Source organism: Dama dama, chromosome 15 (assembly GCF_033118175.1).
Source record: "Dama dama isolate Ldn47 chromosome 15, ASM3311817v1, whole genome shotgun sequence".
NCBI classification, from domain to species: Eukaryota; Metazoa; Chordata; class Mammalia; order Artiodactyla; family Cervidae; genus Dama; species Dama dama.
In genome coordinates, this window is record NC_083695.1 from 84,822,236 (window position 1) to 84,951,832 (window position 129,597).

Consider the following 129,597-nt stretch of genomic DNA (forward strand, 5'->3'; position numbering starts at 1 on the left):
CTTCCACCAAATACATATATTGAAACCTAATCCCCATTGGGAAGGTATGCGACCTTTGGGAGGTGATTAGATCATGAGGGTGCAGCCCTCATGAATAAGATTAATGCCCTTATAAAAGAGGACACTAATGAGGACACAGTGAGAAGAGAGCCATCTAAGGGCCAGGAAGAAGTCCCCCCACCAGACAGCAAATCTGCTGGTGACTTGATCTTGGACTTCCAGCCTCCAGACCATGAGAAAAAAATTCCTGTTATATATACGCCACCCAATCTATGGTATCCTGAGCTAAGACAGGAAAGCAGAGAAGACACCCCTGCCAGAACTCCACTCACCTATCTCACTCTACTCTCATTCTTACCTCTCCAGGATGTTTGAACCTAGCAGTGGGAGGAAAGACTACAGTAGTGAGCAGTAAAAAGCATCCAGGACCCAGACTTCCACCTGGACTGTTCTGAACACAGAATTTGGCACCACCAAAATCCCAGCTGAAAGCATGCTCAGGCGTGCAACACAGGGAACCCAGAAGGGCAGGAGGCAGAATGGGCAGGTGTGACCACCAAGACTTTTCTGGCAGGTGGACCCGGTACCCATGATGAGCTGGCAGTAGCCTCCAGGAACAAAGAGGACAGCCACTGTTGGACTTTAATAGCAGAGGCAACAGCATCAATAAGCCAAGAGCACAGAATATGGAATTTAACATCCTGGGTTTTAATTTTTTGTATTTAAAAAAATTAAGTATAGACTATGCACCCATAATTCCACTGCCTGAAGATGAACATTCTTTTTTTGGCTATACCACATGGCTTGTGGAATCTTAATTCCCTGATCAGGGATTGAACCCATGCCCTGAGCAGCGAGAATGCAGAGTCCTAACCACTAGGGGTAGCCAGGGAAATCCCAGATGACCACTCTAGGATTACATATATATATATATGTATGTGTGTGTGTGTGTGTGTGTGTGTGTGTATGCGTGTGTGTATATGTGTATATATATATATATATATATCCTTCTATATTTGTACATATATTTCTGTATTTTTCACACAAAGTATACAGGGGGAAATATGCACATGAAGTGTTTCATTTAACAAGATAACAGGGGGTAGTTCACATGGTTTTGAGATAAACTTATCACTGTTTAACAGTGATAAGTATGAACAGCGTTCCATTCCCTTGTCTGTCTTCTTATTTAATGGTGAGGAATCTGAAGTCCAGAGGAAGAAAGAAATTGGGAGTTGCCAGGGAGTCAGAAAGCAGCCCCAGTTCCTGCGTACTCGGGACCTGGTCTAGCAGGTGATGCTGCGTGGTGAGTTCCTGTCTGAAAGTGACACTTGTATTCACCACGGTGGGGAGGAGGGAGCTATGGCCTCGTTGCAGGCAGCAGCTAGGGGAAGGCGGTGCCATCCTACCTTGGACTCCCCCAGGAGATTCTGGGGCTCTTATAACCTCACAGCATCTCACAGGGCAGCTGCTGTGGCTTTCTGGCTGGGACCCTGGACCTTGCTTCCCTTCCACCATCCAGCTGAGCCCTGTCATTTGGCAGAGGGATGGCCCTAGATTTCACCTCTAGCCCAGAGACAGGTGTGGTCAGTTCAACCAAAGGTCAAAGGTACACCCTAAGCATATCCAGGCAGTCAGCATTCATCTTTGAGCTGTCAGGGGTCACATGAAGTGTTTTTTCTGGTGGCTAGACAGTAAATTTCATTTGGCTCCAGGAAGGGAGCTATTCATTAGCAAATGTCACAGCAGTAGACATCAGGGGCCCTGACGATGCATCCAGCATCCTGGGACACAACTCCATCACCCTGAATATTTCCCTGGGAGCCAGGGCAAGTGGAGCAGTTAATGGACAGCAGAAGACACACCCAGCAGGGCTTCAGTCTGCTGAGGCAAGGGAGGAAAGTCACAGCAGAGTCAGGACCCATGGGTTAGGGGCAGCGGCTTTGGAGTCTATTAACCTGGGATCGAAGTCCCTTCCGGCATTTGCTGGCTGTGTGACACTGGACGCATTGCCTTCCCTCTCTGATCCTCACCCTTCACATCTTTAAAATGGGATTACCCATAACCCCTCCCCCCAAGCTTGTTGGAGATTAAATGAGGTAACAGGATAGAGCTCATAGCTGGACATGTTGAACCACAGTGATTATTACCTGTTTGTCCCACAGTGATTATTAGCTGGTGGTTCTGAGAAGGGAGAGAAGCCACATAAGTACATGTGCCTACATGATTGATACTCCAAACTGTGTTAATCATTTTCTAAACTGTACTATACGTTTCCTGTCTTCTTAAACAGAGTAATTGAAATTTAATACTTTTCTTATAATTCATAGTTCCTCCGTTGTGTCCGACTCTTTGTGACCCCATGGACTATACAGTCCATGGAATTCTCCAGGCCAGAATATTGGAGTGGGTAGCCTTTTCCTTCTCCAGGGAATCTTCCCAACCCAGGGATCGAACCCAGGTCTCCAGCATTGAGGGCAGATTCTTTAACACCTGAGCCACAAGGGAAGCCCTCAGAATCAACATTACCAAATAATTATATCCTGTCATCATATGGTAATGTCTATAATATCTTTAGAGGTCACTGGATGCAAGTGGGCTATTTTTCCAGATGCTAGATGGTCCAAGCCAAGGTGACTCTGTTCTAATCGTGCCTACATCAGCTTTTTGATAGTTGACTGGTCCCTTCTCTCACTGTCAGGTTCTGTTACTGATTTTCACTGCTTTCAACAGGTACCACCCAACCCATCCACATGTCCTCTATCACCACCACCTTATAGTCTGAGCCGAGAAACCAGATAAAGAAAGGTACCTGTTACAAATGTATGTAAAGTAAGAGTTAATAGGATCCCAGCGAGGAGCTGACTCTTGTGCACAGCTAAAATGCTCTCATAGAGTTCTCTGAGATAGTTACCTAAGGCCTACTCACTTCCCACATCTTGGCCTCATCCTGGATGGCTGAGGTTTGAGGGGGTCAGCCCCCTAGAAAAGTGACCATCACTATGCTCAGCTGATGTGACTTCCAACGTGGAGGTGCTTCCAAGTGCTTTGTTTTTCAGGTACATGTAGAATCAGAATCACAGAAACAACTGCCATCTTCTTTTAGTATTCTGTTTTAGAAGTTGGACGAGATTTCGTCTGAGTTGAACTCGAGTCTCTGATGCACCGAGTGTCTTGTTCCAGCCTGAAGGGACTGCTGTGATGACGATGAAGAAGGCATCCTGAGGAGAGCCCGTGGCTCCTAACCTCATGATGTCCCAGCTCCTTCTCTGTGGAGCACCTGTTTCCGCTCACCTGCTTGTTCCCAGCACCTCCATCCTGCTGCCACAGAGCTTCCCTCACCCAGCAGCCATATGCAAAGCCCCTTGATGTGCCAGGCACTGGGGTGGGCGCCAGGGGTCCTTGCCTCCAGAAGCCCCCATCGGGCGAGGAGAGCAGACAGGTAGGAGCAGGTAATCCTTCCTTCCTTGTGACCAGGATGTAGCAGGTACAGAGCTTCTGGGCACTTAGAGAAGAGGGTGACCAGGTCATCTCAGTGGGAGGGGGGAAGCTTTACCCAAGAAGGGCCATTTGAGCTTAGGCTTGAATGCAAAATAAGAGAAAAGAAGGATATTCCTGGCAGAAGAAACAGTTTGTACAAAGGTGTGAACATCCACAGCTTGTCTGGAGCCAAGGGAGGGCTGGACAGAGACTAAGCCCAGAGTGTAAGTGTTCCATCAACGGGCAACCACCATCATAGAGAGAGTTGGAGCAGGAGCAGAGAAGGAATGAATCCCCTGAGGTCCTTACACATTGGCCGGGGCCAATCTGAGGAGAGCCCCCCAGTCCTGCTTTCAGGTTCAGGGACTCAGGGTCCCACAGCCGCTTCCAGCCCTGGCCCAGGAGTATCTTCAAGCGCTTGTGACTGCCTGCTGGAGGTAGTATGTGCAAGCTGACCCCTGGCCCTGAGTGAGCATCTCCATAGAGCAGCTGATCCCCTGGCCAAACAGGCTAAAAATAATCTCGGGTAGCTTTCCAGACCAGACTCTGACGCATTCAAACCAAAAAGATTCAAAGATTTGCACAGTTGATGAAAACTAAAATATCAACAGGCTCCTCCAGCTTGAGGAGCACTTTGCCCAGGCGGTGATTCAGCAAGAGATATTTGTTCAGTGAGCACCTGCCAGACACCAGGAGGAGGAGGGCCGGGAGTTTGACACCATCCCTGAAATAAACCATGGTTCATCTTTAGAGCAGCTGAGAAGAATGAAGCAGCTCTATATATACTGACCTGGAAAGCTCCTCTGACATATTAAATGAAAAAGCAAATTGCAGAACAAGAGACTTCCTTAGTGGTCCAGTGGCTAAAACTCCGAGCTCCCAATGCAGGGTTGGAAGGCCTGGGTTCAATCCCTGGTCAGGGAACTAGATCCCACATGCCACAACAAAAGATTGTGTGCCGCAACTAAGACTCAGCACAGCCAAATACATTTTTTAAATTGTTTTAAATTGCAGAACAATACATAGGATCTCAGATACACTAAATTTAAAAGAATATGTGTGTGTGTTTGTGTGTCCATTTAAATGTATAGTCAAAGACTTGGGATATCTTACAACAACCCCATGTAGTAGGAGTACTAACCACTTTCAGGCAATGAAATTATTAAATTTCTGTGTGGTTAGGTAATTTGATCATATGGCTAATAAACTGTTGAGCTAGAATATAATAATAACCACCACTAAGATTTATATAGCAATTTTTTTTCAAAGAGCTGAAATGCTACACACTAAACTCATTCATTCATTTAACAAACCTGAACTGACTATCTATTGTGTGCCTGGCTCTACTTCAACCTCTGGAGGTAAAATGATGAACAGTACAAGTGAAATCCCTGTCCTCATGGCACTTATAGGCAGGGAACACCTCTGGGAAGATAATGATGGAGGGCGGGGTTGGGAAAATGAAAGAAAATATTAGCTTTGTGTATACCGTTTGAATTTTTCATAATTGGAATTTACCCGCTATTTGAATAATTGAAATTTGTTTGTAATGTTTTCATTGAAAATGTACCTTTGCCTCGGAGGGTATTTAATTTTCAAGGCTACTGCACAGCGGCTAAGAATTTCTGATAACTTGTTTTAATTAGCATAACAGTAAAGTGAGTGCCTGGAGTAGGAAATGGCAACCTACTCCAGCATTCTTGTCTGAAAAATTCCATGGACAGAGGAGCCTGGCAGGCTACAGTCCAGGGGGTCACCAAGAGTCAGACACAACTGATGACTGAGCACACACACACACACACACACAGTGCATTCAGAAAAGTAAAACATAGATACATAACTACTTGCAGCAGCAGAGTGGGGAGGAGAGGGAAGTGGAGAGAAAGGGGAACTTCTCTACGCACCAGCCACTATGCTAAACCTTAGGCACACATCATTTTGTCTGATCCTTACAACCATACCACGAGGTAAGGACTATACCAGCTTTCTTGTTTTGTTTTGATCAAAGATTTATTTACTTATTGCTGCACTGGCTCTTTGTTGATGTGCACAGGCTTCTCACTGTGGTCACTTCTCTTGTTGCTGTAGGCACGTGGGCTTCAGTAGTTGCGGCCCACGGGCTTAGCTGCTCCATAGAGTGTGGAATCTTCCCTTCTGCATTGACAGGCAAATTCTTAACCACTAGACCACCGGGGAAGCCCCTATGCCTGTTTTATAGATCAGTTGTCAGCCAGGGGAGATTTTGCCCCCAAGAGACGTGTGGCAAAGTCTGGAGATGTTTTTGTTTGTCACGTTGTAGGGGAAGGGGCGGTTGCTACTGGCATCTAATGGATAGAGGCCAGGGCTGCTGCTGAACATGCTACAAAGTACAGGGTGCCCCCCCTCCAGCAAAGGAATTATCCATCCAAAACTGTCAGTGGTGCTGAAGTGAAGAAACCCTGTTACAGATGAAGAAATTGAGGTTTAAGGGAACTGCGTGCCCAAGGTCACATGGCTACTGTGGCGGGCAGGAGATGACCACCCAGACCTGTGGACGAGGAGGAAGTGACAACCCACTCCAGCATTCTTGCCTGGGGAATCCCATATGAACAGACAAGCCTGGCAGGCTGCAGTCCACGGGGCCACAAAGACTCAGACACAGCTGAGCACAAGCATAATAGGTGGCAAAGAAGAATTAAAGCTGGAAATGGAAATAAGATTGCTGATCCATGGATCTTAAAATAGAGTAGCCTGGATTACCCTGGTGGGCCCAGCATAATCACAAGGGTCCTTAAAAGTGGAAGGGAGGCAGGAGAGTCAGTATCAGAGAGACTCAACTGACCATTGCTGGCTTTGACATGGAAGGTCTGTTTGGCTCTAAAGCATAGCTCTTGATATTACACTGGAAAAAAAAAGAAGGGTGGGGAATCTGTGATAACCCCACAGCCCAGGGAGAACCACTCTTAATATTCCAGAATAATACTACGGTTACAAATTACATCATGAGCATTCTCCTATGTCATTAAAAATGAATAGAATACCCAACTTTCATTGACTTTATTATAATTCATTACATAAATGCACCATTATTTAACTGCTCCCTCTTATTTGACCATTAAGTTGTTTTTCATTCTGATACTATTACAAACAACCCTGCAGTAAACATTTTGGCTTGAGTTTCTGACTGCTGGGTAAGAATAACTGATTGGGTTATTTCCTTAGAATAGATTCCTAGAAGTCAAATCATCAGTCTAATGGGTATGAACATTTTGAGGCTCTTAACAGATACTGCCAATTGTTGTCCAAAATGATAAGTACAGGAAAGAATCCATTTCAAATTCTTGAAAACCTGAAGGATTTTTAAAAATCGTTTGATAGATAAAAAGTTTCCTGTTTTAATTTGCTTTTCCTCGGTTGTCAGGGGAACTGAAACTTTTTCTCATATATTTAAAAATCATTATGTCAACTGTGAATCATTTGTTCATGTTCTTTTTTTTCCCTACATTTCTATTTATTTGTTAATTGTTTTTTTTAATTTGGCTGTAGTAGGTCTCAGTTGTGGCACATGGGATCTTTCTTTTTTTAACCCAGGCCCCCTGCATTGGGAATGCAGAGTCTTAGACACTGGACCATCAGGGAAGTCCCACAAGTTTCTTTATATGTGTGATTTTGGTTTTAAACCACTCAGTCTACAGCTGTCTCAGTAGCACATCGTCTGAATAACTAAATCTTTAATAATTTTGATCTTTGGCCAGGCAAGCTCCTACTCCTACCCATCCAGCCCTTTTTCCCTTCAAGAGTGCATTATCTTTCTTGATCTTTGCTTATCCATACAAGTTTTAAAGTCATCTTGTCAAGTTTGACACACGTGCACACATACAAAGTTAGGATTTTGAATCTATAGATGAATTTGGAAGAACTAACAACTTTACAATAGTGAGTTTTCTAATACACAAACAGTATATCTCTCCTATTTAGGTTTCCTTTAATGTCTTTCAAATAAAATTTACAATTGTTTCCATAGAGATCATGTACATATTTTATTATTAGAATTATTTTTCCTCAAGTAGGAGAACTTATCTATAAAGTCATCTGGATCTGGTATTTTTCTTTGTAGGGAGATTTCTTAGTGCTAGCTTAAGTGACATTTTATCATTTATGTTGCTGGCAATATACCAACAGCAAGCACTTTGTTTCTGTTGGTGTATTGAAATGCATGAAAAGTGTTAATTGGTTGGTCATATCCGACACTTTGTGACCCATGGACTGTAGCCTGCCAGACTCCTTTGTTCATGGAATTCTCTAGGCGAGAATGCTGGAGTGGGTTGCCATTCCTTTCTACAGGGGATCTTCCCAGTATACATTGATTTTGTATTCAGGAAACTTACTAAACTCTGTTATTTCTTCTAAAAGTTCATTGTAAATTTTAAATATAATACATTATTATATTTCCAAATGTACAGGATTTTTTTTAGAATTTGTATTTATTACAACATGGCAGAAATATGCTATGATCCCTGGGAATTTACTGAGGCTTCCTATATGGTCAGTAATTGGTCTGTTTTGATAACTGTCCCACGGGTAAAGAATGTGTTTTCTGTTGAGTATAATGCTCTATAGATAGCTAATGCTCAAGTATATTATTTGTATGGTTCAGATTGTCTGTACCTCCAATTATTTTTGTTTGCTTGATTCTGGAAAAGATATGCTAAATTTTCCAAATATAATTTTTCAGTTTTTTGACTGCACTGGGTCTTCATGGCTTCACAGAGTCTTTCTCTAGTTGCAGTATGTGGGCTTCTCATTGTGGGGGCTTCTCTTTTTGCAGAGCGTAGGCTTAGCAGTTTCCCCGGGCCATATGGGATCTTACCAGACTAGCAACCTTCTCTTATGTTTTCTACAAAGAAAATGTGACCTGTAAATAATGGCAGTTTTGTTTGTTCCTTCCTGATCCTTATAATTCTACTTTTCTTGCCAACCTGCACTGGCTAGGACTTCTGATGCCTCCAGTACAATACTGAATAGAAGTGTTAACTATAATGTTGACTATAGGGTTTTATAGACATGCTTTATCAGTTAAGGAAATCTTTTTCTAATTTTACAAAAAATTTTATCATCACTCTATGTGAATTTTATCAAATTGCTTTTTATTGAGATCTTTTTTTGTTGTTCTTTTACTATGTTAATATGGTGAATTGCATTAACTGACTTCTTTGTTAAACCAATATTTCACTCTATAGGTCCATCTGCATTAGAACTGATAAATTATCTTTTGTTTTCCCCTTCATTGCTAAATTTGATTTGCTGATATTTCAGATTTTTACATGTATCTTTACAACTGAGCTTAGCTTGTAATTTTCCCTTCTTGTTATTTTTATATCAGGCTATACTAGTCTTATAAAATTAATTAGAAAATGGTTTTTCTTTAGCTAACGTCTAGAACAGTTTGCATAGGATTGAAATTATCTGTTCCTTGAATGATAGAACTTTTCTTTAAAGTCATCTGGATCTGGCATTTTCTTTGTGACAATTTTTTTAGGTGGCCAGAGCATGAGGCATACAGGACTTCCCCCACCACGGATTGAACTGGGGCCCCCTGAAATGGAAGTTTGGAGTTTTAACCACGGGACTGCCAGAGAAGTCCCTATTATGATACTTGTAACTCTGGTTCAGTTTATACAGTGTTAGAGGACTACTGTGGTTTTTAAATTCTTCTTGAGTTTTTGCTTTCAGTAATTTTTCAATTTCCTATACATTTTCAAATGTAAGAAGCAGCTAGTCACAAAATTTTCACTTTGTCATGTCTTTTTTAAAGAAATAAACCCTGCCAAATAAGTTAATTTTGTTTTTTATTAAGAACAAGGTTTTTGGTTCTGTGGATCATCTGTCATATTTTTTGTTTTCTATTTCATTCATTCCTTCACTTTTCTGTATCAATCTTTTCAAATTATCTTCTATCATTATTTTTAAATTTATTTATTTTTAATTAGAGGATAATTGCCATGTTGTGTTAGTCTCTAATTTCTTCTACCATTTTCATGACTTTCACTTTGATCATGCTTTCTTTTGTAATATTCATTTTTTCTTCACTCCACTTCTTTACATCTACTATATATAGCCCCTATTTTCCTTTAACAGTGGTGCTCAACAGATTTTAACACACATACTTAACCTATCAAAATTATTATCAATGTTCATAACTTCAAACTGATCCACAGTGTGGGAATGACGTGAAAAACAGGTGTGGGGGCAGCAGATAAAGTAAGAGTCGTCGTGGTCAGTTAGGATTCTTTACACTGGGACCTTTACTTTTGTAATGCTTAAAATTTTCCCTAAGTGAATATTGCTAGAGTTAGTATCTCTACTCTCCTGGGTGTTGGAATCAGAGCACGGGATTTTAGAGTGCTTTCCTCCAGTCACTCCCCCGTGATGCACATGCTGCTGTGGCTTGGTATTTTTATTGGAATTGGCTGTTTATTTTGACCACAAATTAAATAACATCATCATAATCATTATTTTTAATGATTTTAATACGCCACTTCCTTTGCTCACCATCCCTTCTTGCAACTCAGACCCTCAGCAATTATTTCCCATCTGCCTGAGGGACACACACACACACACAAGGCTCCTCCACCCCATAGAGTCCCCTGTACCCTGTCAGGTCCTGACTGGCAAAGGAAACCTCAGTTCACCAGCCCGGTTGACTTCTAGACATGCAAAGGTCCTGGGACCCATATGTGTTGGTTGGATGCCCCTTGCCAAAGTGTCCCAGAGTCATCTGTACTCCTCATGTGGGAGGCAGAATAATGCCCCCCACCAAAAATGCCCACATCCTAATTCCCAGACCCGAAGGACTATGCTACTTTCCATGACAAAAGGAATTAAGGTTCCATGTGGAATTAAGATTGCTAATTAGATTGAGTTTAGATCTAATTAGATCATCATTAGATTAGTTTAGATTGCTAATTCGGTTCAGTTCAGTTCAGTCTCTCAGTCGTGTCCAACTCTTTGTGACCCTATGGACTGCAGCACACCAGGCTTACCTGTCCATCACCAACTCCCGGAGTTTACTCAAACTCATGTCCATTGAGTCAGTGATACAATCCAGCCATCTCATCCTCTGTCATCCCCTTCTCCTCCTGCCTTCACTCTTTCCCAGCATCTGAGTCTTTTCAAATGAGTCAACTCTTCACATCAGGTGGCCAAAGTATTGGAGTTTCAGCTTTAGCATCAGTCCTTCCAATGAATATTCAGGACTGATTTCCTTTAGGATGGACTGGTTGGATCTCCTTGCAGTCCAAGGGACTCTCAATAGTCTTCTCCAACACCACAGTTCAAAAGCATCAATTCTTTGGCGCTCAGCTTTCTTTATAGTCCAACTCTCACATCCATACATGACTACTGGAAAACAATAGCCTTGACTAGACAGACCTTTGTTGGCAAAGTAATGTCTCTGCTTTTTAATATGCTGTCTAGGTTGGTCATAACTTTTCAAATAGGGAGATGATCCTGGATTATCATGTGGGCCCAATGTAATTACAAGGGTCCTGAGAAGTGGAAGAGGAAGGCAGAAAAAAAAAATCAAAAGAGTAATGGCAGCATGGAAGGGACTTAATCTGCTGTTGGTGGCTTTAAAGAAGGAAAGACAGCCAAAGGGATGCAGGCAGCCTCAAGAAACTGGAAAAGGCAACAGTTTCTCCCCTAGATTCTCCAGAAAAGAACACAGCCCTGCAGACAACTTGACTTTAGCCCTGAGATCCATTTCAGATGTCTCACCGCCAGAATGGTAAGAAAACAAGTTTGTACTGTTTTAAGCCACTATGTTGGTGATCATTTGTTACAGCTGCAATAGGAAACTATTATGCCTTCTTCCAAAGTTATCATCATCTGTCTGTCTGTCTACACCCCATCAGAGCATGAGCTCTATGAGCTCAGAAGTATGTCTGTCTTATTCACATTCAGCCCAAGGCCTTGATGGTGAACAAATAAATCTGAGAGCTGGAAAAGGCTAAGAAATCACTTAGGCCACCTAATTTTGTTTTTTGTTTTGTTTTTTTTTAATCTTGAGTTTATATCCTGTCCCTAGGTTTTGGTTTTAACAACTTTATTGAGGTGGAATTTGTACCCAGTTTTTTGCTGGCTTGTTTTCTGGGGTGTGTTTCGGGTTTGTTTGTTTTCTTAGCCACACCACATGGCATGTAGCATTTTAGTTGCCTGACCAAAGATTGAACCCCCTGCATTGGAACTGCGGAGTCTTAACTACTGGACCCGCAGGGAAGTCTTGGCCACCTCATTATTTTAAATGAGAGAAAACAGGCCCAGCAAGGGGCAATCACTTGCTTAAAGGCACTCAATTTGTACCAGCCTGGACCACCACCCTGCCTTCTGGTTCCTAAGCCATAGAAGCCCCAGGACAGGCACAACTGCCACCTCTTAATCAAGGGCAGGCACTGTCAGGCACAAGAAGACCTAGGGAACTCGAGACAGCTGGGGAAGAGCTAGCGTAAGGCAGGTATGATGGAGAGAAGATGTCTAAAATGAGCAATCTTAAAAATGTTAACCCCAATGGAGTTTCTCGTCCACCACTACTACTAGGGCAGAACTGCGCCCAGCACCCACCTGATCGGCTCAATTAGACACTTCTACCTGAAGCTTAAACAAGGCCCACAGGCACATAGCTAATGGCAAACTGAAGGCCTGCTTTCAAGAATCTTAGCATTTCACACTTCTGGTCAGAGTGAAAGCTTTGGGCAAAGTAGGAAAAGGCATTTCTTCCACAGGGCTTTTCCTCTGTCAGAATATTGTCATCATATACTGATTTCATTAGAAAAAGACTTTACTCCCAATTTGCCAGAAAACTATCATAGAAGCACTCATACATGTATCAATACAACCACGTCTAGGAAGCACAAGGCACCACCTGAGATGGGAAGCCCTTGCACAGTGCACAACCTGTAGAACCATACAGAGCAGCCCTGCTGGGCAGGCTGGTCTCATCCCCTTCCCTGACCTCGTCTGCCTCCACCCCATCCCTCAGGCCCATTGGGGAACAACCTTACCCTCATAGTATACCATCTTATGTCTAACTCTTCCACTCGGGGCCCCAGCCTTTGCACCTCTCCCCTTGCAGACAGCAGGGACTGAAGATGAGCAAAGAGAGCTGACAGTCCCAGTTAGAAAGAAGGTGAGGAGGTAGGAAGACAGGAAGTGGGGAATTCTACCTCAGTATCTACAGGCCAGGAGGTGGTCAAGGAAGTAGGGTAGCTCCCAGCGCAGGCCTTGGAGAAAGCCATCCACTACCCACCGGGAGATGCTGGACACACTTTTTTTGGGGGGTCGGGGGAAGGGGGGGCTGTGCTGGATCTTTGATGCTGTGCGCGAAGTTTCTCTAGTTGTGGTGCAGAGGCTTCTCATTGCAGTGGTTTCTCTTGTTGTAGAGCACAGGCTCCAGAGGGCACGAAGCTTCAGTAGTTGCGGCTCCAGGGCTTTAGAGCACAGGCTCAATAGTTGTGGCGCTTGGGCTTAGCTCCTCCACAGCATGTGGGATCTTCCCAGACCAGGGATCAAACCCATGTCTCCTGAATTGGCAGGCAGATTCTTTACCATCAAGGCACCAGGGAAGCCCTGGGCACACTTTTTAAGCCTCCCCAAACCTTGTTTTCCTTTCTTTGAAAAGGGTATGATTATAAGACTGTTGGAAGAGTTTAAGAAACTACGAGCTTGGGACTTCCCTGGTGGTCCAGTTGTTCAGACTCCGAGCTCCCAGTGCAGGAAGCATAGTTTCGATCCCTGGTTGGGGAATCCTGCCTGCTGCGTGGCATGGCAAAAAAAAAAAAAAAGAAAGAAAGAAACTATGAGCCTGTGAGGGCTCTGGATGTGCCATCTGTTGTTATTGCTGTTATTATCAGCACCATCAGCCCAGGGACATCTGCCTTTCAGGCCCTCAGCTTCCAGGCATAACTTGCTTTAAACAAAATTGGAACCATACTGGCCAGGAGGTAGAGGGTGTGTTACAAACAGAAAGGACTACTCACTGTACCAAAGTACCCACTATAGAATAATATAGAAAAGTCCACACTGCTTTTGAACGAAATTGATTTTGTTGGGGAACAATCTCTGACATGATAGATGGGCCCAGTTTGGCCTTGAATGTCCCCTTCTGCCTCTCAGCCCCCGCCTGACTCCTGGCCAGCCTCCCCCAGCTGTACCCAGAAGCCCCAGGGCCAGAGGGTGACCAGGTGAACCCAAGGAAGCACAGCCCAGCTATGGAGAGGAACACGGGTTTACATGTGAGCTCAGCCTCAACTCACGGATAACACGAGGGCAATCCCAGCTGGCCCTTGTGCAGCAGTTATATAGGAGGTACCGAGACGATGCTACGAAGCACCTGGTCTGATGGTCATGGTGTTATCAATACTAACATCAGCTGGGAGGCTTCAGCGCAAGGCAGGCTGGGTAAGAGAAGAGCCCCACAAAGCTCCTGTTCTCAGTCCTCTGGATTTCCTTCCGTCCCCCGTGTACGTACACACACACACACACACACAATGCTGACATGGTTGTCACCTCCATCTGGCCAGAATGGGCTGTCTCACCTTCTTGACAGAATTGCCAAATGCTTTTTTTTATATTACTATATCTCAGTTGGGCTTCCCAGGTGGTGCTAGTGGTAAAGAATCCGCTCTGCCAATGCAAGAGATGCAGGTTTGATCCCTGGGTCGGGAAGATCCCCTGGAAGAGGAAATGGCTACCCACTGCAGTGTTCAGGTCTGGGAAATCCCATGGACAGAAGAGCTTGGTGGGCTACAGACCATGGGGTCATAAAGAGTCGGACACGTCTGAGGACAGAACATCTCAATTAGACTGGATTCAGCTGCAAGCAATACCTGACTTGCCGTGGCTGAAACAATAAAGATGCTTAAATATCTTGTGTAACAAGTCATAGGACAGCAACAGAAATGTCACCGAGGCTTCATTTTTCTAAATAACTTTTCCAGGCAGTCATCAGTATACCAGCTTTTTGTCCCAAAGACTTAGCTTTGTCACCTCTGGGCTGCCTCAGATTTTCAACCTGCCAGCGACTGGAAGAAGGTGAGGTTACTGGTTTTGTTTTGTATTTTTCTGAAGAAAGGAGCAAACTCTCTTCCAGAGACTCCCTAACACCCTAAATGTAACACCCCCCCCTTACATTTCAGGACCCAGATGTGGGTTACCAGCCCTCTCCTAAAAATATCAAGGAACAGGGGCTGTTTCTGCTGGCTTACACCTATCACAGCTCACCTCACCAGGTCAAGAGAGACACTTCATAAAAGTAAGAAAGCAGGAAGGAAAACATGGCCGTTCCTCTACATAAAGCCCCTTCGTTGACGGAGGAAGGAACTGGAGCCCAGAGTGTTCAAGTCCCTCATCCAAGGCCACTGAAGACTTTACAGAAGGACCAAGGTAAAAACCCAACCACTGGCCCAGTCAGCTCCTGCCACGTCACCACAGGGCTTCTCACCCCACTGTGGCTGACCCTAAGCCCCAAAGGGCACTCTGAGCTTGGCCAGAAGCATGATGTGGACAATGTCAAGACCATTAACAGAAGTGAGCCAAATGCGCCCAAATGCACCTCCAGGCCCCAGGGCCGTGTGGGGGCTGGGGCCGTCAGAGCACTTCCTGCCCCTCACAGGAGCTTGGCAGGCGGGCCTCGGGAACCCAGAGCCTGACAAACAGCATCTCTGTAGCCGCCTGGACCCCCGCCAAGCTGCCTCATTCCCTGGGGCTGACCTCATGTTTCTGAAGTGCCTCAAGCCGCCCGAGGTCTGCGTGTTACCTCTCCTGGCTCAGTTCTGCTGCCAGCAAAGGCAACGGCCCAGGATGGGGGCTGGGGGCCACGTGGAGAGGTGGACACCCGGAGCCCAAGCGTCTCACGGCTCACCCCTGCCCTGCCTGTGGCACGCAGGCCCCAGCCCAGGAGAAACGGAAGAAACACTGTCTAACCTCTGAGATGAGGCCTCTCCTGCTCTGTCTTCTGCCCCAACCACCTGAAGGTGTCCCTCTAGGAAACTTTCACACGCGGGCTTTTCTGTCTGTTTCAGTCCGGCCTTCTGGAAGGGGAACCAAAGGCAGTCAGACTTCATCCAACAGAGGTACTGAGCACATCTCAGAAGTCAGCTAAAGAGCCTCACAGAGAGCTAGAGAGCTCATCTGAGGTCTGCACTTGGTGACAGAAGTAACTGCTGATTGAGCCAAGAGCTGGGGCAGGCACGCACTCTAGCCTCTCTGGGGTCACTGACAGTATACTGAGGTGCAGCATGTACCTCCTCCCCTGCCAAAAAAAAAAAGAAGCCTTCATGCCCCTGACCTTCGCTTCCAGACACTCTTTCAGGGCAAAACACCTACTATGGGCAAGGCTGACAGCAGATGAGGTGAGTAGCCTGGGGAAAGAGCATTGAGGCAGGGCCCAAGGACACACCCCTCCAGCTCTCCCCAGGACATCTGCCTCACAATTAACACCACCCATTCACCCACCCAGGCCGCAGCTCCTGATCGATCGAGGCACTAGTTCCCATTCATGTTCACTTAAAAGCGTTTATTTCCCTGCAAGTTCAGAAGGGCTAAAAAATCCACATGAGAAAGGAAAGAAAGCCTCTCCTAGTTGCCATTCTCTCTGGTCTGACCAAGGGGAGCTGGCCCCAGCCGCTAGTGGCTTTAAACTTTGCTCGCAGAGGTTTTTCTAGGAATAGTAGCTCGCAGTCTTCAGAGCTTGAAAAGTCCGCATACCTTGAAAGTACACAGGCTGCAGGGCTGCAAGAACAGAGTGGAATTTTCCATTTATAGAATAATACTCTTCATATCACTCTGGGGGCCAGCGTTCTCGTGGTAAGAGCTCCGAGTTCAGTGTCAGCAAACCCACCACGCTTCTGCAGGAGCCCCACGCCAGCCGGGCCCTTATATTTATTTTTGGTGGGAGACAAGAGGAAATAAAGGAATAGCTTTTCAACTTGAGTGCCAACACAAACTTGGAAAAGGAACTGGCTTGGCAAGTGCTGAATATCACTGCCTGGTTTGAGAACTTAAATCAACCGTCAGGGAGTAGGAGGTGAGGAAGAGGCTGAAAAACATACTTTCCACCCCGGCATGCAGACAGGTGGCCAGGACAGGCATCACGTTACTGCCTCAAGACCTTCCCTGTCCCTGCTACGTGGCCCCTGGATCACGCCTGAGGGCAGGGGACCAAACCAACAGCAAAAGGCCCCATCTCGCTTCTCTTCCTCCGTACTCCTGTGTGCTATACTTGATTTCTGCTGATGCACAGACAGACTCAAAGTTTGAAATAGATTCCAAATTCACGGTGTAGAGGAAAGGCCACCAAGCCAGTCATGAAGAGGCCTGAGTCCTCACTCTGGCAGTGACAAATTCACTGTATGGTCTAAAGAAGCCTTCTCTCCTCTGGGTCTCATTTTCTTCATCTATAAAGTAAGATCGGATTGAATGATCCCAATGATCCCCTTCACTGCAAACATTCGGACTCACTCATTCATTCTACTGTTAACCCGAGCCAGCACTAGGTTCTGGGCATCCCTACGGGACCACTCTAAACCTTCTGGGACATATCCAGATCCACCCACTAACGACAGCTGCAACACCTTGTTCCAACAGACAGAGCTCCTCCAGAGAGAGGAAGGAAAACCCTGCCCCGCCCGATGAAACCAACCCTGCCTGCCAACTTAAGAGAAGGCAATGTCCCCGCCCCTCAACACCCTACAGGAACCCGCCTCCTACCTAATCCTTTTCCTGCTTTCCATATTTTAAAAAACCGTGTTGCTCCTTCTCCTGGGAAGGGTATGGCCATCTCGTAGCCACCTAAAGTCTTCTGATTTATTTTCCACCGTTTTTACAAAAGTACTGTATTCATTGCAAAGTATTAAATGGTGGCGCTGAAGTGGCCCCTGAATACGCTTTGTTATTTCAATTGCACAAACACCTCATACTTCAATACGGTCCCCCCACCCCAGGGGCAGGGGGAGTGAAGAGCTATACACACTTAGAAACACACACACTGATCACTCTCCTAAGGCCCTCACCCCTACCTGTCTGTCACCAGCTATTGGCCACCAGCTGGTCTCGGAACACCTGTTGGGATGCGCTACAGTGCTGCTGTGGGAAAGTTGTGTGTCCTTCCACTACTTAAGAGGTAAGAACCAAAACCTCTCTGAAGCTCTCTGAGGTTTGTGCGAGGATTCCACCCAGTTGAAAGCTCTCCAGAACGCTGTGCAAAAGGAAGTTACTTGATTGCTGGGCGGCTCCCACTTATAAACTGCATCGTTAGCTCGCACCAAGCCTCCCCATCTTCCCTTGCTGATGCTGATGAGAAGGAGAGAGGAAAGAAGGGGTTTCTCAGAAGGCAGAAGGCTGGTTCAGGGTACTAAAAGCTTGGGAGGTGGGTTTCACCCCCAAGCCGAGGGAGATCCAGGACTGGTCACCTGTTTCAAACCCGGGGAACAGAGCTCAGGCGAAGGCGGGCCCCAGCATCCGCCCCTCCCCTACATCCCCCTCCCCTCCCAGCTGCGCGGTAGGGCACGCCCCCTCCCCCGGATTCACCAATCAGCGTCTGGAGCGGCGCCCATGGCGCAGGGGGCTCTGGTCAGCAGCCAATTAGCGTAGCGGCCCGAGGCGGCGCCTGTCCGCCCCCTCCCAGAATGAAAGCTGCCCCGCAGCTGACTAGGCGGGCGCAGCGCGTGGGGTGCAGGAGCCTCGCGGGCCGGAGCAGCGCGCGCACACTGCCCGCCCGCCCCCCGCGCGTCCGCCTCCGCTCCGCCTCCGTCCCGGGCGCGGGCGAGGTGGCCCGGGCGGGGGAGGGCAGGGGGCAGGGCCGCGGCAGAGAGGCCGCGGGGCGGGGAGGAGCGGGGCCCGATAAAAGGCGGCGAGGCAGCCCCACCCCGAGGCAGGCCGGCGGGCAGGCTCGGCTCGTCCCTTCCGTCCGGCCCGCGCCGGCGGCGGGGAGGCGGCGCGCGCGGCCCGCAACCCGCCCATGGAGGCTTTCCCTTGGGCGCCCCGCTCGCCCCGCCGCGGCCGCGCCCCCCCGCCCATGGCGCTCGTGCCCAGCTCCCGCTACGTGAGCACCCAGGGCCCGGCGCACCCGCAGCCCTTCAGCTCGTGGAACGACTATCTGGGACTCGCCACGCTCATCACCAAGGCGGTGGACAGCGAGCCGCGCTTCGGCTGCGCCCGCGGCGGGGACGGCGGCGGCGACGGCTCCCCGCCCTCTTCTTCCTCCTCGTCGTGCTGCTCCCCCCACGCGGGGGCCGGGCCCGGGGCGCTGGGGCCCGCTCTGGGGCCTCCCGACTACGACGAGGACGACGACGACGACGACAGCGACGATCCGGGGTCCCGGAGCCGCTACCTGGGGGGCGCGCTGGAGCTGCGCGCGCTGGAGCTGTGCGCGGACCCTGCCGAGGCCGGGCTCCTGGAGGAGCGTTTCGCTGAGCTGAGCCCATTCGCCGGTCGCGCCGCCGCCGTGCTTCTGGGCTGTGCACCCGCCGCCGCCGCCGCGGCCACCGCCGAAGCGGCGCCGCGAGAGGAGCGGGCCCCGGCGTGGGCGGCCGAGCCCAGGCTGCACGCCGCCTCCGGGGCGGCCGCCGCCCGGCTGCTCAAGCCCGAGTTGCAGGTGTGCGTGTTTTGCCGGAACAACAAGGAGGCGGTGGCGCTCTACACCACCCACATCCTTAAGGGACCCGACGGGCGGGTGCTGTGCCCCGTGCTGCGCAGGTACACGTGCCCCCTGTGCGGTGCCAGCGGCGACAACGCGCACACCATCAAGTACTGCCCGCTTTCCAAAGTGCCGCCGCCGCCGCCTGCAGCCCGCCCGCCGCCACGCAGCGCCCGGGACGGCCTGCCCGGCAAGAAGCTGCGTTAAGGGCCCGGACCCCGGTCTGCTGCTGCCACCTGATGCCACCAGGGTAGCCGCCCGCCCACTCTCGTGTTTGGTCTGCGCACCATCTCTCCCCTCGCTGCCGGGGAGTGTGGAGCTTGTCTTGGTTTTTCCAGAGGAAGCCGACGGTACTATTTTTCCTGTCGAAGAGCGGTTGAGACTAGACGTTAAAATCTTGATTATATGTTTCTAGTTTGTGCACATCCAGACGGTGAAGGCTGGAAATTCCACTAACTGAAATGTGGCGACTTAGAGGCGCTGTGGTTTATTTATACGTCGACCTATTTTAGATGCGCATCAGTATGAAATTGTCTCAATCTAATCTTGGATGTTTAATTTTATGAATGGAGGCACTTTACTAGGTCTAGAATATTTTTTTAAAAGCCTCTCAGCTGAACCTAAAACAGGCGATTTTATGGAGTGTCAACAAAATGACTATTTTATTGTTTGGAACAAGTAATATTTCTGTTGTCCTTACCCAGTTATAATTCCAGGTGAAGCCCTGCCTGGTAGCATCATTAAGTGAAGAGTTGGTATACTTTAGTGTTAGTTTGGGTGGGTGTTCCCTCCTTGTGGCTTGTTTTTGTCCTAGCTGGAGATGTATAAAATGTACAATTTGTAGGTAGGTAGAATACAGCTCATGTACCAGATCTTTTTATTACTGAGTGAGCAACTACCGTTTTCCCCCTTTAAAAATAGTGCCAAGTTATAATTGTGTATACACTTAAATGGTGCTGTTTAAAAAAATTGTGTATTTATACAGTAACAGTATATGAATTCATTAACCATGCCTTTAACTCTACTACTTGGCTTTTTCTTTATGCCCCTTCCTATTCTAGTTCTTCAAAAATATGTCATACTTAAGATCAAAAGGGTGCAGTATTAATTCACTCTGAATTGCTGCTTTCAGGGTCTCTAAATAGTGGCAGTCTCATTCCAGCTGTTGCCTCTCAGACTAAATGCAAGATGGAATCCTTTGAGCTCCGGAAGGTTAATGGAACAACTGGTGTTCAGGAAGGTTCCACTCTGGACTATGTCAGATTTAAACCATCATAGAAGTTCTCAAACCAGTATAGGCACCAATTAAAGGAACTGACTGGGGGGGGGGGGGGGGGGGGGTGGTGTATAAGACAAGGAACACAGCCTCCCTCTGTTGTGTTCCCATTCTCATTGGAAGACAACCCTTCTGGAATCCCACCAGTTATTTTCATCAGTGAGATTAAATCTAATCCTTGGGCAAAGGTGCTTGACTTCTACTTTAACCTCCCATCTTCATCTTCAAGTCCACCATAGTGAATACCACATCTACCATCAGAACAGACACAGAAGGTAAAAATGGAAATGAATTAACATGAAGTCATCTAAACTGTACAAAGTCACTATCTGAAAAATAACAGCAACAGACTTAGTCTTTAGAGGTCCCAGGAGAGCTTAGCTAGGTTATTATAAACTAGACTGCCTTCACATTAAACAACTAACTCCCTCCACAGCAAATTTGCTTGATTTGAACACTTCTTTGAAAATCTAAGAAGCTGCCCTAATAACTGAGATAGCTATGAGCTTTTTTGGTCAAAGGGTGGGAGAAGAGGGGGGCACACAGGCAAACAATTCATTTCTTGGTCAAGAAAAAATCCTGTTAGTCTAGCTCCAAATTAGAGAACTTCAGACATGAATATACGTAAACTCAAAAGCATGCATTAACTTCTCTTCAGTTTTGCTAGAAAACATACCAACTTAAAATAGTTTTCTAGCTTTCTGGGTTGTTTTTAGGTCACGTGAATTCCTGTCACCTCTTGCCACTGCTTTAATTCTACCTTTTCAAGATTCACTATTAACAGATGGGTGCATTCTCCAGGCGGGAAGGACTAGGCAGGTGACTTACTGTATCAGCAGCACCGCACCCCACCCCCTCCCGCCCCCCGCCATTTGCCTGTTTTCCGGCTAACTTTAGCTTCTAGTATTTTAAAGCATAATTGAAAATGTCAGTAGTTTTCTAGAACTCTCTTATGAAAAGTTTACTGAACAGGCTCTAACACATTTAAAAGCAACTCTCAATCTGAAACATGTTTCTGAAGTCTACAAAGTATACAAAATACTGACAAAATTACTTATTTTCATAAGACTGCATATTTTGGGGAAAAGATGTATGGAATCCTCAAAAGAGCTTTACCAGCCACAGACTGCCTTACATTTTAAAATCATACCACAAATGCACATGTAGTTCAAAGAAAAATGTGTTAGTCCTAATTTTCTAATCTATTCTTGGCTACAACATGAACATTCCTTCCATTAATTTCCAGTATATTTTAGACTCAATTTTAAATCGGTGTACAGTCAAATCATGTCACACATATAGATGCCAACCTCCCCCTAGTAGCCACTTTGGACAACTACTGGGATGTGGAACCGTTTCTGGGCCGCTGTCTCCACCCTCAGATCCATCCATACTGATAATGATGCCCGGTCTAAAAATGCAGAAGCCACTGGGAACGTGGAAGACACCTGTAAATACACACTGAGGGAGGGGTAAGACTGTGAGGCCCTGAGCAGGATCACAAGCAGCTGCCCTCCTCTGCCCTTACCTTGTGCTCTGAACTCGGGAGAACAGTACATCTGGGAAAGTGTCTGGGTTGGAAGGGTGATTTGCAGACCAGCCTGGAAACCTAACCATCAGACCACCATCTAAACAAATCCGCTCAAATCAATGTCTGTCGGGGCCTGTAAGTGACTGCCACGTATGTCCTGCTCTATTAACTTGGGACAGAGCAGGTTACTGTCCCAAGTTTTCACTTGTTACAAAAGGCCATCTTCTCACAAGACTTTTACTTGTTTGAAATATAAATTAAGAAAAATGTTTTTTAAAGTGATTTCTATCATTAACATCGAAAAGGAAAGGCTGCATTTGGTAAAGTTTTTTTTTTTTTTTTTTTAAAAAGCACTAATACTCCCTCTTCTGGCTTCATGGCTGCATCAAGAGTAATTCTCCCCACTACTCAACACCAAAAAGAATCTAAGTGCCTAGAGCCACTATAAATTTGCAATTAATATTCTGTAAAATCAATTATGCTTTTAATTTCAGGGGAAAACTCAAGATGGACATCACACACACACACACTCACCCCACACGGAGAGGACAACTTTACAGGGAAACACAACTTTACACACACACACCATACAGAGAGGACAACTTTACAGGGAAACTAAGAAGTTCATCCAGTAACAGAGGAGGACACTTCAGTGGGACCATCCTAACCACATTTGCTTTTTGTTATATTTAGGTTATTTTCTTTGATACTCAACAGTGAGAAAGTTAATACCACTGGTAAAACCTCAAGTGAAATAAACTCAACTGAATATGCAAGCTAAACATTATATATAAACACTAACTCTAACCACAAATCAACACTAAAACAAATTCTGTAAGTGTTTTATTTATCATTGAAGAAAAAACACAGCAGCAAGTTCTGTGTTGGCTTCAATAAGACCAAATAGTTAATCTTTAACATAGCTACTACACTCCAAAATTGAAGTCAACACAGTCATTACTACAAATTACTTATTGAAAGAATCTATTCTGAAGAGAAAGGAAATTAGGAAAAAGAATTTAAACAATTCCTCCAAACCACACATTTATAAATATTGTCATATTTAAAATGCTTGAAAGGCATGAATTCTCCATAAATGGAAAAGCAGTTTGCTATTGGCAACAGAAAAAACTCAGCCACAGTTTACCAAATGCTTTAAAATTTAAAAGCTATATCTGTTTTGGATTCACACTCCAGCAGTATTCTCGTCATTATAATAATGACCACCAAGTTGGTTTATACTCACCTTCTTTCAAGTAAAATCTACCAAAAACTCCACTGTATCCAATGTGTGTAATGTTTACTGCACTTAAGAGTAAACCTAAAAACCTTCTGAATTTAGTAAATAGTAAATACCTCAAAATACCTAGAGGTATGTCTCAATGGTGTGAGAACTGTTTCAGCTCCCTGTTTTAGAGACTTCAAATACATTCTCTATAACAGAACCTTACTTCATCCCAAATTAATACCAGATATTTCAAAATCAAAAGAAAAAAGATCAGTTCTATACCAAGATATAGGTGTTACTCAATACCTGAAGAATTCTCATTTTAAATTTATTTTTAGTTTTTCTTTTTTTGTAAACAAATGATTGATGAAATAATGCAACACCTTAAATTCAAAAACATGGCGTGGTTTTCCAACCGTCTGTGGATGCGGTGCCTGATCAATCTATTATATAGGATTAATACAAGTTCATGCTTTTTGTGTTATGGTGAGACATTAAAGAATCCAATTTAGATTGGTTGAAGCACAAGTATAATAATCCTTGAATGTGATCAAACCTATGCAGAGACATGAGTTTGAATCCATTATCTTGAGACTTAACGTCGTACTGTGGTCCATCCATCTTCATCAGTCTCATTTTTAGTACGACGAAGAGATTCCCTATCTTTCTCAGCTCTCCAGGAGGTCTTCTCTTTCTCACCTTCCCTTTCTCGGTCTCGATCTCTTGAAAGAGCTGCAGGAGGAACACGACGAGGGGTATCCCTCTCTTCTGCCCGGTCATCTTTCCTGTCATCAGCACGTCTCCAAGAACTTACTTTAATTAAAAGAAAAGGAGAGAATAAATTTATTACTGTATTCTATCAGCTCAGACTAAACAGAACTGAAGCAAAAGGAATGCCTCAAATTACTCAGAAATCCAGTACTGAAGATGATAAAGAATCATTGAAAAAAAACACCTAAATACATTTTAATCATTTTGATACGATTTCTGAAAAACCTTTAAAACAGACTTAAAATACCAACTTGCAAGCAAGACATCACTGGCCTGGGAAGTGTACTAATTTTTAAAAAATTAGGATAAGGTGACAAAAATCTGGCTGGATAAAAATTTACAGGATTTTTGGCTCCTGTTGAATACTTAACAGCAAATAAGTGAAATATATTTCATTATACTATAAAAGAAGAAATACCCTCGATGTAAAACCAAATAGTCAAAGCTTTTAGGGCAAAAGTGCCATGGTCATTTAAAAAAAAAATGAAAGTCAAAGTGAAGTTGCTCAGTCGTGTCTGACTCTTTGCAACCCCATGGACTATAGTCTACCAGGCTCCTCATTCCATGGAATTTTCCAGGCAACAGTACTGGAGTGGGTACTCCTCCAGTAAGTTTGTGAAAACCATGAACTTTAAAGGGAATAAATGATCTACTTGGCCATCTTATTTTTGGTGTTCACACAAGTTAAAGAGACAGTACCCTCATCAACTATGGCTCCCCAGTGTTCAGCAGTCACACAGAAAATACATCTCTACCTTCCTCGCGCTCTGATCTGAGAGGCGGTCCTCTTCGGTCCCTGTCGTCTCGTCTGTCCCTTAGATCACGGCGATCATCTCTCTCACGACGCCGGTCATCGCGGTCCCTATCGTCACGACGACCTGCATCTCTCCAGCTTGAAGACTCCTCAGCTGGTCCTCTTCTCCAGCCACCTTCATCCCTGCAAGCCAATTCAAATGACACGTTAAGTTCTGCTGTTAGACAACAGGGGTAAATTTAAGGGCATATATAATATCCAGGTCAGCAAATAACAGGAATAAACTTTATAAACTCATGAGCTGACCTCACACTGATGCTTCAGGCATGAAGTCAAATGAGAACATCTGGCTCTGCACCCATTCCAAACACTCAACAGTCAAACGTGACAGCTGGTTACCATGTGGACATTACATCTACAGGACCCTTTCATCCTTGCAGGAAACTGTACTGAACTGTGCTGATCTAGATTAGATTAGTACAAAGCCACTCTGACCAGATGAAGCAAGCCAGAACTCTTAAAACCAGTAAAAGCAAAGGGACTTTTTAATAATTCAAAAGCAATAAACGGACCTCAACTACAGGGGAAAACTAATGGACAGTGAAGAACCTGGACTGGTTCCACCACCACAGGAGCCACACAAGCTACACACAGCACCGGCCCGCCTGTCCCCTCTTTGAAAGGAGGAATCTGGTTCAGTTAGATGACCTCTAAAATTTTTTAAATCTGATTCTACTAGATAAATATATGAAAAGGGGGAGCATGTTTTTCAAAAAGCTGGGAATGCATAGGACAACATTAAAGGAGTTTTAACCATAAGGCCACAGACAGTCTTAACCGGAGTATCCAACCTTGGCCGTCTGAAGCGGTCCTCTCGATCGCCGTCTCGGTCTCGGTCCCTCTCCCTCTCTCGGTCCCTCTCCCTCTCTCTGTCCCTCTCCCTCTCCGGGTCCCTGTCGTTCTCATCTCGATCTTGATTATCTCGGTCTCTCTCTTTTTCCCTCTCCCATTCACGGTCTTCTGATGGTCTCGAGTCGCGAGGTGGACCCCAACTCTCTTCTCTGGCTTTTTCTTTCTCTCTCCATCCACCTAGGTTTTTAAAAAACAAAATGAAAATTTCCATTCAAACAGATTGGCAACCATGAATCTTGATGTTAACCCATCACCACTGTAATGGCTAATAAGACACTCTAACCCAATTTACAAAACTAAATGCATTTACCTCATTTCACAGAACCAACTCCTATTTATGACTACCTATTACTGTTTTTCTAACATATAGGAACTTTATATTCCACATGCAGAGATTTCAGGTATAAAAATCTGTAAACCTGCTCTGACAGTGAAGACAACTCATTTAAGCAGAGAGGTTCAAGGGTGAGGGGTAGGATCTAGATCTGAAAGATAGAGCCCCAATTATGAGTTCACTGATATCTTTCAACATTTTCAAAACCTTTCTAACTAAAAAGACTCTTTCCTTTCACAATCCTGCCCCCTACCATTTACCATGACCATAAGGTCATGAAATAAGGACAAAGCCGTTGGCCCTGCTCAATGCCTCACTTAGCCATGGGATGTCCAAATCTAGGAAAAATGTGTGCACACAAATGCACAGGCACACACACAAAAGGAAATGAAGCAGATTATTTTGATGAAAATCTCTTATAGCTGCAAGGCCAACAATTATCATCACTAACATTTATATTCCGGTGTGCTACAGCACTAGTCGAAACCATCTGTCTATTATTAGCTCTTTCAATCCTATCCACAGCTCTGAGATAAGATTATTCCATACCTGCTAATTTGCTACCTGCTAAAAATCTGTAATTCCAAAATTAGCACTCCAGCACTTTCACAAGTCACTCCCAGGCATGTACCCAGTTGTGAAATATTTGAGCCGCCCGAGGGGCCTGTTCTCAGCTGAGCTCAAACAAGGCAATGCTGTCTTCTGGCAGCAGCTCTCCTACTTTAAACAAGTACCCTTTGAATGGCCTATTTAGTGCCACATTTCCACTTTTTTGTGCTTTTTGTTAGTGACTTCAGTTTTTAAGTGCACCATCCACCCTGCCCCCAGCATTCTCCCAAAGACAAAAAGACAACGGCCATGACTTAGGGAGAACGTCCGGGTGTTAGATAAGCTTCTTCAGGAACCAGCGACAGTGCTGCTGGCCAGGGAGTTCAATGCTAACGAACCCATCACATACATTAAGTGAAGTCAACTGACCAGAGGGTTCAGGGAAAAACAGGGACCTAACCTAGTATTTCCCTTAGTAGCAATGGTCCAGTATTCACTGACTTTATAAAAATGTAATTATCATGAATTAATGAGAATCTACTATGCTATTATCCCCATGTTACATAAAGCACAGCAAAGTCAAGCTAACCCAAAAGTCACAAAGTTTCACAATGGAATGAAGTGAGAAGAAACACAAGTGTGCAACAGAAACCACTCAGGGGAAGGGGCATGCAGGCACTCAAACTGCTTTTAAAACAAATCACTGAAAAGACGTTGGTCATTGAAAAGATACAAGAAGGATGAAAGAGCAGAGTAAAGGAGAATGCCTATCTTATACAATTAGATGGACAGTGATGCCCTTGAAAAGGAACGTGTGTGTATGGTTTTTTTTTGGGGGGGCGGGGGGGGAGCGCAGGATTCTGTCTTCATAGGTTGAGTCTGAAGTGTCAGTGACCAGGTGCTACATAAAAGTTGGAAACACAGGTCTGAAGGTATGGGGAAAAGTCATCTGGGCAAGACAGTAATGAAGGCACAGACCTGTACACAATTACTCAATAAAAATTATGAAGGGGGGATATTTCCCTGGTAGTCCAGTGGCTATAAAAACTCCACGCTCCCAATGAAGGAGGCCTGGGTTCAATCCTTGGTCAGGGAACTAGACCTCACATGCCACAACCTAAGATCCTGCGCTCGGCAACTAAGTCCCAGCACAGCTGATTAAATTAAAAAAAAAAAAAGTATGAAAGGATGAACCAGGCCCAAGAGAAAGGAAATGGGCTCCTCTCATGAACATAATGTCATGGTTGACAAGAGTACAGACAAATGATTAATAAGAATATTTTTATTTTTCACTACTTCTATAAGCAGTCCAGTCCAGGAAGGAACCTGAAGAACACCGATACTTTGGGAAAAACACAGAAAGAACCTCAAAAAAGCCCTGAAATAGCAGGAACATTTCTTACTTAACAATCAAACTGTAACTTGTCCTTTGAGACCTGAGTTTTTTCTTTGAAATTACCTGCTATTCTCTACAGAATAGTGGGGCTAAGTTGGTGTAAAATTTTAGATAGCATTTGTAAACACATATAAAGCATCCAATTTGGTTTTTTGAATACCACAATTTTACCTGGTTTGACAAATGGTCTCCAGGGGCCAGGTCGTGAATCATCACCCCTTCTGGGAACCCGATCGTCATCGGCCCGCCTTGAGATCCGATCGTCATCCATGTTTCTCCAAGGCCCCCTGTCATCATCTGCACCGCGCCTGGAAAATCTGTCGTCATCTGCACCTCGCCTAGAAAATCTATCATCGTCGGTATTCCGCCAAGGTCCTCGATCATCATCCAAGCCCCTCCTGGGACCCCGGTCATCATCCATGCCCCGCCTAGGACGATCGTCATCAGCATTCCGCCAGGACGAACGTTCATCGTCCGCACCTCCTCGGCGTGGCCCCCGGTCCTCATCCAGCCCGCGCCTGGGTCCTCTGTCCTCATCGGCCGTGCGCCAGCTTCCTCTGTCCTCGTCTAGTCCTCGTCTAGGTGGTCTGTCGTCATCCGCGTGACGCCAGCTACCCCTGTCTTCATCGCCAATTCGTCTGGGAGGCCTGTCATCGTCTGCACTACGCCAAGAAGGCCGGTCATCATCTGCCCCCCTGCGAGAGAACCGATCTTCATCAGGACCACGTCGGGGGCCTCTGTCATCATCCATGCCACGTCGGGGAATCCGATCATCGTCTGGTCTGAGAGAGGACTCTCTCTCTTCATCATCCCCCAGACGCCTTGGTCGGTCTTCATCTCTTCTGTGAGGTCTCTCTTCGTCCCGCCCTTCTCCACGTCTCCACTCCCTACAGAGTAACAAGCCAAACACCTTTAAAAGTATACTTTCTTAAGTACGTATGTGATCTCTTTCGGAATGATTTTACTCACTTCCAAAGTATAAATTCACTAATCTTAGTCCTACAAGAGTATGTTCCAATAAAAACAACCCCACAAAACCCAAAATTTTATGTCGACAAATAAACGAGTAAGCAGACAACTCCCTCTAAAAAGTATCTGCACCTTAGGAGGAATGCCTGAGCAAATTTTAAATCTATTACTACAGCTTTCAAAACGACAAGAAAAATACTATGAAACCATTCACTATACTCTAACCACAATACCATTAGTTTAGGAAATTAAAAATAAAAGAAAAACCTAAAGCATATATTGTCCAAGATATCTATTCTATGTCAGTAATTACAGCAGCACTGAAGTAAACCATGAAAACATCTCAGTGATAGATACGCACACAATTCTTCCTGACTCCCCTTTTCCCCACCGCCACAAAATATGCCAAATTAGAAAAATACTAATAAGATACTAATAGGACCTATGATCAGTCTCTTCTCCTTAATTCTACTCACTTCTCTGGAGGGCCTCTTCTCCACTCAGAATCTGTTTCGGGTCCTTTTCTCCAGGTGCCTTCTGTATCTCTATCTCCCCAACGAGAGTCCTACAATGAGCAAAGTCAGAGTCACCACATTAGCAACACCACTGATAGAAACTGAACAGGAGCCTCAGAGTTAGTTGCTATAGCACAAAGAGATGAAAAGAATAAATGAAACATTAAAAGAGATCAAGAATAGGACGTTGAAAGGCCAGAAGAAGAGAAAAGGAGAAAAAAATCTCCCTGAGTTAAGACAATTCAATATGCTCTAAGTAAACTGAATCCTGACTGATGGGGCACACATGCCAAAAAGGGTGAACAGTAAAGACCTAAGCTTAGGCAACTAAACAAAGACTTGGTGAAACATTAGAACTTCTTTTCTCAGAGCTTCCTATGAATAGAGCAGAATATCTACTGAAGTAAAAAAATCAAGACTATTGTCCAGAACCCTCCTCTTCCCACTAAGTACTAGGACAGTGAGGACAGACAGGTCTCTCAGCTTCTGGAGGAGGAGGATTCTGAACTGGCCAAACCAATGAACCATTATGCAACTGTGAGAGAAAAACAAAACCTCTTGTGAGGCATACACAAAAATAAAACAGTTAATATACAGAACAAAAGACTTACATGCAAAGGGGAAAAGATACAGTGTAAACATATTTTAAACTAAATCACCTTGCCAATGCAGTTGTAAAACTGCTAAGCAATTTCTAAATAAAAAACATTGTTTAAATGCACTGGAGGCAATAAATTTAAGTAAAGCCTTTAAATAGATGGGGCTCAGATGGTAAAGAATCTGCCTGCAATTCAGGAGACTAGGGTTCAACCCCTGGGTTGGGAAGATCCCCTGGAGAAGGGAATGGCTCTTCACTCCAGTATTCATGCCTGGAGAATTCCATGAACAGAGGAGCCTGACCAGCTATATACAGTCCATGGGGCTGCAGAGTCGGACACAACTGCATGACCGACACAGGTGCTACTGCAAGAGATAAAGAGGCCTTAAACCTTATAATCTTTGGGCTTCTCTGGTGGCTCAGTCAGTAAAGAATCCACCTGCAATTCAGGAGACCTGGGTTCAACGCCTGGGTTGGGAGGGCATGGAGGATGGCATGGCAGCCCACTCTAGTATTCTTGCCTGGAGAATCCCCATGGACAGAGGAGCCTGGCGGGCTGCAATCTGTGGGGTCACAAAGAGTCAGATGCAACTAAGCACAGCAGTGGTTGTTTTGTTTGTTTTGCACATTTTGTTTGTTCTGAAGAAAGGGAAGAGTTCTCAAAATCTACAGAGTGTAAGTTTAGACTCCGAAAAGAATGGATGGTAGAAGACCAGAGAAAAGCATAAAGGCCAAAACAAACGTCAGGAATAAAGCCACAAGCACTAGTTACCATAGTTAGCTGCCATGTTAAACATGAACAGAAAGAATGAACACTCTCCAACTGAAAGGGTAGGGGGGGTAACAAAACAGAAACAACAACAAAGGATTAACACAGAACTGCAAAAACTGATAAAAACCTTTGAAACCCATAACCATGGGTGGTCTACCTCATCTGCCTCAGAAGAACTAAATTAACAGGATGTAGCAAATCAAACAGTTAACTCTTACTTTACACACACACACACACACACTCTCTCTCTCTCACACACAACACTCTGTGCCCAACAGGAAAAGAACACTCATAAACCAACAAGACTAACAAAATTAAAAATCTATTCATATATTATAAAACAAATTGAAGGCTACATAACTAAGAGCAGACCCTCCAATAAAGGGAAGCATTTGATACAGGTGTGGCACAGATAAAGGATCAGAGACATGGCAAGCAAGAAACCCTCCAGCTACTTACCCCTAACCTTAAAAAATAGCTGTATTTCATTTAAAGGACAGCATGGACACATTGCAGGAAAAACAAAGAGCATGCAGGCAGATGTCACAGACACAACAGAAGACAACACTAGCTCAGAATAGCTAGAGTATAAGTGCTAAGAAAACAGTGACTGATGAAGCTAACAAAACAGCAGTAAGCATAAAAGGCCCTGACTGCTCAAGTGTGCTCAGTTGGGCTGTAAGCAATGAGCACGACCCAAAGGCAGGTCTGAGACCCAGAGCAGCAGCAACGATCGAGCACGCGGCGTGAAACACCAAGCAAGCCACAGTACAGACGGAGCTCTGAGGCTGGGGGAGGATCGCAACCACGGGTGAGGCCTGGAGGTGATACAGGCAAGAGACACCAGCTTAGTTAAATAAGGAACAGAAAGGAGGGGTGGGTTTGAAGCAATGTGGTTTAAGCAGGTAACAAAGCTACTGCCAGGAGAAGGTATTGGACACCCTCTTTATACAAGATAAAGTCAGAAGCACTGGTCATTTTGGATATGAATGGAAATTAAAAATAAACACTTAGACGAGCATTTGAAGAACCTGGTAATCTTGTTAAAATGCAGATTCTGATTCAAAAGATTTGGCTTTGAGCCTGAGACTGCATTTCTAACAAGGGATGTCAAACACTGGCTGGTCCCCCAAATTCATCTTTGAGGACCCTCACATCATAGCAACTCCCTTCAAGGAACCGAACAGCCCCTCTTCCATATGACTGTGTTACTTTTCATTAAATACTTAATTTCATGGGATTAGTTCTTACTGACAAGTACTCTAAAGCCTATAAAATCCCAGCTTGCTAAGACAAGTCTAATCCCCTCCCCATCCTCCTTAGGAACCCTCTTTGGAAAGATAAGGCAATACCAGACTTAAATCTGAACGATGTAATTCAAAACACCATGCCCAGACACTGACACACGCACGGACAGCTCTGTCATGCAGAGACCTGGCTGATACCCACACATCACAGAACACTGACGGCCGTACTTACCTTTCTAGAAAGTGAGTCATCACCAAGTCTCCTCTCCTCCTCTCTGCGACGCTCCCTTTCTTCAATTTCCAACTCCCTCTGACGTTTTTTTCTTTCAACTTCTTCCAACTTCTTGACCCGCTCCTGATATTCCCGAAGCTCCTCCTCACGCTTCGCGCGCTCAGCCCGCTCCCGCTCTTCTCGCTCTGCACAACACATCAGGTTAGAAAGTGTGCCTCCCACCCACACATTTCCACCAGGGCCATACGTCTACTTTTCTGGTATTAGAGGCAGCATGATGTAGAAGAAAACTATTTTTAAGAATTTTAAGATAGTTTACAATCAGCTAAACTTGAATATCAGAAAATATTCAAGAAAACAAGTATTATCCCACTCAACACAACTAAAGAATATATCAGAATCCCTCCCCAACACCCGAGCATCTGCAACGACACAAAAAGGATCATTTGAGAGACTTCACATGGCACGTTTTGCTCAATCAATGTTAATACTATACAGACTACAATGATAAAAAATACGACGGCAGAGTCTGTGATAACAATTCCAAAATTGTTGAAATAGGCCGGCAGAGGACATTAACACCCTCACAGGTAACACACTGCAGAGAACTAAGTCAGGCTGTCAGAACCTGAGAACTAGTTAGCTGCAGTGAAGAAACTAATCACCTTGGTTCCACATTCCTTTCCTAAAGTAAGGTTGTACAGAGGAGACCTATTATCAACCTTGCTGTATAGCCCCATTCTCGGTCTAAAACGTTACCTTTTAGCATCTTTTCTTCTGCCCTCCTCTGCTCTTCCTCTTCTTTTTCTCTATAATAGGTTATCCTTCGTTCTTCTTTACGCTGCCTTTTACGTTCTTCCAAGCGATTATGCCGTTCTTCTGCTAATCGCTCTTCAAACTGTTTAAGTTTTTCCTGTAATTGAATGATCACCAAAAGAAAGGAATCAAATTATCAAGGGCTACAAAATGGCAGTAAGTTACAAAAGCACTGTTAAATTTGGTGGAACCATAAAAAGCAACTTACAAACCTAAAAATCAAATTTCCAAATGACAAGTTCTCAAATGGTTAAAACTTTGAATCGACAGTATTATCTATACACAGTGGATTTATTTATACAAAATAAATGATTAAATCAGAGTCTAAGAGCAGGACTTTTCGATCTAGTTTTTTTCTCTTTCTGAATCAAAGAACAAAAGTTTATATCAAAACCAAGTTTAATGCAGTCTATTTTCACCTTCAGAAAAAATCCATTTATAGTGATGGCTACTTAAGTCTAGGAAATAATTCAAGATATCTCTATTAAAATATTATTTGAATGATGATTATGTTAGCTCAAGACAGAGAATGTACCACCACACTGAAGATTCCTTAAGGCAAGAGCTCATGAATAAAGGTTTCCCTGAAACCAGGAAATTCACCTCATAAACAGACTGTCGTGCTGCCTTGAGCCGCATTACAAACAAATCTCTGTCTTCAAGCATTCGTGACATCCGGTTCTTATGTTCTAGAGCCTTTTCCCGTTCTAGCTGCATCGTAGTAATCTGCAAACACATGATACAAAGTTAAATTTCAAAGTGCTCATTATCTGATTATGAATTTATCCCAAACTTCTGACAGATACTCTTGAAGAAGTGTAAGCATCTCCTCTGCCCCCTCCATTCTGCCATAGCAACAGCTCCCTAGGATGACAATGAGGAACAGAAGATGAATAAAAAAGACTTGGGGCATCTGTAAGAAACAGCTTTAACCCCACGGTACCAGAACATCACTGACTCAATGAACATGAGTTTGAGCAAACTCCTGGAGATAGTTAAAGACAGAGAAGCCTGGAGGGCTGCAGTTCATGGGGTCACAAAGAGTTGGACAGGACTTAAAGAGACTGAACAACAACAACCACAAAATTTAAGGAGGAAAAACTAAAATGTGTATGATAAAACAAAACAACAAAGACTTCATGGCTTTATTATTTACTATATTTTCTTCTTTAAAAGCAATTGGAGGGACTTCTCTGGCCCCTCCAGGGAGTGTGGGTTTGATCCCTGATCAGGAAACTAAAATCCCAAATGCCATGAGGCACAAGCAAAAAAAACTTTTAAAAATTTTGTTTCAATAAATTAACTTAAGCAGGAAATCTCAAGCTTTTAGCTGGTCTGTAGCACTTCCGCTAATTTCATGTTAAAAGAATTATCACACAAATTCCAACTTTAAGAAAACTGGAAAAGATGGTTAATACTAGGCCCAGAATGACAACAATCCAATGAAACCAAGAGGACGCAGCCACCACAGATAAATGTTGTCTCCTGCCCGTGGTTACTTTTTTTAACCAAAATGAGGTCACTCATTTTTTCTACAAATTGGGCCACTATAAGCATTTGCAAATGTTGCTTTTCTACTGTTAAGTACATATACGCAAATAAAACTACAGAAGGAGCTGTTTAGTCTCACACACACACACACACACACACACACAGAGACTATATGATTCCATCTCTAAGAAATACCCAAAACAGACACATCTAGAGACAGAAGTTAAGTGGCTGCTGAAGGACTGGAGAGAAAATGGAGTGACTGCTAATGGGTATGAAGTTTCCTTTGGGGTATGTTCTAAAATCAGATTGTTGCCCAATTCCATAAATATACTAAAAATGTCAATTGCACACTTAATTCGTGAATTGTATCTCCATAAAGCAGTTTTCAAAAAAAAATAAAGTTCAGCTATCCTTTGTACTTTACAAGTTTCATTTTTTAATCCCTATTTTGTAAATGTCTATTGCCCTGTTTGTATATAGCCATGAGAGCACAATTTCTGGCAAAATAATACAAAACTCAATTTGAAACCCTGTTCCCATTACTGGCTTTATTATAGCTTTCTTACAGTCTAAAAATATTACAATTAAATTAAAGCCTTACTCTTTCTTCTTCTTGTTGTTCCCACAGATCCATGTCTTTAATTCTCTGTTCTTCATAGGCACTCTTTATCAAGGGGATTTCTTCCAAACGCTTAGCTCTTTCAAAGTAGTCAATCTGAGAATCATGAAAACAAATGTTGTTAAAAAAAATTCTTTTAACTTGGCACGTTAAAGTTCATCAGTTCTTTCATTTACCTTCTTTTCTTGATTCTTTAGGCGTTCCTGAAGTTCCTTCTTTTCCTTCTCCAGCTGTTCAACCTGTTTAGCCATGATGAAATCAGGATCCAATTCTTCAAGGTCCTGAAAAGTAACAGAAATGTACCACAATTAATAAGAGTATAAAAGAAGTGCATACCAGTCAATATGGAGCACCACTTCTTTCTAGAAATGGATCCTAAATTAATTTATTTCAAAAGGGCAAATGCTTATAATGAGTAAATTCAGGCAATAGAAGAATGTTTTTAAAAGAGGCTTATTTGCTTGTGAGGAAAAACAATGTAACCATAACATCTACTTCTTATTCCTGTATTCTACTGTATCCAAACTCCATTTCAACAGTGACTAAAAACTGTGGAGTCACCAAATCAAATGCTTATTTCATAGACTAACTATTAATAGTTGTATCAAACTGAGCAAAATAACCAAATAACCCAAAGTAAACCAATAAATGGTAAAGAACTGTGCTTCAAAGGGACCTGAATAAAACTGGCATTTTAATGCATTAATATGCTACATACTTCAATGTCAATATCTTTGAATGCTTTGGCACCCAGTTCCGTCTTCTTGATTTGCTCCAAACGCTCACGAACAGTTTTCTTCTTGATTTGTTCATGTTCCTGTAAGATCCGCTCCTTCTCTCTCTCCTTTGCCTCCTGTCTCAGCCTCTCTTCCTCAGCCTTCCGCACTTTCTGGAGTTCAGCTTCCCTCTGCTCCAGTTCTTCTTTCTCACGCTGAATATTCAGACTCTCAAGCCGCTCTTTTCTTTCCTCAATTGTCTGACGGCGAGCCAGGATACGCTGATGCTCTTTCCGTGAATTTTTAAGGTATGCGGTAACAGCCAACTGATGCTGTTCTTCTTTCTCTTGCTTCAAAAACAAATGCATTAAAAATATTAAAGTAAATAAAATAAAAATAATTTTAACTGACATACCACAGTATTCAACACCAAAAATATTGCTACATACTCCTAATGTGTTTTCCTAACATGTATTTGCATTTAAAAAGAGAGTGACATTATTCAACTACTGGTTTCTAGCACCAAATACTACAACTATTCAGTCTTTAACAGCAATGGTATAGCTGAAGAACCTTTATCTGCTAGGCCAACTTTTATCTGAACCACATATACTATAAAGAGTTCAAGCCAAGGAGAAAATACTAACAGAGCTCACAAACAACTTAAACAGAAAGGAAAAGCGTCATCACAGTACTCCCTACATGGAGGGTCATCACCTGTGGTCTGTTACCACTCATCACAGTACTCCTATGATCACCTTACCTGTATTCTGACCCAAAGAAGGTAGCTCAATGATCTGTGTTATCTGACAAAGATATTTAACAAAATATCAAAAGTATCAAACACACCTAAGACGAAATATATAATAAATCCCTTCTCTGAGACATCATTTCAAACCTTTTTCTGCAAGACCTAGAGGGCCCCTCAAAATTCCATCATCCACTTCTCCCACAGATGCGTACCAGAATATGAGCTGGCTTAATGACTTCAAGTGCTTTCGCAAGTACTGAGGACATGGCGGTCAGCTGATTTCTTATCTGTTCTGAAGGCATGCTTTGCAGATGAGGACCAATTGGAGCATCTTCTCTAGTAGCATAATTCAAATCAGATCCAAAACTAAGGGTCCGAGAAGTGTGGTCAATACGAACCTATGAAAATTTGAAGAGTATTTTAAATAGTTAAATCTACATGCAAATATAAAGTAATGACAAAGTTACAAATGAGTAACTTTGATTAAAATTTCAACTGAATTTAAGAAAAAAGATCAACTGAAGAATGTCAAATATCAAAGCTAGAAGCCTCAATTCATGAAAGCTTTAAAACAGTGCCACTCGACCAGAAGCAGAGAAACAAACAGTGTGTGTTTCAGTCCTCGCAGGCTCGCCACCCCCTCAGTGTGCCCTGGGAGCGCCTACCTGCAGGTCGCAGTGCCTAGCTGCATCTACTATGGCCCGTTCCAGTTGGAAAGCATCAACAAAAGGAACCAGAGAAGTCAAACGAGAAAACTCAATGCTCTGATAAATTTGTGCCACCTGCATAAGAAACACAAGGTTAATAATAATAGCTATCATTTATTTAGCAACTGTTACTTGGAGTCTCATGGAACAGTAAAAAGTTAGAAAGTTAGCCTATTTTTCAAAGAAAAGAAACTGAAGCTCAGAGTATGTAAACAATGCACTGCTGGAGCTAGAATTAAAATCCAAGGCTAATGAAAAGATTACGCTATATTTCAAACCATCACATAATCCTTTCAAATCCTAGTTCCATAAAAACAAACCAAAAAATCCCTAAATGGTCACATATTTGTAGACAGAGACCTGCTACTTACCTAATTCATCTGAACATTTAATAAAACTGTTTGTCTGAAGGAGACTGGCAGTATTACTATTTAGTTATACTGCTAATTAACCTTCAATTATTTGTATAGCACAGAAGAAATAACACTGCTCACACACAGGAGAGAAAGCAGGTCAATGACATGTGCACCAACATGAAGTTAACACACAGTAAATGCTCTCCACTGCCAATGAGACAAATGGAAGACACAACAGGATCATTTAAGTCATACTGTAAACCATAATATTCAAACTTAAGTACAAAGTTGAACTACAACAGTTGAAAGGCTGACAATACTGGGACTTCCCTGGTGATCAAGTGGTTAAGAATCCATGCGTCCAATGCAAGGCATACGGGTTCCATCCCTGGGTGGGAAACAGATCCCACATACCACAGGATTGCCAAAAAAACTAAAAGACTGACAATATTTAGTGTTAGCAGGAAAAAAAGCTTTCTTCACTACTGGTGGGAGGGTCAATGAATTCAATCTTTGAGGATCTGTTAAAAGTTTTAAATGTGTAGACTATGGCTAATTCCACTTCTTAGCTACAAAAGTTACAGAAGTATGCAAAGATACCTGTATGGAAAATGTTCACTATTTCAACTTTTTATTATGGCCAAAAAAACTAAAGAATTTCCACCAACAGTCTGAATAAATAAACCAGGGTACTTCTAGACAATGAAAAACTAAATAGGTATTAAAAGGAGTAAGATGTACATGGCTAACAAGGAAAAATGTATGAAGACAATGGTTAACAAAAAGAGACAAAAGCAGCTATGAATTATGTACAATAGTGATTTTTCAAATTAAGCACATAAAAACTACTTTTGGTGAGGGTTAGAATTTGATGAAGCTTTTTCCTGGGCTATTTCTAAATTTTTTAGTTTTGTGTTCAAAACAATCAATGGAAAATTCCCAGCTGTTCCATAACACATCCATTTTTTCATCTTTACCTGCTGGAGAAGCCGGAGGATGGTATTGTTCTGCAGTTGGGGAACATACTGTTGTAACTCTGGTTCCTTTTCAGGTTGTTCCCTAACCCAATTGAGAACCTATAAAACCCATTAAAAGAGTTATATTTTCTCTACAATAAATACTAAAACACTGGTGATACTTTTTCATTTTCTTCACAGACAAAATCATCACATAATGCAAAGAAATACAAAATGTAACAGGAAGCTATTGACTCTTGTATGAAGGTGACTGACAGCAATGGCTAAATTAAGTCATGCTGCTAATTTACCTCCAAAGGTTTATTTAGCACATCAGAAATATCTTTTCTCCTGACATAAAGAAAAAAGACAATGAAATGTGCACCAAATTCAAACACATAGGATAACACTTCTCTGTTAACAAATATGGGACTAACTGGGACATGTATACACTGCCAGGTGGAAAACAGCTAGTGGGAAGCCACTACACATAAAGCTCAGCAGGTGCTCTGTGATGGCCAGGGAGGAAGGGAAGTCCAAGACAGAGGAAGACATATGCATGCATATGGCCACTTTACCTCATTGTACATCAGAAAACTAACACAGTGTAAAGCAATTATATTCCAATAAAAAGAAAATACTACAACATAAAACTGTAACAGGGATGGCTACATGATAATATAACCAAAGCTTACCTTTGTGACTCTCTCACAGAGTTTTAGTGGGTTAAATTCGACTTCCAGCCAATTGTAAAGGTCTTTTACTTCTGGGACAACATATTGTAGCACATTGAACCTGACCTACAGTAAGCAAAACAAAAGGATTAACTGCTGAAGGTATTTTGTAACTGGGATTCTGAATTGATTATAAATAAAAATATCAGACTGGAGACCTGGGAAATAACTGGTATTTATCTAGCCTCAACCACCTCTAAATTTACCAAAGAGAAATCCAGGACCACTATGTTGAGTCTCTTGCCCCAAATTATGCAGCTCTCTACAGTGAGACCCCACAGGAGTTTACAAAGGAAATAATAACTCATCAACACAGTCAAAATATTTACAAAGACCATTCATGTGGCCAACACAAATCAGTTTATTATCAATAAAAAGTAAACACCAGTTTACAAATAGCTGTATCAGAGAAAAGTTATTACAGCAACCCTGCTAGGAAAGCCACAAATTTAAAAAAAAACAAAAAAAAACAACTCAGGACAAAACAGGCCCTGATTCACATGATACACAAAAAAACAGTCAAAGAAAGAACAACTATATTCAATACATGAATATATCTCACCAATGAGAAGAATTTCATATATTTATGTGAGATTTAAATTTCATATAAAATACACAAACAGGCAAAATTAATCTGTGGTGTTATAAATCAGGACTGTGGCTATTCTTGGGAGAAATAGGAAAAAGTGGTGAATGGAAAAATCTTTTTGAGAATTTACACAATTATACTTAGGACATGTACTTTAAATATGTATGTTACAATTTAATCAAAGTTGATATGTGAATAGAACTTCCTTGCACAATAAGGATGTAGCTTGTATAACCTGCCCTCAGGTTTGGAACATCAGTCATATACCTATCAAGAAATTATTCTATGGCCATTAGCAAAAAAAATCTATAAATAACAAATCCTGGACAAGGTATGGAGAAAAGGGAACCCTCTTACATTGCTGATGGGAATGGAAATTGGGGCAGCTACTAACGAAAGCAGTATGGAGGTTCCTCAGAAAACTAAAATTAGAATTATCATGATTGAGCAATCCTACTCCTGAGCATAGATCCAAAAAAAAATAATTCAAAAAAGATACATGCACCCCTGCTATTGTGAATAGCAGCACTATTCTCAACAGCCAGGGCACAGAAACAACCTAAATGTTCATCAACAGATGAACTGATAAAGAACACACATACACAGTGGAACACTATTTAGTCATTAAAAAAAAGAATGGAATAATACCATCTGCTGCAACACAGATACAACTAGAGATTATCATATCAAGTGAAGTCAGAAAGAGAAAAAAATACCATATGATCCCTTTCATGTGAAATCTAAACTATGACACAAATGAACCTATCTATGAAACAGAAACAGACCCACAGACATAGAGAACAGATTTGTGCGTGCAGGGGGATGGACTGGGATGCTGGGGTTTAGTAGATGCAAACTGTTACATACAGAATAGATAAACAAGGTTTCCTACTGAATAGCACAACATTATATTCAGTATCCCAAGACAAGCCATAATGGAAGAGAATATAAAAATGAATGTACATAACATTAAACCACTTTGCCATACAGTAAAAATTAACACATTATGAATCAACCGTACTTAATAAATGAATATTCTGGATTTTCCACTGAGCACCCCCTCCAAATAAGGAATGTGCTGAGATAGGCTATCATAATCTACTGAAGTATACTTGCTTCCCAAGCTTAACAACCTCTTATGAACTTGATTAATTTGAGTCTGTTCCTGAGATATAGAATCCTTCTCTAGGTGATTATGAATTTACCTACATAAACCTAATACTCAGGTCTCGACCTTGTACATATAGTGAACACAAAATTTATAAAATGCCTCCTGACATCTAGTTAAGCCATTCATCTGGCACCAACTAAAAGCCTTCTTATAGGCATTTATTTATGGGTCCAATAAGGACCCAAACGTGGATGTCCTGCCTACTGACCCTGACCCCACCAACAGATTCCTGCATCAGTATCAAAGCTGATCAACTTGAACATTGAGGTGTGCTACATGAGCTCAAGAGATATGGATAATACTTCCAATCAAGCACACTTTTCAGTATTCAAAAAAAATTTTTTAAATACTTATCTGCTAGTTAAGACCTCTTCCTAAACACAATGGTCTTATTTAATTACATTTAATCCTAATTCAGTCCCATAAAAACATGCCAACACACAAAGCCGGTTTTTATAAATGGCAGCAGAATAAAACATGAAGGCATTCAGACAGAAATACTATTTCAGAGGTTAAGTTAGTTCTTTTAAAAAATTGACCACAAAGGGAACTTGCCTTGCTACTATAACAGAGAACTGTTACAAGCGAAAACTGTTGCCATATACAAAATGTATTAACTTTTATCCAAACTGATTGACTCTGCCAGTGAAGGAATAAGGCCTATTCTCTAATACCTGTCCCTCTTTTTTCTCTTATCCTGAAGTAATTTGCTAGAGGGGTACCACAGTAACCACTAAGTCAAACTACTGTGAACCAAACTCATCTGGAGTACAAATTCCATTTAACTATCACCTGCCTGGCAGGTAACAGACACGAACATGATAAATTCCCACTGAATTAAAGAGTCCAATGTAAAACACTGTAAGATACAAAACCTTGGGCTCTATATTCTGAAATATATGCAGTGGGTGAAACCTAGAAATCTGCATTTTCAAAAGTACTTCACACACAATTACAGTGCATAGCCCTAATTAAGAACCACTGCCAAAAAAGAAAGAACCACTGCCTTAGTAACATACAATGAAAGTTAAAGAAAACAAAGTTGGAAACACTTGAGTTATCCAGAACTGGGCCTAATCTAATTCCACACTTTCCTGGACTCATCATCATATTTCTAACACCTATCAGCTTAATTTTTTCCTACAGCCCCTGAAATAAGCCATGATCATTCTTGCCCATCATACTTCCCTTATCAAGGGGTCCATGCTATTCCTCAAAGCTAGCCTGAGTCTTGTCTGCTGCATCCAATTTAACTCCAGCTCATTAAAGACAAAACATCTCACCTCAACACAGGGCTGACTTACACCAATGGTTCTCAAACTTGTCCATGCATCAGAATCCCCTTGCAATGCATCAGAATTCCCAGCATTTAATCATAAATTATAAAACCTGACCATAGAGCGTTCTGTCCAAAAGCTGTTAAGAGTGCTAGAACTTATACCAACCATATCGTTAATAAGGCCAATTCGCGTTGGTGGGGCTTGCAGGCCTAGCAGGGTTGCAAGGCGACGCTGTTTCTCAACTATGATGCCGTCCATATCCAGAAGTCGAGCAATATCAGTACGCTCAGGGGTAATAGGGATGGAAAGAGTGGCCAAAAGGACTCTAGTAGACATTCTGGAGAACAAAGTTACAATCTGTTAAGTTTGCAAATGTCACTTGATAAGCAGAAAGACACTTCTCTTTAATTAACTAGTAAAATATGCCAGTGACAGAATATGTATACCACCACGATGAACTGGCCTCATAAGTATTCATCAAAGCACAGTATTAATTAAAAAAGAAATGGATTATCCTAAAATGAACACTTGGAGAAGCAGAACTTCACCCCCAGCCACTTACTACTGTCAGTGTTTTCTAGCTATAGAGAAAAGACTGCATTAAATGGCAGCACAGACACATCTGCATATAACCCTACTCCCTTAAAAAACTATTAGGGAAGATTTTAAAACTAAGAAAAAAATTGACACTTAAGCAAGAGGGAAAAGTTACAGTTACAAGGACCACAAAAACATATTATGGGAGTTGAGGGCAAAAGTTAAATGTTAGCTTCCTTAAAACACAAAACTCAGGTTGACTTTGAAGCACCGTAGGACACTAAGGATTGCAGGCTCTGGAGCCCAATTAGAATCTCAGCTTCACCATTTCCAAGACTGGAAGCTTAGGCAAGATACTGAATTTTCTAAGTCACGAGGTGTTGGGAGGATTAAGGAAAATAATGTACATAGAGCCAAAGAGCCTAATGATTATGACAGTACTCTTACAGTATTTTCTAACAGAAGAATATAGAAATAACTTGATAAAATCAAGTTTTTTTCCTTATTTCAATAGACAAGGATTATATAACAGATAGCGAATGACATAATGAACACTGTCCTCAATAGTTTTTTAAGGGACTCTCCTGGTGGCCCAGTGGTTAAGACTCTGAGCTCCCAAAGTAGGAGGCACAGATTCGATCCCTACTCGGGGAACTAAGATTCCACATGATGCTCTGTGTGGCAAAATATACACGTACATACATATATATATGTATATATACACATATAGAAGTGCAAGTTTTAGTCGCTCAGTCGTGTCCCAACTCTTTGCAACCCCCATGGACTGCAGCCCACCAGGTTCCTCGGTCCAAGATTCTCTAGGCAAGAAGACTGGAGTGGGTTGCCATATACACTAGAAAAAACTTGGTTGGTTCCATGCACTGCTTACAAGCTAAGAAAAACAATTTGGTGTATGTACTTCTCCTAGAGACCAAAATAACATGGTCTGCCAGTAAGAAGTGATATGTGAGTTGCCTAAGCCCAACTAAAATGTTTAATAAAAACCAAACATGACTGAAAGTATATATGTAATGCTAAAAAAGTAAGTCTTTAGATTGTTAGGTTACAGGCTATCTACAAAAAATACACATGCCAAAAAAAAAAAAAAATACACGTGCCAATTATTTACAGAGTTAATGTTTTATAGCTGGGGGGAAAAAGTTATTTGATAGAAGTATTCATTTTGGGGGGAGGGGGTCTAAATTTGTTCCTAGATTCTGAATACCTACACTCAGTTAAGGAAGCTAATACCTTAACACTGCCTTTCCTAATATTCCATTTTCTCAACTGGAGGGTTGGTTATCAGATAAAAGACAGCTACCAAAGAATACTTCCCAAGAATACCATTGAGGTTTTTTGGTAGTTCACAGTTATAAGGAGTGCGACTGGCAATCAGTGGGTAAACCAGGGATGCTGCCGAAGATCCTAAACACAGTCCCCTGACAAAGAAATAACCAGCCCCAAATGTCAACAGTGCAGCCGAGAAACCCTAATCTAACATCATGCCATTTACAAGATATTTCTTTTATATCTCAATACTATCCAACAATAAGACTCTTACCTTTGCATCTCTTCTTGTGTAAGATTCTTTCTCATTTCTCTAGATAAATGGTAAAGACGATGCAGTGTAGACGCATGAAAAAGAGCATTTCCAGATTTCCAAAATACAGTTGAGACTTTGTTATAGTAATTTGCCATCAACTGAGGCTTGGGCGGTTTTTTAGATAAGGAGAATAGCCCATGAATATCTTCCACAGCTTTGAATGCTTCCTAAAATAAGTGGTATAAATTATAGTCATTACAGTCCAAACAAACAAACAAAAACAAAAAAATCTCTTTATGAAACTGAAAATACATTACACTTAAGAATAAAAATGCCTTCATGTGTGGTTCTTTTTATTCATAATTTAACTATCTGATATATCTCAGAAAACTAACACAATTTCTTAGACTGCCCAAGCCTTTAAGAGTATCATACCACTTGGCAGAATATATTTTTAAAGAATCTGGAAGGACATAAAACACAATATAAAGGCTACTTCTCAGTGTTAAGGTAATGGATAAATATTCTCCTCCTTTAACTTATCCATTTTTTCTATACTAGGCATGTTTACTTGTCTTCTATTAAACTTTTTTTCTTTTGTTCAGGTATCTTAAGGGTGTACCTGCATAAAAGGAAAATATGGGAAAGCAGGAAATCACATTTTCATTGGCTGAAAACTACCAATTTTTAGTTTCTTCCTCTGCAATTTCAATAAGATTTGGTGGGGGAATCAAATGTATAAAAATAACTCATGAGAAAATGTCTACAGAATCCTTAGAGTAAAAAAGTCCATGCTGACAACAAAATGCCCACTCCGGAGATCTCTGATGTAGGATATTCACTGTGTATGCTTACTAAGTCTCGGCAGCACTGAGAATCTAGGAGACAGTCTGGTGCTGCGTTTCTCCAACTCTCCGTGGTAAAGGCCAAGTTTGTCTTTGTAATTTCTAAACTGTTGCCATCAATACTTTTAAAAAGTACAATAAATTACTATTAAAATAAGATGGAAAGACAAACTGATTTTTTAAAATCAGGGTAAACAGACAGAAAACTACCATGAAATTATTTACAAAATTTTGTAAATGCATACTCTCCAGGCATTGAACCACAATTTGAGCACTGAGGTCTGAAAAAGATTACATGATTTGGCTTGGAATTGACAGCAGGCATTTGGAACCAAAATAACTGAGATTTCTTGTCCCAAACCCTTACTTCTCCATTAGACAACCTCAAATCTGTTACCTAGCTATTGAAATTAACCAAGAGATACCAAGATGCAGATACTCTTTAAGAGGAAAAAAGGTAGTATGAGTTACTATTACTACAAAGAAAAGCCAAAATAGTTCACAACATACCTGCCACAATTCCATGCTGATAGCACTGTCCAACTGAACAAGCCTGGTTTCCAAATGCATAGACTGGCTCTCTGGATTATTAAGGTTGATTGCTGTACTTTGGTTATGGTGGCGCTGAATCTGAGACAAGTGCATTCTCAAGTTGTCACACAACTTACGGAATTCAGCCTTCCGGGTATATTGGAGGCAGAATTTGAAAGCTATAAGCATAATTGTAAAATATATTAGGTACTTTCCACCATAAACTTAGTATTTAAATAGGTTCTATTTCATGTATTAAGGTCAGTTATCTTAACAAGATTTCCCAAACTCACCATCAGTCTTGAGAAATGATCAGAGTCATAACTCACTTCATGTGCCCTGAGCACCTTTTAGACACAGTCATCAGTCCTGATCTAGGACTGAAATGGTTCTGAGAACTAAGGAAGCTATTTAAGTCTAAGAGGGACTCACCTTTCAAACACTTATCACTTCAAACCCTAAAAGAGCAAAAAAATTCTGGTCTGAAATATAATTAACTCTCTTACCTAATTTACTAGAAAACAAAGCTTCTGCACTAACTGAAACTGAATAATACAAATTGGGGGTTTATGGTAACCTAATTTCAATTGTGCAGAGATGTATAAATGAACTACTTGCTCTATCATTAAAACACATAATTTTCTGCTATCATACATGCAATGCTAAAATAACTTCTTCCAGTGTCCTTTGTCAATCCCTTAAAATAAAGTATTTCTATTTCAATAGGCCTGAAACAAAAGGATGCAGTTTAACCAAGCTAATATTTATCTCAACTGTTATCAAAAGGTCCTAGTTTACTTGTGTTAGATGCTAGCCATGTGGGCAAAACAGATTCTAATACTCCTTTACAGTAAGCTATTCTTAGTCACATAATCACTTAAAACTTGAATAAACAAAAACAAATGCCATGTTAAAAAGAATGGTGACAAGCTTGTGCCTAAGGCTAAAAGTAAGAAAAAGCCAAGAGCCACTCATGTCATATATAGTTAAAAGGTTGCACTGATAGGAAGATAAGCTGCAACAGTAAGGCAAAAAGACAAGATTAGGAAAACAAACTTAATACAGTTCTTCAGATTAAAAGTGCATGGAGTGTTAACTATTGGATACTTTTTATGATGATCCTGAGTCTTCAGTAAGGTTTAGTTCTATATTCAATAACACTCTGGAGCTCAAAAAGACCTCAGAAACCCAGCATATGGTTAAGTAGCTTGCTGAAGAGTATGCTATAGCGTCAAAAGTATTGATAGAATCAAGCCTGCCAGAAAGCAACAGAAAAGTTTATCTTTTCAGTCACTTAGAAAATTCCAAAATGACTTTAAAAGGCGCTTCAGACATCAACGGAAAACAAAGAATTACCTTGACTAATGAAACAAATTTCTTATTTAATATTTAAATGAATGCCAATCATCTAAAGTAAGAATTAAAACTATGTAAAATAAGTACTACAGAGAAAAGGAGGTCAACTTTAACAGTTAATCTTTTGCAAAACCTATCCTTAAGTCAACTTTTCAAATCAGTTCTTGTTTTACCTTGTTGGGCAATATCATGGTAGAGACGCTCTACTCTAGAATTGTTTCGAAGAAGGTCCAAACACTGTCTGTATGATTCCCACAGGAATTTAACCCATGGAGTTAAAAGTAATCTGTCAGTACGATCCTGAGTGTCTTCACCACTTACAGCACTTAGGAGAACACTACAAAAATATTTAAAAACGTTGAAAACAATTTTAGACATGGTTTCCTACTTTGCCATATGATTATAAAACCAAAACCAACAATGATCATTATAAAATAGTTCAAATCCTACCTACAACTTTGAACATACTGTAAAGCTATCACTTAGTCCAAGTATTTGAATTCTCAATCTGTATTAAAGCCATTTAAATTAGTATACACCCTATCAGATGGTTGTAATTTTTCACTTTTATGAACTTTGAATGGTACATGACTTGAAGTTACTGTACATTTAAAATTCCAAAGACAAGCATTCTTTCTAATAAACATTTACTTCAAATGGGGACAATGGAGACACATGTGAAGAAAAACAATGAGAAAGATATATTTAGCAATTTAGCCCACATACCTCTCAGGAGTTTGAATATTATCCAGATCTTCTATGTCTAAGACCATCTGCTGGGACTCTTCTTTAGCAGCTTCCGTTTTCTCCTCTGCCAATTTCAAATATGCCCTAACAACATCCTCTAGAGATTTGATGTTCACCTAGCCAATAAATAAATAAATAAAATTCATTTCCCAACAAACCAAAAAATATTTTAAAAGCAAACTTTATGGTATGAAACGGTAAATTTGAAAGGTAAATGCCTCCCAAAATGACTAAAAGCACTTACTAAAATATAAAAACCCAGCTGTTCATACCTGTTGACAAATGTTCTTATACTGATATAAGCCTTCTTTAGCCAAATGGCTCTTACGAAGATCCACACAAAGTTCCAAGTATTTCAACATAATCGGCTCGTGTATCTTTTGCCATGTTCTATGTTTCTTACTTTTCATAACATCATAAAGAACGTCCAAAGCAGGTTGCTTTTTGCCAACTTCAAGAAATTCTGGAAAAGTAATTCAGGAGAATTAAAATTAGTTATGTATGCTACATAAAAACCTAAGTCTTGCTTTTTAACTCGGCTGTTTTAATTTACCAACCTATTACCATCTCTTTTGAGGTCACATTTTTGATTTCTAATACTATGCCAAGGTAAAACAATGAAAAACTGATACTATCTCAAATATGCCCTATAGGTAAAACTAGATTTCACTCAATTCCTCTGCACCAATTATGTCTAAGATACTTTATAAAGTTCCAGAAATTCAAGTCAGGAGATTAACAATCTCCCCCTAGAATAGGCAGAAAAAGCAAGTGTAACTTCAGTCACAATGATCTGGCTGATGTAATTTTTGCTAGTTTGTATTAAGACTTGAGAACAAATTAGATTGGCTACATTCCTTTTAGATCAGTTGACTGTGTGGGTCTATTTGGGGGCTCTACTTTGATCATTTCTCTACTGACCTGCCTACGCTGTGGCCAATACCTCACTGTCTCGATCACTGTAGCTGACAGAAAATCTTGAAGTCAGGTAGTGGGGGTACTCCAACTCTGTTCTTCAGTACTCGCTGGCTATGTAACACCTTTTGCCTTTTCATACAAACTTCAGAATTGTTTGTAGATACCTACAAAATAGCTCACTGGCATCTCATTGAACCTATATAACAAATTTGGAAGAACTAACAACAGCATTTGTCTTCCAGTCCATGAGCACAAAGTATCTCTCCACTTATTTATCCCAATCTAAACACGAGAAACAAACTGAGACAAATCCCAGCTAAGAGACAAAATACCTGACGACCAATACTCCTCAAACTGTCAAGGCCATCAACAAATCTAAGAAACTGCCACAACCAAGAGGAGCCTAAGGAGACAACCAAATGTAATGTATCTTGGGTGGGATCCTGGAATACACAGGGGACATTACAGAGAGCTGAGAAAATATGAAAAATGTATGGACTTTCCTTAATAATAATGTATCAACACTGATTCATTAGTTGTAACAAACATACCACACAGATCTAAGATATTTATTAACAGGAGAATCTGTGTGTGGTGTGACCCTCTGTACTATCTTTACAATAATTCTGTAAATCTCAAACTTCTAAAATTAGAAGTTTTTTAATTGAGAAAAAATTTTAGAATGTAGAGCAAACAAATGGATACTCTTTAAAATTCACTGCCTAAACCTGATGGCATTCTGTATGTAGCAACATTTCAAAATCTGCTCCAATCTCAGATTTTGGGTACACTCCTTGTTTTGAAAATCAAAAGCAAAGGCCCCTCCATCACATTTCTGACCAAAGTTAAAATTTATCGTATTTTTTTTTCTTTTTTTTTTTTTAACTTTCTCAATACACTTAACAGATTATGGGTGGCTCTTTTCTGGTTTTGTTCAACTTAAAACTCAGTACGTGCCAAATTTCACACATACAAAAATTTCTCCACTGAAAATTTGACAAGTAATTTGGTAGAATACTAGTTTACGCTATAAAAAACTTAAAACACATCTGTTTTTAAAAATCATTGTTCATTTTTCTAAAAAAATCCTTGACAAATAATTATTTTTGGCATTAACCTAACAATGTATAGCATTATCTAAGATAGAACTATGCTACAGCAAACACAGACCAAAATGTCTCTCTTATCTGAAGGATTTACTAGATCTATGGATTTAGTGAGTAACTCTTATTTCTTCTTCCAATCATCATATCTTTCAGGAATGCTGCCTCTGAACATTCCTTCCTCCAGGAAAACTATAAACAATATTCCAACTCTAGTATATTTTTAAAACCTTATACAGGAAACATCACAAAACACACTGAAATAAGTATCTTTTAACACAATATCCTACATCATCCCATATTATACCAAATCATACTCCTCACATGCAAATTAATATAAACCCCTCTTCAATACTTCAATAATCTCAATATCAAATCTGCCAATATGGCAGCAAGGCCATTTTCACATTACACCCCTCCCAATCAAAGATGTAACATTGAATACAACTAGATACTTTGCTGGAGTAAGCCTTTTCTGTTTTAAGGGAATGACCTACTCATCATCTTCCTGGAGCATGCACACAGTTATTTTAAAATTCAACAATATTTTAGTGTTTTTTCACAACTATTTAACAGAAACAGCTTCTATCAGCCAAAAATTGGGAAGTAAATGTTTTTACGTTTATCCTTTACATTAAGGATATCACAGGAGCCCACCAAAATGACTCATTATATCCAATTCCCAATCTTACTTTGAGGATTCAAATTCCATTCTACTGTATATAAACACTATCAATATTTTGCAAAATAGGCACCAAGGGTTAAATTTAAGAGCTGGCCCCAGTATGATGTGGTGACAAAATAACAAACTATCAAAAAATAATTCCCAATCTCTTATTTTTAAATGACTGTGGTAACAATGTCACTTTAAAAAAAAGTAAGTCTTGTTTAGTGATAAAACTGAAAGTACTTTTCATTTCCTCAACAGCTAGTCAAAATTTAAGATTCAAATTCAATACTTTCAAATTCCAAACCAATCATCTAATTAGGGGAAAAAACAAGTTTTGGAGGCTGGAGAAAACTATCACACACTAAAAGCTGTATTGCAATCTTTAAAGAAACGCTCATTTCCAGATTGATATCGTCTTAAAAATAAAATCTGGAATTAGAAACTATTCCTAGGAGGGTAGGCATTCTTAAAGAAACAATGAGTGATCTATGTATCTACCTACAGTAAAGTTTAGGTCAGCCCTTCAATTTTACTAGTTTATTTGTGTAACAGACCAAGTAGATAAGCTATGTTACATTATTTGTGGGTTTAATAACTTTATTTTTAAGACACTGGTTGTAGAGTGTAAGTTAAAAGGCTGTTATTTCCAATTGCTTCCAAAAATACTGCTCTGACAAACCATTCTACACCTAAATTTACTCACATCTTATTAAGATACTCTAATGGATGGGGTCTAAATGTGATTTGATATTACCAATGTTATAAATGAGATTATTCCCATTAAAAATAAAATGTGCTCTGATTACCCTATTTATAAAATTTTGTTAGCAGTGTCATATGCCATCCACATTCTGCTCTTTAATACTAAAACAGGATCTCTCTAAGATGAAAGGTACAGAAATTATACTACCTGAAAGGGAAGGCATCTCTACCATACCAGCACTCATCTAAGAACTTTTTAAAAGGCCTTTTACAAAAACTACACTAACAAATTCAAGTCCCTGTCCCCATGTCTTTGTCATCTTGCCTACTTTAATTTGACATCTTCACAAATTGCTCTTCATGAATCAAATCTATTTCAACTTAGAAATTGTGAGAAAAGATTTTAAATGTTAACACATATCCCTTCTAATTTTAAAGTTACTGAAATATTAAGTTCATATACATTCAAAAGAGAGGAGTGAAGGATACAAGGCTTGAACACATCAACATGTAGTATATTTAGGCCACGGAGATTACAGTGCTTCAGCCAATTAACATGGGAAAAAAATGTGTTGGTAAAGCATTCAAAGGACTATAAAACAGATCTACAGTAGTAATTTCACCCAAGCCATTTGTATACCACAATATATAATTATTCTCTTAAGTTTCACAACATTCAAGAAATAATGCTTTCCCTAAATTTGCTATTTTGTAGGGTTAAATTTCCATCTCAATCTTATTTTCTTTCCTATAAATTAATCAGCATGTGTAAACTTCCTGCCTGTTCAAACTAACATGGAGGATCCGAGTGAGTGATTCGATCAAAGTTGTAGTTTCAATTGTTTTTTAGAACAGTTACTCTATTCCACAGAATGTGGCATTACCCTATTCCACAGACGGTTACTTATCCCCGAAATCGTTAATTTACAGTAAAAATAACAAGCATACGACAAACAGCTCTCTGGCCCTGACAGATTATCAGTAGTACCAACTGTACGCATTGACTGAAACTGACCTTTTCCTAAGAGGATTTTCAAACGAACTAACAAAATAAGCTTCATAAGTATAAAAGGGTTAACAAACACTGTACATCGATCCACAACAGGGGTAAGACCCAAAACTCGTTTGGCTTGAGGAAGCGTGAAAATGAAAGAGCAATGGACGCCCTAACACTTATAAACCCTTTAAGAATCTATTGAAAGACCAGAGAATACATTTGCACCCCTTGTAATGGCAACGTAATAAATGCCTCTTGAACAGATCAGGACACACACAAGTTTTCCCAACAGTGCCGCCGACTCAAGCACACATATGGAAATAATCGCAAGCAGCAGCGCAACAGTGGAGGTGGGGGGGAGGGGGGGAACCACGATGGATCTGGAAGTTCAGAGACCTTGGTGTTAGGCTTCTAGCTCAACAACTCACTCCCAGAGTGACCTTGGGCAAACCAGTCTCCCTAGGCCTCACTTTCCTAATCTTTGAGAGAAACTTCAAGTCTCTCTTATAGTATTAAGTCTGTCCCAACTTCCTTGTGACTCGGAGTAGGCTTCGCAGCTGCCAATAATCAATGCCAAAAGAAAAAAAAAAGGGAACGAGTTAAATGGGTCAGAGTCCCCGAAGCGGATAAGAGGGGTCGGAGGGGGAAGTGGACCCTGAGCCGGCAAAGCACGGCGCTGAATTCCGGGGCGCGGAGGCGTCCGCAGGAGGGCCCGGAGGTGGGCCTGCCAGGCCTCCCGGCCCGGCGGGAGGTGGAGCCGAGGTTCTCGCGTGCATTGTCCCCGGGAGGGAGCCATGTTTCCTCCTCCCCGGCACTCCCAGATGGCGGCTGGGGGCGCGGGGCCGAAGCGCACAAGGCCCCGTGGTCTCGGGTGAGGGGGTGCCCAGCAGAGGCGGGGAGAGAGAGAGGAGCTCGGGCCCGGGTCGGCTTGTCTCCGGAGCCGCGACGCGCCACCCTGCCCCCCGAGACTCACCGGGCGGCGGCGGGAGGAAGGCCAGCCCTGCAGAGAGACGGTTCCCGGCTCCGCGCCTCCCACCCTCGCCGCTCAACCTCCCATGTCGGTTGGAGCGAGAAGGGATACCATACCCAAACCCAGGCTGGGTCGGCGGCGGGCAGGCCGCAGGGGCCTCCCGTGCAGCCACAGTCGGGCGGTCGCACACCGCGCACCAGGCCCGGGCCCCCTCGACCTCCGAGGCCTCGGGCCGCCCCAGTCCGGCGCGCTCCGATCCCCTTCTCACCGTTGGCGCGCTTGAGGGCATTTTCCGGCCTCTGGAAATAGGCCGGCATCTTGGCGGCAGGCTCAGTTCACCCGGCGTCAGCGAATCCTCGGGGTCCCGGACCGGGAGAGGAGACGAAGGGGAACCAGCGCGAGGCTCCACGCGCCTCGCCAGCAGTCGCCCGCGCCCAGCCGGCCAAAGACGGAAAGGAAGAAACCACGTGACCCGCCCTGCGCGGCGGCGCCGCCGCCGCTTAGGCCCCGGATGTAGGGGGCAGGCCTCCGGCACGCCCCGCCCCCCCCGCGCGCGCAAGCGCGTTGGCGTCACGCGCGCCGGCTGACGTGGCGGCTGTGCTCGGCTGACGGGCGCTCGAATTCCACCTCCACACTTTTGCGAAACGTACGTTGGGGAGCCGGGTTCTCAGGCCCCTAGCTCCTCGAGTGAGAATAGGGGTGAGAAAGATGCATTTTGGGTCAGAGCTACTATCTGGCGAGAAAGCGCTGTCTTCCTCTAATATGATTTGTGCGGAGTCCTGCAAAATTAGAATCAAGTCTCATTCGCCTCAGTTCGGTTTCGTTCAGTCAGCTCAGTCGTGTCCGACTCTTTGCGACCCCATGGACTGCAGCACGCCAGGCCTCCCTGTCCATCACCAACTCCCCGGAGCTTACTCAAACTCCTCTCCATCGAGTCGGTGATGCCGTCCAACCATCCCATCCTCTGTGATCCCCTTCTCCCGCCTTCAATATTTCCCAGCATCAGGGTATTTTCCAGTGAGTCAGTTCTTGGCATCAGGTGGCCAGAGTATTGGCGTTTCATTCGCCTGGGGAAGGGAATGATCTAACTTGAAAGTGAAAATTAGTCGCTCAGTCCTCTCCGACTCTGCGACCCCATGGACTGTAGCCCGCCAGGCTTCTCTCCCTGGAATTCTCCAGGCAAGGATACTGACTTGGCTGAGTTAAAATACCAAATTTATTCACTTAACACAAATGCGTTGAGCACATATCATTAGGCCAAGGATGTCCACCTCTAGTGGAGACCTGTCACATGACGACTAGCATGGGGAGGAGAGTTGCAGTAAGTAACTAAACAAATAAGCAGGCTTTTTTCACATCTAGATAAAATTCTAAAGTTGGTGACACAGAGAGTGCCCGGGCCCTCAGAAAAGGCTCATTTTGAGCCAAGACCTGAAGGTTGGGATATACTGGAGACAACAGTTTGGCGTGGGGAGAAAAGAACATGCAGCAGACCAGACCCTCAAAATATTTGAAAATACGTGGGAGTGTCGTCGCCTTGATGTTAAGCATATACTGCATACACACCTAAGAAAAGGTTTGTGAAAGGTTAATGAAAAAATTCTGTAATAGGCCCTTCGCTACAGATCTTCTATTTTTGATGAACAACTTTAATGTTCAAACATTATACCTAGAACTTGAAAGCCATTTAAACTTAATCTAATTAGTCAAAATGAGTTCTCGGACTTGCCTGGCAGTGGTCCAATGGTTAAGACTATGCACTTCCACTGCCGGGGCATGGGTTCCATCCCTGGTCAGGGAAACAAGATCCTGCATGCCCTGCAGCTTGGCCAAAAAAATTAAGTTCATGCTCGCTTCAGCAGCACATATACTAAAAAAATTAAAATAAGTTCAGAAGAAAAATTCAGAAAGCAGCAGTGGAATAAATTGTTGCAAATTTATTACACATTTTGTAATAATGAGTGATAAAGAACCTGCCTACAAAAGAGGAGACCACCTGTAATGCAAGAGATATGGATTTGATTCCTGGGTGGAGACGACCACCTGGAGAAGGGAATAGCAAATCATTCCAGTATTCTTGCCTGAGAAATCCCATGGACAGAGGAACCTGGCAGGCTACAGTCCATGGGTTCACGAGAGTCGGACACGAAATTAGTGGCTAAACTCACCACCGCAGTAATAGATGGGATGTGTAAATTAATGAGAGTACCACATTAATGAATGAGAAAAACTATAGTATATACATAAAAAAGCATTTCCCCCTCATTCCTTCTGCCTCAGCAAAGAGGTTTTTCTACTTATCACTAGAAAGAGTATTTGAGAAATGCAGACATAGACAAAAAATAATTCACAAATTCTAAAAAAAAAAATTTTACTTTAAAATTCATTTCATTCCTCCAAATGATTAGATCACCCTGAGCTTACTCCTCAAAAAATAAGAACAAAGTTGAGCAGTAAGTATTAAAAAGCCATGGGAACTGTTTTATAGGACGAGATCAAGAGACTTATTTGTGTATTCAATAATTAAGTCAAAATTAAAGAGCTAAACATAAAAGCAAATATAGCTTTTAAATGCTGTATATAGAAAACTTTTTCAGTAGACCAGAGAGGTACATAACAGAATAAAATAAAAAGAAACCTGGCCTAAGTATCAAAAAAGCTTTCCAACATTCTTAACTTTCCATTTTCAAATCTCAAAGAAAATGGTAAAATGATTATTGATTATTACTCATTATTTGGTAGACCTAAAACAAAATACTAGAAAATTGGAAGGTAAAATGAAATCCAATGTTTCTACATCTTTATCCTTTTCTCTTTGAAGTTATTTTAAAAGTACAGTCAACCCTCTGCACCCACAGCTGTGGAGTTCTGCATCCTCAGATTCAACCAGACATGCATCAGAAATATTCAGAAGGGAATTCCCTGAAGGTCCAGTGGGTAGGACTCTGCACTTTCACTGCTGAGAGTCCAGGTTCAGTCGCTGGCTGGGGAACTAAGATCCCACATGTCATGTGGCATGGCCAAAAAAATAAAATGCCTTAAAAGAGAGAGCAACTGATAGAAAGAAAGAAAATATTTGGGAAAAAACGTTCCAGAAATTTCAAAAAGCCTAATTTGAATTTGTTACTGGCAGCTATTTACATAGGTTTACACCGCATTAGGGCTTTTTCCCAGGTGGCACTAGTGGTAAAGAACCTGCCTACCAGTGCAGGTAGACATAAGAGACATGGGTTCAGTATCTGGGTTGGGAAGGTCCCCTGGAGGAGGGCATGGCAATCCACTCGTGTTCTTGCCTGGAGAATCCCATGGACAGAGGAGCCTGATGGGCTGCAGTCCATAGAGTCGAAAAGAGTCAGACACGACTGAAGCAACTTAGCACTCACACTACATTGAGAGTTATAGGTAATCTAGAGATTATTTAAATTATATAGGAGGATGTGATAGGGTTACCTGCAAGTCCTATGCCATAAGACTTGAGTATTGCATGTTTTGATATGTGGTGGGAACTGGAACCAATTCCTTATAGATACCAAGGGAAGACTGCATTTGAAGCATTTGGTAATATGTCAACACCAAATGGGGCTTCCCTGGTGGCTCAGTGGTAAAGAATCTGCCTGCAATGCTGGAGACCCCAGTTCAATCCCTGGGTCTAGAAGATTCCCTGGAGGGGGGCATGGCAACCCACTCCAGTCCTCTTGCCTGGAGAATCCCATGGACCTGGTGGACTTCAGTCCATAGGGTCACACAGAGTCGACTATGACTGAAGCAACTAAGTAGCAGCAGCAGCAATAACAAAGGACCATTTAAGTGCCTGAAAAGTATTTAGAGTCTGTTACCATGTTTTTGAATGAGTAAAGGTATAATGTCAATTTCCGGGATAAATTTACCTATTAAACTCAACTAGCAGGCATTGAGTACTAGCTAACAGCCATAACATTAGATGCTGGGGATAAAGACAAGCACGATGCCTCCTTTCACAGAGATGATGATTCACTAGTGAAAATAGACTAGTACACAAAGAAGGACAAGATGGGATCTATTCTGGGCCTGGAGAAAAGCATAATTACTTGCTGTTGATTAATGCTCACTTAGTGGAAAACAAGCAACCTGAATAATGCTAAAAGCCACTCAGGAAGTGGCGAAAGGAAGTGATCAGGCTGATGAAGGTTTTTTCCCCCTAATCAAGCTAGTTTATACTGTATATGACTGGATAATTTCTCTAATACAGTGTTTTGTAGGATTTTTCTGACTTGAGTGGAATAAATAAGGTTCTCCAAAAAAAAGAGTTGTTAAGGGTACAACTGAAGTACTACGTTATACATATTTGCAACATAATACTTCACAGCTTTAAAACAAGTATCATGCTTCACAATTTACTGAAATGCTTTCACATTCATTGTTTATAAGAATGCTATAATGAAGATATTTGTACTGATGAACATAATAAATTTCAGAGTTAATCCAAGGTTCAGTTTATACATTCATTCAGCAAACCATTACTATGTGTCAGACTTGAAAGGCAGGCACTCTATAGGTAGGTATGCAGCGCTAAGCAGGACAGATTTGGTTCCTGCTTTCTCAGACTTTGCAGTCAAGAAAGAGGAAAACTCTGAACACTCATCAGAAGCTCCATGGAGGGAATTCCCTGGCGACCCAGTGGTTAGGACACCATGCTTTCAGTGCCCAGGGCCCAGGTTCAATCCCTGGTCAGGGAACCAAGATCCTATAAGATGTACCCGGTAGCCAAAAAAAAAAAGCCACATGGAGACAGAGAATCCACTCCAGCCCAGGCCGCCATTGTCTCTCTAGACCCATCTCTCACCACTCTCACTGTCTATCAGTGCCTGAAACAGCCCTCTCCTACCTCCAACCCGATCACTTCACTTGGAAATTCACCACCACCCATTCCTTACTCTGGCAACAAGAACCTATTTCTCCTTCACATTAAATGTCACTTCTGCCAGGATTCTTCCCTGGCTCCCAGATTAATTTAGATACCAAGGCATTGAGCACCAATAACATCCTGTCTTAGCGCTGACCATACTTCAGTGTAATTGCTTGCAGACTGTTAAGCTCTGAGAGGGGAAGGACCACATACACATGTTGTTCACCACTGTATCCCCAATGCCTGGCAGAGCATCAGGCAGCAAGATGCTCTCAAAAGATGTTGGAGAGAGAAATGAATAAATCCTTATGTAAACACATAGAATACATTTTCCTATAATACTCATGGGGCAGTAACAAGTTTAAAGGCCAGTGTATGTCATGTTTCACTCATAGAGCATCTACCCATCTACATAGAGCGTTCACTATCCCTAAGCTTCACATGCAAATATTAAAGGAGAAACAATAATATTCTTCATCCAAAGCTCCTAATTACACTGATTCCAGACCTCCAACTGTGCCCAAGTTCATTCATGATTTTCTGAGGTCAGTGTTCAAAGATACCATGCTTTCCTGCAGTATATATCCCTTTCCCCTCACCACCATCATTACCTAACTCCTGCTAATACTTCAAGCCTCAACCCAAAGTCTTTCTCTGCAAAGCCTCTTCTGCCAGCCGGGGCTGTCCCTTTGCCATGGTCTTTGCTCAAGTCACCGTTAGCTCCATCACCCAGGCCAGTCGTGAGCACTCTGCAGCTTCTGCAACCCTGGCAAGGGATGGCTGCGTTTCTCCAAACCACTGGCAACTGGAGGTGGATCCATGACCAACTAGCTCAACCCACTAACTTTATTCCAGAGCACGCTTTCTGTATCTCCTTCCCTGTCTCCCTCTTCCCTTAAATTCTCACTTCTGATGCTCACACATCAGTCTAGGCCATGTGTGCTTCCCCCATGCTATGGTCCTTTCTCTTCAGTCATCTACCAATCCCAGGTCATACCCCCTCATTCCTTGGCTGTTAGTTCTGGTTCCTGTCACTCTCTCCAACACCACCATTGTAATGATTGGTGGGCTCTATACCCAAGTAATTGATCCTGGCAGATATCCTGGCCACCTGGCCTTCACCATTGTGTCCTCTACCTGACCTCAGCCACTCACACACCCGTTGATACCCTAGGGTCTAGACCAAGAGTCAGCACTCTTTCTATAAAGGGCCAGGTAGTAATTATTTTAGATTTTGTGGGCCATGAAATACCTTCAATTCTTGGAGCAACTGTTCTTGCTAAAAGGATAATAGCCTTTTTTCTTTTTTAATTTGAAAAACCATTCTTATCTCAAGGCTGTATAAAAACAGGCTGCAGGCCCAGATTTAACCTGCAAGGCCATAGTATGCTAACCTTTATCCAGATCTTGTCACACTAACTATCTCAGTTCCCAAATCTAGATTTCAAGCATATTACTTTCTGACCACTCCCTGCAGTTTGGTTAATGCTATCAGACCCCAACTGGAACAACCCTGCTGTTTGACTGGGATTTATTTGCAATCCATTCATCCATTGTACCTCTTTTCTGTGCTCTCATCCCGCATGTCCTCTGTTTCCTCCAGACCCAACTTTTTCCTTCTTATTTATTTATTTTGGCTGCTTCTGGTCTCAGCTACAGCTACAGCACGTGGGGTCCTCAATCTTAGGCACGGCATGCAGGATCCCTAGTTGCAGCATGTGGGATCCAGTGCCCTGACCAGGGATCAAACCCAGGCCCCCTGCATTGAGCACGGAGTTTCCCCCCACCATGAAAGTTCCTCCAGGCCCAAGATGGACTCCATCATTTAGTTATTGTCTGCTCAGTTCTCTATTTTACCCCAAACCCTGGCCAATCCAACCCTCCACCTACTCCTGCCTGCAGCCTCATATGATTGGAGATGAAGGCACAGCCATGCCGAGAAGTCTCACTTCAAATTCACGACCACAAGCCTCAACGAGCGCCAATGCTGCTGCTCACCCATCCTACTGCACTTCTCTTGGCCGTGCTCTCACTCTCCTAGATGATCAGTTCATACATTTTCCTCTCTCTAACCTCCAGGCCCTCCTTTCTCTACTCTCCATCGATGGCTGAGAGAAAATAGAGGAGAAGTTAGAGAACTTTGGCACTCCGCCATCTGCTGCCCACCTTCATCTGTGCTCAGACTCCTTCCCTCCTATTACCATTCATCGGTGCTCCTATCTAGGGTCAGCCCTTACCTACCAACGCGTTGGATTCCATCTCCTCTCACATATGGAGATGACTGCCATATCCTCTCTAAAAGACTTTCTCCACTTGACTTCCAGGAACCTCCTTTCCTGATTTCCTTCTCACTTCTCTGTCTGTTCCTCGTCCCTCTGACCTCTAAGGTTGAAAAGTCCCGGGGGTCAGTTCCTGGACCTTGTCCCTCCTCTAACTGCCTTTATCTCTTGGTTCTAGCTCATGGTTCTAGATACTTTTGCTGTAAGCATCTTTGCCACAAGCATTTTTGCCCCAAATATTTTTGCCTCATAACTAATTGGCCATAGGCAATTTTGCTATAAAAGATAAAAACAGTGGGGGGAAAAAAACTAAAAGAACAAAAAGTAAAGGAGAGACATCACCTGGTAGCTCGATAAAGACATCAGTAATGTCACTGACTGGACAGTCAGTCCAGCCTAATGCATTTCAACTCATTGAAACCAAACTGTCAAACCCCAAACTGTCAACTGGTTATTATATCCTTCATGGCAAAATTGTCTTATGGCCAATTTGCAGCGAAAATGCTTGCAGCAAAGAAGCTGACAGCAAAGGCACCCAAGATACTAGCTCATAGCTTTACAAATCACGTCTGTGCTGTCAAGTTACAAAACTGTATCACCAGCACTTGACCTCTTTTCCTGAAAGCCCAGCTCACACCCAGATGTCTATTTGAAACATCCATTAAATGTCTGACACGCAATGTACACCAGCCTGCCCCAAACCAGACGCCAGGTCTCTCTGGCTCCATCCTGCTCTTCTTCTCACCATCCCCCAGAGAATAATTACCCTGTTTTTCTGGTTGCTTAAGCCACAAAAACATTAAAGACATCCTTGACTCCACTCTTCTCTGTCATAGCCCCACGTCCAATCAGCCCATCAACAAATCCCACACACACCACTTCCACGGCTCTCCAATGATGGTCTGAGTCACCATCACTTCTGAGCTGGAGTGTATGATGACCAGCAGGCTTGTCTTGCTCTTTTCATCTGCCCCCCTCCCTGTTTTTCTCCACAAAGCAAGGAGGGGGATCCTTTTCAAAACAAAAGTGAGGTGATCGTGTCAGTCTCCTAATCAAGATCCTCTTGAGGCCCCCAGATCACTCTGTGAAAGTCAGTCCTTATAATGACCTGCAAGACCCAACAGAGCCCCTTCTCTTCCCTCGTCCCTCTCACGTTATATGCCAATGTCACCTTTTCAGCGATGTCTTCTCTTACCTCTTTAAAGCAATAATAACCTCCCTTCTTTCTATACTTCTTAGCATGCTTCTAGTCTTTCATGTCCTCCATAACATTTATTTACTACCATTTGACCCCTGATATATTTTATGAGTTTATCTCTTTACTGTCTGCCCCTCTAAAAGGGAAGTTTTTTGTTTGTTTGCTTGTTTGACTGTGCCATGTGGCCTGTGGGACTTTAGTTCCCTGACAAGGGATCGATTCCAGGCCTTCAGCAGTGAGAGCAAGGAGTCTTAACCACTGGACCATCAGGGAATTTCCTAGAATATAAGCTTGATGAGGGCAGGGATTTATGTCTGTTTTGTCCAACTGCTGTATCAGTTGCACCAGTAACAGTACCTCACTCAGAGTAAATACTCAGTAAGTCAAAGTCATTTGAATAAATGACAGTTGGTTAAAGCAAGCCTTCTATATTATAATTGCCCATGAAGGTAGAGACTGGGACTGTTCATCTTTGTATCTGGACGGTGCCTGGCTCATGGTCACATCCAGAAAGTGTTTGGTGTGTGTTTCAAAGCAAATCGGTGGCACCAATGCTTTATGATAACAAACTAGGTCCAAAACCTCACAGCCTGGTGTTCCTCACCTTGAAAATGTCCAGCTGGAGTTGGGAAGCTTTTAAACAGTGGTGTGCCCAGGGCACATGTGGAGTGCCCTGTGCTTATGCCAGGCAGTTCTCACCTCCCTGAAAGTTCAAGTTCTGCAAATTTAAAGCAGGAACTTGCAATTCAGATTCAGTCGAGTATATTTTTTAGCAGAAACATGTCCTGGTGATATATTATTATTGATTGGGAAACATGCATCTTACACTCAGGAGTCTTCAGTTAACATTCTACTTGCCTTGGGGCTTCCCTGGTGGCTCAGTGGGAAGGAACTCGCCTGCCAGTCAATGCAGGAGACACGAGTTCGATCCCTGGTCCAGGAAGATCCCACAGGCCGAGGAGCAACTAAGTCTGTGCTCCACAACTACTGAGCCTGTGCGCTAGAGCCTGGGAGCCCATATGACCTAGAGCCTGTGTGCCCTCGAGCTTGTGCTCCACAACAAGAGAAGCCAGCACAATGAGAAGCCCACACGCAGAAACAAAGAGGCGCCCCCACTCTCCGCGACTAGAGAAAAGCCCTTGCAGCAGCGAAGACCCAGCACAGCCAAAAATAAAAAAATTAATTAATTTTAAAAGAATTAAAAAATATTCTGCTCGCCTGTAGAAGAAAACTGAAGGGAGAAACAGGGGCTTGTTTATGGGACATGGAATACATGCTCACACAGGCCAAGGTTGGCATGCCATGGAGCCCAGCTACTGCAGGGGAACTTGGGAGATTATGCTGAAAGCTACACAAACCAACTGCAGCCAAGAAAGCAGAATGAGTAAGACACTGTGCATAGTGGTTTTGGGTGTGGTTTGAAACAAGGCTTCTCTGTGAAGCATGTTAAACATGATTAGAAGGAACCCTGGAACATGTAGACTTTTATCTTGGGTTTGTGGATGTTAGATTATCTTCACATGGACCTTTTCATTGTGTTATCTTCTCACGGAGCAGCTAAAACAATCCCTCCACAGAGGGCCCTTTCCTAAAGACCAGCCCATTTTAATTCTCCGCCGAGCATTCAGCACCAACAGGGAGTTTTCTTTGTTACCTTGGTTACTATCTGTCTTACTATGCTACATAGTAAGCTTTAAGAGGTCAAGTTTGTCTTGTTCACCATTGTATCTCCAACTCCTAGAACTATGCCTGGCACAGGGCAGGCATTCCATAAATATGAGATGTGTGAATAAATGAAAGAATGGAGGCTGTGGTAGACAGACTTGTAAGATGTGGTTTACGCAGCCTGTGTAATACCTAAGACTGTAAATGTGATGGGGTATTACTGTTGTGCTTCCCTGGTAACTCAGATGGTAAAGAATCTGCCTGCAATATAAGAGACCCGAGTTTGATCCCTGGGTTGGGAAGATCTCCTGGAGAAGGGAATGGCAACCCACTCCAGTATTTTTGCCTGGAGAATCCCATGGATGAAGGAGCCTGGTGGGCTACAGTCCATGGGTTCGTAAAGAGTCAGACTGAGCGACTAACATTTTCACTTTTTTTTTAGGTTATATTATGTGTCACAATTGACTTTAAGAAGGGGAGATTGGGACTTCCCTGGTGGCCCAGTGGATAGGAGGGACTCCGTGCTTCCACTGCAGGGGGCCCAGACTTGATCCCTGGTCAGTGAAATATCCTGCATGCTACATGATGTGGCCAAAGAAAAAGGGGGCCGGGTACATTATTTGGGTGGGCCTAACCAATCACATGAGGTCTTTAAATCTGGGTCTCAAAGTCAGAGGCAGAGGAGGGAAGAGATTCAAAGCATGAGAGTATCTGGAGGGAGCTACACGAAGAAAAACTGTGGCGGGGGTGGAGGGCGGTCTAGAAGCTGAGAGCATCTCCCAGGCAAAAGTCCTCCTGTGAACAGAGGTCTCAGTCTGCGAGGAACTGAATTCTGTCAACAACTTGGATGAGCTTGGAAGCCAATTCTTCCCTGAAGCCTCCAGAAAGGAAGGCAGCCTGGCCATCAAGTCCCTGAACAGAGAGCCATCACCCAAATCTACAGAACCGGGAGCTAAGCAGTGGGTATTGCTTTAAGCCTCTGTTTGTGGTCACCTGTGACACAGCAAGAGAAAACGAATCCAGAGTCCTTAACAGTTTTCTCCACAGTAACTCACAGAAGAAAAAAGACTAAAACACTCTGGAGTCTGCTTTGCAGGAGGTGAAAACTGAGGTACCAGCTCAATGGAGGAAAAGAGCGAGACTGTAATTAAGGTGTACCTACAGATTCAGACAGAGCCAAAGAGCTCTGAGCTGAGACTCTCTGAGACTGTGAACATGTACTCCACACTGGTGTTTTTAGAAGTATAAGTATGTTTCATTTCCTAGGGGACCAGGATTATAAATACATCTCAGTTCTTCCTATGAGCACAATCAGATTTGGAGTCAATTGTGGCTTAAAACCCCAGCTTTGCCATTTGACTTGACATTGAGCAGGTAATTTCTCTGAGGCTTAGATGTATCAGCTCTGAAATAAGCATGATGAGGTTGTTGTGAGGTTGAGTGAGATACTACATGTATGGTTCTCAGCACCAACCCTGACACAAGCTCTCTAGAAAACATTTCCACATATATGCATACAAGATGGATAAAATAATCAGTGCTTGAAATATTCATAGCCTCTTTCTGCCCCCTTGACTGCTAAACTATTCTGATGTTGACTAATGAGCATTCCCCGCTTCCCTTCCTCCTGTTTTCTAGATATTTTATTTTATTTATACTTTATTTTCCAGATACTTTATTTGGTATGCAGAGTAACCAATTGACCAATCAGGAAGACAACTGGAGAAATTGGGTAGGAGATTCAAGGAAAGGAATGAGATGAGAGACAGAGGGAGATTAAGGGGGTGGGAAAACAGGTTAATGGAAGTGAAAAGGAAAGAAGAGAGAAAATGAAAATAATGGAAAAGTTATTTGTAAGGAAGAGTAGAAAGAGATATGAGAACCCGTGCCAGATGAATGAGAGACATAGTTTCCCAAAATACGAGGGAGTCAGTGCCAATGTAAATACATGACTGAATAACTAAATAGATGCGAGTAAATAGATTTCCCGAGGAAAATTCTACATAATTTATATAGATACTTTGCCCTCAAGAGAGTGGAGCATAACCCTCCACTCTTTAGGCATGGGCCATGCATCGTGACTTCTATCCAAAGAGAACAGTACAGAAAAGGGGGTGGGGGGGTGTCTTTACAACAAACACAACCTCAGCCAGATGGGCAAGGTTTCGTAAGATGTGATGAGAACTGCACTTGACCTCTGTGGTCTTCCTCCCCCTAAATGCATAACCCAGTCTTATCATGAGAAAAACATCAGACAAACCCTAACCGAAGGGCAGTTTCTAGAATACCTGGCCACCACTCCTCAAAACTGTTAAGGTGATCAAAATCATGGAAAGTAGAGCCAAGACGACCCTAAGGACACACATTGACTAAATAGGTTATCCTCACTAGAAACCCGAAACAAAAAGAATTAGGTAAAAATTATAGAAATCTGAATTAAATATGGACTTCAGTTACTAATATATCAACATTGGTTCCTTTTTAGTTCATTTTTTAGTTATGACAAGTTTACTATTGTGATATAAGATGTTAATAATAGGAGAAATCGGGTGAGGAATATATAGTAATCTGGGGCTTCCCCGGTGGCTCAGTGGTAAAGAAGCCACCTGTAATGCAGGAGACCTGGGTTCAATCTCTGGGTCGGGAAGATACCCTGGAGGAGGGCAAGGCAACCCACTCCAGCACTCTTGCCTGGAGAATCCCAGGGATAGAGGAGCCTGGCAGGCTGCAGTCCATGATGTCCGTCCATGATGTCCCGACGAGTCGGGCAAGACTGAGCGCGCACAGTGCCATGCACACATATATTAATCTCAGTATTATCGGTACAACTTTTCTGTAAACTGAAAACTGTTCTAAAACAAAACGTTTATCCCAGATTTCAGCACCAAAAAAATTTTTTAATTAAAAATTATAAGTGAAATGTTTAAAAAATATGAGCGGAAATAAATTTTAAGACATTATCACTGAAGGCAATAAATCTATGGTTTTTAATGTTCTTTGAAAAATGCAAATAAAGATCAGAATTCATTTTAACTGCATTTTCTTTACTGAACTGTTTCTTTTAATGTGACACAACTCCAAAGCTGGACTTCTTGGGGCCTAGGTTCCAATATAAGCATCCCGAAACCTTGAAGAATACAAGAAGAACGACCTCCTCTTGGCGATATTCTGGAAGCCTCGAATAGGCTGGAAGCCAGTTAACCATCAAGACAGTGTCAGGGTAGCTGACTGAACCCCCTTCCAGAGGTGACTTTCTAGTCCCCAGGCAGGCCTGGAATCCCTCAAAAGAGCTGCCACCCACACCGCCAAAGAAGTTCTTGGCTGACACGGTGCCTAATCTCTGCTTAAATCCAATTATTGAAACAGATGAAAAGAAGTGCCACACTTGGCGCACAGGGACGTGGGCATTGGAACATTTGTGGGAAACACTGGGTCCCTTGTCCACGTGCTCAGAGGGTTTGGGCATTTTCCAAACCTGTATCAATGCCAGTGATTTCTTACTCTTTTCCTGGGGAGCAAGGAACAAGCAGGCTGTGCAAACCAGCCGTAGCAGGCCAGAGACCGCCATCCGGAGAGACGCCTGCTGAGAAGCTTAGGCCAGGGCTGCTGTCTGGGAAGTCGGGTTTGGAGGTTGTTCCTGCCATTCCCAGAGTTGATGAGTGACTGTGCCTGAACTATTCACACACGAAATGGGGTTCACATTGAATACCTGTTTCCTTGTGAGAGGCTGGAATTTTGCTATGCGTTGGGCAGGAAGTGCCTCTGTGACCAGCCCTCAATAAAAGCCTTGCGTCTCTAATGAGCTTCCCCGATGGACAACATTTCACATGTGCTGTCACTGCGTGTCACTGGAGAAGCCAAGTGCATCCTACGTGACTCCACTAGGAGGTGATTCTTGGAAGCCTGGACCTGGTCTCCTCCAGCTATCACCCTGTGCCTTTCCCCTTAGCTGTCTGGCTTGGATCCTCCAGCAATAATAAATTACAGCCTTGAGCACAGCTACGTGCTGAATCCTGTGAGCCCCACACAAGTCATTGAACTTGGGGTAGTCTTGGAGATGCTCTCCACATCAGGGTGATAGCATTAGTTTATTATAAAAGAGAGACGTGGAAGTTACTTACATGATGAAATATTTCAGTGGAATGGGCAGATGCCATTTCAATAGTGATTTATTTCGGTCTATAGGCTTCCCAGGTGGTGCTAGTGATAAAGAACCCACCTACCAATGCAGGAGGCACAAGAGACATGGGTTCAATCCCCGGGTGGGGAAGATCCCCTGGGGGAGGACATGGCAACCCACTCCAGTATTCTTTCCTGGAGAATCCCATGGACAGAGGAACCTGGTGGACTGCGGTCCAAAGGGTCGCAGAGAGTCAGAGGTGACTTAGCACGTACTTTTAAAGAATGTCACCACGTCTAAATGAAAAATAATCTTTGTTGACTAGAACTACTTTGGTGCCTCCATATTCTGGGAGAAGAAATTTATCTCCAACTTTCTTAGTAACTGATTTAATCTCTCTACCCCTTCCCTTAGAACCCAATCCAGCAACTACTACTGTTGCTTGCAATACTTTTCCTTGCAATTTTTTTATGGAAGTATAATGCCGCCACTGGCTAGTTTCTGCTGCACTCTTTTTAACTAATACTTGGACAAAGAAGGAAAGAAACTTCCTAAATGCCTGTCCTGCCATGACTCCCACCACTGTAGTTTAGTTCATTCTCTCCACAAGGCTACTCTTATCTATAACATTAGCATAAAGATTTTTCTTGGTCCAACCCTTATTAAGACAAACACAGAGGAAAATAAGATTAGCTCCATTTGATCACTAAGAAAACAAGCCCAGAGAAGACTGATTTAACAGTAATGAGGGGCAAAGCTAGGATTAGAACTCAAGTTTGTGTTGCCACACCCAGTGTGATAACTTTTGGTTATCACCAAAAGTTGGGGTGCCTCTCCTCTCTCCACCCTCTGCTTCTTCCTCTTGACTGTGGAGAACCTGTCTGGCAGGTCTGACCACACCAGGAAGTAAAAGAGGAGGGAGAAAATTCCAATCACAGTTTGCAGAGACAACCTCTGCACTCAATAGCCTGTGTCCCCCTTCCCTCCCGGTATATACCACCATCTCCTTCCAATCCTTTGTTTCAGTATCTACTTGTCATCATCTCATCCTCATTTATTTTGTGAATGCCTCCGGAACGTCCCAGAGACGAAGGTGACACCCATGGGCCTTGGCCACAGGGGGCTGTCCCTAACTCTCTTAGAGGAAGTACTTAAGGTGCCCAGAGCAGAGCCACCTGAACAGGCAAGGAGAGCTTGTGCTCTCATCCTGCCCCACCTCTGAGGCTTTTTTCTCTTTCCACAAGTTGGCCTCTCTAGGTCTGAAGTCCCAGAAGCAATAGATCTGGTCATGCGTCCCCTCTCTTCTGCTTTCTCGCCTGCTGTGAGATGGTCACAGATAAGAACTGTGCTCTACCATCTCCCCCGCCTTTAGTCCACGTCACAGTCTGTTTTGCAGATGCTAGCACACTGAGCAAAGGAAATCAAGTCTTACTGATTCTGCATTCTTGTTAATTTAATGGAAACTGGTTACCCAAATACCATACCAGTTAGTGTGGTAATACTGGTTAGCCCAAATACCACACAAAATTATTATGTATTTTGGGCTAACTGTGTCTTTAAGATTCAGCAAAGTGGTGAAGTGGAAAAGACAGGATATCTGGGGGCTACAGATTTAACAAATTTTCTTATTTTTTTTCTATTTACCATGTTTCACCAAGTCTAGAAATGCCATCAATGATTAAGCACATCATTTTATGTACCATTAAGAAGAAAAACACTTCCAGTTATAATTATAGGATGTGTCCCAATTTCAGAGATTTAAAAATTTGAACTCCTGGATGCAAAGAAATATAGCATTTTTAAAATTGTGAAATAAAAGCAATAGCATGAGAAAAAAACTGCCATAGTCTTATCTACCTAAAGAAAACCACTTTTACTAACATTTTAATTTTTTTCTATATTTTTAGTTATGGACCTTTGCTGTTGTTTAGTCACCCAGTCGTGTCCGACTCTCTGCAACCCCTTGGACTGCAGCATGCCAGGCCTCCCTGTCCCTCATCATCTCCCAGAGTTTGCCCAAGTTCATGTTTATTGCATCAGTAATGCTGTCCAGCCATCTTATCCTCTGACACCCTCTTATCCTTCTGCCCTTAATCTTTCCCAGCAACAGGGACTTTTCCAATGAGTCGTCTGTTCAAATCAGATGACCAAAATACTGGAGCTTCAGCTTCAGCATCAGTTCTTCCAGTGAATATTCAGGGTTGACCTCCCTTAAGATTGACTGGTTTAATCTCCTTGCTGTCCAGGGAACTTTCAGGAGTCTTCTCCAGCACAGTTTGAAGGCATCAATTCTTTGGCGTTCAGCCTTCTTTACAGTCCAGCTCTTATAACCATACGTAACCACTGGGAAGACCATAGCCTTGACTATATGGATCTTTGTCAGCAGAGTAATGTCTCTGCTTTTCAACACACTGTCTAGGTTTGTCATCGCTTTCCTGCCAAGAAACAAAGCCTTCTGATTTTATGGTTGCAGTCACCTTCTGCAGTGATTTTGGAGTCCAAGAAGTAGACATCTGTCACTGCTTCCACCTTTTCCCCTTCTATTTGCCATGCAGTAATGGGGCCAGATGCCATGATCTTAGTTGCTTTAATATTTAGACTTAAGCTGGCTCTTTCACTCTTCTCCTTCACCCTCATCAAGAGGCTCTTTAGTTCCTCTTTGCTTTCTGCCAAAGATTAGAGTGGAATCATCGCGTATCTGAGGTTGTTGATGTTTCTCCCACCTATCTTGATTCCATCTTATAACTCATCCAGCCCAGCACTTCTCATGGTGTGCTCAGCATATAGGTTAAACACACAGGGGAACAGCAGACAGCCCTGTCGTACTACTTTCTCCATCTTGAACCAATCAGTTGTTCCACACAGGGTTCTAACTGTTGCTTCTAGACCCACACATGGACCTTACAGATAGCATATTTAAAGCCTTTATGTACTAAATATACTAATTTATAAATATTTGTAAATATATATATTTATGCACTATACCCCTACCTGCCTCCTGAGAAACCTGTATGCCGGTCAAGAAGCAACAGTTAGAACCAGACACGGAACAACAGACTGGTTCAAATTTGGGAAAAGAGTACATCAAGGCTGTATATTGTCACCCTGCTTATTTAACTTATATGCAAAGTACACCATGCAAAATGCAGGGCTAGATGAATCACAAGCTGGAATCAAGGTTGCTGGAAGAAATATCAACAACCTCAGATAGCAGATGATATCACTCTAATGGCAGAAAGCAAACAGGCACTAAAGAGCCTCTTTATGAAGGTAAAAGAGGAGAGTGAAAAAACTGGCTTAAAACTCAACATTCAAAAAACTAAGATCATAGCATTCAGTCCCATCACTTCATGGCAAATAGATGGGGGAAAAGTGGAAACAGGGGCAGATTTTATTTTCTTGGGCTCCAAAATAACTGTGGATGGTGACTGTAGCCACAAAATTAAAAGACACTTGCTCCTTGGAGGAAAAGCTTTGACAAACCTAGATAGTATGGTAAAAACAAAGACATCACTTTGCCCCCCAAAGTCCATATAGTAAAAGCTATGGTTTTTCCGCAAGGAGGAGAAGGGGACAACAGAGGATGAGATGGTTGGATGGCATCACGGACTTGATGGACATGAGTTTGTGCAAGCTCCAGGAACTGGTGATGGACAGGGATGCCTGGCGTGCTGCAGTCCATGGGGTTGCAAAGAGCTGGACACGACTGAGCAAATGAACTGAACTGAACTGATGGTTTTTCCAGTAGTCATGTATGGATGTAAGAGTTGGACCATAAAAAAGGCTGAGCGCTGAAGAACTGATGCTTTCGAACTGTGGTGCTGGAGGGCTCTTGAGAGTCCCATAGACAGCAAGGAGATCAGACCAGTCCATCCTAAAAGAAATCAACCCTGAATAGTCATTGGAAGGACTATTACTGAAGCTGAAGCTCCAATACTTTGGCTACCTGATGCAAAGAGCTGACTCATTGGAAAAGACCCTTATGCTGGGAAAGATTGAGGGCAAGAGGAGAAGGGGGCAACAGAGGATGAGATGGTTGGATGGCATCACTGACTAAATGGACATGAGATAGTAAAGGACAGGGAAGCCTGGCATGCTACAGTCCATGGGATTGCAAAGAGCTGGACAGGACTTAACGACTGAACAACATTTCTAAATATTTATATTTGTATTTTTATTATACAATCTACAGCCCCAAACCTTCCTTCACACTATGTGGGGGCCACAGCCCCCACGCTCCTCCTCTAAGGAAACAATTGTCAGCACTTGGGTGTGCATCCCTCCCATCCTATACATGTTATATACATACACAAGTACACACAGAACTTAGAGTTTTACCAGGCAGATACTTTACCACTGAGCCACCTGGGAAACTAGCAGCACTGTAATGATAACGTTTACGGGATTATAATGAGTTAGTACAAATATGTCCACCTCACTTTCCTTCATAGCTTCATAGCATTCTGTTATGTACCACTGTTTTGATTGGCTAATTTTCACATTTGATTTTGAAGCCCAAGAAAAGAAAATCTCTCATTGTTTCCACTTTTCCCCCATCTGTTCGTCATGAAGTGATGGGACATTTATAATACTTTATTTCTGTTTATTTTTATCTGCCGGGCTTCACTGGCATGTGGATCTTAGTTTCCTGGGATGGAACCCTCAGCCCCTGCAATGGAAGCACATTTGGAAGTGTCTTTGCCATTGGACCGCCAGGGAACTCCCTGTAATACTTTATTTCTTAAGTTGGGTGGTAGTCATTAAGTTTTTCTTAGATTGGTATGTATGTATGAAATATTTCATATTAAAATTTTTTTGAAAAGATCAGATGAGATGAAGAGTGAATTGTTTGCCTATAGACTCCAAGGGCTTCCCAGGTGGTGCCAAGTGATAAAGAATCTGCCTGCCAATGCATCTCAATGCATGAGATGCAAGAGACTCAAGTTGAATCCTTGGGTTAGGAAGATCCCCTGGAGGAGGAAATGGTAGCAATCCACTCCAGTATTCTTGCCTGGGAAACCCCATGGACAGAAGAGCTGGGCGGGCTACAGTCCAGGTAAAGGCAGAGTCTGACATGACTGAGCGCCAGCGCACAGGCTAGGCTAGACTCTAAGCATCCGTCCCTGATGAGTTTTGTGTGATTTGGGTTTGGAGACACAGAGAATTCAGAAGGAAGGATCCTGGAGTCACCCAAATAGTCTGGTTTCTTCCTATCATTCAGATCATTGTTCAAGTATCCCTGAGGGAAGCCTTCCTTAATACCCATTTCAGATCACCACATGCCCATTCAACTCTTTAACAAACAGCACTATTTTACTGCAAGAGGCTTATCACTCTGGGCTGTTTTAGTAAGTCCCCTACTAGAATACTCTGTCTTGGTCAACCCTGTATTTCCAAAGCCAGTTTAAATCCTCAATTATTTTTTTTGTTTGGGGATGGCTGGATGAATAAGCCAGTGAATGAATGGGGAGACCTTCCCTCCAACCTCAGGACACCTCTTTGGAGCCAGACCAGAGGGCAGAGGTAGAATGAGGAAAGCCTGAGGGGAAAAGCGAAGATTAGGGTGGGTTGAGGATAAAAGTGAAAGGGGAAAGTGAAAAAGTTGTCTTAAAACTCAACATTTAGAAAACTAAGATCATGGCATCTGGTCCCATCACTTCATGGCAAATAGATGGGGAAACAGTGACAGACTTTATTTTTGGGGGCTCCAAAATCACTGCAGATGGTGACTGCAGCCATGAAATTAAAAGATGCTTGCTCCTTGGAAGAAAAGTTATGACCAACCTAGACAGCATATTAAAAAGCAGAGACATTACCTTGCCAACAAAGGTCTGTCTAGTCAAAGCTATGATTTTTCCAGTAGTCATGTATGGATGTGAGAGTCGGACTATAAAAAAAGCTGAGCGCCAAAGAATTGATGTTTTTGAACTGTGGGGTTGGAGAAGACTCTTGAGAGTCCCTTAAACTGCAAGGAGATCCAACCAGTCCATCCTAAAGGAAATCAATCTGAATGTTCATTGGAAGGACTGATGCTGAAGCTGAAACTCCAATCCTTTGGCCACCTGATGCGAAGAACTGACTCATTTGAAAAGACCCTAATGCCAGGAAAGATTGACGGCGGGAGGAAAAGGGGACGACAGAGGATGAGATGGTTGGACGGCATCACCGATTCAATGGACATGAGTTTGAGTAAACTCCGGGAGTTGGTGATGGACAGGGAGGCCTGGCAGTGCTGCAGTCCATGGGGTCGCAGAGTTGGACACGTCTGAGAGACTGAACCGAACTGAACTGAGAAGGCGGAGGATGAAGATCTGGATGACAGACAGGAGACAGGACTCCAGGGTGAGGAGCCTGGGGCAAAAGTGAGTGCAGAGGCAAGAAGTCCGGGAGAGCGGGTCAGGGACTAGGTGTCTTCAGGGCGGGGGGGCGGGTCCTGGAGGAGGAAGGGTGTTTTCAGGGCGGGGGGCGGGGCCTGAAGGGTGGGGCCTGCGAGCGGGTGGGGCCCCTGGGTGGTCAGGAAGAGGGGCGGGGCCTGGATAAGGGGCGGGGCCTACGGGCTGGGAGCTGGGTTCCGCGCTCTGAGGCGGCGGCGGCTGCGGAAAATGGCTGCTACAGAGGCTGCGGACACTCAGCTGATGCTCGGAGTCGGGCTGATCGGTGAGGACACAGGCGCCCTGCCCCGCAGGCCCGTACCCAGTTCCGTCTCCGCCTGGGCCCCAGGCGACCCCTGCTGCCGCGGCCCGCAGCACCGCCAGCGGTGGGGAGGGCGCGGCCCCCTCCAAGTTGGGCCTGGGCTAGGGGCTGTGGGCCCGACCTCCTCGGCGCAGGGGCCGGGCTTGCAGCCCTGGACCCGTGCGCCCGCGGCCTTGTTTTGGGCCCTGCCCGGGCTGGGAGGCAGGGCGGGGGGACCCCGGAAACCTCCAGGATTCTATGAGGGGAGTCCTCCTGGACGCCCCGGGCTGCAGACGAGCCTGGACGTGAAGGCTGACCGAGCTGCTCAGGCGAGGCCCCGTTGAGGCCGAGGGCAGCTTGCAGGCCGCACGTCTGTGAGGCTGCAGGGCCGGGGTCCCTCTGAGCGAGGCAGAAGACGGGCGCTAGCCCGGCGCCCGGCTGGCCCCGGTCATGTGATCGAGCTGGTTCCAAACGCGATGGCCTGCTACAGGCCCGGGGTGCTGCGCGTGCTGCATCGATTGTTTCCCGTCTGACTCGCACCTCGGCTCCAGGGGGTCTGGCTAATGTTTGATGCCCACTTCACGGAGCAGATGGAGGCCCAGGGTTTCATTTGTGCAAGAAGGCACACTAGGAAGTGGTGGACCCAGGATGGGGACCCTTGCAGTCCAGCCCCAGAGCCCCACCTCATACTAGGGGAGAATGCCTGCATCCGAAGAGGGAGGTCGTGCATTAATATCATAGTGGGTGGAATCCCAGTTTCTTTTGAGTAAATCAATGAATAAGGAAGTGCGTTAGGATCTTCGGGCGGCAGGAAATGCATGCCCGAGACTTGTGCAATGGTTTTGAAGGAACGTCCAGCCGACAGCGACAGTGAGCACGAGGTTGGTTTAGGGGAATGTCTGTCGGTTCCCTGCATGCCATTGTACTTTGAAAAAATATTCTCCAGAGATTTTCATATATGCCTAAATCCTAGTGCACAAGCATATTGCTTGGATTTAGCAAAACTGGTGGAAATGTGGCTAAATGTTGCTGATTATTTTCACTGTCTCAAAGGAGTGCATTTATCTGGGAACAGATACTGTGTTCATTTTTAATGTGATTTTAAAACTGGTTCAAAACAAAACCTATGTACCTAAGACATCTTCCACTCCAGTGTTCTTGGGCTTCCCTTGTGGCTCAGCTGGCAAAGAATCAGCCCTCCATGCGGGAGACCCAGGTTCGATGCCTGGGTTGGGAAGATCCCCTGGAGAAGGGAAAGGCTACCCACTCCAGTATTCTGGCCTGGAGAATTCCACGGACTACACAGTCCATGGAGTCTCAAAGAGTCGTCCACGACTGAGCGATCTTTGTTGTTCAGACTTCTTAGTCCTTGAAGGTACTTTCGAGTTAAGACTGAATTAAACTGTGACTTTATCTGGTATCAGCAAAGAAAAAGATGACTTACTGCATTTTCAATTCATTTAAAAAAATATTTCATGTTGACATGAATTTAAAAGGGATGGCTTAAAAATAATGGGGGTGAGTGGAGCTCCTTCCCCTGATGACCAGAGGAGGACCAGGTGTTGATAATTGCTGAAGCTGAGTGATGAAGGTTCATTTTCTCATTCTCTACTTTTTTTTTTATACTTAACATTTTCATAATAAAGGTTTTTTTTTTTTTTTTTAAGTCTGTAGATGAAAAATTGGATTTTTACTGGTATATGTTCAGTTACTGTTTCTCTAAATTTTAGGCTGTTTTTTGCCTGGAGTTGTTTTTATTAGCAAATTGCTCTTGTTTTGTTACTGAGGTGTTGACTTTGGTGGTGAAACTTCATGTATGATTGTTTAACCATTATTATTAAAATTTTAAATATAGACTTCATACTATCAGTGCATAGCATGATATGACAGAGATTTCCCCATTTTCTTAATTTCCAGTTTTCAACAAACCCTTTCTATGTATTTATTAAACATACTTCCAACTAGATCGTAAGATAAATTTATAGTTTATGAGAATTTGTATGGGAGGAGATGGGGAAGACCCTACCAAACCTCTAAAGCTATGTTTTCATTCATGAATTGTTAGAAAAACTTCTTACTCAGGTGGCCTAAAATTCGAGATCAGGAGAGCTAGCTAATGGGACCAGGAGAGGTAGGTGAGAACTGGGGGTTGGGGGTGGGGGATCTCACATGCTCTGGGTTTCTTTGTAAAATGGGGTGTTGAAACTGATTCCACGAAGTGCTTCTAAGTAACCAATCAATTCACTTCCTTGCCGCTGTTTGACATTCTCACAGTGACCATCTTTCCACCGTAGAAAAGGACACAAATGGAGAAGTTCTGTGGGTATGGTGTTACCCTTCCACCACAGCTACTTTAAGGAATCTGCTGCTGAGAAAATGCTGCCTTACAGATGAAAACAAACTGCTCCATCCCTTTGTCTTTGGTCAGTACAGAAGAGCATGGTTTTATATCACAACAGTTGAAGTTCCAGATTCTTCCATTTTGAAAAAGGTATGACTGTAGGAGGGTCAACAAAATGGAGAAATAGTTTAAGTGATGTAACATTATTCTAATAACCCTTAGCTTTACACTTCCTCATTCATAATATGTTTTGGGAAAATATTAAATATATTATTTTAATTGGAAATGTTCTCTTTCACATTTCACTCTCAATCATTATATTGATTGGTATATATTGTTTGATTGACCCACGGTTGGTATACAGACGCTTTTCCCAGGTTACACTTGGATGGAGTAGAAATGTAGAAAGGTTTTCAAAGCCTTGACTTTGATTAATAGAGGGAAGAAATATTTTTCCATAATTAAAAACTATTTTAAAGGATATAATTATCCTGGTTAAGAAAACTTTTTTAGTGGTTTATGTTTGATAAGGGTATGTTAAGAATAGAAAGGATAACTAAGGAAATTTTGTGTGTTCAGTAGACTTTGTGTATGTGTCATTTGATATGGACACCATCAAGGTGACAGGCTAAAAGCCAGTAAGTATGTGGTCGTTTTGGACTTTACTAGTCCCGCATAACCAGCAGGTTTTTTCAGAGAAAAGAGTGTTAGTACAGAGTGGCTGAGCCCCTGGTTGGTTTCTGGATGAAGACTTCTTTTAGCATTTCGGGGCTATTTCTGTAGTCAGTCACCAGATGGTGTGAAGCATGTTCAGGATACCAGCTTTAATGTAAGGAATTATGTTTAAAGTAACAGGAAGGCAACAGTTTAGAAACTATAAGAAGTTTAAGACAAAACAGATTAATAATTAGAGAATGTAAATCGTAAAAAGATAGTAATGGGAATAATAGGTATATGATGATCGGAAATTTGTATGTGTAGTAATAGAGGCATATAAATAAATGAAGGTTATAACAATGCCCTTTAGCCTATATAACATCCTACAGAGAATTGAATATTTTGGGAACAGTATGATTTTTACTGAAACATATATATGTTGTTTTCCATCCTTCTATTTCATTAATGAAAAATAGTCACTAAGTGGTAGGTCTGATATAGCATTCCTAATTCTGCTTTGATGAGGATAGGGGGTTTTAAATAAAAACTCACATTTCTGATATTTGAAATATTTTTATGTTTTTGAGGAAAAGAATTCTAACTAAAAGGAAATTAAATATATGTATATATAATTTTTATGTATATATATACTCACACAAAATATTTTTTATGTGTGTATATATATTTATAAATAATATACACATAAAAGTATAAAGAGGCAAGTGAGGACTTGTTACATTTTGGTCTTTTCTTTTTAATGCTGGTTTGTCTTATACAAGAGACTTGTTAGGATGTAGTAATAAAGATTAATTCTATTAAAGTGTCTTTAAAGAGTGTACTTTTTTTTGTTTGTTTTGGACAGGTGACTCATTTTTCTATTGTTCTGACCGCCAAAGATTTTAATCCAGAGAAATATGCCGCCTTCACTAGGATATTGTGTAGGTCTGTATGAAAACTGTATTAAATGCTAATATACAAAAATGAGGATCTTACTCAATAGTCATGTAGCAGATTTCTACATGAGGAAGCGTATTTCAGCCTTCTGTTTGGACATTGTTTTATAAAGAGGAATTTTGTCTTACTTCCATGGTACTGCTCCTGTTATCAGGGAAAACGGTAGTTGGGGAGAGAAAAGGCAGTTTGCACAACTGTTGTAGGTGGGTATTTTGAGTCACTTGCCACTTTTGGTATTTTACTTCTGCTCATTTCCAAGCTGGAACTTTCCTTAGGATGGGATTGGTGAGCTGGCTCATTTGTGTCAGTCTGTGTGTGGGAGTCATTTGGGGAAGGCTAATAGGCATTTTGATTTATGCTTAAGGACAGGAAAATATTTCTTAGCTGGAATGCTGAGGAGCTGAGAAACTGATGAACTGGTTAATCATGATTCAAGTGGACTCCTTCAGTTTCACAAGTGTTGAAAAAATTAACCTAAAGTATACTAGTTTGCTTTCTTGCCTTGATAAGTGTATCTAGTGAAATTAATGTAATCTCTCTTATATGTGAGAGACATTATCTTTTTCTTTAAATAAGACTTTTGCAGGGTTTTGTGTTTTGCTTTTTTTTTTCCCCTAATATTGTCACTAGATAGAATTATAATTATCAGTGTTATGTATTACCCTCAGATTTACATCCAATATGTAGATTTTTATAGGGGCGGAATAAGAGGCATTGTTTTTGTTTTTCACACTATAAGCCTGATAAATGGTTGCATTTTTGCCATTTTTATATATGTATACACACACATACACACAGTGTAAGAATACCATCTCATGACCTAAATGTTACAGTTAGGTTATATTTTGACAAAATGAAGTTTTACTGTTTTTGCAGTCAGCTATGATAAGAAAAACTTCTTGCTCTCCATGAGATAAATTCCAGGAGTGTGGCTCGCTGTGGAATATACACAGTTGTCTGCAAATAAGGCACTGACACAAAGGGAGATTATTACTGTTAGAAGGGTCACTATCCAGAAGCCATGAACTAGAGACACTGCAGAGGTGTTTTTGAACAAACAGTGGACTCCCATTCCATTTGATTGAGTCAAGGTTAGGTTACTCAGTTGAATTCACTGGGAAATATTCTGGGCCTCCAAAGGCCAGGTAGCTTTAGAATATACTTCCTGCCCTGGAGGAAGCCCAGAGGGTTTCTCAGCTTGTGCAGTGCTGTGACATTGTCACACTCTGAATTCCCTCCCCCTGTCACAGTTACAGGAGGAATGAGGACTCAAGCCGGTGCCAACCACTTCCTCTGTCTGCTCCCCCTTAACACCCTCAAGTGTTTGCCCTGGCACCCACATGCTGTCTGCATGCACACTCGTTCTCCCCATGAACACATGTGCCTCTTTACACACACAGAGATAAACACTTTTTCACTTTCCCTTTTTTATTTTTACTAAGGTATAGTTGATTTACAATGTTGTGTTAGTTAGAAAAGCACTTTTTGATGGCGGGAAGGTGCCCTTCACAGCACGCTGCGCACAGTGGCCGGGAAGTCCCCACATGGCTGGGTCCATTCCCTCTGTGCGATCTGGGCCCACTGCCATGACCCCTTTTTATAATTTTAAATTAATTTTTTTAATGAAATTTTATTTTTTAAATATGTAATCATTTTAATGGTGCCGTTTGGTTTTCTGTTCTGCTTTGGTGGTGGTAATGTAAAAAGAAATAGTAAAAAGAAATGCAAATAACACCAAAGGGTGTACGGTGTACAGTGAAGCCTAAGTCCCCATTTTCCCCAGTTCCCAGCCTCCAGTTCCTCCCGACCCTCGCACCCCAGGGCAGCCTTCCTTATGTCTTACTGGAGCTGTTTTCTTTATCTGTAAGCATTGGATGAGTTCATGGGGTTGACTGTTTTCTATACATGACAGTTCACCATATTCATTATCCTCTGCCTCTTTTTCCCCAGTGTGTGCACAAAAATAATTTAAAAACACTGACAGTTGATGAAATTTAATAAGCAGTTAAATCCCATGCTTTTTTTCACTTAATTTACAATAAATATAGTTTTCAAGTGATCTGTCTTAAACAGTTATTTTATGTTCATCCCAATTTTGTACCCCTTTAGCTGCTAAAATGTCCGAGTAGACCCAGACCTGCTTCTCTAGAATTCACGTTTAGTTTCTCACAGGAAGAGATTGCAGGGGAGGGGCCTGATTTCACATGTGAGCTGTAAATGTAGCCGGCTTCCTGTCAGCATTTTTTGGACCTTTTTAATTTAATGAATGTATCTAGTGTGTATTTATCACCAGAAATTTAGAGGAGTTTGATTTCTTAATTATCTAAATATAGCTACCTCTGAGAACTCCAATAGTAAATATATGTTCTGCAACTAATTGCTGCTTTCTCTGTGGACAGTGCATAAACTCCTTTCTTAAGAAAGGAAATCTAGCCATAAAACAGAGTTGCTATGCCCAACGACACCACCTGTGAATGTAAGACATAAAAACAGATAAGGATACAGTATTCTTGAGAACAGCAGGGCCTCAGGAAGTCCTTAGTTCATTCTCCTGCCTAACTGGACCTCAGCTGGCCTCCCCAGATGTAACGAGAGCTGACTGCAGAGAACTGTTGACGTTTTCTCCAGTGGTGGTTTTATTTTTCAAGTAAACTTATAGAAGTAACCATGTCATGAAAAGATGCAGGCATTCAGAAGTGTGGTAGCAAGTTGGCTCAGGTTCTCTAGAACGTACCCATGCCTGGCCTTGGTGTGTTACTCCAGGTGGTCCATGCTAACTAGAAGCACGCTTGCTTTTTGTCCTTTTTCACAGAATGTACCTGAAGCACGGGAGCCCAGTTAAGATGATGGAGAGCTACATCGCAGTTCTCACGAAGGGGATATGCCAGAGTGAAGAAAATGGCTCTTTCCTTAGCAAGGACTTTGATGCCCGAAAGGCATACCTTGCAGGTTCCATCAAAGGTAAAAAAAAAAAGAGATGCAAAAAAGAAACAAAAATCCATCCCAACACCAACAAAACCCCAGGCCAAGGACAGTCTGCATTAGACTGTTATTTCCTCTTTCCACATATTTTTATCTACATGATATTTGTTTCCTGTGCGGAAAGGTAGTTCTCCATTTCCTTATGTGGTTAGAACTCTGTCAGGAAACCAGACTTGTGTGGTGTTTCTTTCCATATGATTCCAACTGTCTATAGAGAGTTCTTTCATCAGTGTGCTGAAGTTCGCAGGTCGAAGTCTCCACTGACTTCCATCGTTTTCCTTTCCTTAGATCTTAGCAGTGACCTCTTCCTCGGGGGGAGCTAAAGCCCCTGCCCCAGTTCCAAGTCTAACTCCCTGCCTCTCTTTCCTTGCTGGAACGTCCAGCCTAGAGCTGAGCCGAGAGTTTGTGTCCTTAACAAGGAAAGAAAGGATTCCGCAGGCTATGCTGGCCTTCATTCTCATCCCCAATCCCACTGTGTCATATGGTTTCTAAGCATCCCTGCTGAGGTGTTAGGTGTTTGTCCAGCTGTCTCTCACAAGGACTTGTGCAGTGATGTGTATGTAGGTTTGAGGAGTCAGTGAACCTTTTTTCTTAAAACTTAGGCTTTCACAACCCCAAAGATGGTGATTCCCTTCATATAATTCCCCTTTCTTGTGAATCTGGCTTCACCTCTGCACCCAGCATCCAGTCCCTTGTGGGAGTGGGTGTAGCTACCGTAACACCCATCCTGGGGAGCAAATGTATGGAGTGATACGCCCATCCACCAACTAAGGTGCTTCTGTACTTATAACATTTACCAAAATTTATTCTCTGTATTGAAAATAATTAAGCATTCATGTGATAAGAATTATTTCTGATAAAAACTTGATTTTCTTATATAATGTTTAATGCACTCACAATTTCTTTTGTTTTAAGACATTGTATCTCAGTTTGGAATGGAAACTGTTATCTTACACACAGCACTGATGCTAAAGAAAAGAATTGTCGTCTATCACCCCAAAATAGAGGCTGTCCAGGAGTTTACCAGGTATGATCTCTTACCATTAAAAAGTGTAAACTTTGTCGGCAGCCACTTTGGGGTCCTCTGTGTCACTGGACCCTGTTGCTTTGCACATTGGTATAAATAAGACGTGTTAGCTTAGGGGTGAAATACCACTTTGGTTTAGATTTAGTATTCAAGGTCACTGAGTTTGAACAGATTCTTCTTTAAATTTTGAAATATGAATATTTTGGAGCAGGAAGTTTGCAGACATTCCCTTGCCAGAGAGTAGCTATCAGCCTTGTAGCCACATGCTTTCTGTCCCAGTTACTCAGCTGCAATGGGCTGCACAAAAGCAGCCATGGACAGCACATGCGTAAATGAATGAGCATGACTGTGTTCTGGTGAAACCTTACGTGCAAAGAAGGGCAGCACACTCATGGGCCATAGTTGCCCGACCCCTGTTTTTGGCAAGTTGTTCTTCCATTCTGTTCTATCACAGACTCTTATTTATATAGTAAATATAGATTCATTTTGTTTTCTTTGCCAAATCTAACTTAGATTTGTTGTTAGATTCTTTTGTAAAAGTAGAAGAGCTAGCATTTATGCTATTCACTGTATGTGAGGCATTGTGTAAATCACTCAGATGTATTGGACTTACTCACGAGAAGAACCCTGGGAGGAAGTGTGACTGCCCTGTTTATAGATAAGCAGGTGGAGGCTAAGTGGTAAGATACTGAGAAGGAAAAAGGCTTGCTAGGCAGAAAAACCTGCAATAAAGTCCTGGGAGATAACTTCTTAGCCTTGTGACCACATAAAAGATATGTAATGTTTCTACACCTCAGTTTCTTTATCTGTGAAATGAAGCTGGTAATACCCACCTCATAAGCTTGGTTTAAGGATTGGAAATAATTTGTGTAACATGCTCAGCACATGCCTTGCTCATAGTGTGCTCTCTAGAAATGATTACGGTTGTTAGGATGGTGATTGCCTCAGGTCACAGTAATGCGACCAGAACTGTTATCCTGCTCTCACTCCCAAATTCTGTGTTTCTCCACCCATTTTCCCTCTTCCTCTGTATTTATGCTTCTGAAACCTTAGTGTCCTCAGTTTCTGAGATATCTAGTAGGCCACCAGAGGGTTCACAAAACCACAGGTGCATTCAACACATACTTCTTCCTGAATGAAGTGGCTGTTTCACTGGAGGTTTTTTAAGAAAACTTATTTTCATATAAAAACAAACACAAAGTATAGTTTGCAAGTTTGGCTGGAATTTTAAATATGAAATGGGAGGCTTCAAAAATATTTCTTGCTTGCAGGGCCCACTTTGGATTTTACCCCCAGACCACCTCTGTAGTGGTCTGCAGAGTGGGGCATTGGGAAGAGCACTTTATTATTATTGTTGTTGCTATTGTTTCAGCTGCCCTGTGAGGCATGTGGGAAACTCCCTAAGCAGGGATGGAACCCACACCTCCTGCAGTGGAAGGCAGAGTCTTAACCACTGGACCATGGGGGAGCACTTTAAAAGCATCATTCCTTTCCACCATGGAGATCTTTTGAAACTAATACCTTCAGTTTTTTGTAGCTAATCTAACCCAAAAAGTGGTGTTTAAAACACTTGGGCTTCCCTGGTGGTTCAGTGGTAAAGAATCCACCTGCCAATACAGGAGATTCGGGAGTTCGATCCCTGGGTCAGGAAGATCCCCTGGAGAAGGAAATGGCAACCCACTCCAGTTTTCTTGCCTGGGAAATCCCATGGATGGAGGAGCCTAGCAGGCTACAGTTCACGGGGTCACAAAGAGTCAGACATGACTGAGCAACTAAACAACAGCAAAACACCGCGTTACTTTACTCTGAAGCCTGGAAGTGTCGGCACAGTGAGTTTGTTCTCCTTCTGCATCTGGAAGCCAGTTTCCTCCCCCAGAAGAAGAGGGAACAGGACGGGTGGAGTCTCAGGGGTGGGCTGGCAACCATCTGTGTTCTCACTTTGATTGCCCAGGACTCTGCCTGCCCTGGTATGGCATCGACAGGACTGGACAATACTTCACTCCTACGTGCACCTGGATGCCGATGAACTGGAAGCCCTACAGATGTGCCCAGGTAGGCAGCAGACTCCCAGGGAAGGAGAAGCTCAGCTTTAACCGGGGTTGTTGTTTGTTTGGGGGGAGGGGAGGGGTGGATTTTTTTGTTTGTTTTTATTTTAGAGCATTCCTAAGGGGAAAGTTGGGCTTTCCTGGTAGCTCAGGTAGTAAAAATCCGCCTGCAACATGGGAGACCTGGGTTCAATCCCTGGGTTGGAAAGATTCCCTGGAGGAAGGCATGGCAACCCACTGCAGTATTCTTGCCTGGAGAATCCCCATGGACCAAGGAGCCTGGCGGGCTGCACTCCATGGGGTCGCAAAGAGTTGGATGCGACTGAGCGACTAAGCACAGCACAGCAAGGAGAATGTTGATTATTTTATTACTTCTTTGGTAAATGCAGCCAGTTTTTTTTCCCTTAAAAAGTTTTTTTAATTAAAAAAATTTGTACACCTGAAACTAATACAACATTGTAAATCAACTATGATAAAAATTATAAAATAAAAAAATTGTTATAAAATATACAATATCACCTGCAAGTTACCACCTTTTTCATTTTCCTTTTTATGGAGTGGGGCATGTTTCAAGGCTTGTGGGATCTTAGTTCCCTGACCAGGGATTGAACCTGTACCCCCTGCAGTAGAAGCATAGACTTAGCCACTGGACTACCAAGGTAGTCTCCTCCCGTGGTATCTTTTGATGAATAGAAATCTTAATGTGTTGGGATGTTTTTAGACTTATGATTTTATCTTTTATATTTTGTTTAAGAAAATTTCTATCCCAAAGGCAGAAAGATATTCTCCTATATTTTTTTTGTAAAAATTTATAAAGTTTTTTCTTCCCCATTTAAGCCTTTAATCTACCTGGAATTACTATTTTTGTAGGTAGTGTGTGAGTTCTGCTATTTTAGTTTTTCCAATCTGGATAGCAACTTGGCTCAGGAACACTTACTGAATAGTGTCCTCTCTCTCTAGGAATCTGCAGTATCTTTTTTTTTTAATATTTGATATATGATTTTATATATCATAGAAATGATTTTATGAATCATATTTGATATATGATTTTGGTCATCATATATCACATTTTCTTAGGCCTGAGGGAATCTTTGTCTGGGTGCTCTGTGGTAAGTTTGCTTTTGTTACTGCCATTGTTTTTTTAAACGTCCTCACTTGGTAAAGTAAAATTGGTCCAAAAAAAACAATTTTTTTAAATTGTATTTCTCTGTGAAATCTAAAAAGTCAGGGAACCTTTGTTTTAACACCAATTCCAAAAGTCTGCTAATTCTTTTTTATTTATTTTCGGCTGTACTGGATCTTCGCTGCTGCACCCAGGCTTTCTCTAGTTGCAACGAGCGGGGTTTACTCTCCAGTTGTGGTACGCAGGCTTCTCATTGCGGTGGCTTCTTTTGTTGCGGCTCATGGGCTCGAGGGCACGCAGACTTCAGTTGTTGTGGCCCACGGGCTTAGTTGTCCCACGGCATGTGGAGTCTTCCTGGAGTAGGGGTCAAACCCATGTCGCTTGCATTGGCAGGTGGATTCCTAACCACTGGACCACCATGGAAGTCCAGTCTGCTGATTCTTGAGTTGCTTTGATTCCTTTATTGTTTATTGTATCTGATCTAAAGTTGGTGACGATGATGCTATTTCTTCCATGCTATCCCTGAGGAACCTCAGTGTTTGGCTGTGACTTCTTGGCGACAGAGACCTGGGAGGGGACAGTGGTCAAGAGAATTCTTGCTACACGTTTTCTCTGACATTCTCTTTTAAAGACTTTATTTTTTATTTGGCTGCATAGTATGACCTGGGGGATCTTAGTTCCCCAACCAAGGATTGAACCCGGGACCCAGCAGAGAAAGCACCAAGTCCTCACCACTGGACCGCCAGGGAATTCCCTCCTGTCATTCTTCACCCAAATAGCGACAAGTGAAAAGCTGATGCTTTACTTCAGCATTCTTCCTTGACATAAAATCTAATTTGGGGACATTCTGAGGGGTGTGTGAGTTTCTTCAGACAGTTGGCGATAATGTCACCTTAAGAAATAGCACAGATACAGCTTAAATGCCCTGGATAAGTAACGCAGAGAAGAGCAGCTGATGAGCTCTTAGACTCACTCCCGTTTTGGTATGTTCACAGTGTGATTTCCTCCTTCTCCAGTAACGCTGGTCCTCCCTGTAACACAGGTTACATCGCTGGATTTGTGGACTTGGAGGTGAGCAATAGATCAGACCTGTACGATGTGTTTGTGAATCTGGCAGACAGTGAGATCACCATTGCCCCCCTCGCAAAAGGTTAGTTCTCTGTTCTTCTCTGATTTTGACACTGGATGTAAGCCAAGCAGTTGTATTTTTTAGGCTGATTCTCAGTATTTAAATACCAAATACTCACCTGTTGTGCTGGAGGGATTTTTCTGTGTCTGGAACACAGCACTCATTCTAGTAGACCTAACCGTTAAGGATACATGTGAGTGCTTAGGTTGTATGGTGTGTGTGTGTGTGTGTGTGTGTATATAGACTCCACTTGTATACATATACAAGTAAGATCAATGGTCTATTCATCTTGTTTCTCCACTTTTCTGTTTAAACAAGGTGTATTTGTTATCTATTGCTGCATAACAGATTACTGCTAAACTTTGTGATTTATAACACCAAATACTTATTATCTCAAAGTTTTGATGGGCAAGAATTTAGGAGGGACTTAGCTAGGAGGTTCTGGCTCAGGGTCTCTCATGAGGTTTTAATCAAGATATTGGCAGGGCTGCAGTCAAATGAAAGCTCAACTGGGGCGAAGAGGATCCCTTCCAAGCTTGCTCACATGGCTGTGGACAGGCGGCCTCACCACAGGGGCCTTTCCCTGGGACAGCGTGAGTGTTCTCAGCACGTGACTGCTGGTCACCCCAACAGTAATTCAAGACAGAGGGGGCCACAGGGTCTTCTGCGACCTAGTCTGGGAAGTCACATACCGTCACTTCCTCTGTATTCTATTTGTTAAAGCAGGTCATTAAGGGAAAAGAATTTAGACTCCACCTCATGAAGGACAAAGTATCAGAGTGTGCAGACATCTGTCACTACACAAGGGTTGAGTATGGCTCCTGTGTGGAAAATCTTTTTGAACAATGTTTCAGTAAACACCAGGGAATGAATATTCTTGGGGGCTAAAGACCAAGAAAGGGTGTTCTGGTGTCATAGGGTCACCTTTGGAAACTGTAAATCATCCTAAATTACAGCTGCATGAAGAAGAAAAGATTTGGGTTTTATACATTTTGAGCCCAGAACATTGTGAAGTCTTGGTTTTAGAAGAGAATTACTGATAACAACTTTTGTGTTATCATTTATCTTTCTCCGAAAATTGGGAGCAGCTGAATGCTATCCATTGAGGGATATTTTTTAGGTAGGTTCTGATTCTGTGAGGTTTTATCTAGCAACCTCCAATTAATAGAACTAAAACTTGTTTTAGTTCACTTGGAAATTACAAGCATAGTACACATTCATGGTGAAAAATTCAAAATATGGTATCAGGTCTTTAGGAGATGCTGCCTTTTGTAAAGCCAGAGTGGTAGAAATCTAGCTGTGGCCAGGGCCACTGAAACTGCTAAAGCGTTTGGACCAGAAAGCGTGGCCACTCCCTGCTGTCCGCTGCTGCTCTGAGTCAATAAAATGGGCTTATCCCAGTGGAGTCTGTCCCTTTCGAGTGTTAAAACAGAAATCTCTGTTAACCTTCTTGCTGCAGAAAATAGCAGTGTAGATATTGGGTTGGCTAAAAAGTTCGTCACAGAAAAATCTGAACGAACTTTTTGGTCAGCCCATAATTACTGTAACCCAGGTTGCTGCCTTGGCTCATTCCTAATGGCCTTTACACTGTGATTGTTGAGATGCTTCTGCAGAACTGACAGGAAGCACTGCTTCCACAATATTCCTGCCAGAAAGATAAACGTGAATTCCCACCTGTGAAACCATGGACAGGAACATCAGGCTCTTGGCTTACAGTCACAACCTACACGTAGTCAGTTTTCATTAGGTTTTTGTCTTATCAGAATTTTGGTTTGGCGTTGATGTATTTTTACTTTGGACACGAAGTACATAAATCATGATCATGCCTTAGCTCCTGTTGTGTCGTCCTATTTGTGTGTAGTCAGTTCAGTCAGTCATGTCCGACTCTTTACGACCCCATGGACTGCAGCACGTCAGGCCTCCCTGTTCATCACCAACTCCCGGAGCTTACTCAAACTCATGTCCATTGAGTCTGTGATGCCATCCAGCCATCTCATCTTCATCTATGTGTAGTAACAGGATGGAGATGTGGGGGCTTGTCAATTGTTTTTTCAGAATCCCCTCTGTACAGTCACTTGGATTGTCATGTAGATGATTATTTTTCATTTTGTAAATGTCTAAACATTCACATAACATATTCTTGATTTCACCAGAGGCCATGACAATGGGCAAACTGCATAAAGAAGTTGGTCAGTTAATTGTCCAGTCGGCAGAAGATCCGGAGAAGTCAGACAGCCAAGTTATACAGGTAATGCCTTCATCTTCCCACTGACGGGGTCCCGAAAAGGCATCTTTTGGCAGCAGCAGGTTATCTGCTGTCCACGTGAACAGAGTGAAGTGACTGGAGAGGCCCATGGGCAGCTCCTCAGAGGAGGTCTTCAGGATGGGCCTGATGAAGATGAGCCAGTCAGTTACCAGGCTCCAGGAAGAGATAGATACAGGGGGCTGGTGCCAAAATCAAGCAGTTATTGTGGAAGATATAACCTCAAGTGGTGAGAGGGGATATAGGTTTGGTGGGCACTCACCAGCAGCGCCTTTCTCTTCAATGCTGGTGGCCCGCCCAGCTGTGGCCTGGAGGGGTGGATTGGTTTTGTCCTGAGAACTCAGGCTCTTGAGACTCTCCTCCTGGGCAGATGGTCATTACCCACCCATTCCACCATCACCATTTGAGTGAAAGCAGTGTTGGTGAAATGTATAAATTTGAGTTTTGAATTACAGTGTTTTTCATGGACTAAAAGTGATCCATAGACGGCTCAGTATAATGTCTGACGTAGTGCCTGGTGTGTATTCAGAATTCAGAAATATCCGAATGAATTAATGATGTCAGCAAACCAGGAAAGAGATATGACTTTAATGCGAGCCCTGCTGAGTCCTCAGCCACCAGAAGGGAATGTCAGTCAGTGAAGGGGAAGGAAAGCCTGTGTGGCGGGTGCCGGGCTGCTCATCCCAGGCAGGAGGGGACTCTGGGAAGAGATTTGTTCTAAGAACAATAGCAGGTTCCTCAAAAAGCCAAACACAGCATTAATATAGATTTGGTAATTCTATGTTAAAAATTGAAAACAGGAACTCAAATAAATATTTATGTACCCATGTCCATAGTAGCGTTATTCACAATGGCCAAAAGGTGAAAACAACCCAGATGTTCATCAACGGATGGATGGATAAACAAAATGTGGTGTGTACATACGGTGGAATATTACTCAGCCTTAGAATGAAGTGCTGACGTGTGCTATAGCATGTATGAACCTTGAAAACGTTATGCAGAGTGAAATACGCCAGTCACAAAAGGACAAATGTTTTGATTCCACTAGTACCTATTAATAGAATAGGCAAGTTCATAGCGGCGGAAATCACCATTGTACTAATGGTGATTGCCAAGGTCTACGGGGGTGGGTGGGGAGTTATTATTTAATGTGTACAGAGTTTTGGTTTAGAATGATGAAAAAGTTCTGGGAATGGGTAGTGGTGATGGCAGCACAACGTGATGAAAGTACTTAAAATGCCACTGAGTTGTGCACTTAAAAAAAAAGGGTTAAAATATTCCCCCTACCCCTACCACTGCTGCTGCGCAAAGTCAGCTGTGACATTTATTTTTTATTGTTTTAAATTTGTTTCATTTTTTATAATTTATAAATTAGTCTGATAAACTTAAAAAATAGCAGGAAAATTTCTGGAGAGCTATTCAAATTTTTGGATACTAGCGTATTGTATATTTTCCTGTTCTGTTAAAGGATATCTCCCTAAAAACAAAAGAAATCTTCACCAACCTGGCTCCATTCTCAGAAGTTTCGGATGATGGAGAAAAGCGAGTGCTCAATTATGAGGCACTAAAGCAAAGACGGTTTCCGCCAGCCACAGAAAACTTCCTCTACCATCTAGCCGCCGCGGAGCAAATGCTAAAAATCTGACGGTGGGCAGAATGTATCACTGATGACTGATCTAAAGCCCTAGCACCACGATTATCCATTAACTATGTAAAATACTGGAAATAACCAAGAAAATGTTATATTTTTAATGTTTTATTTGAAAGCATTGTAATTTGACCTGAAAAAGCACTGAAACACACATGAAAACACTTCTGATTTCCTCCTATCTGATTAATTTCATGCCTACTCTCAATGTTTACAAAGTGCTGTAACCACCTATGTAACTTTATAAAAGCCCAACGTCCCTGGGTAAGAGCAGAGCAGCTCTGTCAAGTTCTCCTGCAAATCGCAGCAAATCTGAAGGCCTTCATTATTATAAGTTCCAGTTTATCTCATTGTGTAACCACAAACTAATGGTTTATTTTCAGAAAGCTGCCTGAAATTTTGCTTTGAATTCTTCTAGGAAGAACTTTCATTCCTCATGAGGAACTCTACTTTCTGAGCCAAACTACTAAGTTCTCTGCAGAACTGTCTAGAAGATCATTCAAAAGACCTTGCAGTTGCACTTTCTTGTAAAAGAATTTTTTTTTTCTTAGCCTTTGAATATTTTGCCTGTATTACAAGGGTTTTGCCTAGATTTTATACTTGAGTAGACAACTTTAATAATCCATATTTATACTGTCGCAGAGGTAAGCATTTGGCAAATTTAAGCCATGAGTACTCTTTAATTAACCTACTTGCTAGCAATATTCTTTTGAAAAAAAAGAGGCTAGTCCTTATGTAGTAGCATAAGAGAAGAAGCCCATTTTGAATATAAATGTCTGTCTGACTGAAACAGCAACCTTATATAATTGGTGAGGGACTGTGAGAATTAACTTCTCATAAAGGCCAAAACCAGAGAATGTCTTCAAACAACGTCAGTAAAAATAATTTGCCCACATATGAAGGTATCCATTCTTGTTTAGTTAGGTACCTTTTTCATAATTGGAGACCTAAAAATTGCAAAATAAGCATGGGGGTCTAAATTACGTTCTTGTTATATGTATTCATATTAATTATGACAGGTTATTTTTTTCACTCAGTACTCTTGTCCTCAGAAATCTTAACCAGAAAAATGTTTGCAGAAAAACTTGTATTTATTGGATCTTTCATTTATCCTGGGTGGTAGACATTTGTTAAGGAAAAAATTTTAAAACAGCCTCTTCTTGGGTGGGGGCAGGGGAGGATTTGAAGTGAAATGATGTTTACTGGGGCAAACAATTGAAAATTAAATCTGCACTTTATGAAAATGAATACTAACGTCTTTTTCACCCTCATTTTTTTTTTTGTATTACTGTATTAGCTCATGATCAAAGCTGTTGAAATAACAAATTTATGATACAGAAATAAAGTGAAATATTTTGATATTCAGCCCTTCAAGGCATAAATTGTGCCCTTTCTCCCCACTCCAGCCAAACGAAAGGAAAAACCCTCTCTGTCAAATGCAGACCCCTGGGGATGATTATCCAAAGACCTATATGAATATTCAAGCAGTCTGGCTCCTTCCACCCCTGGCTTGGCCCTTCTTTCCTTACCGGGTCCTCCTCCACACCCCCTTCCTGGAGCTGACTCTAAGGTCCAAGTGTCATCTTCCAAAAGATGTCCTCACATTACTACTGTATCATCAATCAGGGGCTAAATCTTCACTTGGAGCCTTTGCACATTTGTCATTTTGTTTAGTAGAAACTTGTGGCTACATGGAGCTGACTGGTAGATCATTTTGACTGGTTTTGTCCTTTTAGGCCGTGGTGAAACACCTTTTACCAAATTTGGAGATAACTGTCATTTTGTGACCTAGGGAAAACTGAAAGTCACAGGTGCATTGTGTTTTTTTTAAGATTTATTTTTTTGGCTGTGGTGAGTCTTCATTACTGCATGCAGGCTTTCTCTAGTTGTGGTGAGCGGTGGCTACTCTTCATTGTAGCGTGAGGGCTTCTCACTGCGGTGACTTCTTGTTGTGGAGCATGGGCTTGTAGACTCACAGACTTCAGTGGTTTCAGCTTCAGGGCTCGAGAGCACAGGCTCAGTAGTTGTGTGGCACAGGCCTAGTTGCTTCACAGCCTGTGGGATCTTCCCAGACCAGAGATCAAACCTGTGTCCCTAGCATTGCAAGACAGATTCTTAACCACTGGACCCCCAGGGAAGCCCCACAGGCGCGTTCTGAGATGACTTGGGGCAGGGTGTGTTAGAAACACCCTCCACCCAGTACACAAACGTGAGTGCCTACTCTACACTGTGCACTGTGTATCGTATCCTGGGGCTTCCTTGATGCCCAGGACAATGGTTCTCACTCTCAAGATGCACCATCTGTGGGGGCATAGGGTCAGCAAACAGGCCATGGCATGGCCTTGTGGCAAATGCTAGGCGAGACATGAGCGCTATGGGAACACACTGAAGGAGCACCTAATTCAGTCCTGCGAATCCTGGAAGGCTCCCTGGAGAAAAGTGATTGACGTCCAGGTCAGACTTGAAGCCCAGGGAGAGGTTAGCCTGGAACAGAGGGAACAGCGTGTGGGAAGGCTCAGAGACACTGATGGACGTCAGTCCAGAGCAAGGAGCGGGAGTGGCAGGAGAGGAATAAAGTCTTCTACCTGCCGTGGCAAGGAATTTGGACTTGATCCTGGTGTACTGGGAGGCCATTTAAGGCTTTTAAGCAGGTGTGGTTTAGAAGAGCAGGCTAGCAATGGATTGATGAGCAGTACCAGCAGGGGATGCTGTTGGACTGCGCCAGGGTGTTGGCGGACAGAGGGCTGCCGGGTCTACTGAATGGGGCGGGGGCAGGAGGGGAGTAAGGGTGATGCTAGTGGTCCTGACTAAGCCGGTAAGCGGCAGTGCCATTTCCTGAGACTGGGAGCGAAAGATGCTCCCAAATGTATGTCCGGATGGCAAAGTGCAGGAACAGCTCGATGTAGGCCTTTTGCTGAGGGGAGAGCCAGCCCCGTGACAGGCGCGCCCAGTGGGCAGTGGCTGTGTGAACAGCACTGGGGGCATGGATGACAGCAGCCTCAGCAGTGGAAGGTGGGGTGGAAAGAGTGAGGGCAGAAAACTCTTTGAAAAACTTTGGCTACACAGAGGGGTGTTTGTTTTTTCATGAGCCAAGTGACTCATGCAGTTGAAATGCTCCTGGGAAGCAGCAGAGGAGGGAGGCTGAAGCCAGAGGGGGCAGTGAAGGCTGCAGAGCAAGGCCGCGAGGAAACAGGCAGGGTCGGTGGGGCCCAAGCCCAGGACACCGCTGATCATGCAGGGAGGAGGGGAGGCTGGGCGTGGGTGGACGGAGGTCAGCAGGCTTCTTGCCAGGAGGGCGAGAACCTTGGCTTTCACCGTGGAGGGCGAGAACGAGTCATCTGCCAGGGAGGAGAAAGAAGGAGCTGGGTAGCAGCTGGCAAAGGTTTCAAGCAGCTGTCCAAACAGGAGTAAGCTGAGAAGGGAAACACCATTGCTTTGGGGGTAGAAGGCCTTCACCCACCCCCGACCAGTGTACCTGGAGGTGGGCTAGCAGTTTAATGCCTGTGCGTTGGGTACGTGAACCTTTCTCCTTCATTTTCAAATACTCAACTCTAGACAAGTTTATTGGTGATTTCACAGTATCCTTTCACAGGCTGACAGACAAATAGAAAACCGAATCTTACATCACGCACACATCCCCTTAGCAACCGCATGTGGTGGGTCAGACAGGACAGCCCCCGTTTCTCTTCTTCCATCCAAGCCTGTTAACCCGAGGCAGGACCAGTCTCATCAGGTGTCATCGTAAGCCATCCTGTCGGCACAGACACCTCTGGGGATTCCAGGACCCTTCTGGCAGGTTCTTGAAACTGAAACCTTAGAGGAAGGTTTTCACACAGGAACCAACCAAATGCAGCTAAAACGCACACCTACACCCCTCTGTTATAGAAGAGTTCTGTTTCTTCTGTTGCCGACTGAATTTCCTTTTCAAGCTCACTGCACTGTATCTAAAAAACAAAGTTAAATTCTTAATATGCATATTCAGTTTTTTTGCCCTAGAAGTTAAAAATTTTTTTAGGAGTTTCCAGTGCTCTAGTGGTTAAGACGTTAGGATTTGGAGCTTTCACTGCCAAGGGCCCCCGGGTTTAATCCCTGATCGGGGAACAAAGATCCTGCAAGCCATGTAGTGTAGAAAAAAAAAAAAAAAAACAGTTCAGAAAGCATCTATTTCAGTCCAATCTTTTCAGTGATGTCTTAAAAAAAAAAGTTAACCTGGAATTCACTGGCAGTTCAGTGGTTAGGACTCCATGTGGTCACTGCTGAGGGCCTGGGTTCAATCCCTGGTCAGGGAACTAAAATCCCACACACTGTGAGGCTTGCAGGATCTTAGTTCCCTGATTAAGGGCTGAGCCTGGGCCCCTTGCATTGCAAGTTCAGAGTCCTAACTACTAGACGATCAGGAAAGTCCCTTAAAAACTTTCTTATGGAAAATTTCAAATATAAACAAATGCTGTGGCTCACACAACGTCTGAGGATGTACCCTGGGCAGGGCCCTGGCAGAACCTCTCAGCCCTGCACTCTATCTGCAAGCCACCCAGTCAGGACAGGACCACCATTCAACCACCTCATGCCCACCTTGGACCAACAAGTTATTTTAAACATCCAACAAATGCCAAGACTTGCTTGGTGGGGGTTGGAGGTCAGGGGGTGGTGATGGTGACAGCAACAAGCATTTCAGCCAAGAAATGCCGGAAATCAGTATCTACTACATCAGTAATGTCCTTGCTATCAGCAACAAGCCTTTGCAGAGGTATTATGACCTCCATCTGTCTTTAATAGAAACTAAGCCTCAGAGAGTTTAAGCAGATTGACCAGGGTCATGGATGAACTGGGAATCTGAGTCCAGGCAGTCTGACTCATCACAGATTATAATATATCCTGCTCTATAGAGCAGCAGGGCCTTCCCAGGTGGCACTAGTGGTAAAGACTACAAGTGGTAAAGAATCTATCTGCCAATGCAAGAGACAGACTCAGGTTTGATCAGGGTCAGGAAGATCCCCTGGAGTAGGAAATGGCAACCCACTCCAGTATTCTTGCCTGGGAAATCCCATAGACAGAGAAGCCTGGTGGGCTACAGTCCATGGGGCTGCAAAGAGTGGGACACGACTGAGCACGCACAGAACGGGTGTCACTAGCTGCATGTGAGCACTTAAAATTAAACAGATTAAAAATTCAATCCCTCAGCCTCACTAGCTATGTTTCCAGTGCTCAACAGCCAGCTGTGATGAGGGACTACATATACTGGACAACACATTACAACGTTTCCATCGCTGCGGAAAGCCCTATGGGATGAACCCTCACTATAGTATCTTATGAAGCTTTAAACTATCTCAAAGTTGTTTTTTTTTTAATGTCCCAGAAAAAACACCTCAGATACACAGTGAAGAAAAACAGAATCCAAAACTGTGCAAGTCATCTGCAGGGTGGGATTATGCGTAAAGGATGTTATTTTGTTTTATTCTTCTGTAAACTTGGCCCGATTTTTTTCAGAGAATGAGTTATCTCACTCTGATAATGAGGAGAAGAGACACATTTTTTTTTTTTAGAGGAAGTTGAAGGGGGACACTTACCCGTCTGATCTGTGGGAAGATGCTGAAGGAAACTGGCACCATCAATCCCATGACGAGGATCGTACAAGAAAACTTCAGGGTCCACAGTGACCATGGATTCTGCAGGAAAAACTGGGTCCTGTAAGAAAAAGGTACCAGGGCTTTCAAATTTAATTAAAAAAAATTTTTTTAAAGATGGCTTACTTAAATTTTTATTTATTTTTTTGGCCTCACCACACGGCACGCGGGGTCTCAGTTCCCCATCCAGGGATCGAACCCAGGCCACCTGCCATGGAAGCTTGGCCTCAACCACTGGGCCACCAGGGATGTCCCTCCAGGACTCTTTTAGAGGCCCGCCCTGGGCTCAGATGGCAGTCAATTGTTTTGTGAGCAGCCGCAGGCCTGGCCTCCGTTCCTAATCACCCCACAACAGGTGATACCAGCAGCTGCACAGATGGAGCAGTCACTACATGTCAGGCCTGGGTCAAGCACTTCATATGCATTTGCTTACCTGCTATCCCCCGACCCTATGAGGTCTATGTTATCATCATCTCCTTCACACCAACAAGAGGACGCAGCCACATCTTCAAATTCTTAAAAGTGAGAGGTCAGATTCTAGGACCTGCACCCTCCCCTGGACTGTGATGTTCTGACCCTGACCTCTGAGACTGTGGGAAGAAGGAGCAAGAAGCCCAGCCTGGGAAGCCAGAGATCTGGGGTCCTGGGGTCCGGCTGGGGCTTGGCCACTGACAGACCCTGTGCTCTCAGGTAAGTCGCCTTCCCCTTCTGAGCCCTGAGACTTTTCAGAGGCAAAAATGAAAGGGTTGAATCAGAAGGGCCACCGCGGCCACTCTACCTGGGATACTGTCATGGGTGTGGGACGAGGTCCCTTCCAGGCACCCCCAAGGCCCACCGGGAAATGAGGACCACCTCTCCCCACCAGGCAGGTGGTACCACTGTGCAGGCCTTGGAGGATGAACCTCTAGATCCCAGCTTTCCCAGAATCCCCCACACTGAGGTCAGCCAGAGAGAAGCAGGGGGACCCAACCCTGGAGAAGTCCCCACAGCCACCCAGCTGGATCGACCATGGGAAGTAGGAGTTGGACAGAACACTGCTGCTTCCTGAAATGCACTCCTTGTGTGGTCCAAGCAGAGGCTTCCTAGCTCAGCAGCCCAGACAGAGCAGGCTGGGCCAGCACCAGGCAGGTGACCCCTCCTGGACCAACAGGATCCTTTCCCAGGAGTTTGTGAACTGTGTGGAAGACACACCCTACCCTTAACCCCCCAAGATTTGCTGTGTTTTTCTCTCTCATCAAGACACTGTGAGGACTTCCCTAGTGGTCTAGTGATTAAGGGGCTTCCCAGGTGGCACTAGTGCTAAAGAACCCGCCTGCCAATATAGGTTAGACATAAGAGCCACGGGTTCAATCCTTGAGTTGGAAAGATCCCCTGGTGGAGGGCATGGCAACCCACTCCAGTACTCCGCCTTCCAATGCAGCCGGTGTGGGTTTGATCCCTGGTTGGGGAATTAAGGTCCCATATGCTGTGGGGTATGGCCAAAAATTTAAAAAAAAAAAAGACAAGACACTGCAAGGATACCAGCTGGGAGGTGGCCACAGTCACGTGTCAACGTGAAGAAGCCAATGTACAGAGGGAAAGGAGGAAGACAACAGCCACAAAGGAGAAGAGAGGACTGTCCTGCACAAGAGTTCTGATCAGCTGCCGCAGGCCAGCCCCCCCCCGCCCTGTTCCTGGTATCTAAACCAACGCCTCTCCTCCTGCCCTAAGCTGCTTCCTGCAAGTGGGGCCTCTCATACTAGCTGACCCCAGGCTCTCCTCCTAACAGGCCATGGCAGGGATTTCCCTGGTTGTCCAGTGGTTAAGATGCAGTGCTCCTAATACAGGGGGCCAGGGTTTGATCTGTGGTTGAGGAATTAGATCCACAAGCCACAACCAAAAGATCCTGCATGCCACAAGTAAGAGCTGGCACGGCCAAATGAATAAATATTAAAATAAACAAATAAAGGAATGGCAGTCAACTGGTTCTGGGCCACTTAAGCTAATTTAACACATGCTTGGAACGAAGAGGGGAAAGAGACCTGAGCAACAGCCATAGCACATGAGAGCTGGGAAAGTAAAGTGAAAAAGTGAAAGTGTCAGCCACTCAGTCATGTCTGACTCTGTGACCCCATGGACTACAGCCTGCCAGGCTCTTCTGTTCCTGGAATTCTCCAGGCAAGAATACTGGGGTGAGTTGCCAGGCCCCGCAAATCCTCCAAACTCATCTTTCTATCAACAGAAATGAGGAATCGAGCCTCAGCAGGTGCAGGGGCACGCCCAAGGAGTAACTGAGGACAGAGTAACTGGGGGAGAGTCCAGGTTTGTTGGAATGTGCACATCAGGATTTCCACACCTGCCCTAAATCAATCCTACCATCTTAATGGTGATGAAGGCTGTTTAGAAGGAAGATTCCTAAAGGACCTTCTTCCCATCCCGCTCATCAGATTCAGTATTTGACAAACTTTATACAGTTTTGATGGTCAACATGTTTATTCCTTCCCGGGGATATAAGCATACCTCTTACCTTTTAAAAAAGTATGCGAAGACTTCAGGAATAAACGCAGAGGTCCCAAACAGCACAACTCTGGATGTTGCTGTATCTTTAACGGCCTAGTGGAAATGAAAAGAAAGCAGCTTAGCACATGGAGTAGGCCGAGTTCCAGGGATCTTGCAAGTCATGACAGAGACTGGCAAACTGCCATTCTCCCCTCTTTGCACGTGCAAAGAGCTGGAAGCAGCGCTTGACCTGCATACGTACAGAAAATGCCTGGAGTTGGTGCCTGGAGTGACCGGAGATGAGATTAACCTCTCCGTGACTCCACAATGGTCTCCATCACTCCCACCAACCACTCCAAATAAAACATTAATTACAAGCAGAAGCAGCTGACAGACAAATCCTTACTTAGAACCAAATGGCAGTCCCTTTGCTAGAAAAGCTTGATTTACCACTGAGGACATCGCCGCATTTTTCTTTCAGTCCAGGATTCTGCCACCCACCTTCCTCTCCTAAACTGCCCCCAGCTAATCCCACTCCTTCCAGGAGGGGAAGCCCAGCTCTCAGTGCACTGGCATGGCATCATGTCCGCATGTAACATGCATGAGTCTGCCTGCATGCTCCCATCTTTTGCTTGTGTGATGAACAGTGTTTTATAAAATTTTATTTTGCATAAACATATATGTATAGTCTATACTGTGTTGCCATCTTTTCTATAAGTTACTCTCTATATTGAACCTTTAAACATATCACTGACAGTATGGGTTAATATGCACAAAAATCACGTGTACTCAAGGGCAATATCGGAGATGTTCAAGGGAAATTTTGACTATAGATGACACTTGCATTGGAACATCAGAACCCGACCTCTGGGTAAGACACAACTCTACACGCCAAGTGTAAGATAGACAGGCACTCTGCCCACCCTGCCCTCCCCTGAAATCTATTCTGTGCACTTCCGGCCTCCTGTGACTCCGTGGCTACAGCCCATTGTCCAGGCTTCTCTGCTGTGGCCCACATGCCTGTTTTCTGCCCAGGACACTAATGCTCGGCTCATCTGATCCCCTGCAGGAATGCCCTTCCCCCACGAGGACAGAGGGCTGCAAGGAGGGTGTGGCTTTTAAAAATAACCTTTCAGGAATACAAGATAAAGTCGCTGGAAGAAGAAAAGAGTGGTAGCTGAGCCTGGAGTGTTTCGGCGTCAGCAGGGCAAGGCCGGCCCCTCTCCATTTGTCTTGTGTGGGAGGGAAGACACTGCAAGCCAGACACCGGTCATGAGACACTGCGAGATGCGTGGCGGCCTGCAACTGAGTAGCCAACACGGCCAGGCAAAGGAAAACAGCGTGGACTGGGCTCCTGAAATCTAATCAAAGGTGCTCTATTACAATCAGATATTGCTGGTTACGCAGTTTCTGAAATTTTAGCTGAAGAAAAGAAATCTTCCGGTGACAGGGAAGTGATAAAAGAATGACCAAGCTTACGCATGGTCACAGACACTTTATTCTTAAGAGAAAGATCAACTTTTTTTTTTAAGATCACCAAACCTTTCTTTCACCCTAAATTGGCCATGTTGCAAACAAGGAAGCTCCTCTCAATAAGATGGGCTAGATAACTGGGTAGCCAGCAGGGCCCGAGGCTCCCTCCCAGCCCCTGGAGAGAAGCAATGCTGACCAGTGAGGGGTGGGTCTCCAGAGCCCAGCACAGCACCCGAGAGGCGGGAGGTGCTAAAGAACAACTTGGGGATTAAACATTCACTCTCGTGTTTCCCACTGTGCCCTGCAGTTAAAATTCAGTTGAAGAAAAATGCCAACACACATCCACACACACAGTTGTAGGTACACAAGCAGTCAGAGTGGCATCAAGGGCAACAGCCAAAAATTGGACACAATCCAAATCTCCATCGCCTGGGGAGCAGACAAGCAAAACGTGGTATAGTGGAAGACTACTCGGCAATAAAAAGCCATGCACTACCAGTGCGTTAAAAGATGAATGAACCTCAAAAGTCAAAGAGGCCAGACAAAAATACTGTGATTCACTTGTATGAAACTTCTAGAAAAGACAAAACAATGAAGACATAAAGCAGATCAGTGTTTCCCTGGGGCTGCGGGTGGGAGGGGGAGTGACTGAAACAGAATTCTGTTTCACCCGACAGAATTTTCAGGGGGATGAACATGTTCTAAAATTGGACTGTGGCGGAACTTCCCTGGTGGTCCAAGGGCTAAGACTGTGCTCCCAGTCTTGGTCAATCCCTGGTCAGGGAACTAGATCCCACAAGCTGCAACTAAGAGTTGCCGCATGCCGCAACTAAGACCCAATACAGCCAAATAATAAAAATTTAAAAAATAATAAAATAAATCTTGATATATATATATATTTGGGTTCTCTGGTAGCTCAGCTGGTAAAGAATCCGACTGCAATGCAGGAGATCCCAGTTCGATTCCTGGGTGGGAAGATCCGCTGGAGAAGGTGGCGCTAGTGGTAGAGAACCCGCCTGCTAAGGCAGGAGACAGAAGGGATGTGGGTTCAATCCTTGGCTCGGGAAGATCCTCTGGAAGAGGAGGATGTGGCAACCGACTCCAGTATTCCTGCCTGGAGAATCCCACAGAGGAGTCTGGTGGGCTACAGTCCATAGGGCTCCAAAAAAGTCGGGACATGACTGGAGCACATTAACGTATTTATATAGATGACTGAAAGATAGATGGTCAGATATTCTATTGGTTCTGTTTCTCTGGAGAACCCAGATACTGCATCACCTTTTAAACATCACAGTGCAAATGTGAACTCTCTCTGAGCACCATGAGAAAAGACAGATAAGAAAAGGCTGAAGGGAGATGTGAATTTGTTACCAGCTCTCAGACTGACAATTAAATTCTTTGCCCCAAAGGCAAGCAGCTTTTAGCTTCACAGCGTGGGTCCCCTACCTTTGTCCCAGCTTTTCTGGAATAACCTATGACATTGCCTTCCTTGTCCATGACCTCGATCCCGCGTATGGGCTCCAAACTTCGGGAGGCGATCACGTTCATCCCACTGAGCTGGGCTGTGGACGTAAAGAAGGAAACAGAGGGATGAGTGTGGGTCCAGTGAAGGGACATGTTTTCGAGGGTCACGCCTCTTTCTCTGATGGGTGTGCTTTGCCGATCCATGGGTGGTCACCTGACACATATAAAGTCAGCTCTCTCCTGGGCTGTGGAGTAGGGGTCAGAACTGCTGGCCTCTTGGTCTTGGATCCTGACTACAACCCAGCCCCAGGTCCCGACACCCTTGACGGGATTCCCAGAAAGACCCTGGGGCCTTTGAAATATGCCTGCCTTCTTTGCTGAAGCTGGCTTGACCCAGTTTCTATAACATAATTTCCCAGATTTTACCACTGACCTAATTCTGCCAACACTTCAAGCTGCTTTGATTTCCAAGCCCAAATGCTGAGGGTGAATTACTGAACTTGCAGGCTGGCAAATTTAAAACAGTTGGTTACTATCTCTGTCCCTCCCTTGGAGTCAGACTACTGGTTTGAAATCCCCAAGATTACTACTTCCTCCACGGGTAACCCTAGAAAATCTCCCTAACTGCCCCTCGCCTCAGTCTCCTCATCTGTAAGTAGGGATAATATTACCTGCCTCTAAGTTGTTGTCAAGATTCAGTGAAATAATATATAGACAAGGCTTGTACAATCTTTACAAAGAGATGGAGACATAGAGAACGGACGTGTGGACACAGAGAGGGATGGGGAGAGGGGAGTGAACTGGGAGACTGGGATTGACATATATAGATTTCCATGTGTAAAACAGAGAGCCAGTGGGAAGCTGCTCTTTAGCACAAGAGCTTAGCTTAGTGCTCTGTGATGACCTGGAGGGGTGGGATGGGGGTGGTGGGAAGGAGGTTCAAGACAGAGGGTAAATGTGTATACACACACACACACACACACACACATATATAGGGATTCACTTCGCTGTACAGCAGAAATGAACATTGTAAAGCAATTATATTCCAAGAAAAAATTTTAAAAAATATCAATTGGAGTATATTTGTTATAAATAATAAATATATATTTATTTATATAAATATAAATAAATAAAATGTAATTTGTGTTTCCAGGTTCGTGTTCATCCTTTGACAACTAAAGGGGTACCCACAGAGAAAGCGTCATTTCTCAAACCAAAGACCCCATCTGGACCCGGGGGCACCAGCAAGCTGTAAATGGTGGCTCTCACCAACTGCAGTGAGGCCCGGGGACTGGGGTATCCCTGAAGATGGAGGCAGGCTCCTGCTTACCGAGAATGATGACGGGAATGACGTTTCTGCTCAGAACGCTATTCATTGAAAGCTTTACTTGGAGCAAACGAGGGAATAACTAGAAAACGAGAGAGACGAATCATCATTGCATGGGACCAGCAGAGAGCTAGTGTCAACCTAGTTCCTTTTACAGGGCAGGACCCTGCAAGTGTCTCCACACGTTTCTTGTTTTAATTCCTGCAACACTGAAGTGCTCTCCCTGACCCTCAGAGGAACGCTTAGAGATTTAGGCTACAGAACGTGTCCAGAGTCACTAAGATGTTAAGGATTTGACCCAAGAGGTAAATCCAGGCTCACCAGGCTCTGAAGTCTACATTTTCACTCATTACAGTATCCTGACATTGAAAGCAACACATAATTTGTATAACATGTTTACAAACATGACATTATTCTTTTTTTTGGTCGCATAGTGCTGCATATGGGATCTTAGTTCCCTGACCTAAGGGAACTACACCCCCTGCAGTGGAAGTTCAGAGTCTTAACCACTGGACCACCAGTCAAGTCCCCTGAATTAACTTTTTTAAGAAAGATAACAGTACTGAGTCCATGCCTAGAAACTTAGAAAAAAAAAATCACATAATTTGGGGGTTATAGGATTACAGGTAACTTTGATTTTCTTCATGTCTTAATCATACTTTCTAAATTCAGTTAGAACATAAAATTTTGATTCTGAAGAGTAAAAGATTTGACACATTTTAAAAACACATACGCCCAAAAAAGTTGAAGACACAATCACTCCTGCACCTAGTAATAAGCTCTCGTGTGCACGACGATCCTAGGGAAAAACAAAGGCTCATATTTAGTAAATGCCACAGTTCTACCCAGGAAAGATAATTCCAACAAACACACAAAATCGCCAAAAGAAACACCGTGAAACTGCATGCCCTCCGGGCCTCGTGATACTCACATAACTTGCATTTCCATTGACGATGTTGAAGACTGTACTGTAGGTGTAGAAGGAGGCCTACAGGAAGACAGAGGCTAACACGTCACATTTTGGTTTCAAGTTCAACAAAATTCAATAATTTTGAAATAGAAAGAATTGCTACCTGAGGTAAAATCATGGACTTCAGACTTTTCACCGGCAGCATTGACAGAAATAGCTGTAAAGAAAGTAAAGCAGATACAGACTACTATATATAAAATAAACAAGGACCTACTGTGTAGTACAGGGAACTATACCCAAGATCTTGTAATAACCTACAATGGAAAAGAACCTGAGAAAGAATACATATAAAATGAATCACTCTGCGGTAAACCTGAAACACTGTAAATGAAGTATACTTCAATTAAAGAAAATAATGCATAGCTGAGAGCGTCTTGGGTGGGAGGGAAGGCTTGTGGCACACAGACCCTCCCCAAGGAGATGTAGAACTGAGTCCCCAAGAGCAGAGGCAAGAAGCGGAAGATGTGGATGCCCGGGGCTAGTGGCCCATGGACAGGTGGTGTTGGATGGGCCCCCATGGGCAGTGAGAGCCCAGGGGTGCCTCACACTGGTCCCCGTCTCCAGACATGCAATCGAGCAGGGCGGCTGAGAAGCATCACTTTAATTTATTTTAAATTAAACTTGCAGGGGGCAGAGCCAAGGTGGACAGCTTCACTGCGGGTGATTCCGGGTCCCAGGGGAGGGCCTGCCTGATTGGGGGGGAGGGGACTTGGGGAGAGGAGGTGACAGCCAGTGACATGGGCCTGTGCCATGGAGTATGTCCTAACTCATCAACCTCCTCCTTAGCGCTTGGCACATGGTAGGTATTCAAAGAAAGGGTTACCTTGTGACATTGTGTATCCTCAACAGGCCCTGATGCCCGGGGGGATAAGCAGGGGTGGGGTGTGGACAAGGGTCAGAGGTGAGAGGTCCTAACCATCTATCAGGCAGTCACGAGACAGGGGCCGAGAGCTTAGGAGATGCATGGACGTCCTCCTGACCCCTTGGCTTCTTAGTGGTGAATGGCAGCTTACTCACCGTGGGTGCCGTGAAAGGCAGGAGAGCTGGCGAGAAAGACAAGAGGGTCAGTGACGGCAGAGAGGGTGGAAAACCGCCCACCCTGAAGCTTCTTCTCAGGCACGGGAGTCAAAGGATATTTTTTACGCACTTTTCTTTCTAATAAAAATAATAACTACGTGCATAAGGCAAAACTTAAAACCAGCACAGCAGAGGAAAACCTGACCAGGCTTTCTCTCATTGAGGGTAAGTGGTCACTTGTTGCAAATCTTTGTTCATCCTTCCAGGTGAATTCAATACATCTGTGACACTGTGACTTATAATAAGACATATGTATTTGCTCTTCATCCCTATCCCTGGCCCAGAGATCCTAAAACCCTTGAAATTTCCTAAGTGAGAAGGGCAATAAAGGTAAAAGGAGTGTCTCTTATTCTTTTCTTTAAAATTTATTTGGCTGCACCAGGTCTTAGCTGTGGCACGCAGGATCTAGTTCCCTGGTTGAGGATCAAACCTGGGCCTCCTGCGTTGAGAGCATGGAGTCTTAGCCACTGGACCACCCAGGAAGTCCCAAGTGCCTCTCATTCTTCAAAGCAAGCCCGTTTCAACCACACCTGAGATAATGTCAATACGGTGACTTTGGGAAAGCACCGAAGGATGGGGCTGGTTGCCAGGGGAACCAACCACATGACTTGGAGGGAGGCAAGGTTTTCTAAAGGTTACAAACCACTTGTGAAAATTAGAATCAACTCACCTGCAGGTCGAAAAGGACCAGGGATTAGCCTGCTATTGTCAGGATGCACTGTGGACTTCAGAAGGGTAAACACAAAGGTGAGTCTGATGTTTGGTTTTGTTATTTTAGGCTAAAAATTAGGATGGGGCTGAAACTTACAAGACTTCTCTTCCAAGCTTCTTGTATCTAAAAAGAGAAAGACCAAGCAATAGTTTTTAAAGGTGTCCCGGCAGCCAAAATAGCTCCTCTCCAGTTTCATTTGTGGTACTCCTTTGCTCCACCTTTCAGGGAGTGAAGGGTGAACTGTTTTCTACCACGGGGGCAGAGCAGGTCAAAACAAGTAAATCAAATGAGTGAACTAACAAGAAGCAAAAAGAAGAGCCACACGAAAATGACCAAAACATTAAAAAGGCCCCCAAGTTTGTGACCTTGGAGAGGCCAACATCTAACTTGCCCCTTGGGGGAGTCCTTGAATGCCGCCAGCCTCCCCCAGCTCAGAGCAGAGCAGGCTGTGTGCAAACCACGCTATTAGCCAAGTCACTGTAAGAGAGCCAGGTGTGAGTTCAGAGGCCCCAACAAGTTCTCAGAAAAACCAAGTTAAACATGCGAGCTTTCCGCAGGCTGCCTCAAGGGATTGATGTCTGTGGGCTCTGGAAAGCCCCATTCGCTGCAAGGTAGATAACAAACACTGGGCTTGAGTCTTTGGGCAGGGGCTGTAACCCCGCCCCATAACACTGCTTCTAACAGGGAGCAGATTCTGACTTCAGAGGCCTGCCAGAATTCTGGAATTTGCCATGGGGCTCAGGAGTCAGCTACAGAGAATAGATACTGCAACTGCCCATCTCTGTTGCACAGGAAGAACCCTATGCTGTTTTCCCTTAATACTAGTTCCTAACAGTAGTAACTCATATTCATCTGGCTTACAAGAAGGAATCATAACTGTATTTTAAAAGCTAACCCAACTGAGCAGTGTTTACGATGCCAAAATACCACCTGATTTCAGACCATGCAGTTAGAATCACCTGAAGGCACCCAAGCCCAGCTTTGAGCCAGGCACACCTGGGAACAAGAAACATACCCTTTTGTCCTCCAAGTCACCTCTGGATGCATCTTCATTTGTTAACAAGAGTTGCCTCGATTTTTCTATTTTTTCCTACAATTAGGTATAAAGAAATCAAGCAATGATCTCAACTTCAGATTTATCCACAGATTTAAGAATCACATGCTTACTAACACCTGATTTTAATTTTTTTTTTTTTTTACTTCTCCAAGAGGCTTGCAGGATCTTAATTCTTGACCAGGGATTGAACCCACACTCTCAGTATTCCACTACATGAGTATGCCATTTTATATTTCTCTATTTCCCTACTGATGTGCATTCAGCTTGTTTCCTGTTTTTCTCTATTATAAACAAAACGACAGGAAACATTTATTTGAGCACAAAGATGGGAGTGCCCCTGTGGATCTGGCTGTAAGTGTCATTGCTGGTCTCTCACGAAGGGTTTCTCTTCCTCTTCATCCCTCAGCCACACCTGGTTCAAACTCTCATCTTTCACTTAGATAATTGAGTCATCCCCTGAACTGATCATAGTCTGGGTCCCTCTGGTTACTCGTCAGATGGCTAAGTAAAAATCCCTCTTGTCTGAATGACACACAAGGGCCTTCCAGAACTGTCCGGTTCCCCTGAGTTAAAAGACCCAGTAACTGGGTGACCTGTCCCCTGCCGCCCTCCCCTTTGCTCACAGTCCTGTCTTCCTGACAGTTCCTCCCTCCCAGCCTTCTTTAAATAACCTCCCCCAATTCCCTGCTACACCTTGCCCTTGGAGCCCAGAGTCAAGGTCTGTGGCTAGCTTTGCTTCTCTGTCCTCCATCACCAGGGAGGTCTGTTTTGATTCCCTTTGAAACCACCAGTACCAGGCCCAGGGTTTGGTTGGTGTTGTTTAGTTGCTAAGTCCTGTCCAACTCTTTTGTGGCCCCAGGGACTGTAGCCCACCAGGCTTCTCTGTCCATGGGATTTTCTAGGCAAGAATACTGGAGTGGGTTGCCACTTCGCCAGGGGATCTTCCAAACCCAGGAATTAAACCTGTGTCTCCTGCAGCGGGTTGTCTATCACTGAGTCACTCACCTGGGAAGCCAGGATTTGGTACTACCTGTTAAATGGATTGCTCTTATGTAGCAACCTTCCAATCTCAAGTTCATTCACAAGAAATAAAAACATGATAATATACATGGATTCTGCTATTTCAACTGCTTTGAAAAGAGACACACAGCCTTCACATTTCAGAATAAAGTGTGAAATTCACTATTTTTGAAAACAAGAAAATACTTACAATTGAAAGGACCAAATTTGTAGGATCCAACAAGTCTGTCCACTGAAGAACTCTTTGAATAAAAGACTTGAGAGGGGCAGGAGCACCAGAGAGGTTAATAGCAGCAGAAAAAAAAAACCCAGGTAATAACAGTTAACAACATTTTTAGAACCTCATAGGGCCTTCTCCTTGCAGCATCTGCTAGAATCCTCACAACATCCCCACCCTACAGGTGAAGACACTGAAGCTTCCAAGGGCTCATGAATGTACTCAAGGAAGCCCAACCAGGAAATGACCCAATGGCCTGTGCTCTTCACCTCCAATTGCTGTTGAGGATTACAAGCCCAGACTCTGGGGTCAAATGGACCTATGTTCACACCCCACATATCACCTTGAAGCACTGCCTAGAAAGGTCTCAATCCTTCTAGATTCCTAGAAAGGAATCTGTTTCTTCACACCCCTTGGGTGATTATAAGGCTTGCATGCATGCTCAGTCATGTCGTTAAAACCCTAAGGACTGTAGCGCGCCAGGCTCCTCTGTCCATGGGATTCTCCAGGCAAGACCACTGGAGTGAGTTGCCATCCCCTTATCCAGGGGATCTTCCTGATGCAGGGATGGAACGGGAGTCTCCTGCACTGCAGCAGATTCTCTACCAGAGTCACCTGCAAAGACCGGTTATAAGGCTTAACTCCAGTCATAAAGAACTGGACACTCCAGTGAAGGCTCAATACAGGCAGTTTGGTTCACATGTGGAGAAAGAAGGCCTGGTTTGCTCCCTAAAGCCCCCAAACTTTGCAGCGATTCCCGCTTAGAGGCCTGGCTCTGCTAGGACAACTTGAGTTTCCTGTCCTTGACTTTCCCACCTAAGAGAACCGAGCTAGGCTCTGCTCTAGGTCAAGGCGGAAAGAGAACACTCTAGAAACGTGCTGTCCAATTAACCACATGTGGCCAGGCCAATTCCAGATGTGCTGTATGTGGAAACCATACATAAAGACTTCCTACAGAAAAGGATGCAAGAAATCTCATCTATAATTTTTTATACCAATTACATGTTGAAATGTTAATATTTTGTTTCTACTGAGCTACATGCAATATATTATTAAAATTAAAATGTGAAAAGTCATATATTTTTAATGTGACTACCAGAAAATTTGGAATTACCCACATGGCGCCATCTTATTTCTATTGGACAGCGCCTCCCGGCCACTGCCTGGAGGCGGGGCTTCGCGCAGCCCTGAATCTCACGGTCGGGCGGCTGAGCCTACAGACTCCTGGGGAGGACCTGTTTTGTGCCTCTCCAGCCTGGTGCTCAGCAACAGCCTAGGCAGCAGAAGCAGACCCCTGAGGGGTGCGGAGTGACTCCTGGTTCGTGCGATCTGCAGGGTGACACTGTGTTACCTACCCTCCCTAGCCAAGCCTGCGGCAGAGGCGACGCACGCTAACAGACGTGGCCGTCGGCATCCTGCAAGCCCGGCTTTCCTTTCGTTCCCTCCCGGGGTCTGAGACGGGAAGGTGGGTGCTGCGACCACGTGGCCTGCCCAAGGTCACAGCGGCCAGCGGCGACTCCAGGCCGGGCGGCCCGCGCCCTCCCCGCCCCCAGCCGCGCCGGGCCCGGGCCGTACTTGGCGTTCGGTGATCCAGAAGCGCACGTTGGGCTCCATGCGGGCGGCGGCGCCGAGGCACCCTGGGAGCCGCCCGGCCCCCCGCGCTTCTTCCTCCTCTTCCGGGCTCCTCTTCCTGGGACCTTAAGAGTTGCCAGGAAAGGCCGCGGCGGCCGGGCCTGGCGGGGAGGAGGAGCCGGGCGGCGAGCCCCGCCCCGGGCACGCGCGCGTCCCCTGCCCCGGCTCCCAGGCCCGCGGGCCCTCGGCTCCTCCTTTCCGCGTGCGCTCTGTTCCAGCTCCCGAGGTCCCGCGCGCCTGCTGTTGCCGGGAGCCCACCTCCCCCATAGGCCAGGTCTTCCCAACCTTGTTCCTCACTTTCCGGTAGGCTGGCCGCCTCCGGGCCTAGACGGGTCGCCTATGTAAACTCCATATCACGGGACCTACAGTGGGGATCCGATCAGGGGCGCCTGGCGCCTTCCGCAGGCTCACCCTGCAGTCCTACAGCGTCTGACTTCCCCTAGCACAGGCTTTGTACCCTCGGAAATCTCTTTGATTGCACCTGAACTCCAGCGCACACGGAATGGGGGATAGGACGTGCTACATAATTTGTGCGGCCCAGTGGTACCTCTTTTTTGAATTTTCAAGAGTCGACTTGAGAGCATTAAACCAAGCCCCGGGGCCCTTCTAGGTTCCCCAGCCCTGCCTCCCAAGCAGTGTCTCTGCCCAAGGGTTTTTCCCTGCGCTGGGGCAAACCCAGTTTCCTCTGCTGTACACGAGAGAGGGTAGAGACCACTTGTAGAGGAAAATGTGCCTTCCTTCGGCCTCCACCCACTTCCCCAGCACTGGGGTGTGTGAGGGTTATGTGTGTTTGTGGAATGCTGGATGTTGAGGGTCTTCAGGGGGCTCCTGAGGAGTCCCAGGTTAGGGACCTGGTGCCATGGAATACTTGTGGCCATGGTCGTCAGTATCTTCAAGTCTACTTTCTCATCTGTAAAATGACAATAATTGTACCTATTGTGTTTTTGTTGTGGGTCCAATGAGATAAAACATGTGAAAGCCCTAGCAGTGCTGGGTCCATAGGAAGTGCTCAGTCTGGACCACTTGCAGCCGGTTGGCCTTTGCCCTCCCTTTGATTTCACCTCCAGGAACATGAAAGCAGCTCATGGTTTTCTTCAGGCCCATGTGGCCTCTCGGCTCCCACAGATCACTTTTCCATATCTCCAAGACTTCGTCTCCTCCTCCAGGAAGACTTTCTTGATGCCCATAGTCAGGTAAGGTGCTCCCCTCCTCAGAGTTCCCCGGAAGGCATCTATTGCACCGTAGTATTTAGCACATCTGTATTATCCTGCTGGCTCTACCGCAAGTATGTCACAAATCCAGCCCAGCTGACCTGCTTTCCTCTCTGCACTGTTATGGGTCTAGTCTTAAGAGAGGAGCCAGAGTGAACCTCTAAGAACAAGGTGATGTGACTCTTCTCAAAACATTTTTGCCATTTCCTGTCTCAGAATAGAATCTGAAGTCCTTAGCTTGCCCATAAAGCACTCTGGGCTCCCCATTACCATTCTCCTCCTTCATGGGTCTGGTCACATTGTCCTTCAATTTTTCACCCACCCCAAGTCCACTCTTGCCTCAGGGCCTTTGCACTTGTCATTTGCTTTGCCTAGAACCTTTTTTATCCCTGCAACTCCCTCACCTTCTAGGTGTTTTATCTCATTTGACACCAAAACCCCAAGGTAGGTACAATTATTTTGCAGATGAGAATACAGACCTGGAGAGATTGACTCCCTGAAACCCTATTAAAATACCTGTACCTCTCTGCTCTAGTCCCTTGTTCCAATTTATTGTCCTTCCAGACATTCTATGTAATGTTATTGTTTACTCCCTCTACAATGTAAGTGCAAAAAGGAAGAGGTATGTCTTTTTTGTTCGTTCTGCCTCCAAAATAGTACCTAGCATATAGTAGGCACTCCAGGATTTGACTGTAGCTTGCCAGGCTCCTCAGTCCATGGAATTCTCCAGGCAAGAATACTGGAGTGGATAGTCATTCCCTTCTCTAGGGGATCTTTCCAAGCCAGGGGCTGAACTTAGGTCTCCCACATAATAGGCAGATTCTTTACCGTCTGAGCAACCAGGGAAGCCATTAAAATGAATAAATGCTTCCATATTTCTTTTGTCCAGTTCCTTGGATGTGGAGCCAGCATCTTATTCATCTTTGTAGCCACTGAGTTAAATGCTCAATAAATATCTTTGATATAATCAGAGAAGGAAAACTAGAGAGCCCCACAATATAAGTAAGCTGAAGCAAGAATTAATGGTGTTAAAAAGGCAAGTATTTTAAAATATGTTTATTTTTTATTATATTTTTTACATGGAACACTTCAAGAAAGAAAATAATTACAATAATTCAAATGCATGAATGATTCAAATTCATACTGCAATCCCTGGATTCAATAAATATCCTTTCTAATTATACCCAATCAATATTAGAAATATATGTAGACACTAAGTCAGCTAACAAAGTAAGTAAAATAACTATATAAACTATAAATCTCAGGAATGGGGAACATGCATGATCAGTTAAGTCACTTTGCCACTGTGTTGTTTTTTTTTTTAAAAAAACATGATTCACATTTCCTTCAACCATACACACATTCATTGCAAGTGTTAAATTAGACCACTAATACTAACAACTTAAAACTATGGTCTTTAAAGAAAATTCAGTTTAATACAAAGAAATTCAAGAGGAAAATTTCAGGACCCTTGATCAGAATTTTCAATACCTGTCGTACTACTCTGGTATACACAAAGGTTCAAGTAAGGCTGAGGAAAAAGATCTGTTTCCTTTTCCTACTGAAGACATGATCCAAGAAATAGGTGAACTACACACTCTGTAGAAACTAGCCATCCATCCATACCTTGCCCTGGACTCATTACATTAGTAACTGAAAACATTGGCCAACATTACAAAAACAACTAAAAGCCTTGGCTAACATTACAAAAACAAAACGTTTCGAGTAATACTATTTATGAATACAAGCATCATTGGGTTTTTTTTTTTGCTTTCTATAAATACTAATCTTTGAAAAGCTACAAGTGAGTTCCCACTGTGGTTCTTTTCTGGTGTGGGAAGCTTCAGGTGTGCACGGGATGGTCTACTGATTTACCTTCTCAAAGTATTCTCTGGAAGCAGTTGGATGGGGCTTGATCTGAAAATACAAAAATATTTCCCTGGGTGAGTGACTTTATGATCTCAAAAGGGAGCTGAAGGCCCTCAATTTTTAACCTACAGTTATTTAACTTGTAAAAGATTGGTCTGTTTCCTTTAAAACACATGGATGAAACTGACATGAACAGCCTGCCTGGGGCCTGCTCCCACCCCCACCCGCAGCAGCTTCACGCATTTGCACACCACCTCCACCCTTGCTCCAACGTGGATGTTCCAGGCCAGCAGCCCTTGAGGCAGTGAGGACCTGGGACCCTCTTGGCTGGGCTCCCATTGCTTTTGGGAAAGAAACCTACTGTAGGAGACTCGGGTGTCCAGTTGGCCGGGCAGACTTCTCCATGGGTTTCCACAAACTGGAACGCCTTCACCAAGCGGAGGGTCTCTTCCACGCTTCGGCCCACTGGGAGATCATTGACGCTCAGATGCTTGATGACTCCGTTGGGGTCAATTATGAAGAGACCACTGCATAAAGATTCACCCTCATCAGAATGTCAACATTACCAGAGCTAGAAAGACTCTACTTCTACCCTGCCTTTAATTCTCCTTGATAGAGCATTTATTAAACTCTATCATGTGCTTAAAAATCAGGTTTTCCTTATACAAAAAGCTTATCATCTCTTATTGATGACACGTGCTTTAACAAAGATAGGACTGGACTAGGCCACCACGGAAAACAGGCAGTGTGTTCACATTCACAGATGTGACCTGGATGTCTCATAATATCTGAAGGTCACTGAACTACACAGAGCAAAGACTTCTCGTTAGTGATGCAGTAAGCATCTTTGGGCAGCTGTATGAAATCTTGGCAAGAAACCATAAGCGACTGAGAAGGAACAGAGACGTATTTTATCTGTATTCTGTAAATACTTATGAGTGACTTGAGTAGCGGGGAGAAAATCCCATGGGAAAATTTACTGGCCTTAAGTCTAGGCAGAGTAGAAATCTAAAGGAAAAACAATCCCATCACTTTTATTTTGGGCTACCCTGAGGTACAATTTGTATAGGAAAGACAGAATGACTGCTTAGTACTCTTCCATTATTAAATTTTCAAAATAATGAACTGGTTTCCTGGAATTCTTCGAATCTTGGATTTAAATATATTTGATGTGTTTCAATCACTTACAGTTCTTATTTTGATCCACAGATTGTCCAAGTGTCCCATCACTATCACTTAGCAGCAATGTAAAGAGGTAACCCACCACCCTGGAGTTTGTGCTTATCTTCTATACAAGTGAGGGTGATACTCTGACTTACCCAGAGGTCATAAAACTCAAGAGGTTTTAAACAATCCATCTTTAAAAGGGTGGTATCCCAAACGTTGATCACTCAGGAAAAAGGCAAGTCAGAAAAAACTCAGAAGATAAAAAGGTGGTTCTCCCTCCCTAGGACTGGCCTTAGGGGGTCTAGGCTCTGAGGCTAAGGGGGTCCTGGTGCATGTTCCTGCAGGGTGTAGCCAAGGGGGAGTCCACAGTGCAGATGCGGAACCAGAGAGCTGGGCTGGAGATGGGCCCACAGCACAGTCTCCAGAAAGAAAGGCTTATCTTACAAGCCAGACTGACTCCTCTCCCTTTCATCAGTCCTAACAGTGAAACCAGTAGGGAGGTAACTACAAAGTGAGCGAGACTATACAGGGGATTCTGGGAGGAAAACACCAGGACTCTCTCCTTCCCTTGCCAATGCTGTCAGAGCTAGGCTTCCACTTATTATAGGCAGGCAGTAATCTCCTTAGAGTCAAAAGGCCCAAGTTCCCAGGTAGATTCTGGAGCCAAAATTCCAGCGTACCCCGAGCAGGCTGGAGATCAGCTACGACGGTGGGCAGGTGACGGGTTCAAGCCAGCCCCCGACAAAACTGTGAGGCCCATCCACATGGGATCCTCGCTTGTGTCCTGGAGGTCAAGTTCTGCCCCGTCCCTCCTTCATCAGCAGCCATCATGATGCCTAAGTTCTCGTCCCTCCCAGGAAGGCTGACGGCCTGGGATGGGGCTCACAGCAGCTCCGAGGACCTGTGCCGCAAACTCTGTAGCTGCCTCACCTTACTCAATGCTCACAGCCAACCCGGGAGGTACATGCTCATTTTAATTATGGGCAGAAAGGGACTCGAAGAGGCTAAATACCTTGCTCAAAGTCATATAGCTGTTGAGCAGCTGAGCTTAAATAAATAAATTCAAACTCTGCTCTGGCTCCAGTGCTTGTACAAGATACTAACTGTACCAGGAAACTGACTCCCACCCTTGCTGGCCCCCTCTGCCCCCCACCCCCTATCTCCAAGCAGTCTGACGGCTTCAGTGCGAGGAATGACTCCCATGTGGTCAGGGAGAGTGAAGCAGTGTGACCATTTAAGACGTGGTATTGGAGGCTTCCCTGGTGGTCCAGTGGCTAAGACTCTGTGCTCCCCAATGCAGAGGGCCCTGGTTCGATCCCTGGTCAAGGAACTAGATCCTGTGTGCTGCCACTAAGAGCTGGTGCAACCAATAAATAAATATATATATTTTAAAAGGGTACGATATCCTTCTTCAGAAACAGGCCCAGGGAGATGCAGGGGGCACACATATCACAGTCATTTCTGAAAGACTGCCAATCCTCGCAGGAGGCATCCACTGATGCATATTACAACAAAAGACAAATGAAGGGTTTGGGGTTCTAAAAATTCCCTACCCAGGTTTCTGTAAATTCCCTATGAAGTATGATAACGCTAAACACAAAAAACAATTTTAAGTTCATACAAAACGGATCTTACCGTAGCGCGAGGCCAGGACCTTCTAACAGCACACCGTAGTCTCGGGAAATCTGTTTGGTCAAATCTGACAAGAGTGCGATGTTCATATGGCCCAAACCGCCATTCTGATAAAGATACAAACAGGGCTGGTGGTTACACTGTGGCTCCCACAGCCTCCTCAGCCAGGTGACAGGGCGACTGACCACAGCCAGACGGCAGTAACTGAGCACCCACAGCGGGCCGAGCGCTGCGCTAAGCTCTTTCTACTGCCTCACTACCCCCTCCAGTTCCCTGGAGTAGCTACTATCATCATCGCCATTCTACAGATGACAAAACTGAGGCGCACGCAGGTTGAGTAGCTTGCTCCAGGTCCCAGCTAGAAAGGGGCAGAGGCAGGATTTAAACCCAGCAAATACTACAGACTTTTCTTTTTCTAATTCTTAAAGTATCCTTTTGGTTGAAGATTCATTTCTGAAGCATAAAGGTGGAATAATTAAAAAAAAAAGAATACTTTGAATTATTTGATAGTCCAGCATTATAGCTAGAAATTGATTCTCCCAAGCAAGTTTTTAGGCAAGAATACTGATCATGCAGAAGAATAAAACCAGAGAACTTAACCACTGTCCCACCTGCCTCACAGGGTACGGGGATCTACAAGGTCCAGCTGAGAGGGGAGACAATGGAGTCCAGCTGTTTCCCCAGCCCTGCTGAGTTTGTTCTGTTATTGATTGAAAAACACAGGTGTAGTGAGGATTAAATACATGCAGTGTTACAGGAGACATGGATAGAGCTTAACAGAATCTGTTAGTAGGTTAGGACTGACGGATAGCCCATTTCAGACTAGTCATGCTTTAACAACTTCTAGGTTGGTCTTTCATGGAATCTGGCAGTTTTTGAGATCACAAGTGCAGAGGCGGTGTGGATATGTGTATACCTTCCTTGGCGTGTTTATCCAGGCCAGGTGGCTGAAGTGGGAATCCACCGATACTGCAACGACTTCACAGTTCACATCATGAAATTCATTGGCTTTGTCACTGAAAGCAATAATTTCTGTAGGACACACAAAGGTGCTAGAAAAAAGAGCAGGAATTCTTATCAGAGAATGTTTTTTAAAAGACTTTTAAAATCTGAACAGCAGTTGTCTAAAGAGTAGTTCTATTTTCTTAAAGGAGAAAAAGGCAAAAGGGTTAATCATCCCCACTGAACTCCTGGTCACAGTGATACTCCAGTTTAAAAAAAACCACCACCAACTTTCTATTTTAAGAATCATATAAAAAAAAAAAATCATATCAAAAAATAGGGGTGGGGGAGGCACACTCCAAGAATAAAGACAAAATTTTATTAAATAAGTAGCTTCATGAGAAAATTCATTTTATCATCCTTACTTTTCTCATTTCCCCCAGAGCAGTGGAAACTTCCTCCCTGACGGGCTTACAGGAACCACTACTCCAGACTGGAACGTGGGCTCGAGGCACGTGGGTTCACGAGTGCAGCTCCCAGGCTGCACGGCCGTAAAACAAGAGCCACAGGGCTTCTCTGGTGGTCCAGTGGGTAGGAATCTCCTTGCAGTACAAGGGTCACAGGTTCGACCCCAGATCCCGGAAGATTCCACATGCCACAGAGCAACTAAGCCCGTACACTGCAGCTATTGAGCCTGAGCTCTAGAACCCAGGAGCTGCAACTACTCAGCCCACGTGTTGCAACTATTGAAGCCCATGTGCCCTAGAGCTCATGCTCCGCAACAAGAGAAGCCACACAATGAGGAGCCCCCGCTCGCCACAACTAGAGAAAGCCCACGTGCAGCAACTAAATCCCCCTACAGCCAATAAATAAATACACACATCTTTAAAAATAAAAAAGCCATATTAAAACCCATTAAAAGGAATACCACTCCACCCCCTATACTTAGCACTTGTGAATTAACTACAGATGCAAGCTGTATCAACAAGACCAACAGTGACAGAGTCAGCAGCAACCCTCCCCTTGACAAGAGTAAAGACAGGCCGTGTCAGTGGGAAGGCAGCGATCTTTGCTTGCTCCCAGAATGATGTTACAGCATCACAGAAAATACACTTACAAATCCAAAGGATAGAAGAAGAGCACCAAATATTTCCCCTTAAAGTCATCAAGGCTAATTTCTTTGAACTCTCCGCTGACAACGGCTGTACCCTTAAAATAGGGGGCATGCTGGGTGACGGCGGGGGCATGGTATGAGGAACCTGAAAAATACCCCAAAAACATGCATATACAGTTCATTCGTTAAACCAACCACTTCTCTGATTTTACTCAAACCTCTCACAGTAATTAATCAGTAGTATAATTAAAAGGTTCAGTTCAATTGTACATCTTACAAAACTGTTTCTCTTTCCATAGGTCTGACTGTACACTAACTCAAAATGCTATGGAAACTAAAGAGACAGGAGGGAATTCCCTGGCAGTCCAGTGGTTAAGACTCAGCTCCCGCTTCAGGGGACACCAGCGTGCTCCCTAGTCGGGAAACTAAGATCCCACATGCCGTAAGGTGCGGCCAAAAGGCAAATAAATAAAAGAAGACAGGAGAGAGTAGGGATGGATGAACATAGAATTAAGGACCAATGAGCCTGAAGGTGGGTTCTAAACATGGTCTGGATTTTTGCCAAGACCAGGGCGGATGGCACAAAGGAAGGAACACAGCAGGTGCGGGGAATGGCCTGCAGCAGAGTTTGCTTGACGTAGAGAACAGGTGTGCATAGAAGGAAGACGCATGGGGGACAGAGCAAGGACGGTGGAAGGCCACGCTGAGAGGGCCCTTGTATATCAGACGGATGAGTCTGTTCTTAAAAGGAGAGATATAGGAATCACTGGAGGCTTCTGTGCAGGAGATGGGTGATGTGCTGGCTGTTCTTAGGAAGATTAGTCGGGCAGGGGAGAGTGAGAGGAGCAGGGAGAACCTGATGTCAGGAGGTGACTGCAGCTATCTAAGTGAGCGGTGAGGCGGGCAAGGTACGGCAGAGGGGACAGAAAGGAAGGAAAGGATGCAAGAGCTGTGTCAGGACTATAGAGGCCAGGCTTCAGGCTGGAAAGGCGGGACAAAGGAGGCCAGGTGTCAAGATGTCTGGCTTCAGAAACAGGAGGAGCTACCGGGAGCTGGGGTTTGGGACAGGTGAAAAGGAAAGTTAAACTCGTGTCATCAAGTTGATACTAGAAACTTCTTACAGCTCCGAGAAAATTGTAAATTTTTTTAGAATACTTACCAACAAACAAAGGTTTTGCTAAAGTACACCCCCCACCCCTACCACCATTACAAATTAAATAGTCTTTTTTAAAGGTGGGACAAACCTAAAGGAAGGCTTTTCAAATGCCACTCATTATCTGTAGCTGTGCCGAGCAAATCTCATATTTTAGAATGGAGTATATAAATCTCAAGAAACAGCTGCGTGTCACTCAGATCACGGAGGAGTCCAACAGACTGGCCTAACGTGGCCACGTGGAGCCAGGCCACAGGTCTGAATCCAAAAGCCTGTAGAGTAGCTGCACCGTCCGTCCCCGGTCAGCTCATGCCCTTCACACACAGCAGGCCCAGACACCTCTGGCTGTCCCCACCCCTCCTTCATGTTCCTTCACCCAGGGGATTAAAACCTCTGGAGTCACCAAGGAAATGTGACACTCGGACAGTGTGCCTCAGTGAGTCGCAACCCTTGGCTGCACATGAGAATCACTTGGTGAGCTTTAAAAAAATGCAATGTTCTGGTCCCAACCCAGAGATTGACTTAATTTGTTTGGGGTGGGACTAGGAAAGTGGTACGATAGTAAAAACTCCCCACGTGAGTCTAATATATGGCCATAGTTCAGAACTCCTGTTCAGAGATGATAAATGTTTCCATTATCTAGTCCAAACCAAAGCATACCAACACTTACTGGTGCTAAAGGCGAATTTCACTTGATCAGAACCAGACCACAAGGCATTTGTCAAGCACATTCTTCGAGAAGCAGCGGGCCTAAGGGCTGCAGAGGCAGAAATGCCCCAAGGAATGGCACTCACATGTCGGGCGAGCTAAAAAGAGAAACACTTTATATCAGAATGTATTCCTAGAATGGCGGCTGAAACCCTGCTGAAAGGGCATCAGGCCAGTAGTGGCCTCCGATGGCCTTGTTCCCATGAACAAAAACTCCAAACTGCAAAAGCATGGATTGAGTCTACACTGTTCTTAAAATTCCCTTCTGCTTCCTTATCCTTTAAGACTGTAAAGGAGACTGGGAAGACAGGGAGATGTTGGTCAAAGGGTACAATGTTGCAGTTATGGAGGATGAATAAATCTAGAACTCTAATGTACAAGCAAGTTGACTATACTTAAGAATACTGTATTGAAGTTGAAAATGAGAGTATTATTATTCTAAGAGAGTAGACAGGTGCACTCATCACACACACAAAGGCTAACCATGTGAAGAGATGTTACTTTGACTATAGTAATTATTTCATTACTTATATCATGATGCACACTTCACATATGTAATTTTTATTTTTTTTAAAAATATAGGGAATTCCCTGGAGATCCAGTGGCTGAGTGTATATGTATATACCATATACATATGTAAATATAATTATCGGGTTGGCCAGAAAGTTCATTTGGGTTTAACCTGAACGAACTTTTTTGGCCAACTCGACACATATGTATTAATTAATGGGAAACAAAAGACTGCAAGGCAGAGGGAAATTACAAGAATGTGAAGATTCCATGCTTTTAAAAGGAACCCGGAGCACTCAGCCCAGGAGACCGGCCAGGCTCTGTGTATTAAGCTCTTTACCAGCAGATGTGCTGGGCATGTTCTACCATGTCAAGGTTTTCCCTTGGAAAAGACAAGGCCATTCCGGCCCACACAGAAGCAAACAAACAAAGCAAAGTTCAGCCTCTGGGCTGGGTCAGACCCCTGGACAGGGGTCAAGGGAAACGTTTGCTCAATTTCAGAGTCCAGCATGACTCGGGAAGAGCGAGCCTGGGTGGAACCCTACCACGAGAAAGGGGAGGGCGGGCAGCCAAGAGCCTCAGGCACTCAAGGACTTTGGTTACTTTAGCATTTTGGTGTCCATCCAGCATTTAAGGGGATGCTCACGGAAACCCTTGAGGTAGGCAGGCCATGCTAAGGTAAGGAAGTTATATGAGGTTCGGAAAAGAAAACAATGGCCCAAGGTCATGGAGTCAGTTATAGAACCGGGACCAGGGGACAGGTCGCCTGCATCCAGAGCCAGGTGCTTAAGCAGGGAACAGGAGACTGGATAGCGGCCCACGACTGGGAGCGAAGAGGGATTTGGGAAACTAGAATGCAAGGCGGGGGGTGGGGGGTGGGGGCGAAGGGCGGCTCTGCGCAGGCGCGGGGAGCCTGCCTTAGAGGAGGCGGCCCCTGGTCCATTTCCCTCTGACATCCTCCAAGGGTGAAAGACCCCCAGGCCAAGGGAAGCGGCATCCCACTTGGGAAGCACGTTCTCGGAGCCACCGCAGGGTCTCGGTGCCTGTGCCCCGCAAGCAACCACTCACCGAAGCCCGGAGCAACCTTCCCGCCGCGGCCGCCATCTTCGGTGCGCAGGGGACCGCGGGGCCGACAGAGACGCAGAGGAGGCGGAGCCTACGGGGGCGTGGACAGGGGCGTGGCCTCGGTGGACAGGGGCCGGCCCGCGCCGGAGCCGGGGCTTGGAAGAGCTAAGACCTTCGGGGCCCTCCGCCTGGTACACCTCTCGGTTGTGGGGTCCCTCGATCCCACCCAGAGGAGGATTAAGTCCTGTTAAAACTCCTAAGTAGCTTCATGCTTGGGAAATTGATACTTTGTGTCTGTCGCCCCAGCCTAAAAAGATCCAATCCAGGGTGGGAAGATAGATATTTCCATATTGGCTACTGACTTAAGAACTGACTCATTTGAAAAGACCCCGATGCTGGGAAAGATTGAAGGCAGGAGGAGAAGGGGACGACAGAGGATGAGATGGTTGGATGGCATCACTGACTTGATGGACATGAGTTTGAGCAAGCTCCGGGAGTTGGTGATGCACAGAAAAGCTTGGCGTGCTGCAGTCCACGGGGTCGGAAAAAGTCGGACACGATTGAGCGACTGAACTGACTCAACTGTGAACCTGTGGATTACTGTTAGTGTAAAAGGCTCCCTTTCCTATTTTGGCCGGAGGTAGAGACTTCTGGCTCCTAGATGAAATGGAATTAATCATGAATGCAATTTCAGGGACTTCTCAGTGGCTGAGACTTGGTGATCCCAGTGCAGGGGCTGGGGGTTTTATCTGGGGTCAGGGAACTATAGCCTAGATGACTCAACTAAGAGTTTGCATGCTGCAACTAAGATTTGGTGCAGTCAAATAAATAATAAATGTTCTTTTAAAAAATCATTAATGCAGTTTTTCTGTTAGTAAGCCAAGTTGAAGAAGGAAATGGCAACCCACTCCAGTTTTCTTATCTGGAGAATCCCATCGACAGAGGAGCCTGGCAGGCTGCAGTCCATGGGGCTGCAAGAGTCGGACACATCTTAGCAACTAAACCACCACCACCAATAAGCCAAGTGGGTCAGACACATCAAGATTTTGTTGTCCTGAAAAATCTTTGGGATGATGTGTGGGCTTCCATTTTGGCTTCTCTTGCCAAAATTGGGAGAATTAAGACACATTTAACATTTATTTTTGGTTGATTAGTAAAGCCAAGTGCTCAGTGGTAAGCACGGTACCTTGAAGCATGTTCATCAAACATGATAAAAATCAAGTAAGTGTGACAAAATGTAGATCCCAAGTGGATATTTTCCAAACTGGGTTGGTGGGTATGGAACCAAATGACACAACCTAGGCAAAGATCAGGAAAGGGAAGGGTTTATTACTTGCAACAAATAAGACTTTTTTTTTTTTCAATATTTCTTTGGCTGTGCCATGTCTTAGTTGTGGTACACAGTATCTTCCATCTTCATTGAGACATTCAAACTCTTAGCGACGGCATATGGGATCTATCTGGTTCCCTGACCAGGGATCGAACCTGGTTCCCCTGCCTTGGGAGTGCAGAGTCTTAGCCACTGGGTCACTGGGGAAGTCCTAAGTAAGGAGATATTTTCCAAAGCATTGTCATGTTAAATAGAAAAATTAGGGAAGTTTCAAGCTAAGGGTATGTGGGTATGCATGAAGGGGCTTGGGTGGTAGATAGAATCCAAGCTTTAGTTGATTGAAGTTACGAGGGTCAGAAAAGGTCAATATCATTCATCGCTTAGGTTCCAGTTGATCTGGTGGTTAAACACTTCAGGCCAATCTTTATCATTGAAACAGACTTGGAAGTGTTTATAACTGAAGTATCCTTGCTGTAGTTACTTCTATTGCCTGATAAAGTCGTTTGCTTCTGCATTCTTTTCTTCCCTTTAGATCATAAATTACTAAGACCTGTTCAAGGACAGCACTGTGGCCAGCCTTAGATCACAAAAATAGCTTAGGCCAAAAATGGCTTTTCTTACACCAAGACAGTCATGTCTGGTTCTCTTTCTCCAGGGAACCCCTACCCTATCTGCTTATAGGTCCAACGTACGTGCATGCTAAGTCACTTCAGTCGTGTCCGACTCTTTGCAACTCTATGGACTGTAGCCCACCAGACTCCTCTGTCCATAGGATTCTCCAGGCAAGAATACTGGAGTGGGCTGCCATGCCCTCCTCCAGGGGATCTTCTGACCCAGGGATCAAACCCCCCTCTCATGTCTCCTGTGTTGGCAGGTGGGCTCTTTACCACGAGTGCCACCTGGGAACCCTTACAGGCTCAACATAGATGCCCAGTTCCCAGGTCTTTTGGCTATTGGAGACTTTTCACTACTTATCACTTCTTTTCCAAATAGAAAGCTGAAGCAATTGCCTGTGGTTCAACAGCTTGCCTCAAGTCACATAGGGATTCACTGACTGGGGGACAATGAGAATGGAGAACTCCTCATTGGACACATTGGTCTGCTGGTGTTTGTCTGAAGCTTATCTCCCTAGTCCTAGAAAGAATGAAGTACCCTAGAATCTCCGGCCCAGAGGCCCAGAAGGAATTTCACATTAGAGCCTTTCAATATCCTGTTTAGAAATTGCAAAGTGAGTGTCCTTCAGCTAATCTCTGGCTAGAGCCAAAGACGTCCTCTGGGAGGATGAGCAGGGTCCCCCATTTGTTCATTCCAAGAAAAGATAACCTTAATTGGAATTGGTATTTGAGTACTATTCTGCCAACCCTTCTCTGACTACCTCCCCCGGGGGTCGTTAGAGAAACCTCGAAGGTACCTAGAAAGCTTTTCTCATTCTCATCTCTCATTCTCACTCTTGCTACATCACGCTGGGGTTCTCGATAGTCTTTTCTGGGGCTTCTCTGATGGCTCAGCAGGTAAAGAATTCACCTGCAATGCAGGAGACGCAGGTTCAATCCCTGGGTCGGGAAGATCCCCTGGAGTAGGAAGTAGCAACCCACTCCAGAATTCTTGTGTGAGAAATCCCATGGACAGAGGAGCTGGGTGGGCTACAGTCCATGGGGCCTCAAAGGGTCGGGCACAACTGAGCGACTGAAAACACACACACACACACACACACATAGTTTTGTTTAGATCTTAACCACACTGTGAACTTCATGAAGGTAAAGCTCATATATGATACTCAGTTCTGTGGTCAACCATGGTTAGGCTAGTACCTGGCTCATAACAAATGCTCAGAAAAAGTTCGTCGAACTAATGAATAAGCAGTGGTTGACATAGTGGCCAAGATGTTCTTTCCACATTCATTCAAGGTGGGGAAAAAAAAATCTCTTTATTCAGTTTTCTCTAGCTGTCACAACAAGGACATAGATTGTTCCCCTAGAGAAAAAAGACAAACTGAACTTGTCTTCATTACCAAAAGAGTAGAAAATAACTGAAATTCTCCCTTTTGAGTTTGGAAGAAGAACTTTTGGACCTAGACGAGGGAAAGACAAATGAAAAGATATATGCTACTGTTTTATGATGATTAGGAAAATACCTCCCTGGAACCACAAGTTAATATTCTGGTAACCGGGGCTGCAATTAGAGATGGCAGACATTACTCTGGGTTTTCCTGAGTTCTTCCTTTTTCCATGGCTAAAAGCATTCATTTCCCCCCTTTTTTTCCTATTGACGAGGGCCCGATTCAGCTGTCTCCTGGGTTCTAGGGAAGATGCACCCTCCATGCTGAGCCATGTCTCCTGGCAAAGGCCTCTCCGGACAACCTCATCTGAATTCCCACTGCCTGACCTTGCACTGCTCCACAGCAGTGAGTAACAGATGGGGTCAATCCGTCCTCTGTTCAGAACCCTACAGATTATTTCACCTTCCTGAGTTTGAGACTTCCCATCCTGTCCCCAGCACACCTCGGCTTCCTTCTGAGCCTTTCCTGAGTCTTTCCTCTGCTATCTTTATTGCCTATCCCCAGCTATTCCCTGGAGGAGTAGTACAGAATCCGCCTGCCAATGCAGGGGACTCAAGAAACATGGGTTCAATCCCTGGGTCAGGAAAATAGCAAGTGGCAGCCCATTCCAGTATTCTTGCCTAGAAAGTTTCATGGACAGAGGAGCCTGGTGGGCAACAGTCCTTGGAGTTGCAAAGAGTCAGACACAACTCAGCATGCATGCATGCATCTATTCCCACCCCCGCCTCCTTTTTCAATAGACTATACATATATGTGTGTGTGTGTGTGTGTATTTTTTGATTTTTTGAATGCACTGCAGGGCACATGGGATCCAACTGATGCCCCCTGCATGGGAAGCATGGAGTCTTAACCACTGGACCGCTAGGGAAGTTCTCAATAGACTATATTTTTTAGAGCAGTTTCAGGTTCACAGCAAAATTGAGTGAAAACACAGAGACTTCCCATGTACTCTCTGGGTCCTCCCCTGCAGCCTCCCCGACCATCTGCCAAGGTGGTGTGTTTGCTACAATCCATGAACCTACACTGATAACGTCATGACCACCCTGAGTTAACATTTGGGTTCACTCTGCTGTTGTACACCCTATGGGTCTGGACAAATGTGTGCTGATGTATATCCACCACTGTAGTTTCACATAGAATAGTCCACTGCCCTAAAAATCCTCCTCCTAATCCTAGGCCACCTACCCCCTCTTTAGAGCAGTGTCTCCCAGTCAGCCTGCCAACATCTCCACTCGGACATCTCTTACTCAGCCCAAACTCAACAAACACAAGACCAAACTCTTGCTTTCTCTCCTCAAACCTATTCCTCACTACCTACTCATTGCCCCCGCGGCCAACCAGCACCCAAAGGATGGATGTCTTCCCTCTATGTCCAATGCCACCACCTCAGTCCAGGCCATCTCCATTTTGCCCCTGGAATTTTCACAGCTTCTTAGGGCCTCTTGGTGGTCAAAAAGGCTTAGGTCACTTCCACGGTGTGAGGTTGTCTTTTTGTTTGTTTGTTTTGATGTGGACCATTTTAAAAGTCTTTATTGAATTTGTTACAATATTGCTTCTATCTTACATTTTGGTTTTCTGTCTTATGTTTTGGTTTTTTGGTCTGGAGGCCGGGGGGATGTTAGCTTCCTGATCAGGGATCAAAACCAAACCCCACGCATTGGAAGATGAGCTCTTACTACTGGACCCCCAGGGAAGTCCCGAGGTCTATTTTAAAAGGGAAAGAAAGCAGAACACAAAGTCCATGCAGCTCTATCACAAGTCTCTGTATCCCTCAGACCCCGCTACTTCTTTGGACCCTGGAGATTCCTAACTGCCCTTACCTGCATCTCTGTGTTGAGGTCTTTCAGAACTGGGAGGGCTGAACCACCCAACCCGCGGAAAGACAAATTTAAGAGAATTAACCCTTGTTCTTGTTTGGGAAATCCCATGGACAGAGAAGCCTGGCAGGCTACAGTCCATGGGGTTGCGAGAGAAGAACACAGCTGAGCAGCTAAACCACCACCACCACCTCGGCTCTTGCAGTGGCCAGGTGGAAAGAGCTGGTGTCAAAGTAGCCAAGCTCCCCTGCTCCTGAGTAGATAACCTGAGGTATGTTTGCTGGAGTTTCCACAGGGATTAAGTTGCAGTTACCCATGGGGGTTACTTAACACATTTTTACCAGCTGCTTTCCTGTCTGATCTCCCCCTGCCTCACCTGCACTTCTGGTACCTCCCAAACAAGCTCCTTGCATTGAATCAAGGTCTGCTGCTGCTAAGTCGCTTCAGTCGTGTCCGACTCTGTGTGAGCCCACAGAGGGCAGACCACCAGGCTCCACCATCCCTGGGATTCTCCAGGCAAGAACACTGGAGTGGGTTGCCATTTCCTTCTCCAATGCAGGAAAGTGAAAAGTGAAAGTGAAGTTGCTCAGTCGTGTCCGACTCTTAGCGACCCCATGGACTGCAGCCTACCAGGCTCCTCCAGGGATTTTACAGGCAAGAATACTGGAGTGGGGTGCCATTGCCTTCCCTGAATGAAGGTCTAGGAGAACCCAAACTTAAACACGGCTCTACAAAAATTGTAATACAAAGTGTTATCCACAGGCTGACTGCAGGATTTAGGTGTAAATATTTAGTCATAATTCATTCCATACTGGGAGAACTGGTCTCGGGAACCAAGTTGAAAGGTGGAGGATGGACTTCTCTGGTGGTCCAGTGGTTAAGAATCTGCCTGCCAATGCAGGGGACACAGGTTCGATCCCTGCTCCGGGGAGATTTCACAGGCCTCGGGGCAACTAAGCCTGCGAGCTACAACTATGAGCTCACTCTAGAACCCATGCTTTGAAACCAGAGAAGCCACTGCAGTGAGAAGCCGGAGCGCTGCAGCTAGAAAAAGCCCATGAGCAGCAATGAAGACCCAGTGCAGCCAAAAGTAAATAAATAAATGAGAATATGATGTAATTCTAGAATAATACAATTTAAGAAAGAGAGAAAGATAGTGGATGAATGCCATCTTTCTCAGTCTTGTCAGCCTCTTTGTAACAAACTTTATTCAGAGATGTTACAAAAGTCACATGTGAGGCCCATCCCATCATCCGATCTGTCTCCTTTCCTCCCTGCCTCCCATGATGGGCCCAGAAGCTTCCTAACCTGTCTCTGCTTTCACTGCCTCCTTCCGATGCATCCTCAGCAGCAAACACCAACCAGGTCATTTCATCTCCTACATAAAACTCTTCAGTGGCTTCCTGGTTTTTATTAGGGTAAAACCCCAATTCACACAGTCTGTGCCCCTGCCTCCCTCCAGACCACTCATTTTGGGCCCGACATCCACCCCGTTCCTGACCCAGCCCTACTGCTTTACTCCTCCTTCCCCAGCACCCAGCCCACACCTTGGCACCTGCTGTGCTCCTTGACTGCAATTCTCTCCACTCGTGTCTGGCTGCAGTCACCGTCCAGAGCGATTTTGGAGCCCAAGAAAATAAACTCTGCAGCCATGAAATTAAAAGATGCTTGTTCCTGGAAGAAGAACTATGACAAACCTAGAGAGAGTATTAAAAAGCAGAGATCTCACTTTGCTGACAGAGGCCTGTAGAGTCAAAGCTATGGTTTTTCCGTAGTCATGTATGGATGTGAGAGTTGGATCAAAAAGAAGGCTGAGCACCAAACAATTGATGCTTTCTAACTGTGGTGCTGTTGAAGACTGTTGAGAGTCCGTTGGACTGCAAGGAGATCAAACCAGTCAGTCCTAAAGGAAATCAACCCTGAATATTCACTGGGAGGACTGATGCTGAAGCTGAAGCTCCAATACTTTGGCCACCTGATGTGAAGAACCAATTCACTGGAGAAGACCCGGATGCTGGGAAAGATTGAAGGCAGGAGGAGAAGGGGATGACAGAGGATGAGATGGTTGGATGGCATCACCAATTCAATGGACATGTGTTTGAGCAAACTCTGGGAGATGGTAAAGGACAGGGAAGCCTGGCATGCTGCAGTCCATGGGGTCGCAAAGAGTCAGACATGACTTAGTGACTGAACAACAAACAACATGTCTGGTTACCTCCTCCTCCTTTTAAAAAAATTTTTTTGGCCATACTATACTGCATGTGGGATGTTAGTTCCCCGGCCTGGGATCCAACCCATGCCCCCTGCACAGGAAGCACAGATTCTTAACTACTGGCCTTCCAGGGAAGTCCCTCCTCCTCCTTATTTAGGACATGGCTTGGCTGTCATCTTCACCAAGAGGACTTTCCTAATGACCCAGTCTGTTATTGTCTATCTTGGCCCTTGTTTCCTTTGATTGGAAATTATAATTACTTTGTCTGTTTACTAATTATTTGCTGGGTTTCTTCCCAAGGTAAAAGCTCCACCAGGGCAAGGTCCATGCCCACCTTGCTCACTGTTACATGCCCAGCCTGTAGCACTGTGCCTGGCACATGGCAGACCCCTAGCAAATGTAGATGGACCTGGTTGAAGATCTAGCTAGAAACTCACAATGTGCAGCCATTTCTGATTACCCATTCCCCTACCCCAGCTGACATCTCCTTCCCCTAAATGCCTTTGAAAGTTATCATCAACATAATTCTCTCAGTAATCAATCCTCTGTGTTTTATCACAGATCTTTCACTGTTGCCTTGAACTGTTTCTTGAGTCATGTTTCACTTCTGAATGATTTCTGATGGCTCTCCTGGTTTGCAGTTTTCATAACTAGCTAATTCACTGTTTAAAAACCCCTCAATACTTGAGGGTATAGTTTCTAAAAACAAGTACATTCTTATATAATAATCATAATATTCAATACAATGATCAAAATCAGGAGTGTTAACATTGATCCACTATTATCAAATTCACTGTCCATATTCAAATGTTATCAACTGTCCCCAGTGATCCAATCCAAAAACTTCACATCCCATTTAGTTGTCTTTTAGTCTCCTTCAGTCTTTCCTTATCTTCCTTTGACCTTCACAGTTTTCAGGGACAGCAGCTGGCTCTTTTGTGGAATGTTCCTCCACTTGCTTGTCTGATACTTCCTCACCATTCAATTCAGGTTAAATATTTTTGACAGGAATGCCACTGGAATGTTGTTCCACAATTTACTTAACCAACCTGATATTATTGAAGATTTGTGTTGTTCCAAAATTTTCTTTATGTTATAATTAATATTATGATATTGACACATCTTTGTAGCCAAACCTTTGCAGACATTCTTACCTATTTCTTTAGGGTATATTTCTGGAATTGTAACTGCTATGACTAAGGGCTGTGTGTGCTTTAGTAATTTTTGTTATGTGTTGCCAAATTGCTTTCCAGAGGGGTTGTGCCAGTTTACACTCCCTCCACAGTGAGTATAAGTGGTTTCTAGGAGATTTTGCCGACACTGCATCCAGGCAGTTTAAAGCAGCCTTCTTTCATCCCTCTGCACTTCTTCTGTTGATCTGTCTTCCACTCCAGTTGCTTACATGTGACTGGTTGTCCCAAAACACC

At 43.9% G+C, this 129,597-nt stretch overlaps 6 protein-coding genes and 2 non-coding genes across 8 annotated transcripts; 2 read left to right on the top strand and 6 right to left on the bottom strand.

The window, feature by feature from the left end:
• Positions 1 to 18,472: 18,472 nt before the first annotated feature.
• On the top strand, positions 18,473 to 20,477 carry NANOS1 (nanos C2HC-type zinc finger 1). Its single transcript, XM_061162757.1, has one exon. It carries the CDS (start codon positions 18,473 to 18,475, stop codon positions 19,355 to 19,357), a length of 885 nt encoding a protein of 294 aa, XP_061018740.1. The 3' UTR covers positions 19,358 to 20,477.
• Positions 20,478 to 22,773: 2,296 nt separating this feature from the next.
• On the bottom strand, positions 22,774 to 53,797 carry EIF3A (eukaryotic translation initiation factor 3 subunit A). The gene is made up of 22 exons (XM_061162756.1): positions 53,611 to 53,797; positions 48,255 to 48,445; positions 47,962 to 48,098; positions 47,409 to 47,572; positions 45,859 to 46,058; positions 44,522 to 44,730; positions 42,589 to 42,760; positions 39,345 to 39,449; positions 38,671 to 38,769; positions 37,296 to 37,412; positions 36,843 to 37,028; positions 35,882 to 36,229; positions 35,340 to 35,444; positions 35,146 to 35,259; positions 33,654 to 33,776; positions 32,994 to 33,147; positions 32,235 to 32,419; positions 29,347 to 29,435; positions 28,073 to 28,788; positions 25,562 to 25,799; positions 24,712 to 24,893; positions 22,774 to 23,998 (listed from the first exon to the last, which is right to left on the bottom strand). The coding sequence occupies exons 1-22, from the start codon at positions 53,657 to 53,659 to the stop codon at positions 23,781 to 23,783; spliced, it is 4,101 nt and encodes a 1,366-aa protein (XP_061018739.1). The 5' UTR covers positions 53,660 to 53,797; the 3' UTR covers positions 22,774 to 23,780.
• Positions 37,737 to 37,866, bottom strand: LOC133070903 (small nucleolar RNA SNORA19). The gene has a single exon (XR_009696294.1). It is a non-coding gene; the product is annotated as a small nucleolar RNA SNORA19 (small nucleolar RNA).
• LOC133070904 (small nucleolar RNA SNORA19) lies at positions 38,905 to 39,034 on the bottom strand. Its single transcript, XR_009696295.1, has one exon. It is a non-coding gene; the product is annotated as a small nucleolar RNA SNORA19 (small nucleolar RNA).
• Positions 53,798 to 67,766: 13,969 nt separating the features above from the next.
• LOC133070778 (10 kDa heat shock protein, mitochondrial-like) lies at positions 67,767 to 68,060 on the bottom strand. Its single transcript, XM_061163177.1, has one exon. The coding sequence runs from the start codon at positions 68,058 to 68,060 to the stop codon at positions 67,767 to 67,769; it is 294 nt and encodes a 97-aa protein (XP_061019160.1).
• A 5,976-nt stretch (positions 68,061 to 74,036) lies between these two features.
• On the top strand, positions 74,037 to 91,695 carry DENND10 (DENN domain containing 10). Its single transcript, XM_061162758.1, has 9 exons — positions 74,037 to 74,146; positions 76,456 to 76,652; positions 78,022 to 78,101; positions 80,926 to 81,074; positions 82,011 to 82,122; positions 84,074 to 84,174; positions 86,333 to 86,440; positions 88,573 to 88,667; positions 90,151 to 91,695. The coding sequence occupies exons 1-9, from the start codon at positions 74,092 to 74,094 to the stop codon at positions 90,325 to 90,327; spliced, it is 1,074 nt and encodes a 357-aa protein (XP_061018741.1). The 5' UTR covers positions 74,037 to 74,091; the 3' UTR covers positions 90,328 to 91,695.
• Positions 91,696 to 93,875: 2,180 nt separating this feature from the next.
• SFXN4 (sideroflexin 4) lies at positions 93,876 to 109,496 on the bottom strand. Its single transcript, XM_061162760.1, has 14 exons — positions 109,325 to 109,496; positions 107,723 to 107,788; positions 106,471 to 106,545; positions 105,552 to 105,578; positions 105,414 to 105,468; positions 104,684 to 104,709; positions 103,770 to 103,823; positions 103,628 to 103,684; positions 103,430 to 103,495; positions 102,700 to 102,778; positions 101,352 to 101,467; positions 98,461 to 98,546; positions 95,898 to 96,015; positions 93,876 to 94,274 (listed from the first exon to the last, which is right to left on the bottom strand). The coding sequence occupies exons 1-14, from the start codon at positions 109,361 to 109,363 to the stop codon at positions 94,197 to 94,199; spliced, it is 942 nt and encodes a 313-aa protein (XP_061018743.1). The 5' UTR covers positions 109,364 to 109,496; the 3' UTR covers positions 93,876 to 94,196.
• A 2,137-nt stretch (positions 109,497 to 111,633) lies between these two features.
• PRDX3 (peroxiredoxin 3) lies at positions 111,634 to 120,865 on the bottom strand. Its single transcript, XM_061162761.1, has 7 exons — positions 120,756 to 120,865; positions 119,140 to 119,275; positions 117,320 to 117,461; positions 116,177 to 116,312; positions 115,264 to 115,367; positions 112,823 to 112,988; positions 111,634 to 112,509 (listed from the first exon to the last, which is right to left on the bottom strand). Exons 1-7 carry the CDS (start codon positions 120,789 to 120,791, stop codon positions 112,456 to 112,458), a joined length of 774 nt encoding a protein of 257 aa, XP_061018744.1. The 5' UTR covers positions 120,792 to 120,865; the 3' UTR covers positions 111,634 to 112,455.
• Between the last annotated feature and the right edge of the window lie 8,732 nt (positions 120,866 to 129,597).

What these genes read in the sequence shown, in the direction of transcription:
- NANOS1 (XM_061162757.1), top strand. Translation starts at nt 18,473, where the DNA reads ATGGAGGCTTTCCCTTGGGCGCCCCGCTCGCCCCGCCGCGGCCGCGCC.
- PRDX3 (XM_061162761.1), bottom strand. Translation starts at nt 120,791, where the DNA reads ATGGCGGCCGCGGCGGGAAGGTTGCTCCGGGCTTCG. An exon ending in GAAATTCGCCTTTAGCACCA is followed by an intron (nt 117,462 to 119,139) that starts GTAAGTGTTGGT and finishes GGTATTTTTCAG; the next exon opens with GTTCCTCATACCATGCCCCC. An exon ending in GGACACCCGAGTCTCCTACA is followed by an intron (nt 112,510 to 112,822) that starts GTAGGTTTCTTT and finishes TTGTATTTTCAG; the next exon opens with ATCAAGCCCCATCCAACTGC.
- EIF3A (XM_061162756.1), bottom strand. Translation starts at nt 53,659, where the DNA reads ATGCCGGCCTATTTCCAGAGGCCGGAAAATGCCCTCAAGCGCGCCAAC. An exon ending in ATAAGAACATTTGTCAACAG is followed by an intron (nt 48,099 to 48,254) that starts GTATGAACAGCT and finishes TTTATTGGCTAG; the next exon opens with GTGAACATCAAATCTCTAGA. An exon ending in TTGGCCTTATTAACGATATG is followed by an intron (nt 39,450 to 42,588) that starts GTTGGTATAAGT and finishes TGCTTACTGTAG; the next exon opens with GTCAGGTTCAATGTGCTACA.
- LOC133070778 (XM_061163177.1), bottom strand. Translation starts at nt 68,060, where the DNA reads ATGGCAGGACAGGCATTTAGGAAGTTTCTTTCCTTCTTTGTCCAAGTA.
- SFXN4 (XM_061162760.1), bottom strand. Translation starts at nt 109,363, where the DNA reads ATGGAGCCCAACGTGCGCTTCTGGATCACCGAACGCCAA. An exon ending in TCTGGATCACCGAACGCCAA is followed by an intron (nt 107,789 to 109,324) that starts GTACGGCCCGGG and finishes GCCCCTCTCAAG; the next exon opens with TCTTTTATTCAAAGAGTTCT. An exon ending in CAAATTTGGTCCTTTCAATT is followed by an intron (nt 106,546 to 107,722) that starts GTAAGTATTTTC and finishes ACCTAATTGTAG; the next exon opens with GAAAAAATAGAAAAATCGAG.
- DENND10 (XM_061162758.1), top strand. Translation starts at nt 74,092, where the DNA reads ATGGCTGCTACAGAGGCTGCGGACACTCAGCTGATGCTCGGAGTCGGG. An exon ending in AGCCCTACAGATGTGCCCAG is followed by an intron (nt 84,175 to 86,332) that starts GTAGGCAGCAGA and finishes CCTGTAACACAG; the next exon opens with GTTACATCGCTGGATTTGTG. An exon ending in CAGACAGCCAAGTTATACAG is followed by an intron (nt 88,668 to 90,150) that starts GTAATGCCTTCA and finishes GTTCTGTTAAAG; the next exon opens with GATATCTCCCTAAAAACAAA.